The sequence below is a fragment of the Letharia columbiana genome (assembly GCF_014066305.1).
Source record: "Letharia columbiana isolate WasteWater2 chromosome Unknown Sc0000035_s1, whole genome shotgun sequence".
Taxonomy (NCBI): Eukaryota; Fungi; Ascomycota; class Lecanoromycetes; order Lecanorales; family Parmeliaceae; genus Letharia; species Letharia columbiana.
The window spans coordinates 23,589-167,767 of NW_023501079.1; the positions used below are offsets into that span (position 1 = coordinate 23,589).

The following is a 144,179-nucleotide window of genomic DNA, read 5'->3' on the forward strand; positions in this document are numbered from 1 at the left end:
TTATCTTATAGACTTAATTTAAATTTAACGCTATCGATTTCTAAAGCTTAATATTAAGAAGTAATTAATTATTAAAAAATTTAAATTAATTAAAATATAGAATATATAAAAATATCGTTATAAGTATAGCGATAATTATTATCGTAATTCGAGTTATAAGAAGATAAGTATTATTAAAATATTTAATATATAATATCTTAATAACTATAGCTCGATAGTTATATTTCTTTAAGATTATAATAATTTTATTATCTTAACGTCTTATATCGATTTTTATATAAATAAAAAAAAGACTCGCTAGACTTCTATTTTTTTAATAAATATTAAGAAATAGATTTAAAGAAATATTAGAAATACGATATTATATAATATTAGAAAATTTATTTAAAAGAAATATAAGAAATAGTATTTAAATTAAGTTTATAATTTAGTTATTAAGTCTTATAATATAGATTATTAATTAATTAAAGTAATAATAAAAGATATATAATTAATAATTAGCTTTAATAATTATCTTATTATACTTTAATTATAATAAGAATATTATATAATTAATTTAAAATATATAAAAGATTTACGAGATAGAGTAATAGAGAAAATTTCTCTAAAAGTTATAAAGAAGGTTACTTAATTTATTATCTATATTATATTATTATAATAATATTAAAATATAAAGTAAAGACTATAAAAAATAAAAGAGCTTTCTACTTTAGATAAGACTTATTTTAATAATAAGATAAGTAATTAAAGAAGTAATAATTAATAGTATATTAAGTTTAAGAAATAATATATAAAGAGTTAATAAGATTAAAAGAAGAGTTTATTCTTATTAACGCTATAAGATTAAAAGTTTAAGTAAATTAAATTTAAAGATAGCGACTCTTATATTAAGTCTAAGATGTCTTTTATTAAAATATAATATTATAATTATAAATAGCTAGAATATTATAAGAATTCTTTTAAATATTTAAATTACGTTATAGATAATAAAGTATATAATTATAGATTAAATAAGAGAAAAGATAAAGTTTAATACTTATTATTATAGTATTAAATACGCTATTAATTAAGCGATAATCTCGCTCTTTATTATTAAAAAGTAAAATTATTATATTAAATAAAAAGTATAAGATAATTACTTTAATAGATATTAATAGCGAGAAAATCTTTATATTATAATCTTTTATTAAAGAGATATAGATTTTTAAATCTAAATACGCGTTAATAATAGTATATATTATTAATAATTATTAAATATTCTTATATAAGAAGTATAATCTAGTCTTTAATTTTATAAATAGTTAAGAAAAAAAGTAAGAGTAAATCTTAAAGATTTATATTATAAATATATAAGAATATAATTTTATTCTTAATTTTCTTTAAATTTATAATATTAATTTAAATATTTATTAGCGTAAGTAGTTTTAAACTTATCACGATTTTTTTATAAGTAATAAGAAGTAAAGTAAATATCGTAATAATAGATATAAAGTAATTTATATTATTAATTAATATAGTAATTATATATAATCTAAAATAAGCGTTTATTATATTTCTATATTTTATTTAAAAGTAATAAAGATAATTATAATAAAGCTATATAATATAATATTATATAGTTAAATAACTTTAATATATCTAAATAACTTAAGAATCTATTAAAAGTTTTTTTAGAAGAGTTATTTAATAGTCTTAATATATATAATTAAATTAAATATTTAATTAATTTATTATCTAAAAAGCTGTTTAGAAGTAATTCGATTTATAATATATTATATAATAAACTTATAGCGATTAAAAATTATTTAAATATTACGCTTAAGAGAAAGTAGATTTAATTCTTAATTAGTTAAATTAGCTCGTTAATACTATTTATTAAAAAATTAAATAACTCGCTATAATTATATATTAATTATTAAAAGCTTAATAAAATAATTATTAAGAATAATTACTCGTTATCGCTACTCTTAAAGATTTTAAAAAGATTTATATATATAAAGTATTTTATTAAGATTAATATTTATAATATATATTATCGAATATAAATACGAAAGAAAGATAAGTAAAAAATTACTTTTCGAACTCGCTACGGCTAGTTTAAATATTAAATAATATCTTTTAATCTTATAAATATTCTTATAATCTTTTAAGCTTATATAAATAAAGTATTTAAATTATATATTAATATCTTCTATATAATATATTTAAATAATATATTAATCTATTTCGAAATAAAAGAGTTATATTAAGAGTATATACGTAAAGTATTACGCGTATTATTAAAGTATTAACTTTATATAAAGTTATTAAAATATACTTTTAATTATAATAAGATTATCTTTCTAGAGTTTTTAGTAAATTAGCGTAATATTTAAATAAAGTTATCGCGTATTAAGACTATTACTAAGTAATTAAAATTAGAGTCTACTAAGAATATCTTAATCTTTTTAAGATTTATAAACTTCTATTAATAATTTATATAAGACTTTTTATAGATAGCTATATTTTTAATAAATCTAATTTAAGAAGTAAAGAAAGGCGAGATTAAATTACTCTTTATATTTAATAAAAAAGTATATAAGACTTTTAAGATACTTAAGCGAGTATTTATTATTATATTTATATTAAAATACTATAATTAAAAAGTATCGCTTATTATAAAGATTAATACTTTTAATATAGATATAAATAGTATATTTAATTAATTAAGCGAGAATAAGTAATAATATCTTATTTTTTTTTAGCTATAAATTTAAAGACGTTAAGTCTTATTAAGATATATATAATAAAAAGCTTTATATAATTATATTAGATTTTAAGAATTAAAGATATTACTTATAAGATAGTAAATACTCTATTTATATAATCTTAGATTATAATAATTTATATTATTTTATAATAATAAAAGAGTTTAATATAAAGTAGATTCGCTAGATTAAGAAATTAGCTACGTTTAACTTTATAATTAAATATTATAAGAAAAAACTTAATTCTATAAATATATTATTAAGAAGATTTAATATTATTAAATCGAATAGTAGCGAGAATAATAATAATAATTTTCTTTTTATTTTATAAAATAAGCTTTATAATTAGAAATATTAATTTAATTTATAAGAATATAATAGTATATTTATTATAGTTAAATTTATAATATTAATAAAATAATTAAATAATATTATCGTTATAGATATCTAAGTTATTAATTTAAATAAGAGAGTACTTAATAGATAAATACGTATTCTAGATATTATAATATTATCTTAATTTCTAATTTATTAGATTTTAAAGTCGAAGAGATTTTATTTAAAATTATAGAAATTAATAGTAATATAGCTACTTAAATTATAATATAAAAACGCTTTTATTATAAATAAGAAGTAATATTAAAAATACGCTATTAAATAGAATAAGCTTTCGAAATAAAAAGTTAATAAGAATAAATTGCTATATCGAAACCTCGTAGTTTATATTTCTAACGATTCTATTATAAAGAAAGAGATTCTTTATATAAATTATAATAATTCTAATATTAGATATTTCGCTTATAAGCGTATTAAGAAGAATATTAGATTTAAATATTATTAAATAAATATAATAAGCGATATAGTAGAGTATATTCGCATTTACCTCGATTATTAAAGAATATAAATTTATTATTATAAGCTATATAGCGAGCTAGCGTTAATTTCTCTAAATAGCGTAAATTTATTTTATATTATAATATCAAATTTTATTATAAATCTACTATTTATAAGAAATTTATATATTAATAAAATTTATAATATTATTTTAATCTTAATAGATAAGTTAATTAAGTATATAATATATATAGTAATTATTAAGAATTTAAAGACTAATAGTCTTACTAATATCTTATAATAAAAGTTTATATTATTACGCGATATAATATATAATTTAATTTTAAATTAAGACTTTCTATTTATAAGTAAGTTTTAAATAATATTATATTAATATCTAAGTGCGAAATATAAGCTAAGTATTACGTTTTATTCTTAAATTAATAATTAGATTAAGAGATAAAATTAGATATTAAAATACTGTTAGCAACTTAGCTAAAAAAGCTAATTTCGAGGGTATCTGCGCTTAATAGTTAAATATCTCTATTTGAATCTAAATACCTGCCCGTAGAGGCCCCGTAGAGTCTTCGTAAGAACTATTTCTAATAAATACTATCTATAAGTATATTATAATTATAAATAAAATAATTAATTTAAAATCTTATTAATAGTTATATTTATTAGTATATATAAAAGAATAAGATAGGGCTGAACTAGAAAACCTTAAATTTGTATATATAGCCAATCATTAATTTAGGGTTACTACGCTCTTTAGTTAGACCGGCTAAGTCAGCCCGCTAGCCCTTCCGCGTTTCCTTATTAAAAATTTGTATATAGAAGTTTTACACTCTGAAATAACCAGCTCCCTACGAATATTGTTACTTCATAATTTCGTAAATTATAGAGCTTAGTTTACGCTTTCTAACGCTGTAAAAATAATGAAGTTTAGCCTATTATTAGTAGATGAAATAAATATTTAAATATGGTAGTTATGGTAGCTATACCAGACGCGTTCGAAATCGAATAATAATTCATTCACCTGTTTGTTTATTTATGTAACCATTATTCTTTTATCACTCTATCAATTCTATTAATTCCACCAATATGAACACAATCGTCCTCGGTACCCCTCGCGGAAACGTTACTAAACGCTTTAGGCACATATATCTCTTTTACTCGCCTCTTAAAGCCCCTACTAACGCGAATCCGCTATTGCTAGTAATTGAGGCCGTAAGCGAGCTTAACAGCTATCTACTACTACTTATAAACGCGTTAGAAAGCCCTTAAAAAGAGCCCGAACGGATTTACAGCCATCGTCCTCCCCTACATACTACTCGACCAGCCGCTTAGTCAATACTATCTACCTTATTAGCTCAGTAATCTACTCAATTAGCCACTTAGCTAACCACTTAGTCTGATACTCTATAAGAGGAGAAGTAAGAGGAGGAACTACAACAGGCAAATGTGGAGAATACTGCGGAGAATACTACGGAGAATACTGCGGAGAAACCAAGTGGCAATAAGGCCACCATCGTCAAGAACACGGCTCAGCTCTCCGAGATCCCACGTCATATACTCTCCACGGTTCTACATCAAATTATCACTTAGCAAGCGGAGAATACCACTGCAACTTGGTTTGTCATCCCCACTGCATTAAGGAGTAAGAGAAGGAACTACAACAGGCAAATGCGGAGAATACTGCGGAGAAATCAAGCGGCAACAAGACCTTAGCACCAAGAACACGGCTTAGCTCTCCAAGATCCCACGTTATATGCTCTCCACGGTTCCACATCAAATCATCACTCAGCAAGCGGAGAACACCACTGCAATTTAGCCTGTCATCCCCACTGTATTAAGGAGTAAGAGGAGGAACTATAACAGGCAAATGCGGAGAACACTGCGGAGAATACTATGGAGAACACTGCGGAGAAACTAAGCGGCAATAAGGCCACCATCGTCAAGAACACGGCTCAGCTCTCCAAGATCTCACGTCATATTAGTTATCTACTCAGTCAGCCACTCAGCTAGCCATTTAGTCTAATACTCTATAAGAGGAGGAGTAAGAGGAGGATCTATAATAGGCGAATGCGGAGAATATTGCGGAGAACATTGCGGAGACAGTCATCAGTAGCAGTGATATAACAGGCCTACTCTCCACGGTCTCACACCAATCCACTTAGCTAGTGTAAGAGAAGTCACTACAGTAGGCGAATACGGAGAATACTGCGGAGAAATTAAGCGGCAACAAGACCCCAGCACCAAGAACACGGCTCAGCTCTCCAAGATCCCACGTTATATGCTCTCTACGGTTTTATATCAAATTATTACTTAGTAAGCGGAGAACACCACTGCAACTTAGCCTATTATCCCCACTATATTGAGGAGTAAGAGGAGGAACTATAATAGGCAAATGCGGAGAATACTGCGGAGAATACTATGGAGAACACTGCGGAGAAATCAAGCGGCAATAAGGCTACTATCGTTAAGAACACGGCTCAGCTCTCCAAGATCCCACGTTATATGCTCTCCACGATTTCATATTAAATCATCACTCAGTAAGCGGAGAACACCACTGCAACTTGGCCTATCATCCCCACTGTATTAATATGGTATATCACTGCGGCCTCTGTAGGAGAAATATCGGACGATGTATATTTGGATAAATTGAAACCGTCCGATGTCTATAGCTATTTTATTATTCGAAAAATTTCTCTACGGTAGGAGATATTGTGGGATTCACACCACTAATTAGCACGTTGTCTCTATTTCTTTCCGATATTTCGATACTTCTTATCATAAGAATATGGCCTTTCTCTGTTTTTTATAGGCAATTATTACGAATTAATTCTTTATACTCGATATACCTTCCTAATTAGGCCTTAGCGCGCCTCTCTCCGCATATATATATCTATATATTATATAGATTAAATTAATTTTGTAGTGGTGGAAGTAGGTTAAAAACGCACAGCAAGCGATTAGAGTTCGATTTGACTTAGAAAAATCCAACTCCATAAATTTAATTCATAGGCCTTTACTTTTATATATAATAATAGCGTATATATAAGTATTAATAAAATTTTATAAGATTTATTAATAAGATATATAGTAGATTTAGAAAATATTTTTAAAAGTAGAATCTTAAGAGAGAAAGTATTATTTATTATAAAGCGAGTAGAATAATTATAAGAGATAAGATTATATTTAAAAGAATTATAAGAGTAAGCGTTAAAGTAGTAAGTAAAGTATTATAATAGTAATTATAAAATTATAATCTTTAAAAAAAAAGATAAAATAATATTACGAAGTTTAAATATATATATTTTATAATTAAAGAAGAAACTTAATTATAAATAACTTAGATCTTTTAAAGTATTAGAGAAAATAGATATATAGATTTATAAGCTAGATCTCTCTATTAGATATAAAAGAATTTATTTTATATTTTATATATTATTATTAGAGCTATAATACTTATATAATAATAATTTAAAATTATAAGTAATCTTAATTAATAAAGAAGAAGAGTAGAAGATTAATAAGATACTAGATAAAAGAGTTTATAAGAGTAAGATTAAATATCTTATTAATTAAAAAAACTTTTTATCTTACGAAGCTTCGTAAAAATTAATAAAGTATCTCGAAAATATTAAAAATATAATTAAGAATTTTAAGTAAATAAAGAAGTTATATAAATTAATATTTAAGATAAAATTAAAGATATAATCGTTAAGAGAGATTAAAAAGTAAGAAAAATTACGAAAGTAGTAGTAGTAGAGAAGTTTTAAAGGGCGAATAAGTTATAATTAAAAGATTTAGCGAAAATAGCTAAGATACTTATAGATCGATTTTAAAGTATTAAGACGTTATATATAATAAGAAAAATAGTTATTAGAGTTATATATAAAACTACTATTATCTAATATTAATTTATTTATTATCTTATATTAAAAAGTAATTATTTATTTAGAAGATTTATTAAATAATAAAAAGATTTAGTAGAGAGAATAGCGAGAGAAGTAGTCGAAGAAGAGGCGAGAATAGTAATATTATATCGAAGTTTCTCGATATAATAAGCCGCTATATATATTAGCTACGTACTTTAATATATATTAAATAAAATTTATATCGATTTAGCGATAAAGAGTAATATAAATATTTCTATTAATATAGACTATAGCGAGAATATTAATTTAATAAATAAGAATTAAGTCTACGATATATATATAATTCTTATAAAAGTATTATCTATATTTACGCTAGCGCGAGCTAATAGAAAACGCGATATAAATTATATAAGAGTTATATATAAGAGTATATATATAATAATAATAAAAGAAAACTAGTATATATTAGCGTAATCTCTTAGTTATCTAATATCTCTTTTATTTATAAATAACGTTTAAAGTAGCGATAGAAGTAGTAATGAGAGTAGCGACGAAGGAGGTTAATTATTAGGCCTAATACGTTATAGACCTTAACGCTACTTACGTTAAGGCGCTAACATCACATATTCTACGTTAGAGTCCCTTTTAGAGTTTAATTTTAATAATATATCTTATATACTTAGAGGCTTAATAGATATAGATCTACTTTATATATCTCGAAGTTTTAATATTTCTTAGAGATTAATTCTACTATTAAATATACTATTAAATTCTATAATAATACTACGTCTTTTATAATCTATATTCGCTAGCTAATTATTAATAGACTACGCCCTTATAATTCTAATCTCTCTATCTTTTAAAGAAAAAGGCCTATTATTATTATAATATCGGATTTATCTCTAAGTCGTATAGTAAAAAACGAAGATAATATCGAGAGCCGTTATAGCGCCGATAATAAGTTCGAGAATTTCTTATTAATAAAAGATCTTATTATAAAATAATGTTTTATAATTACTAAGATCGAAAATCGTCGTTTAAAATAAGAATATAAATTAACTACGTTAAAGATTTATAATCGCGAGCTTTATAATATTAGCTTATTATCTATAACTAGCGAAGGTCTATTTATATCGATTACTATTATATCTCTAGCGAATATATTAATTAAGACGAAAATACTTCGCTTTAAAAGAATATATTCTTATAAGAGTATTAATAAGAGAGAGTATTTACGCTAATTCCGCGAAGTCGAAATTAAGTTTCTTATAAGTTTTAAGTATTTTATTACTAACTAATTAAGGATTATTTATTATATATAATTCTTAAAAGGTAATCTTAATATTTAATAATATAGATATTATTAAGTCTATAGTCTAGAGAATATAATTTTCAAATTTTTTAAGTAGTTTCTATTTAATTTAGTAGCGGATTTAATAAATCGTTATCTTCTTATATACGAAAAGTAAGAGAAGATTAAATAACGCTTCGATTAGAAGATATTTATTTTTAAGACTTATCTAAAGGAGCTAGAGGCTTATATAACCTTATTTTCTAAAAAGTATTAAATTAATTTCTTCTTAACTAAGCTTAAATTAGAGCTTAAAAATAAGATTCTAAATACTAATAGTATATCGAAATAATAAAAAGAAATTCTTATCTAAGCTATTATATAGAAAAAGATTTTAAAACGTATACGCTTTAGCGACGGTTTTTATTCGAAGTCTTTAAGGGGGTTTACTAAGAATAAGCCTCTAAAGAATTAAATTTCGAAGTCTAAATTAGTTTTAAACGGCGGCGCTTATATAGCGCGTATTTAAGATAATAATATAAAGCGTAAAATCGAATTCTTTAACTCTAATTATAAGAAGAATAGTTATTTTTATTATAAAAAATAGAATTATTAGATATCTAAGTATTTAAATCTTAATAAATCGTCTATAGCTTATATCGATATAGTATTAATAAAAAAAGATTTAATCTCGTAATCGTCTTAGAAGTAAGATAAGAATAACGATTAATAGAGATAATCTCTTCTATTCTTATAAAGGAGTAAATAAAGCTTTAGAGTAAATAGAGATAACTCGTTACTTTACTCGATATTAGAGTATATATTAATTTAATTTTATAAAAGTTCGTAATTTAATAGAATTTAGAATCTTATAACGCTATCTTATCGTAATCGAAAGCGCTAAGCGATTAAAGTATATATTACTATAGCGCGTATTAGCTAAATTACTAGTTAATAGATAGCTAAGATTAGAGTAAAAAGTATAATATACTCTTCTATATTATTAATTAAAAAGACTTTAATATCGTATTAAATATACTTAAGCTAAGTTAATTATAAGTATTATTAAATTTAGCGATAAAGTAATAGTAATTTAAAATTAACGCTAATAAATTATAGATTAAAAAATTAATTAAGTTTATTTAAACTATCGAATAGAAGTTAAATATATTTATAATTATATATACTATAATAGCGCGTAGCGAATCGAAAAATAAATATAGTTTAAAGCTCTCTTAGAAGTTACTAGAGTTTAATAACGTTTTTTTTAATAAAAAAGTAGAAATCTTATCTACGCTTAAGTAGAGGGATTATATTATTAAGATTAAAAGCGATAAAAAATCGCTATATAGCTTTTTATATAATCTATCTTAAACGAAGTTAGCGAAGCTACGGCGCTATCTAAAGAATTCTCTTTAGAAAAATTAAATTTATTACTCGACTTTCTTAATCGAAGTATCGATTCTTTTCATTTCTAAAAAGAATAAGGGGCTTCGTTTTTATATTAATTATCGAAGTTTAAATACGATAACTATTAAAAATCGATATTTATTATCTCTAATTATTAAGACTCTAAATCGCTTATATAGCGCTAAAATCTTTATAAAGCTAGATCTTAAGAATATCTATTATTAAATTTAAATTAAAGAAGATAATAAGTGAAAAATAGCGTTTCGCAATCGCTATAACCACTTCAAATATTTAGTTATATCTTTTAAGCTCGTTAATATATTAATAACTTTTTAAGCGTATATTAATAGAGCTCTTATAAGTCTAATAAATATAATATATATAGTATATTTAAATAATATTCTAATTTATAATACTAATTTAGCGAAGTATTAGCGATATATTAAATAAGTATTTAAGTATTTACGCTAGTTTTAACTATACGCTAATCTAAAAAATATTAATTCTATATTAAGCGAGTTAAGTTTCTAGAGTTTATTATATTTATCGAAGATATTGCGATAAACTAAAAACATATCGCTATTATTAAGAAGTGGCTAAAACTAAAAAGTTATCGGGATATATAAGTCTTTTTAGACTTTATCAATTTCTATCGATGATTTATCTATGACTATTTTAATATAATAGCGTTATTTACTAACTTACTTAAAGAAAATAAGAATAATAAGAAATCTAAATTATTAGAGTAAATAGATAACGCGGAGCTAGCGTTTTAATAGCTTCGAAATACTTTCGTAACCGCGCCGTTTCTACGCTATTATAATTTAAATTTAAAATTACATCTTAAGACTAACGCTTTTAACTTCGATATAAAGATTATACTTTTATAATTAAATAAGAATAACTATTAGCGATTAATAATATTCTAATTTAAAAAAATAATTTCTATAAAGTAAAATTATAAGACTTATAATTAAGAGTTATTTATTATTATAGCGTCTATAAAGTAATAGCGTTACTATCTAAAAGATAATATATTTTATATTAAGATTCTAACGAATTATAATAATTTTAAAAATTTTATAAAATAGAAGAAATTAAACTTTAGATAAGCCTATTAAGCGTTAAAGTTAGCTATTTATAACTTTAAGATTTTTTATCGAGTAGATAAATTAAATTCTATCGACTCGCTATCGCAACGCTTTAATTATAAAAAAATTTTATCGTTAAATATTAAACTTTTATCGATACTATAGAATAAGCTCGTATTTTAAATTAATAGCGAGTAGTTATAAAGAAATAAAGAGATTATAGCGATAATAGCGTTTATATTTTATATTATCGACGTCTAGATAATTATTTCTAGAAGAAAGTCTAAGACTATATAAGAGATTACTTATAATATATTTTAAAGGTTAATAAAAATATTAATTCGAGATTTATAAGTCTATAATAATTAGATAAACTCTTTTTAAATTAATATTAATAAGTTAACGATTAAATATCGCCTATATAATTAAATATAGATTTTAGACTTCGAGAAATTATTAAGATATAATAATCGCCTTTATATCTCTAGAGATAAGGTCTTAAGAAAAGAGCTTATTAGCAAATATTATAATAATTCGTTATTAAAATACTTTAACGCTATAAAAACGTATAAACTACTTATTCGTAAATATTATTAGAATAAAAGCTTAAAGTAAGTTATTAATTATATTAAGATATATAACGTTTACTAGCGAATTAAAGCTTCGCGATATCGTCTATATAGCGAATTAAGCTCGCTTTCTATCGCTATTAAGCTATAAAAAGAAATTTCTATAGACTTTATTATTAACTTATTAGCGAGTAAATATAAAGATATTATCTACGATACTATTCTAATTATAGTAAATCGATTTATAAAAATAATAAAATATATTTCTATATCTACTATAATCGATATCGCTTAATTAACAAAAGTATTTTATTTCGAAATAGTATATCGCTATAATATACTAAACGGTATTATTAGTAACAGAGGCTCTATATTTATTAATAGCTTCTAATCTATCGTTTACTTTTATTTTAAAATTAAGCGACGTCTAAATATCGCCTTTTACTCGTAAATCGATAAGTAAACTAAGCGATAAAATTAGATACTAGAATACTTCTTATATATATTCGCTAATGATAAGTAAAACGTTTAGATAAAATAACTACTAATAATAGAGTTCGCTTATATAAATAATTAATATTTCTTTATTAAAACGATATCGTTCTTTCTAATATATAAATATTATTCTAAAATTCGTTAAAAGATTAAAAACGACTTTATTAAGAAGAAGATATCCGCTATAAATAATAGAATAAAGAAGTTATAAGTATTAAGAGATAAGATAATAAAGCGTCTTTATAGCGCGATTACGACTTAGTTTAAATATTATAATAAAATATATTAATCTTAAAGCTATAAGATAGATAATTTAATAATATTAGCAATTAAGAATTTAAAGTAAAAACGTCTAAATAAAAAGTTATTTTATAAATTTATAAAATTATTTTAAATTATAGATAAGATAAGGGCGTAGATATATCGCCTACTTTTATTCTCGATATATAAAATTTATAATATCTTTTATATATCGTTACTTAAGTCTTATTATCTTCGCGATTATAATAATATAATAAAAGCCTTTATATAAGTTATTAATCTTATTAATAATAATAAGCTTTAGAAAATTAAAGAAATTATTAATAAGATTAAGTATAAGAAAGACGTTTAATATAAAATTAAATAAATTAATTAGAGTAAAGAGTATAATTAATAACTATTAGATAATAAACTTATTAATACTAGCGAGCTAATTTAAGTCTATAAATAAATAAATAATAAGCGAAAGTATTAAGTAATAAATAATAAGTCTCTTATTATTAAAGAGCTTAATTAATTATATAAATTAACGACGAGTAAATAAAGATAATAAAATAAGATATAATTATCGACTAGATTAAATATATTTCTAGATAATACTTATACTATATATATACTTCTCTATACTTACTATTATTAAGATATAAATTAATAAAATAATTATATTATTTAGCTATCTATTAAACTCTACTATAAAGAGAATATATCGTATTAGAGTATATACTATTAATATAAATATATTTTTATCTAAAATAGCTATTAAAAAACTATTTAAAAACTTTATATTAGCGCTACTATTAAAAAAAGATTATTATTTAAATATTCTTCGCTATCTTAGCGTTAGATATCGAATTAAGTTTATTAATCTAATTCTCTAACGAGAAGATAATTAAAGTATAATCTTCGAGTTAATACTTATCGATATTCGTTATATATTAATAAAGGCTCTTAAGCTTCTTCTTTAATAATTCGTTTATTTCCTCTAATTTCTCTATACGCTTATATATTATTATAAATTAATTTTAAAGATCTATAATTATAGTAGAGATGATCGAAGTTATTATTATTATATATCTTTATAATTTATATTATTAAGTAATCTTCTTATTAAGCTTAACTCGTTAATAAGATAACTTTTAAGATTATCTAGCGCGGCGATAACGTTATATTAATTTCCTTATCTACGTTTAAAGATATAAAGGAATTTTAATATAGCGACTAATACCGCGCCTTTCGGCCTTATAATTATTATAGAGAAAAGACTTATTTTAAATATATAAATCGTTATCTCGATAAAAGTAAGTTTTATATAATAAATTAGATATTAGAACTTATTAGTAGATACGTATATAAAGTAATAATAATAAAAATAGTTATAGATTAGTAGTCGCGCCTATAAGACGACTATATACTTACTATTAAAGTTATTATTATTATTAAAAAAGAGTACTATAAAATTATTAATTTACGTATCGACGTAATTAATAATAATAAGATACTTATAATAAAGAGAAGTAGATTACTAATATAATAAGATATATTATATTTATATTAATATTAATATTAACGTTATAGCGCTAGAGTAAATACTTATAAAAAAGACGTTAGAAGTTACGAAGAATAAAAATAAATAATTTAAAAGAAATTTTTATATTCTTTATTATAGCGCTAATACTAGCGGGTAATATCTAGTAATATAGATAATAGCGACGCGGTAATATTTTACTACTATCTATAAAACCGCGTTATCTAACTATTATTATTATTTCTACTATTATTAATTAATAATCGAGAATATTATCGTAAACGCGTCGCTCTATTAATTATTTTCTTTAAATCTCTATAATAAAGATTATTACTACGTTACTTCGCTATAAATATAATATATTATAAAAATAACGTTATCTATAGAGAAACTCTTCTCTCTTCTTTTATCTATTAAATTTTTAAGATTTTATTATAAATTCTTAAATCTAATATTATTCGCTATAGAAGCTATTAACTAGCGCTATAAAAACGTTAATATTAAACGCGTTAATTTATTATAAATTATTATTAATTAATATTATAAAAGCGATATTATTCTCGAAGATAGTATTAATATTATTATATAATATATTAATAACGCGCCTATAGCGTATAAGAGTTAATTCTATTATATTATTAAAACGATATTATAATCTTAACGAATCGACTCTTTTCTCTTATTTTCTTATTAGAATTTAAAGGTTTTTTAATAAGTATTCTATTTTTACTTAAGCGTCTAAAAATTAAGATCTAGAAGAGAAAATAATTATTAAGCTTAATACGTTATAGACCTTAGCGCTACTTACGTTAAGACGTCGATATTATATATACTATATTAAGATTTCTTTTAGAATCTAATTTTAATAATATATCTCGTATATCTAGAGATTTAGCGGATATAGATCTACTTTATATACCTCGAAGTTTTAATATTTCTTAGAGATTAGTTCTACTATCAAATATACTATTAAACTCTATAACGATACTACGTCTTTTATAGTCTATACCCGCTAGCTAATCGTTAGTAAACTACGCTCTTATATTAATAGTCTTCTTAGTTAAGTATATCTTTAAAATAGATATAAATACTTATTAGTAATAGCGCGAGACGTAGAAATTATAACGATTATAAGTACTTAATAACTTATAGAGCTATAAGAGCGAAGATTTAATATTATTATTAATATATTAATATACTTTTTATACTATTTATAAAGTATTATAAAGTATTCTTCGAGGTATTTATTATATATAAAGTTAATCTAAATAATTATAATCTTATTTAACTATTATCTTAATCGATATATATATTATATTATTACGATAATATATAACTCGCTATTATAATATTATAATAAGAATAAATAAAGATAAGATAGTAGATATAAAGAAGAATTAGATATTTATTTATAATAATATTAATATTAATATTATTATTAAGAAGAATAAAAGTTAAATTAAAAGTAAGTCTTTTATATTTACTAACGCGACTTTTAACGATTATTATAATAGAATTATTATAATTATAAAGTAATAATATAATAATAGCGTATAATAATAATAATAATAGTATATCGTAATAGAATAATATTACGCTTATATTCTATTAATTAAAATAATAATATATATAGCGATATTATCGCGATTTAGTATATAAATATAATAATATATTTAAGAAGACTTTAGAGTATATAATATAAATACGCTATTATAATATATATTAGTTTAGATTATATTTAAGCTAATAATAAATAGCGTAGTTAATATTAATAAGTTTATACGTATTTAATTATAAGGCGTAATAATAATAAGATTTAGAGACTAAATCTTTTAAGAGAGAATATAGTTATAAAAGTAAAAGTATTTAAAGCGAATTAATAAACTCGCTTATATCGCTTATTAGACTATAAGCTACGTAATTAAAGCGAGTATTTAATATATTTAATAAAGTCTTAAATACTTATAAATTTTCTTTTCTCTTTTTTTTTTAGTTATTAGTTTATCTAGTAACTAATTTATCTATTCTATTAACTATATATCTAGATCTCGTAATTATATAGCTATTACGTAGTTCTATTAAAAGAGATCTTACTATCTTATAATATCTAATATTATTCTATAATCTATATAAACTATAATATATAAGATAAATTCTATTATATATCGAGTTTTACTAAATATCTAAATAATTTTTATAAGTTTTAACTTAATAGACTAATAGCGAGTCTTAATATCTTTAAGAAGTCTATTAAGAAAGAGTATAGAGCGAATCTAAAATCGTTATAAATAGACTTTTCTTACTTTTATATTATTAGCTATATAATTTATTATAATCTTAAATTTAAAGTCTTTACTAATATTTAAATCGATATAAAGTATTTACTTATTATCGAAATAAATAAGAAATAAAGACTTTAAAAGAGTTTTCTATAATACGTAAAAGAATATAAATTTTAGCTTCAAAGATATATAACTTCGCTCTTATAGTAAAATTCTTTCTCTTATAATCGATCTTAGATAAATTAATAAGTATAAAAGTTTTATAATTTTATAATAGTTTAGTAATAGCGATATAATAAGCGATATAATTATATAACTACTTAATTATTTATAAATAAATTCTAAATTTAATTAAGATATCGAGAAATAAGAGTTAGAAAATAATCTTTAGCTTATTCTCGATTATTTATAATTCTAAGAAATCGACTTTTTACTTAAGTAGTTATATAAAGAAATAATTAAAGAAAGTCTTACTCGAGTTAATAGATATTTCTAACTAAGAGAAAAGATTAAAGATTTTTTAAAGATAATAAAAATATTCTTTTAAAGTCTTAAAGTAGATTATAATATCATCGATATAAGCTCTAGCGAAGCTATAAAATTTTCGTAGAAGTCGATCTATCTACTATTATATATAAGCTAATAAATTTTTATAGTCTATTACTACTATATTAAATATTTTCTAATCTTAATAACTAATAATTATAAGTCGATAATAATATTATAAATATACTCGCTATTAATAAAAGAAGTTAATATAATCTATTATACTAATATAAAAATAGTCCTTAACTAATAAGATAAGATTCGACTATAAAGAAAGCGAGTAAATATCTAATTAAGTAATAAAGTTTAAATCTTATATATTTACGATAGTATAATCTTTTCTAATATTATCGATTATTATTTTTTAAATAATAAAAATTAAATAGTTAAAAGATATAGATTCTATAATTTAGCTAAGACGATCTTATTCGTAAAGCTTATTAAATATCTTATTAATAACTTTCTTAATATTCTTATCGAGTAGATATACTCTTACTATTTTAGATATATACTATTTCTAATTAAACTTAAGAGAAATATATATTTATTTCTCTTATAAAACGTCGACGAATTCTTTTTTCTATTAGAGTTTAAGAAACTTCTTAATAACGAATTAAATTATCGAGTTTTCTTTATAGACTATAGCGCTATTAAGAAGTACGATATCTACTTTTATTAAAAATATAATAATTTTCGAGATAAATAATCTAGCTTCTAGAAATGAAATTATATTAATCTCGAAAATAAATATTAAAATAATATTCGATATTAATACTACGATAACTTCTAAAGTTATAAATAAAGTAGATATTATAGTTATAGCGAGTAGAGTAATTGTTAAAACTATTAAAAGTAAAATATTAGATATGTTAGAAATTAAATAATTATAACTAAAAGACTAATTATTAATTCATGAGATATACGAATATTTATATATATAAAATAGATAACTGATAATAACTAGTAATTACTAGCTTTAATAATACGCGATATATATATAATAATCGAAGGGGCTAATATTATAACACTCTTCGATAGCTCTAGAAGCTAATTTTCTAAATCCTAATATATTATATCTTAAATGTATTAGTTTCTAAATTCACGCTTTAAATTCGAGATTAATTATTTACTCGATCTCGTTAAATCTATAAAAAACCTCGATAAAGAAAAATAGGAAGAGTGCCGGGGCTTTAGATACCCGTTTCGGGACCTCGAAATGATATAAGAGTTTTTAATGTTTTGCCCGTATTGTTTCGAGACCTCGAAATAATCTGAGAGTTTTGTTGGTTTGCTCGTATTGTTTCGGGACCTCGAAATAATATGAAGGATTTTAATTAATTCGGGTTCTCGTATGGTATAAGAGTTTTTTACCCGTATTATTTCGGGACCTCGAATGAAATAAGGATTTTAGTTCGATATTTTTTATATAGAGATTAAATAGCGATAGCCCTCTCGTCGATAAGTACGAGTTAAAAAAATGAGCTATCGCTATAAGGTGTATCTATTTATAAAAGATTATCGAAGTTTAGTTTAATATTCATATTAGAAAGTATAAGAATATTCGATATTATTCTACTCGCTTTCGAGCTTATAACCTATTAAAAGTAGAATATTAGATATATTAGAAAAGAATAATTATTATTAAAAGACTAATTATTAATTTATAGAATGTATAAATATTTATATATATAAAATAGATGACTAATAATAGCTAATAATTACTAGCTCTAATAATATACGATATATTATACGATAGCCGAAGGGGCTAATATTATAATAAAAACTATTATAATTTTTATAAATACTTACTTAATTTAATTTATATAATTTTTTTTTTTAAAATATTAAATAGCTAAATTAGTTACGTTAGATTTATCTTTAATAATATAAAAATAATTATTAAAATTCGTTTTTTAAAAAGTTTTAAGGCGAAGATTTCGAGGAATTTTAACGGCTTAATCGAAATTATTCTAAGCGATTATAGAATTTATAGAAGTATTAATAAGAAAAGTATATAACGAAAGCGAATCTTAATTTAATTTAAAGAAGAAATCGCGATCTAATAACGAAGTATAATATCTTAATATTATTACTTAAGAGTAAGATAAAATAATAATAGATTATTTTATATATATTAAATATAATATTAGTTAGCCCTTAATACGTATTTCTAAAAATATATTTATTTAATAACTTTCGATTTATATTATAAATTTAAACGCTAGAATATCGATTTCTTTAAATAATATAATATTTATACTAATAAGTATCTTCGTCTTAAGATTATCGACGATATAAATCTCTCTTAACGCTATTATTACTATTATAGACTTTCTATTCTTAAACTCTAATAAAAGTAAAGAGAAAATAGCGTACTTCGAGATTTAATATTTATTAGATTCTAAATCGCGTACTATAACTAAACTCGTTATCTAGCGAACTTTCTTTTTAAATAAAATTTATTAAAATTAGATATAATCTATAAGCGTTATAAAATAGCTTATATCGAAATATAATTTCTTAGATTCGATATTTTTAATTACTTTAATAGCTTCTATAGCGTAATAATAATCTCGAAAAGCGTAGTTAAAACTAATTTTCTAGAAAGAATCAACGAAGAATTTAATAATTTTCTAAGAATTCTTTATTATAGCGAGAAATACTACTATAAAAGTAGATTTCTTAGAAATAAAATCTCTTACTATAGATTCTAATAAAGATCGCTCTTAATAATTTAATCTAATTATATAGCGATCTTTATTAAAATTACTAAAATAATTATAAAGCTTATTTTTCGATAGAAAATATTACGAGCGTATTTTTTATCTTTTTTTATTAAAAATCTAACCCTTTAATTTTTTAAAATTAAAGTAAATTTAAAAAAAAAAAAAAAAAAAAAAAAAAAAATTAAAATTTTAAAAAAAAAAAAAAAAAAAAAAAATAAATTAAAAAAAAAAAAAAAAAAAAAAAAAAAAAAAAAAATAAAAAAAAAAAAAAAAAAAAAATAAAAAAAAAAAAAAAAAAAAAAAAAAAAAAAAAAAAAAAAAAAAAAAAAAAAAAAAAAAAAAAAAAAAAAAAAAAAAAATAATTTTAAAAAAAAAAAAAAAAAAAAAAAAAAAAAAAAAAAAAAAAAAAAAAAAAAAAAAAAGGGAGTTTCTAAGTCAAATCGAATTTTAGCCCTAGCCCTAAGTCAAATCGAACTCTAATCGCTTGCTGTGCGTTTTTGACCTACATATAGGCATATATATGCGGAGAGAGGCGCGCTAAGGCCTAATTAGGAAGGTGTATTAAGTGTAAAGAATTAATCCGTAATAATTGCCCACAAAAAACAGAGAAAGAGTATCGAAATACCGGAAAGAAATGGAGACAACATGCCAATTAGTGGTGTGAATCCCACATTATCTCCTACCGTAGTGAAATCATTCGAATAATGAAATAGCTGTCAGAGTAAGACATCGGACGGTTTTAATTCGTCCAAATATGTATCGTCCGATGTTCCTCCTGCAGAGGCCCAATTGGCTGTGATCGTCGCAGTAGATCCTCCTCTTGTGACGTTATTGCAGTGATGTACTATATTAATGCAGTGGGGATGACAGGGCAAGTTGCAGTGGTGTTCTCCGCTTGCTGAGTGATGATTTGATATGAAACCGTGGAGAGTATATGACGTGGGATCTTGGAGAGCTGAGCCGTGTTCCTGACGATGGTGGCCTTGTTGCCGCTTGGTTTCTCCGCAGTGTTCTCCGCATTTGCCTGTTGTAGTTCCTCCTCTTACTTCTTAATGTAGTGGAGATGACAGGCTAAGTTGTAGTGGTGTTCTCCGCTTGCTGAGTGATGATTTGATGTGGAACCGTGGAGAGCATATGACGTGGGATCTTGGAGAGCTGAGCCGTGTTCCTGACGATGGTGGCCTTGTTGCCGCTTGGTTTCTCCGTAGTGTTCTCCGCATTTGCCTGTTGTAGTTCCTCCTCTTGCTCCTCCTCTTGTAGAGTATTAGACTGAGTGGCTAGCTGAGTAGCTGACTGAGTGGATGACTGATATGACGTGGGATCTTGGAGAGCTGAGCCGTGTTCTTGACGATGGTGGCCTTGTTGCCGCTTGGTTTCTCCGCAGTGTTCTCCGCATTTGCCTGTTGTAGTTCCTCCTCTTGCTCCTCAATGTAGTGGGGATGACAGGCCAAGTTGCAGTGGTATTCTTCGCTTGCTGAGTGATGATTTGATGTGGAACGGCCAAGTTGCAGTGGTGTTCTCCGCTTGCTAAGTGATGATTTGATGTGGAACCGTGGAGAGCATATGACGTGGGATCTTGGAGAGCTGAGCCGTGTTCTTGACGATGGTGGCCTTGTTACCGCTTGGTTTCTCCGCAGTGTTCTCCGCATTTGCCTGTTGTAGTTCCTCCTCTTACTCCTCAATGTAGTGGGGATGACAGGCCAAGTTGCAGTGGTGTTCTCCGCTTGCTGAGTGATGATTTGATGTGGAATCGTGGAGAGCATATGACGTGGGATCTTGGAGAGCTGAGCCGTGTTCTTGACGATGGTGGCCTTGTTGCCGCTTGGTTTCTCCGCAGTGTTCTCCGCATTTGCCTGTTGTAGTTCCTCCTCTTACTCCTCAATGCAGTGGGGATGACAGGCCAAGTTACAGTGGTGTTCTCCGCTTGCTGAGTGATGATTTGATGTGGAATCGTGGAGAGCATATGACGTGGGATCTTGGAGAGCTGAGCCTGTTCTTGGTGCTGGGGGCCTTGTTGTCGCTTGGTTTCTCCGCAGTGTTCTCCGTATTCGCCTGCTGTAGTGACTTCTCTTGCACTGGCTGAGTGGATTAGTGTGAGATCGTGGAGAGTAGGCCTGTTGTGTCACTGCTGCTGATGGACGTATCCGTTCGGGCTCTTTTTGAGGGCCTTTCAACGCGTTTATGAGCAGTAGTAGGTAGCTGTTGGGCTCGCTTGCGGCCTCGATTGCCAGCAGTAGCGGATTCGCCGAGGGGTGGCCTGGGGGCGTCAGTAAGGGGCTCTAATTGGGCGAGGGGTACCGAAGACGATTGTGTTCATATTGGTGGAATTGGTAGAATTGGTAGAATTGGTAGAATGGTGGAAGAATAACAAACAGGTGGAAGGATTATTATCCGATCCCGGACGCGTCTGGTGTGACTACCATGACTACCATATTTGAATATCCATTTAATCCACCAATAGTAGGCCAAACTTCATAATTTTTACAGCGTTAGAAAGCGCAAAGCGAGCTCTACAATTTAAGAAATTATGAAGTAACTATATGTATCGCAAGCTGAGTACTTCAAAGTGTAAAACTTCTACATACAAATTTTTAATAAGAGAGGCGCGGGAGGGCTATCGGGCTGACTCAGCCGGTCTAACCAAAGAGCGTAGCGAACCCGAATTTATGATTGGCTGCACATACAAATTCAAGGTTTTCAAGCTCAGCCCTACCTTATTCTTTTATATATACTAATACGTTATAAAGAATACCTATCGAGATAGCGTAACGGCCTCGTAATCAGTTAGAGGAATAAAGTAATTACTAAATTAGTTTATTTATACGACTAGCAAATTTAAAGAAATCGCCACTCAACTTAATAATTATATAATTAACTCTCTAAGCGAAGTAAAAGCATTTAAAAGAACGATATTTAGACTATCTATAGTTTTTATAATAGTCTAAACGATCTATAAATTAAGAAAAAAAGTCCTCGTAAAATACTGAAAAAAAAATTCATATAACACCATTTTTCGAATTTGCAGTAAAGCCTCACAAAAGGTGTTAAGAGAAATTTTTCTATTCTCTTCTTCACTTAATGCCTATAATATTAAAGACTATATCGGTTTTAATAGAAAAATAGCGTAATAATAGCGATAATAAGAGTTAATAGTCGAGATATAGAGAATTCTAATAATAGAACTTATAAAAATATTATTTATATTAGCGAAGTATTCTTTAATTTCATCTTTCTAACGTAGTTAATAATAATTAAATTTCTTATTAATATAATAATTTTCTAATTCTTTCGCTAGAGAAATTAAAGTATTCTTAGATATCGACTTAAGATTAAGATTAAAAGATATATAAATTATAGAGTTTATCTTACTAGCTTAATAGATAATATTCTAATATTATATAGATTTACTCTAATATCGATTAAAGAAATTAATATTTAATCTACTTTTCTACTTTTTATTAATTTCTTTATAATAAAAATTTAATTAGCTTAAAGATTAATTTAGCGAATCTAATTTTATAGTAATTTAAAGCGATTATTAAAAAGCTAATAAGATAGAAATTAAAGTTAATTAATAAGAATCTTAAAATACTTATTAATATAACTAATATTAATAAGATAATTAATTAATAAAGCTATTATTATAATAATAATTATATATCTATAAAAACTCTTAAAATTACTACTAATTATACGATAGAGTAAAAAATAATAACTTAAAAAATTTATTCTAACGATTATTATTATACTAATTAGATTATTTTAATAGCGTTAAAAATTTATAATCGATCTACTACTACTAGCTATAATCTTATTATTATATTATTTTATATTAAATATTCTTTTTAAAATTTAATTATATAAGAAATTAATTTAATATAATAATTATCGTAAACTTCGAAATATCTTAATATACTCTAGATAAAAGATTTTGAAATATATTTTTAACGAGTATTATTTATAATATAATACTCGCTTTATAGATACTAAAGAGCTACGAAAGTTCTTTCTTTAAACTTTTTAATAAGAGTTTTATCTTATTCGTTAATAGAAGTATTTCTTAAACTACGCTTTTTTAGCTTTATAAGCTTTATAAAATATTAGATAAGAGTACTATTATATAAATATATCGATAGAGTTTCTTAGATTTTATCTTTATTTTTTAAAGTAATAAGATTTTTAAAATAATTAACGAAGGCGTAAATATTACGATAGAAAATATATTAACTAATATTAATTATTAGAGATTTAATAAAATCCTTATAAAAAATTAAAGAATTCGATATCGTTAGCCTTCAGAGATTTATTATTATTATCGTCGATTCTATTATTATTAATAAGACCTCGATTTCTAGATAGATTAGAGGATTTTTATTAAGATAAATTATTATATATATATTAGATAATTACTATAATAGTAATAATAGTAATAATTATTTAAATTTAAGAATTATTTAGATCTATAATATTTATAAAAAAAATTAAATAAGAGTATATAGCTTTATTAGCCGAAGTTGCTCTCGTAGTAAAATTAATATTTTTTAAAGAATTTAAAGTTATTAATTTTAAGAGCGTAGTAGTTAGAGAGATATATAAAGTTACTCTTATAGAAGAAGAGTCTTAGCTTTTAATATATTTTATATATTTAGATTAATCTTAAAGATTATAAATTCTATTATTAAAAGTTTTAATAGCTTTATAAAAAGTAGATAGATTTATAAATTAGTTATAAAGAAAGATAGAAGATACTATTAATAACGATCTTATATATTTTAATATTTTAATAATTAACTTTAATTCTAATTTTAAATAGTTATTAATAATAAAGTTAATAGTATAGTTAATTACTTCGAAAATCTTATATTAATAAGTTTATTCTATAGCTAGAAAAAACTTATAAATCTAATAATTAATATTAATAAGATTTTTAATTAATAGAGAAATTAGCTTAAATATTATAACGTTATTAATTATCGAAATTTATTAATAAAAATAATAAAAGAGAAGTAAAAGAAGATTAAGAAATTAAAGAATTCTTAAAAGAAAGTATAGTCTTATTTAAGCTTTCTGAATAAAAGATATAACGAGATTATTAATCTCGAAAGTTTGAAAGAAATTTCTAGAATTAAGATTCTTCGAAATAAGTTTTTTAAGAATAATAGCGAGTTTATTATTATAAAAGTCGGCGGATTTTTAAAAAGAAGAGAGGTTCTTAGATAGAAGAAATAATTATTATAAAGAGAGATACTTCTTTAGTAATATAGAAGGCTTTTAATAGTATAGCGAAAGACTTTATAAAAGAATTTAAATTTTAATTTTAAGGGCAAAACTTTTCCAAAAAAAAAAAAATTAATTTTAAAAATCAATTTTTAAAAAAAAAAAAAAAATAAAAAAAAAAATAATTTTAATATTTTTTTTTTAAATAGTATTAATTATTATAATAATTATAAGTTAAATATATAAGATAATTAATTAATTCTATCGAGAAAGTTTAAGCTATATATCGCTAGTACTAAGACTTAGATTAATAGAACTTAATTCTTAATAGTTAGTTAGCATATATCTATTAGATAATAATATCGCTTATACTCTATACTCTATAATCTTCTAGATTATTTAAGTAACGTATATAAGATACTCTTATTTATTCTTTAGAGAATCTATTAATATACTTACGATAAAATAAGTTAAGAAAGTATTAAGAAATAGTTCTTAATATTATAATATTAATATAGTATAAAGTTATTCTATTAATCTATATAATCTATAAATATATATATATAAGAGCGTAGTTTACTAACGATTAGCTAGCGAATATAGACTATAAAAGACGTAGAGTCGTAATAGAATTTAATAGTATATTTGCTTGTAAATCTTAATCTCTAAGAAATATTAAGACGTCTAAATATATAAAATAGATCTATACATTATTATTAAAATAAACCTTTAAATTCTAATATAGAAAAAATAATGGTTAAGAGTTTTTTTATTTTTTAAAAAAGAAAAGAGTTAATTTATTAAAGTTATAATATTATTTTAATAACATAATAGAATTAATTCTTACGCGCTATAGGCGCGTAACTAATATATTATATAATAATATTAATATTATCTTTAAGAATAATATTACTTTTATAATATTAATTAATAATAATTTATAATAAGTTAACGCGTTTAATATTAGCGTTTTTATAGCGCTAGTTAATAGCCTCTATAGCGAATAATATTAGATTTAAAAATTTATAATAAAATCTTAAAAACTTAATAAATAAGAGAAGAGAGAAGAGTTTCTCTATAGATAACGTTGTTTTTATAATATATTATATTTATAGCGAAGTAACGTAGTAATAATCTTTATTATAAAAATTTAAAGAAAGTAATTAATAAAGCGACGCGTTCGCGATAATACTTTTAATTATTAATTAATAATAATAGTAGAAATAATAACGATAGCTAGACGACGCGACTCTATAGATAATAGCGAAATATTATCGCGTCGCTACTATTTATATTACTAGATACTATTCGCTAATATTAGCGCTATAATAAAGAATATAAAAATCTCTTTTAAATTATTTATTTTTATTCTTTATAACTTCTAATATTCTTCTTATAAGTACTTACTTTAGCGTTATAATATCGATATTAATACTAATATAAATATAATATATCTTATTATATTAATAATCTACTTCTCTTTATTATAAATATCTTATTATTATTAATTACGTCGATACGTAAACTAATAATTTTATAATATTCTTTTTTAATAATAATAATAACTTTAATAGTAAGTATATAGTCGTTTTATAAACGTAATTACTAACTCTTAACTATTTTTATTATTATCGCTTTATATATATAACTATTAATAAATTCTAATATCTAATTTATTATATAAAACTTATTTTTATCGAGGTAACGATTTATATATTTAAAATAAGTCTTTTCTTTATAATAATTATAAAATCGAAAAGATATAATATTAATCGCTATATTAAAATCCCTTTATATCTTTAAATATAAATAAGAAAATTAATATAGCGCTATCGCCGTGTTAAATAATTTTAAAAGTTATCTTATTAATAGACTAAGCTTAATAAGAAGATTATTTAATAATATAAATTATAAAGATATATAATAATAATAACTTCGATTATCTTTATTATAATTATAAATCTTTAAAATTAACTTATAGCGATATATAAGTATATAGAGAAATTAAAGAAAATAAATAAGTTATTAAAGAAGAAGCTTAAGAGCCTTTATTAATATATAATAAATATCGATAAATATTAACTCGAAGACTATACTTTAATTATCTTCTTATTAAAAAATTAGATTAATAAACTTAACTCGAGATCTAACGTTAAGATAGCGAAGAATATTTAAATAATAATCTTTTTTTAATAATAGCGTTAATATAAGATTCTTAAATAATTCTTTAATAACTATTTTAGATAAAAATATATTTATATTAATAATATATATTTTAATATAATAAACCTCTTTTATAATAGAGCTTAATAGATAATTAAATAATATAATTATTTTATTAATTTATATCTTAATAATAATAAATATAGAGGAATACGCGTATAGTATAAATATTATCTAGAAATATATCTAATCTAATCGATAATTATATCTTATTTTATTATCTTTACTTACTCGTTATTAATCTATATAATTAATTAAGCTCTTTAATAATAAGAGACTTATTATTTATTATTTAATACTTTTACTTATTATTCGTTTATTTATAAATTTAAATTAGCTTATTAATATTAATAAGTTTATTATCTAATAATTATTAATTATACTCTTTATCTTAATTAATTTATTTAATTTTATATTAAATATCTTTCTTATACTTAATCTTATTAATAATTTCTTTAATCTTTTAAAGTTTATTATTATTAATAAAATCGAGAGTTTATATAAAGACTTTCGCTATATTATTATAATCGCGAAGATAATAAAACTTAAATAATAATATATAAAAGATATTATAAATTTTATATATCGAGAATAAAAGTAGATAATATATCTATACTTCTATTTTATCTATAATTTAAAATAATTCTATAAATTTATAAGATAACTTCTTACTTAGACGTTTTTACTTTAAATTCTTAATTATTAATATTATTAAATTATTTATCTTATAGCTTTAAGACTAATATATTTTATTATAATATTTAAATTAAGTTATAATCGCGCTATAAAAACGCTTTATTATCTTATTTCTTAATACTTATAACTTCTTTACTCTATTATTTATAGTAAGTACCTCTCTCTTAATAAAGTTATTTTTAATCTTCTAATAAATTTTAGAATAATATTTATATATTAGAAAGAACGATATTATTTTAATAAAGAAATATTAACTATTTATATAAGCGAACTCTATTATTAATAATTATTTTATCTAAACGTTTTACTTATCGTTAACGAATATATATAAAAAGTATTTTAATATCTAATTTTATTACTTAATCTATTTATCGATTTATAAATAAAAGGCGATATTTAAATATCGCTTAATTTTAAAATAAAAGTAAATAACGAATTAGAAGCTATTAATAAATATAGAGTCTCTATTATTAATAATATTATTTAATATATTATAGCGATATACTATTTTAAAATAAAATACTTTTATTAGCTAAGCGATATCGATTATAATAAATATAGAAATATATCTTATTATTTTTATAAATCGATTTACTATAACTAGAATAGTATTATAAATAATATTCTTATACTTACTCGCTAATAAGTTAATAATAAAGTTTATAGAAATTTTCTTTTATAATTTAATAGCGATAAAAAGCGAGCTTAATTCGCTATATAGACGATATTATAAAGCTTTAATTTATTAATAAATATTATATATCTTAATATAATTAATAATTTACTTTAGATTTTTATTTTAATAATATTTATAAATAAGTAACTTATATATTTTTATAGCGTTAAAATATCTTAATAATAAATTATTATAATATTTATTAATAAGCTCTTTTTTTAAAATCTTATCTTTAGAAATATAAAGATAATTATTATATCTTAATAATCTTTTAAAGTTTAAAATTTATATTTAGTTATATATATAACGCTTAATTATTAATTTATTAATATTAATTTAAAAAGAGCTTACTTAATTATTATAGACTTATAAATCTTAAATTAATATTTTTATTAATCTTTAAAATATATTATAAATAATCTCTTATATAATCTTAGACTTTCTTTTAGAAATAATTATTTAAATATTAATAATATAAAATATAAGCGCTATAATCGCTATAAGCTTTTTATTTCTTTATAACTACTTATCGCTAATTTAAAGTATAAGCTTATTTTATAATATTAATAAAAGTTTAATATTTAATAATGAAATTTCTTTATAATTAGAGCGTCGCGATAGCGAGTTAATAGAATTTAATTTATTTATTTAATAAAAAATCTTAAAGTTATAAATAGCTAACTTTAGCGTTTAATAAATTTATCTAAAGTTTAATTTCTTCTACTTTATAAAGTCTTTAAGATTATTATAATTTATTAAAATCTTAATATAAAATATATTATCTTTTAGATAGTAATATTATTATTTTATAAATACTATAATAATAAATAACTCTTAATTATAGATCTTATAATTTTACTTTATAGAAATTATTTTTCTAAATTAGAATATTATTAATTATTAATAATTATTTTTATTTAATTATAAAAGTATAATCTTTATATCGAAGTTAAAAGCGTCGATTTTAAGATATAACTTTAAATTTAAATTATAATAATATAGAAATAGCGCGATTATAAAAGTACTTTAAAGCTATTAAAACGCTAGCTTAGCGTTATCTATTTACTCTAATAATCTAAATTTCTTATTATTTTTACTTTCTTTAAATAAGTTAATAAATAATATTATTATATTAAAATAGTTATAAATAAATTATTAATAGAAATTAATAAAGTCTAAAAAGACTTATATATTTTAATAATTTTTTAATTTTAACTACTTTTTAATAATAGCGATATATTTTTAATTTATTATAATATCTTTAATAAATATAATAAACTCTAGAAACTTAACTCGCTTAATATAGAATTAATATTTTTTTAAATTAATATATAGTTAAAACTAGCGTAAACGCTTAAGTACTTACTTAATATATTATTAATACTTCGCTAAATTAATATTATAAATTAAAATATTATTTAAATATATTATATATATTATATTTATTAGATTTATAAAGACTTTATTAATATATATTTAAAAAGTTATTAATATATTAGCGAGTTTAAAAGATATAATTAAATATTCGAAGTAGTTATAGCGATTACGAAACGCTATTTTTTACTTATTATCTTCTTTAATTTAAATTTAATAATAGATATTCTTAAGATTTAGCTTTATAAAGATTTTAACGTTATATAAGCGATTTAGAGTCTTAATAATTAGAGATAGCGAGTATCGATTTTTAATAGTTATCGCGTTTAAATCTCGATAATTAATATAAAAATAAAGCTCTCTATTCTTTTTAGAAATAAAAAGAATTAATATTTCGACTAAGAAAGTTAAATAATAAATTTAATTTTTCTAAAGGAAATTCTTTAAATAGCGTTATAGTTTTATTAATTTTATTTAAAATAGATTATATAAGAGACTATATAGTGATTTCTTACCGCTTTTAATCTTAATAATATAATCTCTCTACTTAAGCGTAAATAAGATTTTTATCTTTTTATTAAAAAAAATATTATTAAACTCTAATAACTTCTAAGAAAGCTTTAGATTATATCTATTTTTAATTTCGCTATATATTATTATAATATATATAATTATAAATATATTTAACTTTTATTTAATAATTTAAATAAATTTAATTAATTTTTTAATCTATAATTTATTAGCGTTAATCTTAAATTATTATTACTTTATTATTAAATTTAATAATACTTATAATTAATTTAACTTAGATATATTTAATATAATATTAAAGTCTTTTTAATTAATAATATAGAAGAGTATATTATATTTTTTATTTTAATTTTAATTATTTACTAATTAATAATTTAGCTAATATACGCTATAGTAATATATACTTTAATTACTTAGCGCTTTTAATTATAATAAAATAATATTATAAGATTTTAAATTCTATTAAATTATAAACTTTTATAAAATTAAATTAATATACGCTTTAGTATTAAGTAGAGTAACGAGTTATCTCTATTTACTTTAAAGCTTTATTTATCTCTTTATAAAAATAGAAGAAATTATCTCTATTAATTATTATTCTTATCTTACTTCTAAGATAATTATAAGATTAAATCTTTTTTTATTAATACTACGTCGATATAGACTATAGATAATTTATTAAGATTTAAATACTTAGATATTTAATAATCTTATTTTTTATAATAAAAATAACTATTCTTCTTATAATTAGAGTTAAAGAATTCGACTTTATACTTTATATTATTATCTTAAATACGCGCTATATAAGCGCCGCTATTTAAAATTAATTTAGATTTTAAAATTTAATTCTTTAAAGACTTATTCTTAGCGAACTCTCTTAAAGACTTTAAATAGAAATCGTTATTAAAGCGTATATATTTTAAAATCTTTTTCTATATAATAGTCTAGATAAGAATTTTTTTTTATTATTTCGATATATTATTAATATTTAAAATCTTATTTTTAAACTCTAATCTAAGTTTAGTTAAGAAGAAATTAATTTAATATTTCTTAGAAAATAAGATTATATAGATCTCTAGCTTCTTTAAATAAATCTTAAAAATAAATATCTTCTAATCGAAGCGTTATTTAGTTTTTTTTTACTTTTTATATATAAGAAGATAGCGATTTATTAAATCCGCTACTAAATTAAATAGAAACTACTTAAAGAATTTAAAAGTCGTATTCTTTAGATTATAGATTTAATAGTATTTATATTATTAGATATTAAGATTATCTTCTAAAAATTATATATAATAAATAATTCTTAATTAATTAATAATAAAATATTTAGAATTTATAAGAAACTTAATTTCGACTTCGCGGAATTAGCGTAGATACTCTCTCTTACTAATATTCTTATAAAAATATATTCTTTTAAAGCGAAGTATTTTTATTTTAATTAATATATTTATTAAAGATATAATAATAATTAATATAAATAAGTCTTCGCTAGTTATAGATAATAAGCTAGCGTTATAAAGCTCGCGATTATAAATCTTTAATATAATTAATTCTTATTCTTATTTTAAATAATAATTTTCAACTCTAATAATTATAAGACGTTATTTTATAATAAGATTTTTTATTAATAAGAAACTTTCGAATTAATTATCGACGCTATAACGACTATTAATATTATCTTTATTATTTATTATATAATTTAGAGATAAACTTAATATTATAATAATAATAGATCTTTTTCTTTAAAAGATAGAGAGATTAGAATTATAAGAGCGTAGTTTATTAGCGATTAGCTAGCGAATATAAACTATAAAAGATATAGAGTTATTATAAAATTTAATAGTATATTTAATAATAGAATTAATCTCTAAGAAATATTAAAACTTTAAGATATATAAAGTAAATCTATATTCGCTAAGCCTCTAAATATATAAGATATATTATTAAAACTAGATTCTAAAAGAGACTTTAATATAGAATATATAATATCGACGTCTTAAGTAGTAAGTAGCGTTAATAGGTTTATAACGTATTAGATCTATTAAGATATATAAAGAAGAGACGCGTTAAGGCTTAATAAGAAAGAAATATTAAGAAAAAAGAATTAATTTATAAAAAAAAAAAAAATTTTTCAAAAAAAAAAAAAAAAAATTATAAAAAAAAAAAAAAAAAATTTAAAAAAAAAAAAAAAAAAAAATTAAAAAAAAAAAAAAAAAAAAAAAAAAAAAAAAAAAAAAAAAAAAAAATTTTTAAAAAAAAAAAAAAAAATAAAAAAAAAAAAAAAAAAAAAAAAAAAAAAAAAAAAAAAAAAAAAAAAAAAAATAAAATAAATATTAATAATCTACTAAGAAATTTATTAAAAAGAAAATTAAAAGATTCGCGAAGTAATATATAAAAGTAAAAGTCGAGACTAATATAAAGAAGAGTAAATATTTAATTATAACTCGCCTTACTTTTAATATAAAGGATTTAAGTCTTATTAAAATAGAGAATCTTATAGATAAAAACTAGACTTATATATAAAAGTATAGTAAATACTTTAAACTCGATATAAATTTCGATAAAGTATACGAACTTAGTTATTAAGACTATCTATAATTAATATATATAAAAGAATAATATAGAATTAAGCTTAAAAATCTTAAATTTATATATATAGTTAATTATAAATTTAAGTTCGCTATACTTTTTAACTAGATCGACTAAGTTAGCTTAATAGCCCTCTCGCGTTTTCTTATTAAAAATTTATATATAGAATTTTTATTTAAAGTACTTAGCTTACGATATATATAGTTACTTTATAATTTCTTAAATTATAGAGCTCGCTTTACGCTTTTTAACGCTATAAAAATTATAAAGTTTAATCTACTATTAATGAATTAAATAAATATTTAAATATAATAGTTATAGTAGTTATATTAGACGCGTTCGAGATCGAATAATAATTCTTTTATCTATTTATATAATTATTCTTCTTCTACTATTCTATTAATTCTATTAATTTCATTAATATCTTCGATATTCCTCGTCTAAAGATTACTTTAGATATATATACTTCTTTTACTCGTTAAAGCCTCTACTAACGCTCTTAAACTATCTCTCGACGAATTCGCTATTATTAATAATCGAGGCCGTAAGCGAGCTTAATAGCTATTTACTACTATTTATAAACGCGTTAAAAAACTCTTAAAAAGAGTTTAAATAAATATATTCTCTTTTATATACTTCTCTTAAGTTAGCGATAGATAAATTAAATTAATATTTAAATATTATAGTTATATTAAACGCGTTTAATTTAGATATATATATCTCTTTTATTCGTCTTTATAGAGCTTCTATTAACGCTCTTAGATTATCTCTCGACGAATTTATTACTACTAATAATCGAGGTTATAAGCGAGCTTAATAGCTATTTACTACTATCTATAAACGCGTTAAAAAGCTCTTAAAAAGAGCTTAAACGAATTTATAATTATCGTTCTTCTTTATATACTACTCGACTAGTCGCTTAGTTAATACTATCTACTCTATTAACTTAATAATTTACTTAATTAAATTATTAATTAATTACTTAATTATTTACTTAATTAATTATTTAATTTAAGACTCTATAAGAGAAGAAGTAAGAGAAGAAACTATAATAGATAAATACGAAGAATATTACGAAGAAATTAAGCGGTAATAAAATTACTATCGTTAAGAATACGACTTAGCTCTTCGAGATTTCACGTTATATACTCTTTATAATTCTATATTAAATTATTACTTAATAAGTAAAGAATACTACTATAACTTAATTTATTATCTCTATTATATTAATATAATATATTACTATAATAATATTATTATAAGAGAAGAATCTACTATAACGATTATAGCTAATTAAGTCTTTATAAAAGAAATATTATAAGAGAAGAAACTATAATAGATAAATGCGAAGAATATTACGGAGAAATTAAGCGATAATAAGACTATTATCGTTAAGAATACGACTTAACTCTCTAAGATTTCACGTTATATACTCTTTATAGTTTTATATTAAATTATTACTTAATAAGCGAAGAATACTATTATAACTTAATCTATTATCTTTATTATATTAATATAATATATTACTATAATAACGTTATAAGAGAAGAATTTACTATAATAATTATAGTTAATTAAATCTCTATAGAAGAAATATTAAATAATATATATTTAAACGAATTAAAATTATTCGATATCTTACTTTAATAGCTATTTTATTATTCGAATAATTTTACTATAATAGAAGATAATATAAGATTTATACTACTAATTAATATATTATCTTTATTTCTTTTCGATATTTCGATACTTCTTATTATAAGAATATAGTCTTTCTCTATTTTTTATAGATAATTATTACGAATTAATTCTTTATACTTAATATATCTTTCTAATTAAATCTTAGCGCGTCTCTCTTCGTATATATATATCTATTATATTTATATACTATATAGATTAAATTAATTTTATAATAGTAAAAGTAGATTAAAAACGTATAGTAAGCGATTAGAGTTCGATTTAACTTAGAACTAGAGCTAAAATTTCATTTAACTTAGAAAAATTGAATTTCATTTAACTTAGAAAAATGAAAAATTTAACTTTATAAATTTAATTTATAGATCTTTACTTATTAATATATAACTTAATAATATCTTAAATATCGCGTTTTTAAACGAATTAAAATTATTCGATATTTTTAAAATAGTTCTATTTTTTATATTCGTAAATTAATTTCTTAAGCTCTTATTACTTAATAATAATCTTATATTAAGCTTATTAAGCGAGCTTCTCTTATTATTATATATTTAAAGATCTTTTAAAGCTATAATACGTTATTTATAGATCTTATTATTATTATTAATAGTCTCTATCGATATCGGTTATATAATATCTTATAAAGAAACTTACTTAATATTAGATTAGAGTTTTAGCGTTTACGACTTAATTCGACTCGAAAGCTCTTAACTAATTACGTTATATTATTTCATCGATATCTTATTTACTTAGATATAAATTTAAGAATTATTATTATTTACTTCTATACTAATAAATATAATTTTCGCTATATTATACTAATTTTCTCTTAATTAAACTTTCTACGTACGTCTAAACTAGGGCTAGCGATATCGCTATAGTATAAGTAAAGAGAGTTACTATCGTTCTTAATACCGTCTATAGAGAAAGATATTATACTAGAAGTCTTAGACACGATTATTTCTTTACTGCTCTTATCATTTTTTCAGGCGTTCAGCGTGCATATATACCCATCTTCCTACCTTTTCACTCATCAATCATGGGACATGATTTTATGAAGGGGGGGCACTGGGGGTAGTATTACGAGCGTACCCTTGACACACCCCTCAGCCCTATGGCTAGCGGGCCTTGGCGGAGGCATCCCCTACCATATCATGCCTCCTTCCCACCTACATAGTTCGGTAGTCTTATTATCCTCGTTCTACCTCACCCATACTGGTATCGCACCTATGCTGGTCCTGACATTATAATAAGGCTCTGGTGTGTTGTGTGGTGTGTGGTGTGTGGTGTGTGGTGTGAGGGTTTCCGTGGTAGGGAGTGAGTGCTATACGGATATGTTGAGACTCTTATCAAAGGGCAAGTAGCTTTCAGGGTCAATATCTCGATATCCATGCAGGAAATCAAGCGCTAAGTGGTGGCCGGCGAGAGCCCGAATTTGACCATTTGACCATTTGAAGCTGGTGGAGCGTTTACAGCGAGAAGGAGAGAGGAGATTTGGACTTCAGCAAATTCAGAGACCATCGAATTGTTGATACAGCTGCCTGCAGAGCACAGCACTTTTCTCGCCTGTCTCAAGACTGCCTCCCTTTACTCTTCCTCGGAGCTTTCTACTTCCCACTTTGCTCTTCTAGCAATGGACGGCCAATCCGCTGCTACCGCACCTACCTCACGCCCTTTCGGAATACCTTCGATCCCTTAAGGGGGGAATACCGGCCGAAATCCTCAACAGCAAACACGGCCGCGAACTCGTCCCGCGAAGCATCAATCTATATCCAGAAGAGAGTAACGCGGGTCTTGATATTAATCACGCGGTTTTGGTCGTGGTCCCCGCTCAGGTTACACCCCGACATTCAAGAACCGAGCTCCGACGCCAAGGTCCGCTCATTGAAGACCAGATTTAAGATGGAGCATCATATGACCTGTGTAGGCCCGCATCCCGATGTTGATACACTGGAGTACCAGAAGGCCCAAGTAGAAGGATGTTCCTGGGGAGAATATCGACTCATTCCGAGTTTCGGATCTGTCAAATTCACAGTGCGTCTAGCAGTAGCCATGGCAGGACTTGCAATGGCCTTTGCCACTATACCAGCTGTTCAGACTTCTGGTGGTGAAGCCCAACCTCATCACCTACGGCAACCCCGACGCCACTTAGCGCTTGATTTCCTGCACGGGTGTCGAGATATTGACCCTGAAAGCTACTTGCCCCTTGATAAGAGTCTCAACATATCCGTGCAGCACTCACTCCCTACCACGGAAACCCCACACCACACACCACACACCACACACCACACACCACACACCACACACCACACACCACACACCACACACCACACACCACACACCACACACCACACACCACACACCACACACCACACACCACACACCACCACCACACACCACACCACACACCACACACCACACACCACATACCACATACCACATACCACACACCACACACCACACACCACACACCACATACTATATACTACACACCACACCACACACCACACACCACACACCACACACCACACACCACACACACACCACACCACACACCACACACACACCACACACCACACACCACACACCACACACCACACCACACACCACACACCACACACCACACACCACACACCACACACCACACACCACACACCACACACCACACACCACACACCACACACCACACACCACACACCACACACCACACACACACACACCACACACCACACACCACACACCACACACCACACACCACACACCACACACCACACACCACACACCACACACCACACACCACACACCACACACCACACACCACACACCACACACCACACACCACACACCACACACCACACACCACACACCACACACCACACACCACACACCACACACCACACACCACACACCACACACAACACCCCCACACTCACAGTGAGCCTGCTACAATGGCAGCAAACGTACGACCTCTTCACTGAGCATGTCGACAACACACATAGTGAGCCTGCTACAATGGCGACGGGAACAGACCCGGCAAAACGACTACGATTCGACCTCTTCACTGAGCATGTCGACAACACACATAGTGAAGCCTGCTACCAAATGGCATTCAACACATTCGATTCTTCCCTACCTCCCTACCAAACCTACGAATCAGCAATGAGTTGAGACAAAGGATGGAATGGATGGACTTGATGGCAAGAGCATGGGAGACACAGGGCAAATCTACAGTGAAGCTCCCAGGCCAGGCTGCCAACAGGTGTTGAGGGGGTTTCATAACACATGCATGCGTTGGATTTTCTTCAATTCTACCGAAGGACTATGGCAAGAAGACTGGGCAAGAGGCTGAAGAAGAATATAGAGAATCTTGCTGGTACGCAGGCAAGATGTGGCTACATCTCCAGGATCTCTGAAGGACAATGTGGGCATGGCACAGTCAAGACCAGCATGCGATCCGGCAAAACCTCGGACATGGTGTTTTTGAACGAATTGAAACCATCCGATGTTCGACTGCTACCGCCACACCTCGGCAAAATCCTCTCCAGTCAAGGCTTACAGGGACTATGGATGTTTGGAGATACAAGGCAAGCAATGGGCCTGCATCTCCGGTCTACCAGCCATGGGGGCCATGGCTATTTGAGAGGGGGGGGTAGTGTTACGAGCGTACCCTTGACACACCACTCAGCCCTCAGCCCTATGGCTAGCGGGCCTTGGCGGAGGCATCCCCTACCATATCATGCCTCCTTCCCACCTACATAGTTCGGTAGCCTTATTATCCTTGATCTACCTCACCCATACTGATATCGCACCTATGCTGGTCCTGACATTTTAAACCCCTTACTAACGTCCTTAGGCCACCTCTTAACGAATTCGCTACTGCTAGCAATCGAGGCCGTAAGCGAGCCTAACAGCTACCTACTACTGCTTATAAACGCGTTAAAAGACCCTCAAAAAGAGCCTAAACGGATTTACAGCCATCGTCTTCCCCTATATACTCTCCCTAAGCCAGCGATACTCGATCAGCCGCTTAGTCAACACTACCTACCCTATTAGCTCAGCAATTCACTCAGTCAGATCGTCAATCAGTCACTTAGTTATTTACTTAGTCAGCCACTCAGCTAGCCACTCAGTCTAATACTCTATAAGAGAAGGAGTAAGAGGAGAAACTATAACAGGCAAATGCGGAGAATACTGCGGAGAGATCAAGCGGCAATAAGGTTATTATCGTCAAGAATACGACTTAGCTCTTTAAGATTCCACGTTATATACTCTTTACGATTTCATATTAAATTATTACTTAATAAGCGAAGAATACTACTATAACTTAGTATATTATCTCTATTATATTAATATAATATAAGTAAAGACCTATGAATTAAATTTATAGAGTTGAATTTTTCTAAGTTAAATCGAATTTTAGTCTTAGCTCTAAGTTAAATCGAACTCTAATCGCTTACTATACGTTTTTAATCTACTTCTACTACTATAAAATTAATTTAATCTATATAATATATAAATATATATATACGAAGAGAGGCGCGCTAAGGCCTAATTAGAAAGATATAGTATAGAGAATTAATTTATAATAATTATCTATAAAAAATAGAGAAAGACTATATTCTTATAGTAAGAAGTATTAAAATATCGAAAAGAAATAGAGATAATATATTATTTAGTAATATAAATTCTATAATATCTTTTATCGTAGTAAAGTCTTTCGAATAATAAAATAGCTATAAACATTAGACGATTTTAATTTATTTAAATATATATCGTTTAATATTTTTCTTATAGAGACTTAATTAGCTATAATTATCGTAGTAGATTCTTCTCTTATAACGTTATTATAATAATATATTATATTAATATAATAGAGATAATAAACTAAGTTATAATAATATTCTTCGCTTATTAAATAATAATTTAATATAAAATCGTAGAGAGTATATAACGTAGAATCTTAGAGAGCTAAGTCGTATTCTTAATAATAATAATTTTATTATCGCTTAGTTTCTCTATAATATTCTCCGTAATATTCTTCGTAGTATTCTTCGCATTTATTTATTATAGTTTTTTCTCTTATAATATTATTAATATAATAAAGATAATAAACTAAGTTATAATAATATTCTTCGCTTACTAAATAATAATTTAATATAAAATTATAAAGAGTATATAATATGAAATCTTAGAGAGCTAAGTCGTATTCTTAATATTAAAGATCTTATTCTATCATTGCTTAATATTCTTCGTAATATTCTCCGTATTTATCTATTATAATTTCTTCTCTTACTTTTTAATATAGTAAAAATAATAAACTAAGTTATAGTAATATTCTTCGCTTACTAAATAATAATTTAATATAAAATCATAGAGAGTATATAACGTAAGATCTTAAAGAGCTAAGTCGTATTCTTAGTACTAAAAATCTTATTATTACTTAATTTCTTTATAATATTCTTTATATTCGTTTATTATATTAACTTCTCTTATATTAATTAAATAAATTAATATAAGATTATAAAGAGTAGATTTATTATATTATTACTACTAATAATTATCTTTATAATATTCTTTATAATATTCTTTATATTTATTTATTATAGATTCTTCTCTTATTTAATTAAATACGAGAGTATTAAAAATAAATATATTTATATTAATAAAATTAATAGAATTAATAGAATTAATAAAATAGTAAAAGAAGAATAATTATATAAATAGATGAAAGAATTATTATTCGATTTTAAACGCGTTTAATATAATTATAATATTTAAATATTAGTTTAACTTACTTATCGCTAGCTTAAAAGAAATATATAGAAGAGAATATATATATTTAAGCTCTTTTTAAAAATCTTTTAACGCGTTTATAAGTAATAATAGATAATTATTAAGCTTACTTACGGCCTCGATTACTAATAATAACAAATTCGCTAAGAGATAATTTAAAGGCGTTAATAGAGGCTCTAAGAGGCGGGTAAAAGGGGTATATATATCTAAATCGAACGCGTTTAATATAACTATAATATTTAAATATTAGTTTAATTTATCTATCGCTAGCTTAAAAGAAGTATATAAAAAAAAACGTATTCGTTTAAACTCTTTTTAAGAATTTTTTAATATATTTATAAATAGTAGTAGATAGCTATTAGAATCGCTTACGGCCTCGATTACTAGTAATAATAAATTCGTTAAAAAATAATCTAAGAGCGTTAATAGAGGCTTTAAGAGGCGAATAAAAGAGATATATATATCTAAAGTAATCTTTAGATGAGGGATATCGAAGACGTTAATGAAATTAATAAAATTAATAGAATAATAGAAGAAGAATAGTTATATAAATAGATGAAAAGATTATTATTTAATCTTAGACGCGTTTAATATAATTATAATATTTAATATATTTATTAATAATAGATTAAACTTTATTATTTTTATAGCGTTAGAAAGCGTAAAGCGAGCTCTATAATTTAAGAAATTATAAAATAAATATATCTATTATAAACTAAATACCTTAAAGTATAAGACTTCTATATATAAATTTTTAATAAGAAAATATGAAAGAACTATTAAACTAACTTAGTCGATCTAATTAAAGAGCGTAATAACCCTAAATTAATAATTAGCTATATATATAAATTTAATATTCTCTAATTTAATTCTATCTTATTCTTTTATATATATTAATATTACTATAATAACGTTATAAGAGAAGAATCTACTACGACGATTATAGTTAATTAAATCTCTATAGAAGAAATATTAAATGATATATATTTAAACGAATTAAAATTATTCGATATCTTACTCTGATAGCTATTTTATTATTCGAAAGATTTTACTACGATAGAAGATAATATAAAATTCACATCACTAATTAGTATGTTATCTTTATTTCTTTTCGATATTTCGATACTAGAAAGATTTAGTAACTAATTTAAAAGACTAATTTAAAATTAAAAAGGATAATAACGCTATTAACTAATTATATAAGATAATACTTAGTCTAAAACTTAATTATTACGAGCGTATTCTTAATATACTTCTTAGTCCTATAACTAGCGAGCCTTAGCGGAGATATTCTCTACTATATTATATCTTCTTTTCATCTATATAATTCGATATCTTAGTTATCTTATTTAATATATCTATATTAATATTATATCTATATTAGTTTTAACACTATAACTAAGATTAACTTACTTATTTTATTTATATTAATAGACGAATTTAAAGAAACGCGCTAATAGAGGCTTTAATAAGAAATTAAGTTAAGTTATTATATCTCTAGATAAGTCTATTAGATAGATAAATCGATTTTAAAGAGTCTAAAAGAAATAGCGAAACGGCCTCGATAAATAGTAGTCGAGAAATAAAGAAGATATTAAACTATTCGTACGGCTAGCGAATCGAAAGAAATAGTTAATATTATCTCATATTTTTATATTTAAAATATATACTAGTAGTATTACTTATAACTTCATATATTATAACGTCTAAGATTTTAACGAAGCTTTAATTAGATAAGAAACGACCGAGTTATAATTAATTAAAGATATTATTCTTTAATACTTTCTTATATATAACTTCTTTATAAGATAAGGAACCCCCTAGACGGAGTAAGTATACTTGAAAGACTACTATTTAAAGCACTTATAATCTTCTTAACGCCTTAAACGATTAAGAAATAAATATATTAAACCCTCGTAAAGAAATAACCTTATCTTAGACTTTATAGTAAAAATTTTTATTCTTAATATCGAATAATTTTAACGCGCTTTCGAGAAACTTTATTACTCTTTACTCTTTAGTATATCTAATATTCTTAACATTTATTCTTTTAAAGTATTTAAGCTTCTCTCTACTTTATTTTATAATAAAGTCTAATATCGAAAGAATAAATTAAATTAAGACTCTACTTAAGTAAATTAAGTTTTAAAGAGTATTAATTCTATTAGATAATATAGTCGACGAGTTCGACTCGATAGAAATATCTTAGAATATTACTAATATTCTATAATTATAATATTAGATTAAGTATTAATCTAACGAATTTATAATTATACTAAATAAGATTTATTAGAAACGAGATGATTTTCGAAAGATTATTACTCGATATTATATCGCTATAATAAAAAAGAATCTAACTATAAATAATTTATTTTAGATTTATAGAATAACTAAGAAGATAAATTAACTAGTTTAAGACTTTTTAAAAGAATTTAATTTCTCTATAGCGAAAAGTTAATAGCCTTAATATATAATCGATAAAAGACTTACGACTATTTTTAATTAAGAAGAAATATATATCTAGATAATTAAAAGATAAATTAGTTAAAGTTCTAGATTTATCTCTATTTATCGATAATATTAATTCTATCTAAAACGACTAATTCTTTAGAATAGAATAGAAATTTAAGATTAATAGCGATTATTATCTTATCGAGAACTTTAAAATAGTTTATATAATCTTATAACTCGGCGATAAGACTATATAATATACGATATATAGAAAACTTCGAAATTTTATTAATTTATATTAATTTTTTATTAAGATTATAAATAAGTTAGCTAATATCTACGAGAATTTAGATTAACGTAATAATATATTATATAATATATATACTCTATAATAAGAGACTCGAATTTTTATTAATTTCTATTTAGACTTTATTTAATTAGATACTATTTTTAGCTATAATAAAATCCTTATATTAGAGAATTATCTTTTTAAGAAATTAAGAAAAAAACTAAAGAAGGTATAGTAGATTATAGAAGGTTTTACTATTTTAAAGGCTATAAAAGAATATCTTCGAAAGCTAAATAACTTATAACGTATTAATTATAAGAATTTCGAGTTTATAAAGACTATTATTAAGTTAATTATAATATAAATATCGACGATAATATCCGCGATTAATATACGCCTTATATTTATTATTAAATATAGTTTAAATATAATTACTACGCCTCTAAATATTATAATTAATTTAAAACTAAGAAAATTAATATATTATAACTACGGTAAGAAAGGCTATTATCGAAAGAACTATATAATAGCTATTTAAATCGAGGCTGGTAAAAAGGCCTTTAAGGAAGCACGACTTTACGCGATGAAAATAGATGAAGAATTCGAAATCGATAACGTCGATATCACGGGTGACGATGATTCTTTTTCGAATTTAAGAAATAAATAGTCTCTTTTAAAGTTATAGTAAGAGATACTTATAAAGTATATCTAATAAATACTCTTAATAACGCTTTAATACGTCGTTCTTTTTATATATAAGTTATACTATCTTTATAAGAGAGAATCTACTTACTTAAGAACTTTCTTATAGATAATAAATATATCGAGACTTATATAGTCATAAACGAGTTCTTAGTTCTAGCGATATATAAAGTCTTATATCTAGAACTACTCTTACTATTATAATTTAAACCGTTAAGAGGTTATAATAAATAGATTATAAAACGATTAATTATATATTACTTACTCTTTACGATAATAGTAAAAGACTATTAAGAAGAAATATATTTAATATTAATTATATTATTAAAATATAATATAATAGTTAAAAAATCTTAGATAAATAAATACGAGGTAATTCTTAATATATTACGAGATAAGATACTCTTTCTACTCGATCGATATAATTATAATAATAATTAGATATTAATAATAAATAATCTTCTCTTTCTATTAACTTCGGAGCTCCGACTATCTATATTACTTATTTCTTTATCTATTATACTAAAACGATAAAGATCTTTCTTATTTATCTACGATAACGAGATTAATTTAAATATCTTTTTATTAAATAAGAATAAGAATAATAAGAAGTCTAAGTCTATTAATATCGCTAAGATTAATATAGCGATTTACTATTAATTAGCCCGTGAAAAAGATAATAAACTATTTATATTAATAATAAATAAGATCTATAATACGTCGTCTATATTATATACGCCTTCCTCTATCTAAATATCTCGCGAAACTTATATATCGGTTAATAAACCGTATCTCTACGACTTAGAAAAGAAATATAAGAGATATTATAATTCTAATTATCTTATTTAGATTAATAGTATCGACGAGGTTAATTCTAAAAAGATAAAACGTAAGCTATCTACGGAGTATTACGACTATCTCGATATTTTCGATAGAACTAAGACGAATATACTTTCCCTATACTATTCTTATAATTATAAGCTCGAATTTAACGATAGCTCTAATAAAACGAAGCTTTCGAAAAGTAGAATCTATTTAATATTAGAATATAAATTAAAATAGATAAAGAAGTATCTAGACGAATATCTAAAGAAGGAATTCATAATATTAAGCTATACACCTTTCGTCTCACCCGTCCTATTCGCGGAAAAGTCGAATAGAGAATTATATTTTTATATAAACTATCGAAAGCTAAACGCTATTACTAAAAGAAATCGATATTTAATTCTACTAATAAATAAGATTTTAGTAAGAATTCAGAGATGTAAATATCTTACTCGATTAGATATTATAATTATATTTAATAAACTACGTATATATTCTAATAGCGAGAATTTTACTACTTTTATTACCTCTCTTAAAGTATATAAATATCGAGTTCTCTCCTTCGATCTAATTAATGGCCTGGCTATATATTAATAATATATAAATAATATTCTATTCGAATATCTAAATAACTTCTACTAGGTCTATCTCGATAATATACTTATTTATAATAAGATAAAAAAGAAATATATTCAATATGTTAGATAAATCCTCTAGATATTAAGAGACGCTAGCCTTTAGATAAATATTCTTAAATACGAATTTTACGTTTAGAAAACTAAGTTTCTAAGTCTATTAATATCTATAGACGAGTTATAAATAAATTCTATTAAATTTAAACTATTATCGAGTAAATTATATCTATTAACTTTAAAGAGATATAGACCTTTATCGGATTTTATAATTTTTATTAGCGATTTATTAGAGATTTCTCTAAAATAGTTAAATCTATAATAAAATTTTTAAAAAAAAAAAATATTTTTTAATAATTTTTAATATTTTTAAAAAAATTTTTTTTTTTTAAAAAAAATATTTTAAAAAATTTTTTTTTTTTTTTTTAAAAAAAAAAAAAAAAAAAAATTTAAAAAAAAAAAATTTTAAAAAAAAAATAAAAAAAGATCTTACTTACTTATATTATAACCCAATTAAGCTTAGCGTATTAAGGCCTTTCGATCTTTCTATCTTACTATAAAGTCTATACTTATAATAATCCTATATAGATAGTATTCTCTTTATACTATAATATAGAGTTATTATATATACTATTAAGTCTCTAATATAATACTATCTATCTTTCTTCTAAAGTAGTAGCGATTTATTTACTAGTTATATTAAACGTATAGCTAAGAAGAAAGTATATTATTAAGAAGTTAATAGCTATAGCTAAAGAAGCTTACTATTCGAAAGATTATTTAAAAGAAAGTCTTTTACTTATATAAAGGCTAATCTAGCTAGATTAAATAAGAATCTAAAGAAAATAAATATCTTTAGTATATTAAAAGAAATAGACTCTAGACTAAATCTTCTTTATACGCCCACTAGCTTAATATTAGCTATATACTCCTTAACCCTAAATCCAGATAATACTTAAAGTTAAATCGTTATAAGTAAGTTATAGATATATTATTATTTAGAAGAACTCGAGAACTTCGATAAGAAGGTTTTAAATATTAATAAAGCTAGATTATTCGTATAACGTAAGAGAAAGCGTTCTATCTTTAGAAGATATACTATTAAATCTAATTTAAGTTATATCGAAGTATAACTTATAAATATTATCGAAGAAGAGTTAATTATAATCTTTATCTTTATCTTTAACTTATAGAACTTTATAAAAAGCGCTATTAAAACTTCTAATATTTAGTATAATAAATTAAAGATATTAATAGAAAGCTTTCGAACTACTAGTCGTAATATTAAGATTCTTTAATAATAAAATAAAGAACTTAACTATAATATCGCTTAAGCTAAGATAAAGATATTAATAATTAATACTTAGCTAAGTAATAGTAATAGCTAATTATTTTATAAGCGAGAAATTAATAATAGACTTCGAGGCTTACGTAATAGATATCGTATTAATATTATAAAACTTATTAAAGAAAATAAGAAACTTAAGTAAGACTTAAGATGTAAAGAGTAATAGCTAAAGAAGTAATAATCTTATATATTAGCTAATTTAAAAAACTTCGATAAAAAGAATATAAAGGTTATATCTCGTTAGCCGAGTGTTCTCGTTAGTAGTATTTATCGAAATTTACGCTATATCTTTATTACGAATCGCGTAGAGAATATAGAATTAAATAAACGATACCTCGACGTCTCGGATTTTTATAATATTAATAATCGAAATAAGTGGGATAGCTAGCGTTAATATCTTAAAGCGAAGTTTAGATAAAGCGCTATAATCTTTCTTATTAAACTTAAGAAAATCGATTATATATAAGATTATTATAAGTTTACTACGTACAACGTTATTAAAATAAGAGTAAACGAAGATATCTTAGATCTATATTAAATTGTCTAAGAAATAATTAACGAACTAGATAATATATTCGAAATATATAATAAGATTACTAAATCGAATATTAAGATATTTAATTTTAAATTTAATATAAAAGTAATAGATAAGAAGAAATCGTTTAAGGATTTCTACGTACGATTCTCTATAGCTATCGCTCCCTTAGAATTTACTAATATTTATAAGATATTTAATCTAAAACGATTAATCTCTATACGCCTAAGATATCGAATTTTAGAATAGCCTTTTAGTACTTTTCGAGAATTAATTATTTTTCTATAAGTACTAAATATAAATCTATAGGCTATTAATAATATATTAGATCTAAAGAGTAAGAAAGAAATTAATAAAACTAATAATAATTATAAAAACTTTACCCCCTCGAATAATTAGCGTAATACTTTATTTACTAGAAGAAATAATAATATTATTATCGAAAATTCCTATATACGAGAATATAAGTATCTTAAATTATTAATAAATAGAATTCGAAAAGAAGATAGATATTTTAAGTATCTAAAGACTAGATATCGTTTTAGCGATAATAATATTTCATATAAGAATATAAACCTATTAATAAAAGAATAAGTTAATATAATTCTAAAAGCCGTCGACGTTAAGAAGAACGTTCTCGCTGAATTATTATAAGAATTAAAAAACTAAACGTTCTTAGCTAAGTCGCCGCTAGAGATCTAAAAGCCTTATATATAAGAATTAAAGAGTTAGAAATAGAAAGAATACTCGCTTTCGTCTCTCTATTCGCGTATATTATTATTATTAAAATCTCTTTATAGAATAAACGTTAATTAAACTTTTATAGAAAAATTATTATATTAATAGAATAGATTAAGATTAATTATCTCTCGAATATCGAAGCTTTAATATTAAGCTTTATAAATATATCTTTTATTAAAGTAAATAAGCTATCTAAGATAGTATTAATATAATTCTATAGATTATAATTAATTAATAATAAATCTATCTTTATATTCGATATTATATATATAATCTTAATAAAACTTACCTTAGAAGATTATATAGAAGAACTTTAATACTTAATTATCTTATTAAGACGATTTAATATTATTCTAGATATATTATAACTAGAATAGTATAACTCTTATATATTCTTTAGATTTAGAATTATTATATTTAATTTAGATTATTATATATTTAACTATTTATTATATAATAAATCTATTACTATTTAGAGTAATAATAAGTCTTTAAAAAAGGATTTGAATTATATAGTAAAGATTATATTTAAAGAAAAGAATATAGTAGAGATCTTCGCCTATATCTTTATTAAGATAATTAAAAAATTAGAGAATTAAGTTATTATTATATGATTTTAAGACTTTAAATAACTTTTTAATTTTATCGATAAGAAAGTAAAGTTTATTACTAACGTCGCCGCTATTATAGCGAAAGATTATAAGAAATTCTTTTATAAGCTAAGAAAGAAACTATTAACTACGAAATAGCTATAGAAATAAGTTTCTATAGTATATTACGAATAGCTAGACATTTAAAATCCTATTAAAACTAATAAACTTCCCTCTTATCGCTTTATTAACTATAAGATAAATCTTAAAAAAGAAATTATCTTATTATCGAAAAGGGCTTATAAACTCTTTAGAGACCAGGTATTAGTTATAAAGAAATATATCGATAAGATGTTAGAAAAAGGCTATATTAGATCGAGTACTTCTCTCTATATAGTACTTATTCTAATTATAAAGAAACTCGATAGAGAACTTAGACTATACGTAAACTATAGAGCTCTTAACGTACTTACTATTTCTAATTAAAACGCTTCTCTTATTAATTAAAGAGACTCTCGCTAAATTATACGCGGCGAGAATATATAGTAAATTCGATATTATAGCCGCTTTTAACGAAATTAGAGTAAAAAAGAATTATAAGAAAAAAATCGTATTTCTTACTCGATATAGCCTATTCGAATATATAATAATATCTTTCGAGTTATATAATACCCCTATCACTTTTTAGATATTTATTAATAATATCTTACGCGAATATCTAAATATATTCTATATTATCTATTTAGACGATATTCTTATCTATAGTAATATCGAAGATAAGTATATTTAATATATAGAAAAGATATTAAAGAAATTTCAATAAGCTAGCCTCTATCTTAATATTAATAAATATAACTTTTATATTATTAGAGTTAAATATCTAGAATTAATTATTATTACGAAAGAAGTAGAAATAAATATAAAGAAAATTAAGATTATTACTTAATAAAAGAAATTTAGATATATTAAAGATATATAAGTATTTCTAAAATTCGCTAATTTCTATCAAAAGTTTATTACGAAGTACTCTAAAATCGTTATATCTCTAATAAATCTTACTTATACTTAATAGAAGAAAGACTTTATCTATTTATAGACTTAAGAATATTCTAAATAACTCGCTTTCGAAATACTTAAGAAAGCTTTTACTACTATCTCTATACTTATATATTTCGATTTAAATAAAAAGACTTAGCTAGAAATAAACGCGTTTAATTTTATAGTTATTATTATTTTATTATAAGAAGATAAAGATAAAGTACTTAGATCTATAATATTTCTCTTTAAGAAGATATCTTCTATAGAGTATAACTACGATATCTATAATAAGAAACTTATAGCTATAATATAGGTCTTTAAGAAATAATATTCTAAGCTAGCTAATATCTCTATCGAGAAACTTTATTAAAGTTATTTTAGATTATAAGAATTTATAATACTTTATATTATTTAAATAATTCAACTCCCGCTAAGTAAGATAAGCGAAGTTTCTATTCGAATTTAACTTTCGTATTATCTATCGTTTAAGAAAATAAAGTATTAAACTTAATAGTCTTATTCGACGAGTAAGAGATTTATTTAAAAACGAGGATAACGATTATACTCGTTATTAATATCGTATAATTCTTAAAAATAATAATCTTAACGAAGATATTAAGAATACTATATATCTAGTTATTATACTTCTAAACGATATAAGAGAAAATATTATCTCTTTAGTTATAATATTATATAAACTTAGCGAATAAAATAATATTAATAATAAGAAGTCTAATAAAGAATTATTATTAAGGGCCTCGATAGAGACTTCTTAAGAGAAGTTCTTAGAAGAATCGAGAGAAGTCTCTACTATTAATACTTCTAAGTTATTATATTAAATAAAAAACGCTTATAATTATAATAATATCGCTTAAGAAATTATTTAATTAAAGATATCTAAATAGAGAAAGCTATTACTTAAAATAATTAAGAATAATCTTAAGCTAAAATTAGATAATTATTATCTTTATAATAAGTTATTATATATTAATAATAGATTATATATATCGAATATTCTCGAATTACGAATTAAAATCATTAGAGATATTTATAACTCTTTACTCGAAGACTATATTAGTAGATTATTAATCTATAATAGAGTAAGTAGACTTTACTATTGGCTAAGAATAACGAATTTTATTACCCGCTATATTAAGAGCTATTATATCTATAAAAGATCTAAGACTTATAGAGAGAATAAGTAAGATCTACTTAAATTTCTTTTTATTCTCGAATAGTATTAATAAGATATTTTTATTAACTTTATTATATTATTATCTATTTATCTTAGATATAGGCGTCTTTATTAATATATTATAATAGTTATAAATAGACTTAATAAGAAGAAGAAATTCGTTCTCTTAAACTCTCTAAAAGTAAAAATAGTAGTTTAGGCCTTTATCGAATTCATATAGCGAGAGAAAGAATATCTATTTACTATTATCTCCGATTAAGGTATTTAATTTACGATATATTTCTAAAGAAGACTATATAAAAGGATTGAGATTAAACTTAAACTCTTTACTACGTTTTATCTCGAAATTAATAAATAGATAGAGAACGCTAACGCTGTTTTAAAGTAATATCTTAGAGCTTATATTAATTATAATTAAGATAATTAGGTGAATTTATTATTAATAGTAGAGTTCGAAGCTAACTTCGATAAGAACGCCTTATTAGGCGTATTATTATTTCTTCTTATTAAAGAATATATTCCTCGCTTAAGAATAGAATCTCTTATCTCTTAGAATCAATTCGCTAGTTAAAAGATGAAAAGAGATATTAAGTTAGCTAATAGATTTATCGAGAAGATAAATATTATAAGAAATTATCTAAGAAGTTAGCTTAAATAATTATAAGCTTTATAAAAAGAATAAGCTAATTATCACCGGCTCTTAGTATTAGAATTTAGAGTCGAAGATATAATTATACTTAATAGAAGAAATATTAAAATTATACGCTCTAGTAAATTACTAGATTATAAGAATTTCGAATTATTTAAAATTATTAAAGCTTTAAATAATTTCGCTTACGAGTTAGAACTCTCGACTTTTATAAATAATATTTACTCTATCTTTTATTTATAGCTATTATATCTCGATAATAATAATCTACTATTAGAATAGATCGAGTCTTTATCGCTATCTATCGATATTAATAAGAAAGATGAAATCTATAATATTAAAGAAATAGTTTAATTTAAGCTAGATAAATAAAAGAATAATCCCTTAACTAGTAAGAGAGGATATCTTATATATAAAATTAGATATAGAGGTCTTAAGATCGAGGAAAATCTATTCTAATAACTATTTACGAATATAGTAGAATATTCGAATCTAATAGTAGACTTTTATTATTATTACCTCGAGGCCGTTAACTCTTATTTATTATTTAAAAGACCTTTAGAATAGTTTTCTCTATTAGCGCTACTAATTTATAGTAGCTATATCGACTTATAAGAAGATCTTAATATCGTAATAAAATACTAAGTTAATATATCTAAGAATATTACTTTATATACGTCTAGATATACTTTTTATAAGATCGATATCTACTATATAGTAGTCGTCGCCGAAGCTTTAAATTAAAGAGAGGGGTAATATTACGATTTTAATAATCTTACGATCTTACTTACTTATATTATAGCCTAATTAAGCTTAGCGTATTAAGGCCTTTCGGCCTTTCTATCTTACTATAAAGTCTATACTTATAATAATTCTATATAGATAGTATTCTCTTTATACTATAATATAGAGTTATTATATATATAATACGTATTTATAAATTACTTAAAAGGGAATATTATTAGCGAGGTATAAGAGCTATCGTAGTTATCTATATTAAGAATTACTATATTTATTAGAGAACTAAAACGCCTCGCGATTAAGAGTATAGCTTATTATAGTCTTTATTAATTTCATAAAAACGATAATAAGATATATCGATCAACTTCGTTATAGACTTACTTATATTTAATAGCTATAACGCTATTTAAATAATAATTAATTAACTTATTAAGAAATGTTATTATATAGTCTATTCTAATATTAATAAAGATACTATCGCTAAGAAGATAGTTAACTTATTACTTAAGAAAGTATTTCGTCTATATAATCTATTAATCTTAATAATATTAAATTAAAATCTCTAATTTATAACTACTATATAAAAATCTTTTTATAAGAGACTAGATATTATAATTAAGCTATTAATAGCCTTTTACTTTAAAATCGATAAATAGATTAAATAAGCGAATTAGAATATAAAGCGTTATCTTTAAATATATTATAATTATATATAGAATAACTAGATAAGATAACTATCTATTATCGAGTTCGTCGATAATAATACTATCTTATCGACTATTAATATTTTATCTTTCCTTATAAATAAGAAGTTTTATTCTCGAATAACTTTTAGCTCGAATATTATCGACTACGAGATTATATATAAGCGTCTTAATACTATTTAAATAAAGGATATTATAAACTATATAAAATAAGTTCTTAAGTATATTCGAAGTAATATAAATCGCGTTTAGAAGGCTATAATTATATAAGCTAATAAGTATTAATAAAAGATTACTTTTTAAATAGACGATAAGATCTTTCTAAATAATAAGAATATTACCTTTAATTATCTTTCCCGTAAATTAAATTATAAGAGACTCAATCTATTCGAGATTATAGATTTTATAAGAATCTTATATCGTCTAGAACTTTCGCTAATTATAAGAATCTACAACGTCTTTTATCTTAATCTCTTAAGTCTTATAATAAATAATCTCTTATTAGAATAGATAAACTCTCTATCGAAGTATATTACTATTAATAATTAAATCGAATAAGTTATTAAAGAAATACTTAGCTTTAAATTAATCTATAGTTATCTTAAATATAAAGTTAAGTAAGAAGATCTCGATAATAACTTCACCTAGTATAATACGAATAGCGATAAATTCGAAAATTACTAGAATCTAATAAACGATTTTTATAAGCGATATCTCGAAGAGTCTCACCTATAAAGAAATTAGAACGAGGGGCCTTTAATAGCGATAGCGTTTCCGGGTCGAAACTATCTCGAATATCTTATTTTTAATCAAATTAAAATCGTTCGATATCTTTATAATAGCCTCATTTTTTCTAAAATCGAGAATCGATCTCTTAGACTTATATTAATTAGAAATTATCTTATATATAATCTTTCGCGTAGATCTTCGTTATTAATATAACTTTAAAGATCTTTTAAAGCCATATTAATATATATATAGACTACGTTATCGCTATTACGAAATATAATTAATATTAACTAAATAATATACTATAGAGAAGACTATATCAAAGTTATTTAATATTAGATTAAAGTTTTTAGCGTCTATAGCTCGGTTCGATTCGAGAGCCCTTAACTAATCACATCGCATTATTCCACCGATATCTCATCCGCTCAAATACGAATTCGGAAATCACTATTATTTACCCCTACGCCTATGAATATAATTTTCGCCACACCACACCGATTTCCTCCCGGCTAGGCCCCCTATATGCGTATACACCCCGGCTAACAACGTCGCTACAGCGTAAATATAAAAAGCTACTACCATCTCCAATACCTCTCACGGAGAAAGGTACGATACTGGGATTCCCGGATACGATTATTTCTTTACTGCTTTTATTATTTTTCAGGCGTTAAGCGTGTATACATACCCATTTTTCTATCTTTCCACTCATTAATTATAGGATATAATTTAACGAAGGGGGGGAGTAGTATTACGAGCGTATTCTTAATACACCCCTCAGCCTTATAGCTAGCGGGCCTTAGCGGAGACATCCCCTACCATATCATGCCTCCTTCCCACCTACATAGTTCGGTACCTTAGTTATCTTATTAAACATACCTATATTAATATTGCATCTATACCGATCCTGACATTAATCGAGCTTTTAAATTAGTAATTTATAATTTAAATTATTAATTTAAAAGCTCGATTATCTAATTAGATCTTAGTATAACTATTTATTTAAATATAGTAAAAATGAAGCAATAATCTACCCACCTATCTAGATGTCATTATACATACCTCTCGTTCTTACAGTACACAATGGCTACGAGCCATTCAGCCAGTCACTCAGTTAGCACTACCTACCCCGCCAGCTCACCACTCCACTCAGCTAGTCACTCAGCTAGCCACTCACTTAGCCACTCAGTCTAATATTCTATAAGAGAAGGAGCAATACAGTATAAAGAATATTGCGGAGACAGTCAGCAGCAGCAGTAATATAACAGACCTGCTCTCCACGATTTTATACCAGCCCGATACTCAGTAAGAGAAGAAACCACTGCAGCAGGTAAATGCGGAGAATATTGCGGAGACAGTTAGCAGCAGCAGTAATATAATAGACCTGCTTTCTACGATCTCACACCAGCCCGATACTCAGTAAGAGAAGGAATCACTGTAGTAGGCAAATACGGAGAACATTGCGGAGATAGTCAGCAGCAGCAGTGACACAATAGATCTGCTCTCCACGATCTCACACCAGCCCGATACTTAGTAAGAGGAGGAACCATTGCAGCAGGCAAATGCGGAGAATATTGCGGAGATAGTTAGTAGCAGCAGTAACACAACAGACCTGCTCTCCACGATCTTATATCAGCCCGATACTTAGTAAGAGGAGGAATCACTACAATAGGCAAATGCGGAGAACACTGCGGAGAACATTGCGGAGAAACTAAGCGATAATAAGGCCACCATTATCAAGAACACGGCTCTGCTCTTCAAGATCTCACGTCATATGCTCTCCACGGTTCCACATAAAATTTTTATTAAAAAAAAGGGAAAAATAACAAAAAAATCCCCCCCTTTTTTTTCAAACCAAAAAAAAATTTTATAATATAATTAAAAAAAATTGCAATGAGCATATAAGAGAAGGATCTACCATATAAGAGAAGGATCTACTGCGTCGATCATAGTTAATTGGACCTCTGTAGGCAAGGGTCACCTATCGGACGATGCATATTTGGACGAATTGAAACCGTCCGATGTGTCGAAATGTGGCCCCCGCGCATCCCAGCCACCATATTTTCCAGCCACCTGATTTTGTACTGTATTTAGGACCTGGCCCCGGAGAGGTTTTGAAGAATCAATCCGTCCGTTCTTACACATCACATACCTGATATTCTAACACGATGTCTTGTTTCGACAGCCATTTTATTATTCGAAAGCTTTCACTGCGGTAGGAGATACTCGTAAGATATTGATACCCACCACATTAATTAGCCTGATATCTTTAATCCTTTTCGATATTTTGATACTTCTTACTATAAGAATATAATATTTCTCTGTTTTTTTGTAGATAATTATTATATACTTAACTGAGGGAACGTATTTATAACGTAATATAGTAGCGATTATAGTTTAATAGTCTAGTAATATAACTATAAAGATCGTTATAACGAGAGCTCTATTATTAAAGAAGTTTATAATATATATATATAGTAAAAGAAGAAGAATAAGTATATTTAAAGAGATTTATAACTCTTCGATAAAGATTTTATCGAAGTCCGTGATATTATCTATCGGGTTAGCTATAGAAGAATAGAGCTATTCTTATTTTAAATTATTTCTTTTAAAAAAACTACTAAATCTCTATACTTCTTATTATAAGAATATAGTCTTTCTCTATTTTTTATAGATAATTATTACGAATTAATTCTTTATACTTAATATATCTTTCTAATTAGATCTTAGCGCGCCTCTCTTCGTATATATATATCTATATATTATATAGATTAAATTAATTTTATAATAGTAAAAGTAGATTAAAAACGTATAGTAAGCGATTAGAGTTCGATTTAACTTAGAACTAGAGCTAAAATTCGATTTAACTTAGAAAAATTCAACTTTATAAATTTAATTCATAGGTCTTTACGAAGTACTTATTTCTTATATAATTATTAAAATTTAGATTTTTTTTAGAACGTTATAAGTTATCGTTGTGAGGCTATTTAAGAAAAGCACTTTTTCTGTTTTTTGAAGGGGGGTGTTAAAATCGCGATTCTAGTTTCTTAATGATTAAGAAAATAGGGGTAAAGTACTAGATTTACGGTTCCTGTGCGGATGCTTTTATACATTTCCACGAGTTTACGGTCAAAATTCTTTATATGTTTCTAGAATCTAATTAAATCTGGATTTATCACCTGTAGTTTTTCAATTGGCGTGAAACCCCAGATCCATAGCGTCCAGTTACACATCCAATATACTACTATTAGCCCCTCACGCTCCACGGGCTAGGTACCGTGTGGTGTTTCTGCAAAGCTCTTCCGCCAGTCAAGCTGTTGGAAGAATTGGCAGTAGTAAGTGCTCTACATCTTGCATACCCAAATATGGGTAGGAGTCGCTCAGTAGGATATTCCATGAGCACAGAAGCTTGTCAAGCTTAAGCGGTTTGGTACCATCATAAAGCCACCCCTCTTGGTAGCGCGCATGCCACAATTCGCAGCAAGACACGACGACTGTAGATTCAATGCGTCTCCCAGTCTCCCAACGTCTGATCTATTTCTGAATATATATGCCCCTTTTCCAAGCGGGCCGTCCGAACAGCTTTTCCTTCAAAGCGCACCCGCTGAGCAACAGACGCCTGTCAGATGCAGATGTAGGCTCAGATATGAAGCCAGATATGAGGGCAAACGACACGCCAGAATCAAATTATATGACTAAAAGTGAACATGTGTGAAGTATCGTATGTAACTCCATTCCAGAGAAATCATGCCAGATTGGCAACTCAAACGTCGACCAAAATTCCACGGTGGCTCCAGCCTACTCATCTTTGCCTTCCGGGTTGTCTTGCGGATGATGTGAATCGTCCTGCCCAGGATTTGCCTCCTCATAATTGTTGAACTTGACAAATCTGTAGTATCCGCCAGAGATCAGAGCACCCAAAAACGGCCCAACCCAGTATATCCAATGGTAACCTGGGAATTCCGCAGTGGCAACACACGGACCGAATGACCGGGTAGGATTGAGAGAGCCTCCGGTAAAGTATACACCTGCCATGTGCGTCAATCGTTGTTCACGACTTCGGTCCTGTTCTATTGATGAGCATACCTGCAAGTTCCGCCACAAACAAGGCAAGCCCGATGCCCACTAATAGAATACTCAGGATCAGCGGTGCCTTTCTGGGCAGATTGGAGGTACAGGGCACCAGAAGGGTGTAGAATGGAATGAGCTCCTTGGAAAGCACCTACCTGGAGCGATGAAAGTTGCTTTGCTCTTCTCGGCAGCCAACATCAACACCGTGAAGACAAGTTCTGCTGTCAAAAACATCTCGATGAAGACTCCCTGGGCGATGGATGTTCCATTGGTCAAAGTTGTAGTGAATGCAGGTGGACCGGGAAACATGCACCGGACAAGGGCCGCTGCCTGCACGTTTCTAAATCAGCATGACGTCTTAGGGATATGAATACGGTTTGCAGTATAAGTCCAGCCGCGTCGTTGGTTGTTTCGATCGGAAAACGGGCCTCGCTACTCACCACTATCCCTCCAAGCATCTGAGCGGGGAAAAGGAGCGCACCGCGAAGCGCTGGGAGAGTCCCTGTAATGCTAGTTGTTCTACAGCTTAGCATTCTCTTCTCGAGATGGGAGGCTGTAGGGAAATAAAGGGCTGGAGAAGTATCTTACACCATACCGAGCGTCACTGCGGGATTGAATAGTCCACCGCTGATTCTGTAGAAAACCCAGGCAGTGACAGCGAGGGAGAAGCCAAAGCCAAGGCTGATGAAAAGAAGCTGGTCGACTGTGCGAGATCCGTTGGGGTCTATCGTGTCTAGTCGAGGATCTCTTGTCAGTCTTTCCCGTTCAATGGCCTCGTTCAAGATTCCCGCAGATTAACAGACGGATCTCAGGGCCCAAGAATTTTTGGACAGGGAGGAAGTATGGGCTTGATATTTGACGGACTGGCAATTTGAGTGGCAGCGAAGGCAAAGTAGAGGAACATGAAGGTGCCGACGAATTCCCCCGACATGGCGACCAAATGTCCTCTCACATCCTTGCCTAGGTATGCACCGTTATCCTGCTTATTACGCTCCACGTCCCGGTCTCTTGGGGGCGGAGGATCGCCCTTTGGGCGACGAAGAGGGTTCTGCATCAAGACGTATGATCAATGAAGAAAGGATGGAAGTCAGCAGAAGGAAGGGAGGCAAATGCTCGAATGGAGTGAGAGGGGGTAGGTGTGAAGAAGGGGTGAGGTATTTTGGAGCAAAAAAAAAGATGTTGAGGGCTAGATGAAAGGGTCATTCTTGGGTGGTGCGTCACCTCAGCGAAGGCTTGAGGCGTAAAGTAGGTGTGGGCGGGTCATGGCAACAGATAATTTACAGGGCCATTTCACCAAAAAACGCCATAAAAGCTTGCTTCAGCCTTCAGGCATGGATCCCTCGGATCTGAATCCGCTCCAAGCCTCCACCATCCTCTCTTCCAGCACATTTATCCCCCGAAACATGGTCAAATCTAGCCCAAATCTGAGATGACAGGGCTGGAGCATTTCCTGATTCGTTCGACACGGCACGGCAAGCAGTCCTCGCTCATCAAACTACCGGTTTTTAGTTCATCCAGCGGTCCAGCCCCTTCATATTTAAAGTAAAGAAATAACTAATAATACATAAGGTAAGGTACTTATTATTTTGTGCTGAAGACTACCGAAGAGTCTAAACGTACATGTAATGAAAGACATATAAGAAACGTGTTTGAAAGGGCAAGGTAATAACCGTAAAGGTAATTGACCGCAGCCACACCGTTCCACACCGTTGGTTGACACGTCGCGGAATGCGCTGACTGTCACCGAGAATGTAGCATACTGGACTACGGTACGTCATCATACCGGTACTCTACTTTAAAGTACTTGCTTGCTTGCATGCACGCACTTCCAAGGCTCGGGACATTTTTGGTGACAGGGGCTGTCTGAGCTCGAGGTCTAGGCCTGACCAGAACGGGGATAAGGTAAAGCAGGGCTTAACACCGCTACCAAGCGAGCAAGCTTCTCCACTACCTCGCTTAGGAATAACCCTAGTCCCTGGGTCTCATGGTGATGCGGACATAAACCGGTTCGATAAAACCTAAGTATGCTATTGGTACGTACCTTAGTTAACGAAACTACTCGTAGCTGCCAAAGAAATAGCACAAAAAAGGCAGTCGAAAGGGTACATATCTTCAAAATTCCCTTCCAACATGCACGAAGAGTTCCTTGCGCTCGTGGTGTCTCACCTCCTTTCTGAAACCATCTGATCACGGACGACACTCTATTCCGCGTTGATAACTACCCAGATCTGACGTGGAAATAGAAGAGGGTTTCGATTGCTCAGGCCGTCACTTTGGTGGACTGCTTGCCTGTACCCTGCAACTCTACCTTAGCAATAGATAATAGCTACTCAATATATCTCCTTTCGTGGCAAGTCACACGCGCTGTTTCCCTGACCAACCGAATCTTACCCGTAAATGCCCGACAACCCATCACCATGCTCTTCGCAGCCCCGGCTTCTCAAGACGCTTTGTGGTTCAACTATAAGGAGGTCTTGCTCGTATTGCTCGTGCCCATTACCTGATCTATGTAGAAAAGCGAACTTTCGCTGTTGTTCGGAAGCGTCATGGCAGCCATGCTTCAAGAAGCCATCTCTGTTTGCCTTATATCGCTCCGCGCTTCCATCTAGTATAAACAGAGTCTAGCCACCAGGCGGTCGTATACACCCGGCCCAAGTGTATACTTCAGAAGACACATGAAGAAGATTGAGGATTTCCGCCGAATACGTTGCGCCAGCCCCTACTCTGATATACATCCGATGGTTGATTCATGTATAAGTACAGCCATAACAAACGACATCTTAATACCGTAATTTCCCAACAATAGAGAACGTGTACGCCGTCTCGGCTTCACTTTTCATCTTGTGAGAAAGTCAGCACGAAGTCTTCGACAGATCTTTTTGACTGGAGAAGTTTCACATACCTGTATCATATAGACCGTGGCCCTGCCACCTCCCACCCCACCAACAGCGCCTACCACGCCGACCTCTCCATTCGGCCCGATCACATCCTCCCATACGCTCAACGCAATACCGGTCCTTGCCACCCTCTCAAAACAGCTCTCTCCTAACTGTACATCCAGCAACACCTCTCCTTTCGTCTTCCCGTGCACTAAGATCCTCTTCTCGTTGAGACCTTGGTGCGCACTACTCAGTGGTCTGCCCTCAGGTCCCACGTTGCTTCTGTCGGGCCTCATGATCGTCAAGCGTGCAGAGCCCATGTCACGCCACTTGGATGCAGTCTCGCGAATATAAAGGCGAATTTTAGCGTTGCTGAGGCCAATGGGCGCATCCTTACCAGCAGTGATCATCCCTGGAGGGATAGGCGAGCTGGTACCACTACCACTGGAATTGTCAGAGCTCGTATAGATACTGCCTTCGCGAGAAGTAATGGTACTGCGTGAAATGTTGAACATGCCACTGCCCCTGCCGAAGCGCTTGAGGGCGGAAAAAGCGCTCGACATGCTACCTACGCTGCTGTCGCTGGGTGCAATGCTAGGTGTTGGGGCGCTGCTAGCACGGTAGCTGGAAGAGCGACCCCATCCACCAAACCAGCTGGACCTCGAACCGCCGACAATGGTGCTAGCTCGTCGATTCGAAAGCGGGTTGCCGGAACCGTAGGGACCCCTTGCATTTTGAAGGGCAATGAATGTGGGATTGTTGATGCGTGAGTGATTGATCAATGCATAAAGTGCTTCACACTCTTCTGGATTGCGAGAGCGAAACATGATGTTGTTGCCTGAAGTGATCTGGGCATTGGGCGTTGGAGGCGAGCGGATAGAAATATCAAGGGCAGTACCACGGCGAAGTGGAACCAGAGGAGTCAGCTCCAGGCCGACCAGAGGACGGTCTCCCTGGACTTCGTCATTCTGACTCGTCAAATTAGATGCGAGGTCCGAAAAAGCATCCATGTCGACAACAGGGGTGGAAGAAGAAAGTGGCACATCTTTTGAGTGAGCAGCAGACATTTCGTAGGCCTCGATCAGGCCAGGCGTGATCACAATGCTGCATTCATCGGGGTGTAGACTTTGCCAGGAGCCTGTGTCCGACCACGAAAAGATTGAGGCGATGGTCTTTGAAGCCTTTGACGGTTGAGCCGGTACCGTCTTGTAGGGAGCTTGAGAGGCTGATTCCGAGGGTTTGATAGTACCATCTGGGGTTGAATGCACGGATGTCCTGGGAGCGACCTTTGGACGTGAGAGACTCTTCAAAGCCCCAAGAGGCATCAAAGGGGTCGGAGCATCGCCTTCCTCCAACTCTTCGTCTTCAGACGAGTCGGACACCGACGTTGCTTCATTGTGCTCGACGGTAGAAGTCTGCGACTCAGAAGAACTTTCGGATGCCGTTGATGGCTCGTATTCATGCTTCAAGGGTGACGAGGACCGTCTCGGCTTGAAATGACTCTTTCCAAGGACCGGAGTCTTTGCTTCGTTCAGCTTTGGCGAATGGTGACCGGACACTGGTGATGGAGAGAAAGCTTGCGGGACGTCGACCTTTGAAGATACAGGACGCTTCTTGCCCAATCCGGAAGGAGACACTGGCTCCACTGAGGCAGAAGGTGTAGGCCATTGCGGCTCCTCTTCCGGTTCGGCTATGGGTGTTGTGGGCGGGCTGTTGTTCCGTGCTTTCGGAATGAACGGAAGTTCCATCGAGGGTACTGATGATCGTGATCGATGATAAGACGGCCGAGTATTTTCCTTCTGTTGATTATTACCTGACTCGGGGCTGAGGCCTGCATGTTCTTCACCCAGCTCTGGCGACAAAGAACGTATGTTGGAGTATTTGTTCTGTGAATCCACTATTGGGTTTTGAGCAGTAAAGACATCTGAAGATGGTGTTTGAGACTCGCTACGACTGCGGGGCGCATCCATCGACTTCGGACTGGATGGTGAGCTCTTACCATGCCTCGATAGCCTCTTAGCTCTGGCGCGTTTGAGTCCAACAGAGGTGCTAGTACCGCTTAAGCCCAGCGCTTCCTTGAAGCTTCGCGGTGTACGAGTCGGCTCAGAGGCTGTGGTGTCACGGTTTCGGCTTTGACTAGGAAGTGAACGAAGATCGTTGACCTGGTCCACATAGTTGTTGGATGATCTTGATGGAGTGTTTGGAGGAATGCTGTGGGACTGGTTATGTAACATGGCTATTTCTCTTGAAGACGGGGTGACATGTGAGCCGGGCATTCCAGAAGGCAGTGGCTCTGTCCAAGTCTTGGAACCGTTATTTCCTTGTTCACCGATGGGGATCTCCACTTCTCTTGGACTCGGCGTCCTGCTCTTACTCGGCGCGCTGGAGGTGATAGGAGGCTCAGGGCCTGATTCGGACTTCATCCGCTGATGTCGGCCAAGAAAACTCTGAGATCTCATGATCCTTGGAGGTATGGGTGTTAAACCGAGCATTTGGACCCACTCAAAGCCTGCTTGTTCGTCTTCAGATCTCAGCGAGAACAGCTCCTGCCACTCTAACCTATTACCACCGGCTCCTCTAATCATGATAACTATTTCGCCCTTAAGGTCTCCATTCCGAGCCGATACAGTACCGAGTTGGACGGGCGGGAACAGTAGCCAGCGGCCTGTTGCGTCGACCTCACAGATGAGTAAATCCCTACTACCGTCACCATCAGAAGCCTCGTCACGAATGATGAGCTCGACGCGACAGTCCACACGTTGCCCACTTGAATGCTGAAGAGCGAGGTTGAAATGGTCTCTAGCTCGAACACGACATGTTCTATCAATGGCAACACCAGTCAATGGGGCAAGAGTCCTTGGGTCTCGAGCCCGGGTGGGATCAATGTTAGAAGCCGCCTCATCTTCCAGCCGCGCACGTTCTTCGTTTGAGCGCTGCCTAGCGTCGTCTACAAGCTTCTGATATTTCGTAGCGAGCAATTCAGCTTCTGCCGAAGACTTGATAAAGTTTATACCCTTCAATGTCTTTGCCAGGTACTTGAGCCTGACCAGTGGTCGCTTCAGAAGGAAAGCAACATCAACTCTTTCGCCATCTCCGTTGACCACATCTCCTTCTTCATTTCTTGGCAAGCCTTCATCGAGTCCCATGGACTTCACTTTTGGTGAGCCGGACACTACGGAGGTGCCCTCCAAAGCAGGGGCAAGGTTGACCACCACATCCTGGAAGCCCATGCGCCAAGCCTTCAAGTACTCTGCGTAGACTCTCTGAGCTCCATGTGCCCAAGTGAGTAAAGCTACAGGGTCTTCCTGTGGTATGCGTTTGTGTAACGTTTTCAAGCGCTCGAGCGCGATACCCATGTCTATAATAGGCCTCGTAAAGTTTGGGTCCTCGTGAGTATGGGCCGAGGCACTAAAGAGGCCAGCTGCAACAGCAGAATCTGATTTTGACAAAACACAGGTTAACAAGACGGGAATCACGCCATCGACCAAAGTGCGCAGCTCACGCATATACTTGCTCTCATCGGTAGCCAACTCTTGCATTAAGTCCCCAATAGTTGCGGTGGCAAGTCGACTTCGATTCGTGCGGATGCTTCGAGCTGATTGGATGCTTCTGTTTCCTGCCTTTGGTAATGACAAGACAGATATGAGATCAGCATGTTTGGTGAGGCGACTGTTCTTTCGCTTCATTGAGTTCAGATCAAAGTGGTCCCTTGCCTCGTCGACAGCTGCGTCTTCCTCGATAGGAGGCGGACGAGCTGTATATCTAGAAATCTCAGACACGGAAGGCGGTGCAGCACCCTGGCTTGTATCGAAAGTCTCAACAGAGGCAATGGTAGAAAGACGATGCTTTCCCGTAGAAGGAAAAGGGCGCTTGGAGTTGAGTCCGGGAGGTTTGAGAGGATTGTTGGGGTCCGGTCCTTCCACAGAGGATACAGTATGACTCGATGACAGCACCGACTCGGCATCGTCTTCTTTGCTAGGCTCTTTTGGATTAAACGATTTTCGTCGGTCACGAACTGGTGAAGATACACTGTTTCTCGCGGAGCGCCTTTTGAGTGACGACGGCGACGTCTCTGCTGCCTCTTGGACAAGGTCCACAAATTTTGACGCAGATGTCGTTCCTTTGCCCGAGCCCGATAGCGCAGAATCAGAGTCAAAGCCGGCTGGAAAAGGATTATCTTCGTAGATAGCTGAACTTGGAATCCTGTTCCTTCTCCTGCTTCCGTGGACGGCTCGTCTCGTGCCTTCCTTTGTGTCCAAGGCTTCCGATATCCTGGTGCAATCTTCTCTCACTTTCTCTTGTAATGCCACTTTTCTCTTCTTGGTTGATGAATTTAGAGGTGGGATAGCCTCAAGAGGAGGCTCGTCTGCGTCAAGGAAAGGATCTGGAGTTTCGTTCAACCAGGCTTCAATGCTTGGAACCCTCGGGGTAGCTGTTGGCTCCGGTACCTGCTTTACGAAGAGTTTACGAGAGTCACCAAAAACTTGGCTCAAGAGATTGCTTTTCTGCGTTCGGACGCTGCGTCTGCTGTCAGACATTGCACCTCCTGTAGACCGAGGAGACTCGTCTAGATCTTCTGCTTTCTGACTTTCCGACCTGTGTCTCCCAGAGTCCTCTTTCGCCCCGGAAGAGCTGATTCGTAGTGACGCTTCCGGCGTGGGACGTTTTCTTCGTCCCGTTGATCCAGGAGTAGGACTAGCTTTCGGGGCTTCAATGTCATGCCCAATCCCCTTTTCGCTCCCCGAGCGCTCAATTTGCCGTCGATGATGCTGTCCCGACTGCCTCTGCGATCTAGGTGGTGTGACGTAAACCCTGATGCCATCGTCGCCGCCAGAACCTTCACCCTTGGGTGTTATACTGTTATCTTCTCCTCTCCGTTTTTCCGGTGTCATTAGCTCTGATGCTGGCTTCACTCTAATATTGTCGTCTGGCTGTGCCAATATCGGAGATGTGTCTTTCATGGCCTTAGATAATGCTATAGTCTTTGATGGACTTTTCTTCTTCCGCCAATGCCCATCACTTACCACGCGCTTTGCTGGGGCGCTTCCACTTCGATCACGGTCTCTCTTTTCCCCATCTGCTTTTACAGACCTTCTGCTGCTTCTGGTTGGCGTATTGTAGTCATGGTCGTCTTTCCCTCTCCGCGACGACGTTCTGGGCTTGGACTCCTTTGTGGGCGTCCCGCTCTTCGTAGCGTGTTTCTCCAGTTGCTGGTTCTCTTCCACTCCGATGTCATCTGCCACAACGACGCCTCCTCCTTGAGCCTGCCATTGCCGAACTCGGTCTCGCACCGAGTTGTTATCGTAGACTCCCAGCGGTTTGCCGACGTCAGTCGTCTTTGTTTTGGAGGGCGTAATGCTATGGTCGCGGCGTGTAGAAAAGCGGCTTGGGGAAGAAGGCATGGACATTTGGCGCTATATGGAAATCAATTGAAATTCTCAGGGAATCACGGTCTGCGCGCACATAAATCTCAGGTAGTTCTGAAGCGAGAAAACAGCATTGATAGTGTTGTACGCGTTGTGTTTACGGACCTTTTGCAAGCTTCATCTGTGATGGTTTATTAGAGTTGGTGGCTGACAGCTGGACTGCGCGCTTGATCTTTACCGAAGTCTTGGGCTACGCATGGGACCTAGGTACTTTATCTTCCCATGAAAGGTCGATGTCTCGAATTTCTCAGATTCTAGTGTCAGGTCCAGGTCGAGTTCCATAGCAACAGCCGGGGAAACAATGCGCCACTACGCCACACCATCCCCCTTTGCAAAAATTAATTGCCGATTTTCAGCCCTACCGCCACCCACAAATCCGCAACTGATTTTTGCAGGGGCGAGTGGCCTAAAGACGCTCTTTATTAGGATAATTGCGATTGCAGCAATAATCTTAAGAGTCCCGCAACCCGTAGACTTGCCCCTTGCAGCACGACCACAATGTATGGAAGGACCAGTCTCCCTCATTCAATTCTGTTGGGCAGGGTATACTACTAGGACAATCGAGGCTCTTTGACGCCAGCAAACAGCATATATATCATTAAGACCCCTATGTTCTACGGCGGAGAGAACACCGATGCGCCAAGCTATGTAGTGAACGTAGTGAACACAACGGTAATGAAGGACCGAGTTCTTCGAAACACGGACCTGGTCAAGACACAGCTCTGCAGGCGGACACTATTGATATCCCAGACCTCAGTTCGATTTCTTAAGGTGGCCGTTGCCCTGTGCCTTTCTGGTCTGCTGGTCCAACACTTTGAACGCCTCTGCGCTTTCAGAGATACTGCTGTAGAGCAAGACTACAGAAGCGGTGTTTAGTATCGTTTCTCTCAACTCACATGTTTGGACATTTGCACTTACTGCCTGGTATCACAATCCAGATGAAGTTCATGAAGAAATAATAACCCCAGAAGTAATACGCTTCTGGCCGACAATATGTCAGGCCCTTACCGTAGTGATCAAACATGCTCGTAGCGTAATAAAGAATATCTCCATAGATCTGGCCCATCGAGACTAATGCTTGTAGAGGGTGACGGAGAGGATGTTCATAGGTGATGAGCAATGCGACAGCGAAGGACATGGGACCCCAACAGACCTAAATCCGACATTGTCAGCGTTTCTTGTTTAATTTTTAAGTTGGAAACATGATGGATGATGGAGGAGCGTACCGCCGTAACCGTCTCCATGCATAAGACAAAGGACTCAGAAGTCAAGTACCTCGAGTCCGAGAACGAGTACTCCTTCCACAATTGTCCGAATAGATCCTGCTTGCCAGGCATGTTCGCGTGGTTGAAGGCAAAGTATCCTATTGTTTTGCTCAGCGTTGGCGCGCGTACGATGTATTGTTGCTCTTACCCTCGAAGAAGAGATGAATGGTCCCAGCTAGCGCACCAGAGTATCAGCAAGCTGCTCCCCAAAAGCGCGCGGAGTTTGTAGAAAGCTTGTGTACGTACTTAGAACAAACCACAGTATGGTCGCTTTGTCCCGCGAAGGCAGATTAGGGTTGTGGCTCCGGACCAAAGCGAGGGTGATGCCCAGTATCACAACCCACCCCCCTGCGAATATGCCCAATAGAGTCGGTACGGACCATCTGTTAGCTAGATAGCCCACGATGTTTGCTTCGAGTGGGTAAAAGGGATGGATAGCCTGGGGTAGGCTTGTGGAATTGAGGATGTAATCTGCCATTATGGTCGGATTGAAAGTGGTATGTATCTGTAGAGAGAAGATGGTGTACGGTATACGAGTAGAGTACAGGGTGTGGGGACAGGCAAGATGGAAGTGAGGACGATGCCTACGGTTTGTAGGCTACAGCTGCGTTATTGAAAGGCAGACATGAAGCGTGTGAGTTGAGCAATAATAATGCTAACCCAACGTTCTAAAGCTGAAGCAGCTTCAAGCTCTAGAACCGGTTTTGGTTTTGAACGAGTATGAGACTAAGGTACGAGTAAGGTAAGGTACTCGTAGGCAATGATTCAAGGTAAGAGGTATTACTTAGGTAATGAATGCCGGCTGCGGCGCACCAAGGGGTATTATAAACTAGCGACTAGCGCCTAAGGTACTTCAGTGGCTTGCCGTGGCTGCCATATCCCATTGGTTACATGTACACTGTCGTAGGTACTCTCAAATCGATCCCAATCGTTGAATGACGTGACTCGGTTTTTTCTTTTGCTTTGGACGGCTCAGGGCATCCTTTTATACCCATGGCATCCCTGTTATTGGACACTTCCACATCCCACGGGAAAGCTTCTTGTAATGACGCCGGCTAGGGTATTAATAGGAAAGGATCAACCAACCGACACTCTTTACAATCCCTAACGTCTATAAGAACATTGCCTCTCAACCAATTGTGCAGACTGCCATATCATTGAGCAACAGTACGGCGTAAACATTGCCTTCGACTGCTAATTCCAGCACCGGTGATCTCTATCTTCGTCTACTTCGAACATGTCGAATAGACCCATCTTCGTGGCTACTCATCCCCGTTCATGCTCGACTGCTTTCGAAAGAGTAACTGAACTTCCCCTCCAACACTGGTCTTGGAGCAACAACTCATCTTACTGCAGGTGTTCATGACTCAACGCGACGCCCTCCATTGCATCCACGAACCATTTGGTGATGCCTTCTATTATGGCCCGGAGAGACTAAGTTCGAGATACGAGAGTGATGAGAAGGCCAGGCTCGACAGTGGCTTTGCCCAGTCGACCTTTCGCACAGTCCTGGACAGAATTGAGAAAGAGGGTGCCGAGGTCCGAAACACCCCTTCTAGTGTAGCTTCGTTCTCTGCAGCACCCTTCGTCGTTGCACAGTACTGCAAGTAGATGTGGTGTTTTCATACAGCAATCCTTGAAGTCTTTGGCAATCCCTCTATTCTTAACATCCATGCCTCAGCAGCTGTCTTCGCTGCCCTATCTTGGGATCTGTCCCTCGTCAGGCACAATTCTGGATCGGCTTCCTTTTATTATCTGACACGATTGCATTTCCTCTTTTTGAACTATGCCTTTTTCTCGTCTCGAGATACCCAACCTAGTTGCGACGGCAAAATTACACACTTGCTTCTAGGTCCAAGTTCAACGCATTTCGACTATGATATACTTACCCTAAAATAGGGCAAGCGTATCTTCATCAAGGACATCATACATTATCTCGTCCCTCCGAATGGTGCACCACCGTCGATCGCTCCTTCTTTGGCCAGAAAGGAACGAGGCATTGGTACGTTCGAGCCTCACTCCAATGATGTGGCCAGCGTTGCGCCGCTTGCTCCTAATTCGTACGCTACTGAACCCGAGCTTCGAAACCCAACGGTAGTTCCAAGCGAAATGTTAGGCCAATTCCATTTTACCTTCCTCATCCGCCATCCACGCTACAGCATTCCTTCTTACTATCGTTGCACTGTTCCACCACTTGATGAAGTCACTGGATTCCACAATTTCATGCCTTCCGAGGCCGGTTATGACGAGCTTCGGCGCGTCTTTGACTTTCTGCGTAGTGTTGGTCAGGTGGGCCCTGAGATTGCATCTCAGAACATCCATGTGAATGGAAGCACGAACGGTAATGCCAACAGAGTGGACATCTGCGTTGTCGATGCAGATGATCTACTCGATAATCCAGCCGGGATCATTGCAGCTTATTGTAAGAGTGTGGGAATCGGGTACCACGAGCAGATGCTCAGTTGGGACTCCGAGGAGGACCAAAAGCAAGCCAAGGATGCCTTTGAGAAATGGAAGGGCTTTCACGAGGATGCCATGAACAGCTGCGATCTTAAACCGCGGAAATACGTAAGTAATTCAGCTTTTCATCTAGTAAAGAGAGGTTCCCATGGCCTGGAAGTCTCTGTTCCTCTACCCTTCTTGTTCTTTTCCTCTTAAGTTTTTGACCATAGCTGAATCTTGTGGCCGAAAGAAGAAGAAAGCAAAGAGCGATGAAGAGGAAGACCGCGAGTGGGTCCAGAAGTTTGGAACGGAAGGAGCGAAGGTCATCCGGCAGACGGTCAATGCAAACTTCAAGGACTACGAATACCTCAAGCAGTTCGCCTTGACAGCCTGAACCATCGTGTTGGTTTGAGTCAGAGGTCTCCGCTCTTCCACAACAGACAATCGACACGCAAAGCTGAAGCGCAATATGCTGGAGATTGGGTAGCTCGAGCATAGTCCAGCACAATAGGAAATTCCCTCATTGTCTTCTCACTATCAAAGGAATGACTGACATCATGAGGACATTATCTGTAGATGCTCTTGGGGCCTCGAAAAGCTAAAAACCGATATGCAATAATGTACGACACGTCTCGATTCGTTCGTCTGGTTTTAGGCGAGCAAAACCTAGGCAATTCTCATCCCGTCTTCTCAGAATCGCTTTTGGACCGTGCGGTATCGCCTTGTTGTTAGTAATGCTTTAGGGATGAGCCGTGATATATTTCAAAGATTACTCCGCTCCTCTACCCGACAGGCCATACATAGAATGTTCTTCAGTAGGGAAAGCCATCCGAAGTCTAGTCAAGCCTAACATACCAATAGCTCTACCGTGCAATGTTGAACCATGATGTCTTTATATCGATACAAGTCTAAGATGTTGGCGGACACGCCCATGCTATCCCAATGACCACCTCAAAATGCCTACAACACCTTGCTGTACAATGCCACAAATCTTTTATCGTGATATCCGCACGACGCCAATGCAAGCCCAAAATGGCAGCAACGCGTCCCTCTATAGCCCGCATTTGATGGGTATCATGCTCCCCCCCAACGCCGAATGTATCAAAGACAATTCAGCCTAATCGCTTTCATCGGTGAAATCGTCAGCCGTCTCTTCCTTCTTCTTCTCCCCAGTCACCCATTCTGATTTCCATTTCGTGGGTCCCTTATCAGCTAACCCTAGATGTGCATTGACCCTGGCGGATATTTGAATCGCATTGCCGGCGACAATCTTCTCCTCTGTGACCTCGTGTCCAAAGGAGAGGCCACCTCCCGAGTGCTTGATGTTGGTTTTGGACTCTGTCATGCTGATGACCTGCGGCCATGTGCCCACGCACCGAGTCGTTGGGTCGTGTTCACAGTGATCCCACAGTTTCAAATCGATAGGCGAGTTGGCTTCCTTGAATAACTTCTCAAACTTGCGTGCTCCCGCAAGACTCATGGCGTAGGAGGTGGTGCAGACGGTTTTGCGGGGTTGAAAGACGATCCGTGTACCTGGAGGCCGATGCCCCTCTGCAGGCCTTTCGCCAAAATTCCAGGCATGATCTTCATCGGCTGCGGAGGAGTCGTTGAACGCATAGATACGACCGTCGCCGTCGGCATTGATACCGCAATGCCCAATCCACATGAGATCCCATTTATCTCCGTACGGGCTTAGTTCTTTGGAAAAGTCTCGAGGGTGTTGAGGGTCAGGGAATGGCCAATCAGCGATCGCTTTCACTCCATCGCCTACTCCAACCATGGTGTCTTTGATCCGCATATCCCAATCAACGTCGCTTTCCATTATCAGGGCGGTCGAGATATTTTCATGTATCATCCTGCATTGACCGTCAGAACTTCCCAACGGAGGTGCAGATTCGGTGCGACGGCTTACTTTCTCCACGTCCTCACATGGGACATGAGGCAGCCTAGTTCCCCGTCCTTCGGCACCCAATTGTTCGTTCCCCACCACTGACAACTCCATCAACAATGAGGAAACCGCAACAGCATGGTGGTGACATACCTGAGGCCAATCCGATTGGGGTATTTGCCTGTCTCGTATGGCATCGAGCACGGTGAGTGTGAGGTTTGTCGCATTTGCCGCGGCGAGGAGGGGTGTTCTTCGGTCACCTCGTTCTGGTAGAGAAAGGACGAATATGTTCTGGAACTGGTCTTGCTATTAGCCATCCCCGGTAGTAATATATTCTTCCAGTAGACTCACCCCAAGTGTGTTGTTCCTTATTGAGCTGACCTCGACGACTGGGACTGGCAGGCGGCGGGTCGCAACATGCGAGCAAACATCCCGTATAATATCTTTCCAGAATAGAAGGAAAAGTAGAAAGGCGAAGATGATGAACGCCCTGGGGTTCCTTGTGGGTAGACTGCTCTTGCCTTGGAAGTTAATTGTCGGAAACTGGATGTTGAGCAGGCTGAGCCGGTAAGAGGAGAGGGACTGTAACGAGTGTACTTTCTGAGGCAGGTTTGCTAAAGTGGATTTGATGTATTCTGACATTGCGTGGAGATGAGGAGGGAGAGGGGCCACCTCGAAAAGGAATCCAGAAGGGTCCAGTACCCGGGGAGGAGGTGGAAGATAACAACTTTCTACGAGTAAAGTGGCCTATTGTTTGAGTGGATGTTTTAGCGTTGTCGCCATTGACGGAAAGTGTAAGGTAGGTAAGTGGCAGCGAGGGGGCAAAGTTTTAGAGCTTACGTTTCCAACATCTAAGCCTGCCTGCCTGCCCAGAGGATTATATTTGCATAAGGAGTGAGATTCGGCCAGCGAAGTAGTGTGTGGAGTGATGAGGAGGAGTGTGGAGTGTAGTCAAACCATGACCCTCATGCCCAATAGGCACGTGGGCAGAGAATGAAAGAAGTTTGTCAAGTGAGTGAGTGAGTGAGTGAGTACTGGTAGTTATTTTAGTATTATGCAAGGTCAGCAAGGATGCGAAACATGTGAAACTCAGGGGTCAGACCTGCGCCTCTTGCCCAGTGCCAAGACTCTTGCTAGCTACCGGAATAGGGCTGATGAGCCTACTCAAAGAAAAAGAGTGCCGCCACCAAACGTACGCTTACCTGAGCTACACCTCGCTTAGTAGTGGCGGGAGAACCCCCTAAGAGATTTCGGGCTGAGTGCCAAGACCCTAAATATTAGCGTCGTAGCTCACTTACTCGGGAGATTGACCAATCAAACTACTGAGTTCACCGCGGAAATCGTAGTTTGATTGGTCATACTTCCCGGCGCATTCAGCCACTTTTGGTCATATGCACGCCCCCATTCTTCGCTTCTCCCCTTCCTCCTACAAATCGATTTGATCAACCCTTCTGTCCACATCGTATGTATGCCACAATCCACCGAGAATTTGAATACGTCGTGTCCTGCGTGATAATTTGCCAAATGCTTTTGAGAAGCTTCCGTCTGGAAAGCTTTTCAACCCGTCTCTGTTGCCACTTTCATCAGGGGATCGTCAGCCTCGTTGTCTGGGTCAAGTAATGAAGATTAAGAAAACCCATTGCCATGTCTCACAACATTTGGGTGTTCTGAACCCGATCTTGTGCGTATATGACAATCAGAGCGAGACTACGCGTCCAAAGGTGTTGAAAGGTGGGAGCTGCCCGGGGATCATTCAAATGCGGAATGTTGTATGCAAAGCAGAAGGGAGCCGCAAAACCTAGGAGATATTACGAGCCCTTTCGATTTGGATCCATCGAGGAGGCCGGCAACCGATGTTCAGCCCAAGGAGCCTCTGCAATTGGAATGGACATTAGCTGACACTTCGTCGAGGATCTAGAAGCAGCCCGCAAAGCCTACCCCTAACGCCATGGTTGCTATTCTACAAAAGCGGCTTGCAAAGTACCAAAGGACATCGAAAGAGGCCCTCGCCAAGATCAAGGACGATGCATAGGATCGGGAACAACAGGTGAACATTGGCAGAGATGGAGCGGGCTCGAAAAGCGCAGAAGCGTGTGGATGAATTTATCGCGGCTTTGAGGGAGATGAATGATGGGACAAGTAGACCAAGAAGAGAGTGGGGGGGAGGGTGGGAAAGCACCTTCGCAACTGCATGTTCATAGTCGTCAAGCAGTGAGCTATACATATTGCGCCGAGTTGGGGAGGGGATCGCAGCCGCAACAGTAAATGTGTATGCAATTTCATGGTCGTGATTTTCTTTTTCCACGTTTGGATGTGAACTTCGTAGTGTAGAGAAATTCATCGCTTGTCAAAGCAACATGACCCTGTTTCGTAGTCCAGCTGCAGTCCTACCACTGCCTGATTCTCTTAGGTCTTTCTAGCAGACCGCGTGGGTCTTTCCAGTTTTGCCCTGGAGCGAATGCTTCTCACCCTTGTAGTGCTCGTTGTTCACCTTCGATTTTCCACTCGAGGTATGGTGCTTATTAACATGCTTGGTATGGTGTTCCACAGTGCTCTTATCCATCTGCTTCAACGACTCCATTGCTAACTTGATGTCTGCAATAAGCGTGTCACATCTTGCCCTAGAGAAGTCTTCACGCACAACGACCCTCATGAGCTTAAGTTTGTCGCTGTGCGGAGCCATGGTGTATGCAGGCACCACCCAGCCCCTCTCTCGCAGATGGTGAGCAACCGCGAATTCATCGAAGTGGTGTTGGTCCTTTGGGTTGAGCCTAAACGCCACAAGCGGCAAACCTTCACCCCCCTTCTTGCTCATGATCAAGAAACCGAGGTTCTCGAGGGCGGAAGCAAGGTAATCGGATGTACGGGTAAGATTGAGCATGATGGAGCGATAACCGTGCTTGCCAAGACGGATCATCTGGTAGTACTGGCCAATGACTTGGGAGGCGCCTTTGGAGAAGTTGAGGGTGAAAGAGGCTTGGTCGGCGCCAAGGTAGTTGATGTTGAAGACCAATTCTTTAGGAAGGTATTCGGGCGAGCGCCAGACGACCCAGCCGACACCGGGATAAACCTGGAAGACCATTAGCCAACAATCTCACTTAATCGGAGGATTGGGTATGCATACCAAACCATACTTGTGACCAGAGACATTGATTGAAATCACCTTCTCCAGACGGAAGTCCCAAGGTAGGTTTGGCACGACGAAAGGCGCTACGAACCCTCCGCTAGCAGCATCAACATGGATTGGGCAGTCGATGTTCTTCTCGACGAGGAGGTCGTTGATGGCTTTGACGTCCTCGTATTCTCCGGTATATGTAGTTCCGATAATAGCACAAATACCAATAGTATTTTCATCCACCAGATTGACGGCCTCCGCAGGATCAATTACGTAGCGATCCTCAGTGCAGAAGACGTAGCGCTCATCGACTTCGAAGTAGCGAGCTGCCTTCTCCCAGCACACCTGCACAGCGGAGTTCATGACAATGTTGGGCTTGGAGTAGTCCTTGCCGGCGGCTTTGCGCTTGTTTTGCCAGCGCTTCTTCATGGCAAGCGTTCCCAGCATCTGAGTCAGATTTAGCCATTGCAATTGGCCGAGTTGATTTGGGAATACGTACGATGGCCTCAGAAGATCCAACCGTGCTTGTTCCCATAGCGTTTTCGTCTTCGTCGTGCGTGGGTGCGTTGAACATCCTCGCAATCATTGAAACACAGCGGTTCTGAATGTCGGCGGTCTGCGGGTATTCCTCGTAGTCGATAAAGTTCTTGGGCAGGGCCTCAGCCATGAGCTTCTCGACTTCCTCCTCCTAAGCACAGCATTTCATGATTAGCACTGAATGCACCCGCAACCGGTTATACAAGCAGCATACCATGTATGTGGTAACGAAACTGGCCAAATTCAGCATGGGATTGCCGTCCAGGCTCAAGTCGTCTCTGATCATACGGTATGCAATCTCTTTAGGCATCTCATTTTCCGGCATTTCGTGCATAGGAAGACACTCGGCGGCGAAGCGGGAACCATAAACGGATGCAGTGACTTCATCTTCCCCGTTGTTGGGCTCAAGTTTGAGGTTCTCCATACCCTTGACCAAGGGAGCATTGGCCGCCTTGTCATTAGGAACGGAAGCGAGATGAACCATATTTGCTGTGTCTGGGCCTATGGGATTTTGAGGTGAAGGGTATTGAGGAGGAAAAGTATTCAATCAATGGGACTGGAACAATGGAAGTTTGGATGTAGGAGGAAGAAGGCAGGGAGGGAGGAAGGGAGTGATGAGGCAAGGAATGCGGAGGAGTGCCGCTGACGTGTTGAGCTTGATTCGCTTGAGCCTTGAGAGCTTCAAATTGCCAAGTAATGATCCTTGCGACGATCAGAAAGTCAGTTACTAGTACAGGTGCGGATGTGGGGAGGGTGGGGTGGGGGAATAAATTTCTTCTACATGTATTCTATCGTCCCACGTACTACGAGTATGTAATCTTAGATATCGATTGTGCATCCATATCTAATTCACAAATCAGAGAGCGTCCTCATTGCACGCTGTTGCGAGCCAATCTTTAGATTCTTTGGTCAAGCACACTTAGATTAGAGCCATCTCGCCATCAAGCAAACTCATTATTCACATGCTCAAGTAAAACCACGACTATGTCTGCATAGGACCATGAAACCGAGCATAACATCTTTCCCCTTTGTACACGCTGTTCAGGCTAAGAAGCCAAGCTTTGCATCATTTCGCCCGGTGACAAGACTTTCACAGGCCCCTTGATGCTTATTAGCGGCAACAGATAGTATGACAAAAAAATGAGTCTGAACGGTATGAGTTACTCAACTCAGTGGAACTCAAAGCCTCGAGACTCGGCTATCTTTGCAGGCGGGTCTTTGTGCAACTTGTTGTGCCCCGAGTCATGAGCGCCGTAGGCGTCGTGAGTCGTGGGACCAGATCCGATTCCAATAGGGGTATCGTGGACTCCCGATTGACTGCCATGCTCTCCCTGAAGCGGGTCGTAGCCGCTACGAGATCCAAGTCCAGTCGCACCCGCCCCAGCGGCCATCTCCTCTTCACCACGGCCAGGGTGTATGGCTCCTTGACGACGGGCTTCTTCCTCTTTGAGCTCCTTTTCGGGCTTGTCACGATGAAGGAACCCGAGAAGGCCACCGTGCTTCTTCTCCCCATGCTCCTGCTTCTTCTCGTCTTTTTCAATGGCTTTATCATGCTTCTTCTCATCCTTCCCCATGGCTTTCTCGTGTTTCTTCTCCGACTTCTCAATTGCCTTTTCATGGGCCTTCTCCTCCTTCGCGAGCTCTTTGTTGTGGTGCTTGACCTCTTTCGAGTGCTCCTTCTCGAGAGCCTTCTCTTCTTTAGCGTGCTCTTTCTGCAACTTCTCCGCATCTTTTTTAGAGTATTCGTGCTCAGCCAGACCACCCGCACCAGCAGCCCCGCCAAGAATTGCCGCATCTCTGCCGGTATGATGCTCTCGCGAAGTGTCTTGATAAGGCTCGGTACCGTAGCCAGCGGCGTCTCTCGGAGAGTGTTCGTGACCGGCTAAAGCACCAGTGCCGGTTCCTGCGCCCCCAACAGCTGCAGTATCTCTACCGATATGATGCCCGCGCGAGGCTTCTTGGTAGGGCTCGCTACCGTAACCAGCAACATCTCTATGGGAATATTCGTGATCGGCCAAAGCCCCGGCCCCGGCCCCGGCACCTCCTACAAGAGCAGCATCTCTGCCTGTATGACGTCCTATGTGATGTCTCTTTTCCGTATCGTTGCCATAATCAGGAGACGAGTAGGTTGCAATCGAAGCTCCGGGATGCTGATGCTCTTGCACCCGAGTTCCAAGATCAGTGGGCGCATAGTCTCTCATCTTTTGTGCCTCGTCTACTCCACCAGTAGCTCCAGCCCCAACACCGCCTGCAGCCAACGTATTACGTTCAGTGTGGTTTCCTGTCTGGGGCTGGCTCCCCTCACCGTAGCCAGAAGTTGGATAAGGAGAGGACCTAGTGGCTATAGCTGGTTGGTGGCCTGATCCGGCCAATTGGTCTTGCGGAGTCGCTGCAAGACCAGAACGGTTGCTAGAGCCAGAATGCTTTTCTGCTTCGTATGCACCAATACCACCGGCACCTGCTAGGCCAGCATCTCTCTTGTAGTGATGGTCGGAGGTAGTAGCAGACTGATGGCCGCTTCCAGCTGAGGAGACTGCAGATTCATCTCTCCCGTTCCCAGAACGTGTAGGATCCACGCGAGGGTCAACCCCTGACCCATAAAGACTCTGACCGCCCATGCCGGACGTATTGCTCGACGTTGCCAGGTTGGGTTCATCGCGACGATAGTGCTTCTCTGCCTCATACAGTCCGGCACCGCCAGCTCCTGTCAAAGCGGCATCGCGCCCGGCATGGTGGTGGCGACCTTGGGATCCGCCCATGCTTGCGGTAGTGCTTGACGTTGCCAGGCTAGGATCATTGCCACGGTGATGCTTTTCTGCCTCATACACTCCTGCACCGCCAGCTCCTGTCAACGCCGCATCACGCTCGTAGTGGTGGCCATCGCCGTGGGAACGTTGCTGCTTTGACAAATCGGAGTCGACGCGGGGGTCCAATTTGTTCAGCATGTCGGACTTATGAGGGCCAGCGGTCTTTCCCGTAGATGGCACACCTGTAGCAGTATGACGTTCATTATCGTACGCGCCACCTATACAGATTTTGTAGTCAGCATTCTTTCTTTAGAGTTGTAGCCCGAGCAATGGGACAAACAAAAAGGGAACCAAGATCGAAGAGTGGTCCAAAATAGGAAATGTTTGCCCCGATAATGCACATACCTCCAGTGGTATCAAGGCCGTGACGATCAGTGTTCGATGAGTCAAGTCCTGAAGATGTAGTGTTACCCGTGGTGCGCTGTTTACTACGGTCTGCCTCTAATGCCCCCATTCCTGCAGCACCAGCTCCACCTACTAACGCAGCTTCTTCACCACGGTGACCATGGTGGCCGTGATGATGATATCCACTGGAGTCACCAGTGGTAGCTGCACCCTCAATACCACTACCTACATGCGGGTCAAGTCGATTTGCCGTGTCTGTAATGTGAGGTCCGGAAACGAAGTGAGGCCCTTCCTGGCCGCCGACCTCTCCAATTTCGCATGGATCGCCTTCATACTGGTGGCCATGACGCTGGTGTTCGTGTTGCCAAGATTCAGGTCCATAGCCGATACCTGTGGTCGTTCCAGATCCCACAGCTCCTGCTCCTGCTCCTGCTTCTGCTCCGAGGGTATTACGGCCTAGGGAGCCTTGATTGCCTGAGCTTGGTGTTGCACCAGTACCAGAGCCATAACCACCGGAAGTTGACCCATAGCCAGTATCACCCATGGCACGAGAACCATCACTATCGACACGAGGATCGACTTTGTTGGCAAGGTTCGACGAGTGTGGGCCGGCAGTTGTAGAGCCATGACCATTGGAAGCGGAGTTGCCTCCGAGGGGAAACGAGCGGCCAGTCTCCGGGGCGTAATTGTCTCGCTGGGGATCTTCGTGACGGTGAGTACTGGTTCCAACGGCTCCGGCCCCAAGAGCAGCATCGCGGCCAAGGTGAGATGATCGTGATTGGTCTCCATATCTGGGGTTGTTTCCAATGCTACGGTCTGGGTAGCTATTACCGGTGAGACTGCTCTGTCCGAGTCCTGTCTCTATTAATGTGGTTTTGGAGTCAGCAATATACAAAAGCGAGGTCACAAGACACAAATGAGGCGACAATGAGAGGGGTTGTTAACCCCAAAATGTACATACCTGAAGCAGGCTCAGGGGGAAGGGGCTTGTCGGTAAAAGTTGGGTCGTTGGCGCCAGTCATGGCTGATCGTGACTGAGATTGACCTGGAACACCGGAGCTCACGCTGGCCGTTGTTGCAGCGTCATCGTTGTCAAACCCTCCAGGCATACGGGAGGCGTAGGGCTCGCTGAGACCATGGGAGGCACCCCCAGTGGTACCACTATCGAATTGGCTTGTCCCAGTGGGATTGCTTGAGGTGGACAAGGGATCATGTCCGGCGGTGCGGCTGCTGCTGAAATGGCTGCCTGTGTTGATTTTTAGTAAATTGGCCGAGTCTTCCGGCGAATTCGAAGCTTACCTTGCCCGGAGCCAGTATTGGTATTTTCCATACTGGTGTCGCCAGTGTGAACGGGGTCATCCGATCGTCCGGAACCATACATGACTTCATCGTCTTTCTTGCTTCCAGGGTTGCTACAACGGAGAAGTGCATTAGCAGGCTGGACTTCGTCACTGCGCAAAGGTGGCAAGCGGTCTTACACAAGGTTCTTCAGCTTCTCCATGACTGTGAAGCTCAGTGTTGTGACAGTGTCTCGTGAAAATGAGTGACAGGATCTGCGAGGTGAGTTCTTTTCGCTTGTGAATAGAGATGGAGATTGTCTTGGCGGAATGTGGTTTTGTCCGAAGGAGTCTGTGCACAAAAGGGAGTATGTGTATACAATAATGAGGGCTGGAAGTAGTTCAAATAGTTAACAGGAAGAGGAGTGTGAAGGAAAGGTTGCGGGGTGAAGGGTAGTGTATTACTTCAGTCACATGTAAATTTATTGAAAGAGCTTGGAAGCTTTATTTACAACTTGGAAATCTAGGAATCTGAACCAAAAATGTCATCGCGCATCAAGTCCCATTCCCGCTATTCCCCTTCCAACGCTCTTTGATAAAGTAGTTCAAGGTACACCACTGCTAGAAGCGGCAGAAGGCCAAACCATCGACGAGTCAGCAGGACGGCAGGACCTGGCCCATATACCATCTTATTTCGCCGCGGTAAGCGCTCAGTATTAGGCTTAATAGTTCCAAGAAAATTGTTTCCCATTCTGCGCACTACTGTATGCACTAACATGTAGGTGCGTTTGTGGATCGGAGATCGGACAGTGGTGGGGGGAGTGTGGCTGTGAATTGTGGCTGTGCCGCTGTGCCACAATCGAGTCCAAAAGAGTTGACTTCGGAGTTCTGGACCTTGGGTAAGTTGGTAAACAGTTAACAGAAACAAGACATGCCCATCCGTATACTGTCAACCCAAATTGCAGGAACGAGATCAATCTTTGACACCATACAGTGCTTTGTGCAAGACTCGCAGATCCCGAATCACCGAGGTGCTAAATCAAAGGGAAGTCGTTGGTCTTCCTTCAATTTTTCACTGCCAACTTGTCTTGAACTTGACGGCCAGCGCCTGTCGAGTGCACCCAAAAAAAAACCATCGGCCTTCCGTCCATACAACAAAACCTCCCCCAATCATCCCATGCATGCAAAGTCTATCCCTCCTATCTGGTACCCGGCCTTACATCTGGGTGGCAGGAGATCAGCAGAACCCAAGCAAAGTATCGCCATATGCTCGCATCTGTAAGGTACACGGCCAGTCTGAAAACCATCCAGCCCGGTAACCAAATTGGCCACCTCTTCTGTACATGACATAGTCTTCGTAAACGCTTGCACGTATTCGTACATTTTCCGATCACCCGAGTCGAAACAAGAATCCACACTAAATATACTCCTTTTTCTTCACTCTCCTTGTTGTCTTAAAGGCTTCAAAGTGCTCTGCGTCATCGCTTTTGCCAGTTCATCTTCAGTGAACAGTCGTCCATTCGTAATCGTCTTCTGCGTGTCAAGGCCGTGAGCATCGCCGTTCGTAATAGTCTTCGAGAACTCCAAGCCAGCCATATCTGTAGTAATATCGTTTGTCCTCGGTCTCCGATTCTCCGCTGTATGCTGCCTCGATAGTCCCACTAGCACCAGGTAGAATGTCAGCCCGTTCAGTTGATCTATCCTCCCAAGATAAACAGGCCCATACCGTTGGCAACATCGTCATCCCCTTCTCCACTCTCCTCTACCCCAGCAAAAGCAGAATTTCGCCTACTCCCCAGTTTACTCTTCTTACTCCACGCGCTATTCCTCCTGCTCATGATTCGACTGCCCATAGGACTTAAATCACTTCCCACCGTCCCACTACTTTTCCTCCTCTTCCACGCGTCTCCAAAACTAAAAGCTGATAATTTGTCCTGATGTGCTTGATTGTAAGGACCACGGTATTTCGGACGGGGCATGGCCTCGCCCGGCTTGTAAACATTATCGGGCAGCTTCTCTTTTTTGACCTTTTTCGATTTGGTAGATTTAGTTGTGTCGGTTGTGGTAAGGTCGGAGCCATCATCGTCCTTCATCTTCAGTGCACGCTTCATCTTTTCACGGAAAGGCATGGCACGTCTGGTCTGGGGAGACGAAAGCAATTCTGTTTAATTTGAGGGTGTCAAACGGATATGGGGACCCGATATGGATTTCCTCAGCCGGAGCGGAATGCGAACGCAGCACAGACTGTGCTCCGGAGTAGGACGTCTGCTGGAAAGATTTGTCTCCTGGCAACTCGGACACTCATAAAAGTAGGTGTTCCAGTGGGGCGCCGGCGGCAAGGAAATGGCGTGACAGCAGAAGACTCGAAGTTTGGCTGAGTACGGGACGGGGATCCCGCCGAGAATAATCGTAGTAAATTTACGGAAGAGTAAGCAACGGCATTATCGGATCGCGTAAGAATACCGGGCACATCTTTCGTAGTGTCGGAAAGGTTGCGATCGTCGAAGAAATGTCGAATACATGGCTGGGGCTGGAGATAGCCATGGGAAAGCTCGGCACGTAGCTTTCTGGCCTCTGATAGTGATGAGGAAGACTTTGAAGTGGTGTGAACCTCTCCCCATCATTATGGAGTAGTGACTGTGTTGAGTATCTCCACGATAATCCACCTGGATCGTGGCATCAGAAGAATTGACTTCCGTCATGAGATTTCGGTACGCCACGTATCGATAAGCATATATCTGCGAGAGCTGGCCTATCTTTCTATCTAGATAAATGCAATTGTTACAGCGCAACTCCAACGTTCAAATGGAATAAATCTATGGAAGTTGGGCTATCAGATTTGAGATGTGGCTCTCAAGGTACCTAGGAGAAGCAGACAATGCCCCGGAAATCTCCACCCATTATATACAGGAATCGAATTATATACAGGCGATAGAGGCCAGTCTAATAATGACCATAATGACGCCGATGAGATGCTTTACTGCCACTTATACGTAAGCCAGATGAGACGCTCTCGTATGTCTTGGATGAGTCAGTGACTCTCATTCCCGTTTCACTTCTATGACAGTGAAATAAGTCCATAGATTCCCCGAGCTCAAGCTTGTTCCAGACGAAGGTGGGTTATATACAATGGCCCCGAATGCATCAGGAGTCTTTTCTGTTCTTATTCTCTTCTTCATCGGCAAGAACCCTAAAATACCAATCGCCTTGCAGATACCAGGAACGGTCCTCTAAATCAGGTCTTTGATGCTCATTCGGTTTGACGGACTCATGGAATTTGGCGATGGCGCCAGAGGAGGTAACATCATGGATGGCCGTAGTGACGATTCCTGAATAGCAAGATGCTGTTGCTCTTGTTCCTTCTTGCGCGACAACCTTTCAATGGTCCTCAAGACGTCGTCCCACCCATTCCAGTCGGACTGCTTTGTTTGAGGCCTGGCTGGTGAAAGAATTCGTTTCAAATCTTGTTTATCTTTTTCACTTGATATTTGTACACCACCTTTACCTTCTTGCCATATCCACGAATTCTCGAAGCTACCCTGGAGATCCCCAGACACGTATGCGATCATCTCCTCGTCCGTGTCGATCTGGACTCTATGATCCAGCTTAGATGTCATCTCGTGGAGAAAGAACTCGAGATATCGGCCACAGTCTACATTGACTGGACGCGTGTTTCCCAAAGTGGCGCTCGCTCGAGCACATGAAAGCGCGCTCTCAAAATCGAGGCGAAAGCACAGAAAGAGTGTGCAGCGCCAGACGTGTGTACAAAAGAAAGCACTGCTTGCTGAAATCATGCGGCTTTCCCAAGTGTCGTTTTGCTCTGCTTCGTGTGATCGAGGCTCCCCAGGTGGCTGCATGCAACGGCGAAGGAATCCGGCAGTATCTTTTGCAACAAGTACACATTGATCAATTGCGGTAGACCTTTCAACGGAGTCGCAGGTAGGCGTTAAGTTGTGTCGATGAAGCATGAGCCGAGCATTTTGTAGGTATATAAGGGGTGGGAGCTCAGTTGGATGGATGTAGCCATTGGCTCGGCGTTGTTTTTGTGCAGGGAATGCATTAACGCATTGGTTGAAGTGCAAATCATAAGCTTGCAATGCAGATTTAGCTAAACGATCACTTTTAAGAACCCGTAAAAGTCTAGCGATGCCACCGATGACCTGTATCATAGGGAGAAGGGGCGACGTTGATTGCTCTGGATCTGGGGAGGAGGCCCAAGGAATTCCCGGTATCATATACTGGTCATCGATAGGACTTGGCATGCCAACATTGCAGTCTTCCTCTTTGGTCAAGGAAGGTCGCCCCAATTCCAGCGACAGCAAGCTATTCGAGTCAGACGTGAGATCTATATAATTTGATGATACCACTCACCAGTCGCAGGCATACACACACCACCAAACACGTCGGCGCATCTCCCTTTCAATGGCAGGCCAGGTTCCAGCTTCGCAATGCAGGCCAATATCAAAAGAAATCCGCACGGCAAAACCAATCCAGGTCCAGCCAGCAGATTTGAGGTTCATTTCAATGAGAAATATGCTGCTGAGAAGCGCAGCACGTGCATGATCAAGGGTAAGGTCTTCAGTCCACATATCTATAAGAGACTTGGATATTTCCAAATACTTCTGGCCATCATACCAAGAGCGATGCAGCGTTCCACAAGCGAAGACGGCAAACAAAAGAGCACTCCATATTCGCGGAACACCATGCAGCGACCCATTCTTATAAGCACTGTCATATTGCTCTTGGAACGATGGCCAGTGAACCAAAGGTAACGTTGGATGAAGCGTGGTTCGGTATTGGTGCATAAGAGTGTCTGCCACATGCTTCGGAGGAAGTCCAGGAAGCGAAGACGAGAACAGGTCCGATGAGTTAATTTGTTGATGCGGATACGGCGGCTTGAAGATGCCCCTACCGCGTTGCTGCATAGTGGAACCTATCCTGGACAAATCCTGTGGAGCCATTGTCCTCCGCCTTTTTGGCTGTCTTTCTTCGTACCCTGAAAATCGCTCACTTACATACCGTGGAAAGTATGTGGTCTCCGGTCCTGGAAGATGAGACATATTGTGAAGGTTTGAGGGCTCTGGACCTGGGAGATGCGCAAGAGGGTGGGTTTGGGGAAGAGGGTCCGAAGCAGAGATACCATGGACCGGACTCGCACCTTCCCCGGATCCCAAGATCGAGCGAAGGTGATTCACTTGTGATTTTGCCTGGGCTAATTCTTTCTGAAGGTCCTGATTGTGTCTGATCCGGGCGAGTCAAAAAAGCACGATGGCAATGGATATGCACGGCACTGACCTGATATTGGACATGCGCCTGTTTGTCTCTTTTGTGAACTGGCATTTCACATTCCTACTGGTACATTCTGTACAGCTCGTGCTTTCGGTGGCGTCGCACTGTAGATATTAGTGCTAAACTACAAAGCAGAGAAGCATGAGCTGACCTTCACTTTACGCTCTCGACACGCATCACAGCTTGGATCCTTTCTCCGTTGTCGATAAGCACGTTTCTGTCCCTGCAGGCTAGTAGCCGTCCCGTTGGAGTCCGGATACATGTTTGGTACAAGAGATCCACGCGGATGACCGATCTCTGCATAGCCAGGTAACGACACCCCAGGCGGTGTCATTGTGGAATGGTAAGACTGAACGAAGTCAGTAGACCTTGCCGCGGATCCTCCTGGTGGGGACCTATGCTGAGACTGTAGTGGCCCCAGTCCACTCGAGGGCCTGCTGGTAGCACCAGAAGTGGACATGCCGATACCTGGTGTAAGAGGACTCTGTAGAGGAGTTGCGCCAGACGGAGCCGATGATATGGTGTATGGAGTGGCCTGTGGATACAATGGCGGTGGCCTTTGAGCCGAACTTAAGACCTGGCCAGCCATTATTGAACCTCCAGGGTGATGAACAGACTTAGGTACAGGCTCTTAGGGACACAGGGAGTCGCTCAAAGCAGCCATGGACGATTTCGACGGGCGAAAATAGCCATTGACAGGTGTGGGATTAACTTTGCGAAGGATCATAAAGAGTAAGGATGCGGGCCTTATTGTCCTGGTCAATGGTTTCAACAAGGTACCTTTAGGTCCGTGGCAGCGCTATTGACTGTGATAAATTTAAATTACCCTACCGCACCGCGAATGAGGAATCCCACAGGAATCGTTGGATAGCTTTCCACGGTGGTTCCGGTGATAATTTATGAGCTCTTTGCTTTAAATTTGGCAGAATGAAAGAAATGCTGTGTAGATTTGACGTTTGGCTCCCAAATCTATTTGCCACCTTCAGTCATTGGCTCCCGCAGAGATAAAAGACGGGTATGCAGGGCCAGCCTAGGATTGGCGGAGCTTTCATGCATGCAATGGAGGGTCCAAGTTCCTATTTGTCGGCACCCATGGAAAGATGTCGGTTATCGGAAAGTAATTTTGCTTAAGAAAAGTGACGACAGCCGCAGGAGGAAAAGTCCGAGCGTTGGCGTATAGGTCCTTGGTGGATGTTTGGGATAGGGAAATGTTGAGTGCCTTTTACTATTGGACGCAATCACAATTAGTTGCAGGCAACGTCGCAGACAACGAACACAGCATTTCCTATGTCATGCAAGATCAGAAAAGTAGCAGCAGGAGGAGAAAAATGGTATCTTTAAATCAGATTCGGAAGGCATTGCTTTTGAATGGGGATATCGACAAGTGGGATGGGGAGTGATGGATGTGTCTGCCCAAGATCTACATGAATAGCAGTGTGAGGAAGTTAAAGATGGTGCCAGAGGTGTGAAAGGCATGCCGAGACGAAGCCGAGAATGGCGTTCTCGCTTTTGGCTGGAAGAAGAAGAAAGCGACGATCGATATGAAGTGATGTTCGCAGGTCCAGTCCCCCGCGGCCGCTGAATCAGTAGTGCCTTCCAGAGGCAATCAAGAACAAGCTTTAACTTGGGTTTAGCTGGAAAGGAATGTTAGCAAGATCATTCCAGGCCAGGGATATTGAAGCAAAAACGAAGGTCAGGGTCATTCATCTACTTAGGTGCATCAACATGATAAGCATCAAGTAAAGTACTTAACTTGGGTTACCTATGGTGATGGGATCATGGGGGCACTTTGCTTATTGCCGAAGCGAGATCTCGCTCGCGCGATCTGCACTCGATCGACCTGTGCCTTAATGGATCGTCAACCGCTAACGCTTGAAGCCGAACAGGCCCAAAGACCGTAAAAGACGTCAACAAGCATTATTATTATTATTGATACGATTATCACCGATCTCACTTGCCTTAGTCCGGGCCAGCGCTAGTCGTAATTGCCGGCCACAGTCCATCTTCCGAGGCCTCGGATGTATAAGTAGACCAACAGGTAGTTGGGGATCTTCGTTGACGAGGGCAGATACCTTCACGACCGAGGACAAGCCACAACCCGAGTCAGGCAGCAAGCTTGACTTTTGAGCCTCTTGCCCGCCATCCGCAGCACACATCTATCTATGGTCTGGACCACTCTTGCTTTTCAGATCTGCAGACCGCAGCTGTCATGAAAAGGGTCCTCTGTTTCTTAAACCGGAAGTATCACTTAAATATCCGGGGTATCGCACCTCCTTCGTATGCGAATGCAACAAGTCGTTTGTTCTTGGAAACATTGGCGTCTTTGTGTCATAGCCATGCAATGTCAATATGTGAGGCTGACTTCGAAGAGCCTAATAGGTCAGCGTAGTTTGTCGTAATATGCCTGGCTCCCCTGGTCAAGCTCCTTTGCTGGGGTCTAATACCTTATGTCCAAGTCGAGCCTCGCGAGTTTTAAAGCCTGAATGCCTGGCAGCTCTAATGCCTTCGTACGGCACTATGTAGCTGATCAACAGCGAAGCAACTAACGACTCGGCAACAAGAAACGGGGCTGCCCTATGGTGGGGATGGCCGGATGACGCCTCTGCGCAAGCGCTGCTGTCCTTCCCGGAACCAACAATTCAACGAAGTCGACCCTAAAAACGCTTCCCGGCACTTCTGTAAGTGGCCTCGGCTGCCGGAAAGCACTGTCAAAAGGCAGAGCCGCGCTTTGGTGGCCGATCCCGAGGTTGCATTGTGCAAGCATGAAACCAACCTCTGTAAAGTAGTTATGGCTCGGTAAGTCTTGCAGTACACAGCGTAAACCTGTCGAGGCATTCCAGAAGCTGTTCATTTCCGGAGACAGAAGGAAAAACCAGCTCGCTAATCGTGGTAAGCTCCCTTCCGTTGTTCTTACACTCGTTGGTGTACGCCTCTCTCTATACTCTTACGGACGGGTTTCAAAGCTATCATATATATAGAGTAGGGAAGTTGCTGCGGAGGTCGCACTTTTCTGAAATTTCTCTCGGAAAAGCTGACACAGCCGAGTTGAACGGCGCAATCGGATAATTGTAGATGTTATTGAAGTACCTTACAGTCGATACGGAGGTTGACACCAAAAGTCCTGGACGCCAAGATTTCTGTGCCAAGATCTCAGATAACGCCCGGCCTGAGGGGTTGCCCGGACACTACGCTTAGAGATGCTTCGGAAATGTACCTGACCTGGGCCTAGCCGGGACCCCAGACCTCCCTACCGGACCTCGAAGAATTCAGAGGTCCCTATTATAGGTAACCCTTTAGTGCGCTACCCGAGAGTTTTTTCTGGGGTCTTGGCGTGCGGCTTCGGTGCAGCCTGTCCTTGCAGTCGTACGGAGGTTAGGGCTTGACCATAGTCCTGCAGGACTTCAGTGCTGGCTGCCAAGATCTAAGTGGCAGTCTTGGCGCCGGCTTGAGTTATCGCGAGAACTCAACAAGTAGAGGTTTCGGAAGATGTACTTCAATTGGTATAGTTGGGACTTAGCCTTACCTGGACCTACAAGCAAAAGTAGGTCCTGTACAAATCCTTTCATTGTTCGAATTAGCCTTTTATGGGGTCTCTTGCTTCTTGGGCGGAACTGCGCACTTAGGGTTAGGGCTGTGACTAGTGCTGTCCAGGACTTTTGGTGTCAACCTCCGTAGCAGAGAACTTATCACCGTCCCACCCACAGAGTGGAGAATGATCAAAACATTGCGCTGTGAAGTTTTAGAGGCCAAAGACCCAAGATTACGCGTAGCACGTGCCAAGCAGTGGTCGAAATACTCGCACTTTACTTAGGTACTAGTACCCATTATTTACGCAGCTTTTTTTTCCCTTTCTTCGCAAGCGCTGAGGAGATAGGGCTCGCATTACCTAGGGTACTGTACGTACCGTATGTACAAGTAAGCTATGTTTAGCGCAAATACATACACAGCCCTGCATTTGAGGGGTCGAAATTGAAACCCTCTCAATATCACATCGGAGTTTGGAAAAGGATTTGAACAGCGCAAGGAATTCATCTTTGAAGTTGATTCACTTGATCTTGAGAATTTGTACCGTCTCGATTGTCACTTTGTTTGGCGCCCAGTCTGCCCCTGCCAACGTTCATATTACGATCTCTATTAACCTTGCTTCTTTCCTCTCTCATTCGTCTACCATGTGCAGAACTCATCTTCACCCCTATCTCGCCGCCCTTCCCAAGGTGGAGCATCACATGCACCTCGAGGGTGCCCTTTCTCCAAGCCTCCTCTTCGCGCTCGCAGCTCGCAATTCCATTACGATCCCTACGAGCGACGCAGCCTTTGGGTCTCCTGCCGCCCTTCTTGATCGATATACTCGCTTTTCATCCCTGGATGACTTCCTCCATTACTATTTCATTGGTATGAAATGTCTCGTAAAGGAACAAGACTTTGAGCAGTTAGCTTGGGAATATTTCTTGAAAGCTAAAAGTGATGGCGTGGTACACGCCGAGGTATTCTTTGATCCGCAGGCGCACACTGGCAGGGGTATCACGTACGAAACTGTCGTCAATGGATTCACGACGGCATGCCAGCGTGCAGAAAAGGAGCTCGAGCTGAGCACGAAGCTAATACTCTGTCTTTTGCGACATCTACCCGTCGAAGATTCGACAACGACATATGCCCAGGCCAGAATGGACTGGGAGACTGGGCGTCTGGCCGGCTTAGGTTTAGATTCGAGCGAGAAAGGATTCCCACCAGGAGCTTGGAAGGAAATTTATGGGACAGCGAAGACGAACGGAATAAGAAGAACAGCTCACGCTGGGGAGGAGGGACCAGTCGAGTATATCAGAGAGGCGTTGAGTGAGCTTGATGTTGAAAGGATTGACCATGGGATACGATTGGCCGAGGACACCGAATTGATGCGAGAAGTTGCGGAGAAGAAGATTCTCGTCACACTGTGTCCATTATCGAATGTCAGGTTACAATGCGTGAAAGATGTAAAGGAGCTGCCGATCAGGACATTCTTGGATAATGGGGTCATGTTTTCGATCAACAGCGATGATCCGGCGTACTTTGGTGGCTACATACTGGACAATTATTGCGCGGTACAGGAGGCATTCAACCTCACAGCCAGAGAGTGGGCGGCTATTACGAAAGCAGCTGTGGAAGGCAGTTGGTGTAATTATAGCAGGAAACAATACCTTCTGGAGCAGCTGAATGAGACAATGGTGCAATTTGGCCATGGGTGACTTTTGGATAAAACGAGACAAGGATTTGTCAACATAAATGCCACTTTGACAGCAATGCTTGACAAGCAGTCGGTTTGAGCAAGATTGATTCCGAGCTTGGCTGGGCTCTTCGCCACTCGTCTTACCAAGCCGTTGTTGATGCCATGGCAGGTCTCTTACAGAAAACGTATCAACTCATGCTCATCGTTGCCATTTCAAGGGATAGGCCTGGTTGCCCGCAGTTTGTGAGCATGACCTGATAAAGAAAGAAAGCAGAAGCGACGAATTTGAGGTAGAATTGACATTTTCGATGGCTTGCCATCCCTATCCACCTGCTAGAGCGAATACTCATCGACGCGCAGATCTGGTTGTAGGGGCAGTCCCGAACTGGAAGTCTTAGGCGAGCATTCGAAACGCGTTTCCCCAAATATCATGACCTCGTTGCACTTATGTCTTGATCTAATGCTTTCGCTCCCTGGGAAAAGAGTTGATCTCCAGCAAATTAAATCTTTTATTTCTGCAGAGGTACCGTACTGTCTTGATACCGACAATGCTACTTCCCCACTCGTGCAGACAGAACCCAAATTGGACGTATGCATGGATCCATGCATCACATACGAGTCTCAAATGCTGTAGTGAGAAATATCTCCCACATTAGTGTCACATCTCAAGAATGTATTAACCTTCAAACCTTTGATATTTCATGATGCTTGAGCCTCCAAGTGCGGAAAATGGCGTCACTTGATTGATGCAGTGAAAATCACTTGAGCAGACTGTAATGACACCGCTACAGCTTGAACACACCACATCTTCTTCTCTGTGCCTTCACTTACAGATTCAGTCTCAATCCTGGCTGAGCTTCAAGGCGTCATGGCTTCCAAAGACAAAGACTTGTCTCTGGTAGACTATCGTCAGCGCCTGATCTATTTCAAAGACGCCGATGCAGAGAGAAATAGTATGATCCATGTGAAAGAAACCGTTCTAACTGCGCTGTCTGCAACAGCTTGCCAATTCTTACGGCAGGGACTCACCGAGAAGCTGGAGCAAGCACAGATAGGGTTTCGACAAATATCGCTGGATTTAGAAAGCGAACGAGGCCAACGGCGCATACTTCAGAGCCGTGTCGAAGATCTAGAAGCCTTGACTGTGAGTCGATCCGGACGATTCAAAGGGGGTCCAGCTAATCGCGAACCATTTTAGAATCGTCCAGGATTCATCTTGGTGTTGATAGATGCCGACGCAGATGACTACGCTGTACGTTTCTATTTCTAATCCGTACGTTGTTGCGAAAAGATGAATCTGAATCTTTTCACCTGCCTAGTTCCACGAGAAATTCTTAAGCAGAAACGAGGCAGGCGGCAGAGATGCTGCGGATGAACTGCAAGCTAGAACCAAAGACTATGTGAAGAATGTTAAGCTTGATGCCGAAAACACCGACATCACAGTCCGAGCATACGCGGGTTTGAAGAGCCTCAGATCAGCTTGTGTGAGGAACGGAAGGATGAAAGAGAGCTCCAGCATGAGTTTATTTGCTCATGGGTTCAACCAGCGGCAAGCATTGTTCGACTTCGTCGATGTTGGTCCAGGGAAGGAGGGGGCTGATAACAAAGTTCGAGGTACGTTCATTCTACAAGAATCTTTTCAACTCAGCCGTCATCTAAACGAGAATGGACAGAGTGTCTCAACTTGTTCGTCGAATTTTGGGGATGCAAGCACATTGTCCTCGGTGCTTGCCACGACTCAGGCTACGCATCCTTTTTGGGAAAGTTTGCGGGCGATGTTTCAATCAGAGATCGCATCACACTCCTCCACGGCGATACGATTCATCTCAGGATCGCGGAATTAGGTTTTACGGAGACTCTGCGACTCAAGTCGGTCTTCGCGACGCACAAGACATCCGCTGTCCCCAGGGTTTTCGCCAATGCTAGAGTTTCCGCGACACCGATTTCGCCCTCGGCATCGGTTGCAGCTTCTTCAGTCAAGCACCCCTTCAATCCCGCGGCCTTGACTGATAGATTTGGTATTGTCTTTCGCGACGACACTGGCAAGCGGGTGGATAAGCTGCTAGGCGTTGATGCCAACACCCCGTACGTGAACTATTTACGCCAAGCAAACATGTGCGGGTGGTATTACTTGCGTGGCAAATGTGATGGCTGCGATAGGAATCATGTTCCTCTCCCTCTCAAAGCCAGGGAGTTTGACTGTTTATGGTTTCTTGTACGCCATGGATTGTGCTTCAAGGTTCGCAAGGGCAAGGATTGTGACGACCCGAAGTGTATCTACGGACACGAAGAAGGTCTTCCGATAGGTTCGGTGACGGGCTGAGATTGGGTTTCCGATCCCAATGCTCTATTAACGAGATTCGATCCTCAGATGCTCGACAGTGGCCTTTTCATAAGGTCCTCTCGGTCTGGTTGGCATTTGGTCGTCTGTGGCTGTGCATCTAGAAATTTAGTGATGCGACCCCAATAAAGCTTCAAACTGATACTCACATTCTCCATCTCCTTGCTTTAGATGTCACTGTCCATGGAATGATTTTAATACTAATCTATGTAGCTGACCTATCAGCCATGGAAGAAAAGCCTGAAAGAAAACCTTCAAATGGCGAGACCAGATGCCAAACAATATCCGGCACCACCGGCTACGATTTGAGGCATCGGCCCGTGCCCTTCCTCTTCCGTTCATTGCCGGCTTTAAAGAGGGGTACATATCCGAAAACCCATCTTATGTTTCCTCATCCTTTACTGTGTATTGCTTCGTAGCCCTATAATTCCTTCGAGGTCTCAATCAGAGCAAAATGATGGCACCCCGCGTTCTACTTCTCGGTGGTCATGGCAAAGTATCCCAGCTATTTACACCCCTTATTTTATCCCGTTCCTGGCAATTCACCAGTGTCATTCGAGATCATGTCCAAGAATCCACTGTCACGTCTCTGGGAAAGAATCAGCCCGGAGAGCTCGATGTCCTAGTGTCACGTATTGAGGATATCAAAACATAAGCCCAAGCCCAAGCCCAGTCCACCATCGATTCCACATTCCCTACATATGTTGTCAGCAGGCGCAGGTGGAAAAGGCGGGCCAGAGCGAACGCTCACTGTAGATCGTGGCGCCTGCATCGCCTTCATCAGCGCAGCAGTTGCAACCCTCAGCGTGTCCAGATTTCTACTCGTTTCTTACGTCGGCTCGGGTCGTTCCAAAGCTCCCTGGTAGAGTGACGCCGACTGGACCGCCACCCAAGAAGCCAATAACGGCGTGCTGAAGAACTATTTTCCGGCTAAGATCGCTGCAGATGAGTGCTTGACTTCTTTGGCATCTCCGCGTCAATCAGGCCTTACGGGCATATCATTAAGGCCCGGCAGTTTGACAGAGGAGAAGGTAAGGGAACAGTCGCGCTTGGAAAGACGGGTGTGAAAGGGACTGTGAGGAGATGCGATGTCGCAAGAGTTGCAATGGCGTTGCTAGAGAATGAAAGGATTGGAAGCTGTTGGTTGGACCTGTTGGAAGGAAAGGAAGAGGTCGAAGATGCCGTGGAGAGGTGTGTTGGGGAGCAGGTAGATTGTGCGGATGGCGAAAATGTGAAGGGCGTGGCGAGGGAGCAGCAGTAGCAGCTGGAGCCCAGATATCAAGTTTTGATTTTCATGTATGAATTTAGTTATTTATCAGGGAATATCGCATGGAATGACTCTTGGGGCTTGGCCTTCGCTTGATCCGTGTAGGTTAATGGCAGGAAAACAGGAGCACTTATAAATTACACTGCACTATATCCTCCTCTTGAACCACCGCCTTGTATAGTGTTGACGACCCTTCGCATCCAATCCCTAAAGAGATAGGGCACATCTCTGATCGTTTCCGAGTGCGGCAAAAGGTCCCAACCTCTGGCCGAGTACTTGTTATAATTGAGCCAACTGCCGAAAATGAGGTACGCGGCGACGCCCATGAATGCACTGTGGAAGGACGCCTTGTTAATAAATCGATCATGAAACATACAAAATTAGCACTTACATGATAATGAACCACGTGAAAAAACCTAATTCCGGAGTCAGTACCCCCTATCCAAGAGAGGGCGTGGAGGCCAAGAACTCACCCCAATGCCCACTACTCGAGCCTTTCCTGTCATCTCTCACATCCTCGCACCCATACTTCGTGGTCCAATCCAACCTAAAAACCTTCGTGCCTTCTTCAACATCCCAACTGACAAGCTTCAATTTTCCTCCATGCTCATCATCCACCTCTTCCCCTTTCTTATCTCCACCTTCTCCAGCCCCATCATCCTCTTCATCCTCCGCCACCCGCAGATCTCTTCTCATACCGTCCCTTGTACTATTATTGCATAAGAATTCCACGATAGCTTTCTGTTTCTGACCGTCGGTATCCTTTCCCCCATTCATTTCGAGCCGAACACCCTCTTTTACCTTATCAGCGTTGGACGCCGATGATTTCAAACGTGTCCATTTGGGATCCAGTGCTCCGCCGAAGGAATGCGAGAATTCGCCAGCTATAGGAATAGTTTCGATGATTGTGGTCACATTTTCAACCGTATTGTCCAGGCGCTTGATGGCACAGGCTGTAGAGGAAACGTGAAAGTCAGTTTATGTAAAGTGCAGCATAAGGGCCATTTTCGCCAAGATATCAGCCTACCTCTAGAATAGTTAGGACAATCTTCCTCTTTTGGTACGCCTTTTTGTTTCTCTAAAGGCCGACAGATGTCAATTGTAAATGTTGTTGTTTTGATTCCGTTAGGTTGTTTCTCGATCCTGTAGAGAGAATGGGGCCCTTCCAGGGTCCTGAAGTTGAATGATACACCATCGTCCCGAACGTCCGAGCAGTCGAGCGATATAGCTGTTGCGAGAGATGGAACAAGGAGGATGACCGATGAGAGTCTGATGTAAGGATGGGGAGATAGTCGCATGATATGGACTGGTGGCTCGAAGGCCCAATTGATTACTCCGATGAGGTGTCCAACGCAAAACCTAACACTAAACGCTTGAATAAAAGAAGAAAAAGGCTCGCTAATCGTGTGATGCGAAGCTGTAGGTCTCCGGGAAGAAACAATGCCTGGAAGCTTTAAAGAAACTTTGGTCTTCTCACCGCGCCAAGTGTATGTCTTGGCAGGGCTGAATAGCCACGCTAGCAAGCGAGCCCGCTAATCTTCACACACTAATTTCCTCCTCAGCGAAGACTCAACTCATCGACATCATTCACAGAGTGCATCACCCATCATGTGTAAGTCTTACGGCTAAAGGCTTGATCTTGACGCAATGGATCCTTTAGAATTCTGGCATACTGCAGCAAGTCGCTGACATTCAATACAGCACTCGTCTCGGGAGAGAAGTCGAACTTCCAGTTCATTCTTCGTCTCCTCAACACCAACGTCGATGGCAAGCAAAAGATCATGTATGCCCTCACCAAGATCAAGGGTGTCGGACGCCGTTACTCCAACCTGGTTTGCAAAAAAGCCGACGTGGACTTGAATAAGCGGTATGCTTCCACCAACACCCTCCCCTCCCTTCCCTGCGCCAATCTAGGCCACGCACGTCTCTCACAAGCGATGCTAACAGTGGGTTGCTATTCCAGAGCGGGTGAAATCACTTCTGAAGAACTCGAACGCATTGTCACCATCATCCAGAACCCCACTCAATACAAAATTCCTACCTGGTTCCTTAATCGCCAGCGTGACATTGTGGATGGCAAGGACTCGCAAGTATTGGCAAACGGCATGGACAGCAAGCTGCGTGAGGACTTGGAGCGCTTGAAGAAGATCCGTGCGCATAGAGGTTTGAGGCACTATTGGGGTTTGAGGGTTAGAGGACAGCACTCGAAGACCACTGGTCGGAGGGGAAGGACTGTTGGTGTGTCGAAGAAGAAGGGTTGAGCGGACGGCAGGACTCCTTGCGGAGAGTAGGCGGTGCCTTCCTGTGGTGGTCTTGATGTGCAAAGCTTAAACTTGGCACCGAAATTGCGTACACAAGTCTTCTTGTCTCGTGAATCAGGTCAAATTAACAAATGCAGCCACCATTTCTTGCGGGCTCGTTTCGGAATCTGCTCGCAGATAGCTGGTGATCGGCTGACGGAAATGCTGGTTTGCCGTGAAGCTCTGTGGAATCTAGAGATGCGCGAGACGGTACGATTCTAGTCTCCTTCGTGGAGCACAGCCATGTCAAGCACCTCGACTCTGCCTTTGCCTTTCGTCTCACCACCGACGAACTCCCCCAAGCCTTTGAAGGCTCCCGGCTCCACGAAGCCAACTACTTCCCATTCCTGCCCCAACGTATCCTGGGTCTCTATCTGCTCCACATAACTCAATATCCTGTCTTTGACGGTCCCGGTGGCTCTCTCCGCGTCAACGTCTTCTCCGTCCTCTTTTGCTGTTTTTTTTGGCCCTGCTTTCGTTGCCTGCTTGAGAATACTCGAAGGACACGTAACCCTCAACCTCATCCTCGCCCTCGACACGGGTATGGGCTGCCATGCGATCAACGCCTTCATAGCCTCCAGAGCCTGGCTTTTCGCACTCTTCGTAGTCACCACGCCCGTCCACGTCGGCAGGTCCTTCCTCTTCCCCTTGGCCTCCTCTCCGTCCGCTGTTGGCGTAGCAGTAACACTCCCTTTGCCATGTTCTTCTTGCTTATGTTGTGCACCCTGACTGCTCAACTGCTCCAAGGCTTTCTCAATCATCCCCGCTGTGTATACTCTTTGACTCTTCGGATCGACTAATTTTCCAGCAACGATGTCCACAATCTCGTTGTGGATCCTTTCCGCCTGCGCATGCCGTTCCTTTTCACCAACCTGCATCTCACCTTTCTTCAGGATCTCTTGAATAATGTCGTCAACGCTGGTCTTTGGTCCGAAAGCCTTTGCCAGGTCCTGTGTGGGCGCCGTCTGCCCTTTGCTGACGGAAAGAAAGACGTTGGGTATCTGGAGAACATTATCCAGGTCGGTCTCGATACCACTACGGTATTCGAGGACTTTGTTTTTGTAGCAGGCGATTTCGAAGCGCTTTTTACCTTTTTTCAGACGGACGAGAGAGACATTTGTTAGACGGATTTGATTTGAGGGCTGGTGTTTGGAGGTCAGTCCGTATATATACGTGTGAAACTGGGCACCGAATCGAAGGCACACACCTGATTTATCTGCATAGTGACGGCAAGGGTGCCTTGAGGGTTTTTGGGGTTGTTTACTGCTTCTGCTCACTAGTCAAGTCCTGCACTTCCACACGAGATATCGTATGGAACACGTTACACTTACTCGTAGTATGGGCCACCCCAACGCTAAGGCCGCCCCAATATGGATTTTTTCAATTATTTTATCTACCCATCCACATATATATATACTATAGACTATTATTATCTATTTTAATCTCTCTAGTCTTTCTAATCTTAATTAACTATCTAGCTCTCGTTATAATAACCTTAAATTACTTAATCTTCTTATTTCTAAATATATTATATATCTAAAACTCTTAGATATTTATCTATTTTAAAGCCTTTAAAGCCTTTATAACCTTCGTTTTCTTATATATAATAATTTTATTTTAGGCCTAATAAGAGTAGATAATATCTCTCTTCTAAACTATTATATTAAACTCTACTTTATAAGCTATTTAAGCTATTATAGCCTATTAAATAATATTTAATTCTTACTTAATAAGAAGATCTAAAAGTATCTTCGTTTCTACTCTACGAATATATCTATTAAATATTTAATCGATTAAATATATATTTTATAGTTTCTTTTTATATTATATAATTTAACGATAAGTATATAATATTAGCCAGTTTTTAAGATTAAGTATTTTTTATTTTAGAGTCTTATCTCTTATTAAAGAGTTTCTTCGCTAAAATCTAATTAAACGATTTAAAATAATAGTAGAATTATAGAGAAAAAGATTTATTTCTCGCTATATAAATATAATAATAAACTTAATAAAAGTTAAATTATAAATTACTTGAAAATTAGCTAAAAAATTAAGTTTTAAATAATTATCGCTAGCTTAATATATTATAATATTAATTATCTCGATATACTAGTATTTAAATAGTTGAAAGAATTTTTTTTTTTAAAATTAAAAAAAAAAAAAAAAAAAAAAAAAAAAAAAAAAAAAAAAAATATTTTTTTTTTTTTTTTTTTTTTATTTTTTTTTAAAAAAAAAAAAATTTTTATTTTTAAAAAATAGTAATAATATTAGAAATACTATATAAGAAGCATATATATACTTCTAAAAAGGAGTTTCACGAAGAAGAAAAAGGTGATTCTTAATTTTAATTATGATTGATTGATTAATTAATTAAGCTAAAGCTATAAATATTCTTAAAAAAAGAAAAGAAAGCGATATACTAAGTGACGCTAGTAAGGTTTCTCGAAGAAAGAAAAGAAAGCGATAGTTCTTACGCTATGTCGGGAATGTAATAATTACCCTCCCTCGTAAAAAGCTATATTATTCTTAGACTTTTTCTTATCTAATGAAGATTCAGGCGTAAAAGTGTAGAAAAAAGATATGCGGGTTTTAAAGGAAGATATATACTTTTCTTAAGAGACGTGTTAAAGAAATCTCGATAAGATCTCGTAAAGATATAGAAAAGAGATATATGTATTCTAAAGGAAGATATATACTTTTTTTAAAAGACGTAAGAGTATCGCGGTAAAGAAAGGTATATACTTTTCTTAATAGATGTGAAAGTATCTTAATAGAGTCTAGTAAAGATATAGAAAAGAAGATATACGAGTTATACTTTATATTAGAGACTTAATAATATGTATAATAACTCTATATTATAGTATAAAGAGAATACTATCTATATAGAATTATTATAAGTATAGACTTTATAGTAAGTATCAGGTCTAATACGTTATAGGCCTTGGCGCTACTTACGTCAAGGCGCCGATATCGCATATTCTACGTCAGAGTCCCTTTTAGAGTTTAGTTTTAATAACGTACCCTATATGCTACGTTAGAATCCCTTTCAGAGTCTAGTTTTAATAATATATCTCGTATGTCTAGCGGCTTAGCGGATATAGGTCTACTTCGTATATCTTAGAGTTTTAATATTTCTTAGAGATTAATTCTACTATTAAATATACTATTAAACCCTATAATAATACTATATTTTTTATAGTTTATGCTCGCTAGCTAATCGCTAGTAGACTACGCCTTTATAGTTCTAATCTCTCTATCTTTTAAAGAAAAAGGCTTATTATTATTATAATATCGAGTTTATCTTTAAATTATATAATAAAAAACGAAGATAATATCGAAAGCCGCTATAGCGTTAATAATAAGTTTAAGAATTTTTTATTAGTAAAAGATCTTACTGTGAAAGAATGTCTTATAATCGCTAAAGCCGAAAATCGTTATTTAGAATAAGAATAAGAATTAGCTGCGTTAAAGATCTATAATTATAAGCTTTATAATATTAGCTTATTATTTATAGCTAATAAGAGCTTATTTATATCGATTATTATTACGCCTTTAATAGATATATTAATTAAGACGAAAATACTTCGTTCTAAAAGAATATATTCTTATAAGAGTATTAGTAAGAAAGAGTATCTATATTAATTCTACGAAGTCGAAATTAAGTTTTTTATAAATTCTAAATATTTCACTATTAATTAATTAAGAATTATTTATTATATATAATTTTTAAAAGATAACTCTAATATCTAATAATATAAATACTATTAAACCTATAATCTAGAAAGTATAACTTTTAAATTCTTTAAGTAGTTTTTATTTAATTTAATAGCGAATTTAATAAATTATTATCTTCTCATTTATGAAAAGTAAGAGAAGATTAAATAACGCTTTAATTAGAAGATATTTATTTTTAAGATCTATCTAAAGAAGCTAAAGACTTATATAATTTTATTTTTTAAAAAATATTAAATTAATTTCTTCTTAGCTAAACTTAAATTAAAGCTTAAGAATAAAATTCTAAGTACTAGTAGTATATCGAAATAATAAGAAGAAATTCTTATCTAGACTATTATATAGAAAAAGATTTTAAAACGCGTACGCTTTAATAATAATTCTTATTTAAAATCTTTAAAGGAATTTACTAAGAATAAGCTTTTAAAGAATTAAATTTCGAAGTCTAAATTAACTTTAAACGACGGCGCTTATATAGCGCGTATTTAAGATAATAATATAAAGTATAAAGCTAAATCCTTTAATTCTAATTATAAGAAAAATAGTTATTTTTATTATAATAAATAGAGTTATTAAATATCTAAATATCTAGATCTCGATAAATTACTTATAGTTTATATTAGCGTAGTATCGATAAAAAAAGATTTAGTCTTATAATCGTTTTAGAAGTAAGATAAGAATAATAATTAATAGAGGTAATTTCTTTTATTCTTATAAAGAAATAGATAAAGCTTTAGAGTAAATAGAGGTAACTCGTTATTCTACTCGATATTAAAGCGTATATTAATTTAATTTCATAAAAGTTCGTAATCTAATAGAATTTAAAATCTTATAATATTATTTTATTATAATCGAAAGCGCTAAGTAATTAAAGTATATATTACTATAGCGCGTATTAGCTAGATTATTAATTAGTAGATAGTTAGAATTAAAATAAAAAATATAGTATACTCTTTTATATTATTAATTAAAAAGGTCTTAATATTATATTAGATATACTTAAACTAAGTTAATTATAAATATTATTAGACTTAGCGGTAGAGTAGTAGTAATTTAAAGTTAACGCTAATAAATTATAGATTAAAGAATTAACTAAGTTTACTTAAACTATCGAATAAAAGCTAAATATATTTATAATTATATATATTGCGGTAATATAAAGCGAATTAAAAAATAAGCGTAATCTAGAATTCTCTTAGAAGTTACTAGAGTTTAACGATGTTTTTTTTAATAAAAAAGTAGAAATCTTATTTACGCTTAAGTAGGGGGATTATACTATTAAGATTAAGAGCGGTAAAAAATTATTATATAGCCTCTTATATAATTTATTTTAAATAGAGTTAACGAAGCTATAGCGCTATCTAAAGAATTTTCTTTAGAAAAACTAAATTCGTTACTTAACTTCCTTAATCGAAATATCAATTCTTTTTATTTCTAAAAAGAATAAAAAACTTCGTTTTTATATTAATTATCGGGGTCTAAACGCGATAACTATTAAAAATCGATACTTATTATCTCTAATTATTAAGACTCTAAATCGCTTATATAATATTAAAGTCTTTATAAAGCTAGATCTTAAGAATATCTATTATTAAATTTAGATTAAAGAAGATAATAAGTGAAAAATAGCGTTCCGCAGTTGCTACGATTACTTCGAATATTTAATTATATCTTTTAAGCTCGTTAATATATTAATAACTTTTTAAGCGTATATTAATAGAGCCTTTATAAGTTTAATAAATATAATATATATAATATATTTAAATAATATTCTAATTTATAGTATTAATCTAGCGAAGTATTAATAATACGTTAAATAAGTACTTAAGCGTTTACGTTAGTTTTAACTATACGCTAATCTAAAGAAATATTAATTCTATATTAAATAAGTTAAGTTTCTAAAATTTATTATATTTATTAAAGATATCGCGATAAATTAGAAACGTATCGCTATTATTAAGAAGTAGCTAAAATTAAAAAATTATTAAAATATATAAGTCTTTTTAGACTTTATTAATTTCTATTAGCGATTTATCTATAGCTATTTTAGTATAATAATATTACTTATTAATTTATTTAAAGAAAATAAGAATAGTAAGAAATCTAGATCGTTAGAGTAAATAGATAACGCTAAGCAGACGTTCTAATAGCTTCGAAACACTTTTATAACCGCGTCGTTTCTACGCTATTATAATTTAAATTTAAAGCTATATCTTAAGATCGACGCTTTTAACTTCGATATAGAAGCTATATTTTTATAATCGAATAAGAATAGCTATTAGCGACTAATAATATTCTAATCTAAAAAAATAATTTTTATAAAATAAAACTATAAGATTTATAATTAAGAGTTATTCGCTATTATAATATTTATAAAGTAATAATATTATTATCTAAAAGATAATATATTTTATATTAAGATTTTAATAAATTATAATAATCTTAAAGACTTTATAAAGTAGAAGAAATTAAACTTTAAATAAACTCGTTAAACGCTAAAGTTAGCTATTTATAACTTTAAGATTTTTTATCGAATAGATAAATTAAATTCTATCGACCCGCTATCGCGACGTCTTAATTATAAAAGAATTTCGTTATTAAATATTAAACTTTTATTAATACTATAAAATAAATTTATATTTTAAACTAGCGGTAAGTAATTATAAAGAAATAAAAAGCTTATAGCGGCTATAGCGCTTATATTTCGTATTATCGATATCTAAATAATTATTTCTAGAAAGAAGCTTAAAATTATATAAGAGATTACTTATAACGTATTTTAAAGGCTAATAAAAATATTAATTTAAGATTTATAAGTTTATAATAATTAGATAAGCTTTTTTCGAATTAATATTAATATATTAATAATTAAACGTCGCGTATATAGCTAAGTATAAATCTTAGATTTTAAAAGATTATTAAGATATAATAGTCGCCTTTATATCTCTAGAAATAAAACCTTAAGAAAAGAGCTTATTAATAAATATTATAATAATTTATTATTAAAATACTTTAGCGCTATAAAGACGTATAAGCTATTTATTCGTAAATATTATTAAGACGAAAGTCTAAAGTAAGTTATCGACTATATTAAAATATATAATATTTATTAGCGAATTAAAGCTTCGCGATATCGCTTATATAGCGAATTAAGCTCGCTTTCTATTACTATTAAATTATAAAAGAAAATTTCTATAAACTTTATTATCGACTTACTAGCGAGTAAGTATAAGAGTATTATCTATAATACTATTCTAATTATAATAAATTAATTTATAAAAATAATAAGATATATTTCTATATTTATTATAATCGATATCGCTTAGCTAATAAAAGTATTTTATTTTAAAATAGTATATCGCTATAGTATATTAAATAATATTATTAATAATAAAGGCTCTATATTTATTAATAGCTTCTAATCCGCTATTTACTTTTATTTTAAAATTAAGTAATATCTAAATATCGTCTTTTACTCGTAAATTAATAAATAGATTAAGCGATAAAATTAGATACTAAAATACTTCTTATATATATTCGCTAATAATAAGTAAAACGTTTAAATAAAATAACTATTAATAATAGAGTTCGCTTATATAAATAGTTAATATTCCTTTATTAAAACGATATTATTCTTTCTAATATATAAATATTATTCTAAAATTTGTTAGAAGATCGAGAACGACTTCGTCGAGGGGGAGATATTCGCTATAAATAATAGAGTAAAGAAGTTATAAATATTAAGGAATAAGATAGTAGAGCGCTTTTATAGCGCTATTACGGCTTAATTTAAATATTATAATAAAATATATTAGTCTTAAAGCTATAAGATAAATAATTTAATAATATTAGCGATTAAGAATTTAAAGTAAAAACGTCTAAGTAAGAAGTTATTTTATAAATTTATAAAATTATTTTAGATTATAGATAAGATAGAGGTATAAATATATTATCTACTTCTATTCTCGATATATAAAATCTATAATATCTTTTATATATTATTATTTAAGTCTTATTATCTTCGCGATTATAATAACGTAGCGAAAGTCTTTATATAAACTCTTAATCTTATTAATAATAATAAGCTTTAAAAGATTAAAGAAATTATTAATAAGATTAAGTATAAGAAAGGCGTTTAATATAAAGTTAAATAAACTAATTAGAACGAAGAGTATAATTAATAATTATTAGATAATAAATTTACTAATACTAGCGAGCTAATTTAAACTTATAAATAGATGAGTAGTAAATAAAAGTACTAAGTAATAAATAATAAGTCTCTTATTACTAAAGAGTTTAATTAATTATATAAATTAATAACGAATAAGTAAAGGCGATAAAATTAAATATAATTATCGACTAGATTAGATATATTTCTAGATAATACTTATACTACGTATATATTCCTCTATATTTATTATTATTAAGATATAGATTAATAAAATAATTATATTATTTAACTATCTATTAAACTCTACTATAGAGAGAGTTTATTATATTAGAGTATATATTATTAATATAAACGTATTTTTATCTAAAATAATTATTAAAGAACTATTTAAAGACTTTACGCTAGCGCTACTATTAAAAAAAGATTATTATTTAAATATCCTCCGCTATTTTAGCGTTAGATTCTAGATTAAATTAATTAATTTAGTTTTTTAATAAGAAGATAATTAAAGTATAATCTTTAAATTAAGATTTATCGATATTCGTTATATATCGATAAAGGCTCTTAAGCTTCTTCTCTAGTAACTCATTTATTTTCTTTAATTTCTTTATACGCTTATATATTATTATAAGCTAGTTTTAAAGATTTATAATTATAATAAAAACGGTCGAAGCTATTATTATTATATATCTTTATAACTTATACTATTAAGTAATCTTCTTATTAAGCTTAACTTATTAATAAGATAACTTTTAAGATTATTTAACGCGACGATAGCGTTATATTAATTTTCTTATCTACGCTTAAAGATATAGAGGGATTTTAATATAATAGCTAATATCGCGTTTTTCGATCTTATAATTATTATAAAAAAGAGACTTATTTTAAATATATAAATTATCGCCTTAATAAAAGTAAGTTCTATATAATAAATTAAATATTAGAATTTATTAATAGTTATATATATAGAGCGATAATAATAAAAATAATTAAGGGTTAGTAGTCGCGCTTATAAGGCGATTATATACTTACTATTAAAGTTATTATTATTATTAAAAAAGAATACTATAAAATTATTAATTTATATATTAATGCGATTAATAATAATAAGATATTTATAATAAAGAGAAGTAGATTATTAGTATAATAAGATATACTATACTTATATTAGTATTAATATTAATATTATAGCGCTAGAATAAGCACTTATAAGAGAGGCGTTAGAAGTTATAAAGAATAAAAATAAATAATTTAAAGAGGGTTTTTATATTCTCTATTATAGCGCTATTACTAGCGAATAATACTTAGTAATATAGATAGTAGCGACGCGATAATATTTCGCTATTATCTATAAAGTTATATCGCCTAGCTATTATTATTATTTCTACTATTATTAATTAATAATCGAGAATATTATCGCGAACGTATCGCTTTATTAATTACTTTCTTTAAATCTCTATAATAAAGATTATTACTACGTTACTTCGCTATAAACGTAATACGTTATAGAAATAACGTTATTTATAGAGAAACTCTTCTCTCTCCTTTATCTACTAAATTTTTAAGATTTTATTATAAATTTTTAAATCTAATATTATTCGCTATAGGGGTTATTAACTAGCGCTATAAAAATATTAATACTAAGCGCGTTAGCTTACTATAAATTATTATTAATTAATATTATAAAAGCGATATTATTCTCGAAGATAGTATTAATATTATTATATAATATATTAATTACGCGTTTATAACGCGTAAGAGTTAATTCTATCGCGTTATTAAAATAATATTATAACTTTAATAGATTAACTCTTTTTCCTTATTTCTCTATTAGGGTTTAAAGGTTTTTTAATAAGTATTCTATTTTTACTTAGGCGCCTAAGGATTAGAGTCTAGAAGGAGAGATAATTATTAGACTTAATACGTTATAGGCCTTAACGCTGCTTACGTCAAGGCGCCGACATCGCATGTACTATATTAGGGTCCCTTTCAGGGTTCAGTTTCAATGACGTGCCCTATGTGCTACGTTAGGATCTCTTTCAGAGTTTAGTTTCAATAACGTGCCTCGTATGTCTAGGGGCTTGGCGGACATAGGTCTACTTCGTATGCCCCGGAGTTTTAGTGTTCCTTAGAGATTAGTTCTACTACCAAATATACTATTAAATCTCATAACGACACTACGTCTTTTGTAGCCTATATCCGCTAGCTGATCATCAGTAAACTACGCCCTCACAGTAAGATAGAAAGACCGAAAGGCCTTGATATGCTAAGTTTAATTAAGTTATAATATAAGTAAGTAAGATTATAAGATTATTAAAATCGTAATATTACCCCCTTCTTTAATTTAAAGCTTCGGCGACGACTATTATATAGTAGATATCGATCTTATAGAAAGTATATCTAGACGTATATAAAGTAATATTCTTAGATATATTAACTTAGTATTTTATTACGATATTAAGATTTTTCTATAAGTCGATATAATTACTATAAATTAATAGCGCTAATAGAGAAGACTATTTCGAAGATCTCTTAAATAATAAATAAGGGTTAACGGCCTCGAGGTGGTAATAGTAAAAGTCTATTATTAGATTCGAATATTCTACTATATTCGTAAATGGTTATTAAGATAAATTTTCCTCGGTCTTAGAGCCTCTATATCTAATTTTATATATTAGATATCCCCTCTTATTAGTTAAGAGATCGTTCTTTTATTTATCTAATTTAAATTTAACTATTTCTTTAATATTATAGATTTTATCTTCTTTATTAACGTTAATAAATAATAGCGGAGACTCGATCTATCTTAATAGTAGATTACTATTATCGAGATATAATAGCTATAAATAAAAGATAGAATGAATATTATTTATGAAAGTCGGGAGTTCTAACTTATAAGCGAAATTATTTAAAGCTTTAATGATTTTAAATAATTCGAAATTTTTATAATTTAGTAATTTGCTAGGGCGTATAGTTTTAATATTTCTTCTATTAAATATAATTATATCTCTAACTCTAAATTCTAATATCGAAAGCTAATAACGATTAGTTTACTTCTTCTATAAAGTTTATAATTATTTAAGTTAACTTCTTAGATAATTTCTTATAGTATCGATCTTCTCGATAAACTTATTAATTAACTTAATATCTCTCTTCGCTTTTTAACTAGCGAATTAATTCTAAGAAGTTAAGAATTCTATTTTTAAGTAGAAAATATATTCTTTAATAAAAAGAAATAATAATACGTTTAATAAGGCGTTCTTATTAAAATTAGCTTCGAACTCTACTATTAGTAATAAATCTACTTAATTATCTTAATTATAATTAATATAAGTTTTAAGATATTATTTTAGAGCTACGTTAGCGTTCTTTATCTATTTATTAATTTTGAAATAAAACGCAGTAAAGAGTTTAGATTTGATTCTAATTCTTTTATATAGTTTTCTCCAGAAATGTGCTATAAACTAAGTGCCTTAAAAAAAAAATTTTTGTTAGCAACTCAGCTAAAAAAGCTGGTTCCGGGGGTGTCTGCGCTTTACAGCCAGACACTCCTATTTGGACCTAAATAGGGCCCCCGCAGGGCCTTCGCAGGGCCCTCGTAGGGGCTGCTGCTAACAATCTAACAATGCCTCCCCCTCTAGGGGGCTCGTCCTCGAGCTCCGAAGACAGACAGTGCAAAAATCGCAATGTTCCGGGGACCCTTTCTCCGAAAGATCCACGATTTAAAGGACAACATGCCCTGTGCTCCGGGGTTTACTCCCCCGAAGACTTCTAAATGCCCGCCATTGCGGGGCTTCAAATTGCCTCTGGGGTTTTTGCCCACGGGGCTACCAAGTGAAAGGCCTTTGGCCCGCCTTCGCACCGGTATAATGTGGGAATGGGGCTGTATTCCGGGCCTGTGACCCCGCCTTAGCGCACACAAATCAAATTCAGGCCTGTTTTGGCCGGCCTCGGGGTTTCTTTCCCGGGCATCTGCTTTTTGGGCTTTTTGCCCTGGGACGTTTTGCCCGAAATGTCCTCATTGGAATAGGGCTGTTCTGCCCGAAATGTCCTCATTGGAATAGGGCGTCCTGCCCGAAAATATTCGGCTTCGGGGCCCGCCTTCGGCGTGACTATTACCCGAGCGACCCTCTGAAAAAATCAAGTTTCTGATTTTTGATGGGGGATCCAAGCGTCCTCGAACCCCCGACCCTCAAATTTAATGACTAAGCGTGTCACCCTCGGCTATGGCTAGTGTCGCTCCGGGGTGGCTAGCCAGATTCTTTAGGCTACCGACCCGGAAACAAAGCGCAGACACTATTGTTAGCAACTCAGCTAAAAAAGCTGGTTCCGGGGGTGTCTGCGCTTGACAGCCAGACACTCCTATTTGGACCTAAATAGGGCCCCCGCAGGGCCTTCGCAGGGCCCTCGTAGGGGCTGCTGCTAACAATCTAACAGTGCCTCGATCGGAGATAATGATAAATGAATATTCTTTTCTCGCTATATGAATTCGATAAAGGCCTAAATTATTACCTCCACTTTTAGAGAGTTTAAGAAAACGAATTTCTTCTTCTTATTAAGTCTATTTATAATTATTATAATATATTAATAGAAACGTCTATATCTAAGATAAATAGATAGTAATATAATAAAGTTAATAGAAATATCTTATTAATACCGTTCGAGAATAGAAAGGGGTTTAAGTAAACCTTACTTACCCTCTCTATAAATCTTAGATCTCTTATAGATATAATAGCTCTTAATATAATAAGTAATAGAATTCGTTATTCTTAATTAATAATAAAGCTTACTTACTCTATTATAGATTAATAATCTATTAACGTAACCTTCGAATAAAGAGTTATAAATATCTATAATAATTTTAATTCGTAATTCAGAAACGTTTAATATATATAATCTATTATTAACGTATAATAATTTATTATAAAAATAATAATTACTTAATTTCAGCTTAAGATTATTCTTAATTATTTTAAATAATAGCTTTCTCTATTTAGATATCTTTAATTAAATAATTTCTTAAATAATATTATCGTAATTATAAGCGTTTTTTATTTAATATAATAATTTAGAAGTATTAGTAGTAGAGACTTCTCTTAATTTTTCTAAGGATTTCTCTTAAGAAGTCTCTATCGAAGCCTCTAATAATGATTCTTCATTAGATTTCTCATTATTAATATTGTCTTATTCGCTAAATTCATATAGCATTATAATTAGAGAGATAATACTTTTTTTTATATCGTTTAGAAGTATAATAGCGAGGTGTACGGTGTTCTTAATATCTTCGTTAAGATTATTATCTTTAAGAATTATATAATATTAATAACGAATATAATTATTATCCTCGTTTTTAGATAAATCTTTTACTCGTCGAGTAATACTATTAGATTTAATACTTTATTTTCTTCGAAGATAGATAATATAAAAGTTAAATTCGAAAAGAAATTTCGTCTATCTTATTTAACGAGAGTTAAGTTATTTAAAGAATATAAAGTACTATAAGTTCTTATAATCTAAAATAACTTTAATAAGATTCTCGATGGGGGTATTAGCTAGCTTAGAATATTATTTCTCGAAGGCTCGTATTATAGCTATAAGTTCCTTATTATAGATATCGTAGTTATACTCTATAGGAGATATCTTCTTAAAGAGAAATATTATAGATCTAAGTACTTCGTTTTTATCTTCTTATAATAGAATAGTAGTAATTATAAAATTAGACGCGTTCGTTTTTAGTTAAGTCTTTTTATTTAAATTAAAATAAGTAAATATAAAGATAGTAGTAAAAGCTTTCTTAAGTATTTCGAAAGTAAGTTATTTAGAGTATTCTTAAGTTTATAAATAGATAAAGTCTTTCTTCTATTAAGTATAAATAAGATTCGTTAGAGATATAGCGATTTTAGAGTATCTCGTAATAAACTTTCGATAGAAATTAGCGAATTCTAGAAATACTTATATATCTTTAATATATCTGGGTTTCTTTTATTAAGTAATAGCCTTAATTTTCTTTATATCTATTTCTACTTCTTTCGTTATAATGATTAATTTTAGATATTTAACTCTAATAATATAAAAATCGTATTTATTAATATTAAGATAGAGGTTAGCTTATCGAAGTTTCTCTAACACCTTTTTTATATACTAAATATATTTATCTTTAATATTATTATAGATAAGAATATCGTCTAGATAGATAGTATAGAATATATCTAGATATTCGCGTAAGATATTATTAATAAATATCTAAAAAGTAGTAGAGGTATTATATAATTTGAAAGATATTACTATATATTCGAATAGGCTATATCGAGTAAGAAATATAATTTTTTTCTCGTAATCCTTTTTTACTCTAATCTCGTTAAAAGCGGCTATAATATCGAATTTGTTATATATCTTCGCCGCGTATAGTTTAGTAAGAGTTTTCTTAATTAATAGAAGAGTATTTTAATTAGAAATAGTAAGTGCGTTTAGAACTCTATAGTTTATATATAGTCTAAGTCCCCTATCGAATTTCTTTATAATTAGAACGAGTACTACGTAAAGAGAAGTACTTAATCTAATATAGCCTTTTTCTAATATCTTATCGATATATTTCTTTATAATTAATATCTAATCTCTAAAGAGTCTATAAGTCTTCTTCGATAATAGAATAACTTCTTTTTTAAGATATATTTTATAGTCGATAGAGCGATAAGTAGATAGTTTATTAGCTTTAATAAGATTTTAAATATCTAGCTATTCGTGATATATTATAGAAACTTATTTTTATAGCTATTTCATAGTTGAAGGTTTTTTTCTTAGCTTATAAAAGAACTTTTTATAATCTTCTATCGTAATAGCGGTAACGTTAGTAATAAACTTCGCTTTCTTATCGATAAAGTTAGAAAGTTATTTGAAGTCTTAAGGCTATATAATAATAATTTAATTCTCTAATTTCTTAGCTATCTTAGTAAAGATATAGATAAAGATCTTTATTATATTCTTTTTCTTAAATATAATCTTTACTATATAATTTAAATTCTTTTTTAAAGACTTATTATTACTCTAAATAGTAATAAGTTTATTATATAATAAATAGTTAAATATATAGTAATCTAAATTAAGTATAATAATTTTAGATCTAAAGAATATATAAGAGTTATATTATTCTAGCTATAATATTTCTAGAATAATATTAAATCGTCTTAATAAGGTAATTAAGTATTAAAGTTCTTCTATATAATCTTCTAAGGCGAGTTTCATTAAAATCATATATATAATATTAAAAATAAAGGTCGGTTTATTATCGGCTAGTTATAATTTATAGAATTATATTAATATTACTTTAGATAGCTTATTTATTTTAATAAAAGATATATTTATAAAGCTTAATATTAAAGCTTCGATATTTAAGAGATAATTAGTCTTAATCTATTCTATTAATATAATAGTTTTTTTATAAAAGTTTAATTAGCGTTTATTCTATAAAGAGGCTTTAATAGCGATAGTATACGCGAATAGAGAGATGAAAGCGAGTATTTTTTTTGTTTTTAACTCTTTAATTCTTATATATAAGACTTTTAAGTCCCTAACAGCGACTTAGTTAAAGATATTTAATTTTCTAATTCTTATAATAGTTTAGCGAGGATATTCTTCTTAATATTAACGACTTTTAGAATTATATTAACTTATTCTTTTATTAATAGGTTTATATTCTTATATAAAGTACTATTATCGCTGAAACGATATCTAATCTTTAGGTACTTAAAATATCTATCTTCTTTTCGAATTTTATTTATTAATAATTTAAGATATTTATATTCTTATATATTAAAATTTTCGATAGTAATATTATTATTTCTTTTAGTGGAGAAAGTATTACGTTGATTATTCGAGGGGGTAGAGTTTTTACTAGTTTTATTAGTCTCTTTCTTACTCTTTAGACCTAATATATTATTAATAACTTGAAGGTTTATATTTAATGCTCGTAGGAAAATAATTAATTCTCGAAAAGTATTAAAAGGTTATTCTGAAATTTGATATCTTAGGCGTATAGAGATTAGTCGTTTTAGATTAGATATTTTATAAATATTAGTGAATTCTAAGGGAGCGATAGCTATAGAGAATTATACGTAGAAGTCCTCAAACGATTTCTTCTTATCTGTTACTTCTATATCAAATTTAGAATTAAATATCTCAATATTCGATTTAATAATCTTATTATATATTCTAAATATATTATCTAATTTATTAATTATTTCTTAGATAATTTAATATAAGTCTAAGATATCTTTATTTACTCTTATTTTAATAACGTCGTAAGTAGTAGACTTATAATAGTCTCGTATATAATTAATTTTCTTAAGTTTAGTAGAAAAGATTATAGCGCTTTATCTAAACTTCGCTTTAAGATATTAATATTAGCTATTCTACTTATTTCGATTATTAATATTATAGAAATCCGAGACGTCGAGGTATTATTTATTTAATTCTATATTCTCTACGCGATTTATAATAAGAATATAGCGTAAGTTTTAATAAAGGCTATTAATAGGGATACTCGACTAATAAGATATAGATATAATCTCTACGTCTTCTTTATCGAAGTTTTTTAAATTAACTAATATATAAGATTATATCTTTTTTAGCTATTACTCTTTACACTTTAAATCTTACTTAAATTTTTTATTTTCTTTAATAAATTCTATAATATTAATATAATATCTATTACGTAAACCTCGAAGTCTATTATTAATTTCTCGCTTATAAGATAATTAGCTATTATTATTACTTAGCTAAGTAATAATTATTAATATCTTCATCTTAATATAAGCGATATTCTAGTCGAGTTCTTTATTTTATTATTAAAGTATCTTAATATTACGACTAGCAGTTCGAAAGCTCTCTATTAAAATCTTTAATTTATTATATTAAGTATTAAGAGTATTAATAGCGCTTTTTATAAAATTCTACGAATTAGTAATAAATATAAAGATTATAATAAACTCTTCTTCGATAATATCTATAAGTTATACTTCGATATAATTTAAACTAAGTTTAATAGTATATCTTCTAGAGATAAAACGCTTTTCTTTACGTCGTATAAATAATATAGTAGTATTTAAGACCTTCTTATCGAAGTTCTCGAGTTTTTCTAGACGGTAATATATTTATAACTTATCTATAATAATTTAACTTTATATATTATCTAGATTTAGAATTAATAGATTTATTAGTATTAAGCTAGTGAAAGTATAAAGAGATTTAATCTAAGATCTATTTCTTTTAGTATACTAAAGATATTTATTTTCTTTAAATTCTTATTTAATCTACCTAGATTAGTCTTTATATAAGTAAAAGACTTTCTTTTAAATAATCTTTCGAGTAGTAAGCTTCTTTAATTATAGCTATTAATTTTTTAGTAATATACTTTCTTCTTAGCTATATATTTAGTATAATTAATAAGTAAATCGCTATCGCTTTAGAAGAAAGATAGATAGTATTATATTAAGAACTTAATAATATATATAATAACTCTATATTATAGTATAAAGAGAATACTATCTATATAAAATTATTATAAGTATAGACTTTATAGTAAGATAGAAAGGTCGAAAGGCCTTAATACGCTAAGCTTAATTGGGCTATAATATAAATAAGTAAGGTCGTAAGATTATTAGAACCGTGATACTCCGCTATATTAAATCTAAGATAGATATTAAAAAATAATAAAAAGAAAAATGTGAAAGTATTCGATATAAAGGTATCTTAATAAGTTCTATAATCTTTATCTTATAAAAGTATATAATCTAAGCTAGGTCGAAAAAGCTCTATCGAATTTAAGATAAATATTAAAAAGTAATAAGAGAGAAAGTGTAAAGATAAGGTTCGCGTTTTTTATTATAAAGATTTAGATATAAAGATATATAATCTTTTTCTTTAATTAAGCGCTTTCTTTAGTTATAGAATTAAAAATAGAAAATTCTTTCTTTTACTCTTCGAACTTAATAAAAGACTTTTCGTCGTTAATATAAATAAATAATAAGATTATTAGATCTAGATATTTCTTAATAAAGATTTCTTATATCTTATTTAAGATATCGAGAATCTTATTAAATAATAATTTATTAATATTCTAATATTTCTTAATACTTTTAATATTAATCTTCTTATCTTTAACTTACTTATAATCTTAATTTAGAAAAAATAAAAGTTTTATAATATCTTTAATAAGTTTTATTATATTTTTATACTATATTAAGAGTAAAGTAATTATTCTATAAATTCTTTTTATCGCCGTTAAAAGTGTTATTAGTTTTTCTTATATTCTTAAAAGAGTATTCTTTAATAAATTAATCTTCTTTTTTATATATATAATAATTATTATAAATATCTACTTTCTTAACTTTTAATTTAGAATCGAAATTCTTAAAGACGAATAATTAATAAATCGATTCTTTCTTAATTATCACTTTATTATTTAAATTCTTAAATTTTAACTTCTTAGAGTTTAGCTTCTCGATAATCTTTTTTAAAAATTTAGCTTTAATTATAGTATTTCTCGTTATAGATCTAATTTTATAGATAATCTTATTCTTTTTAAGTTGTTTTATATTAGCGATTAATAGAGATATTATTTATTTCTTAATCTCTAGCGTAGTATTTTTAAGTTTTTTAAGAAATCTCCCTTCTTTATAGCGACTTTCTTTATCTTTTTAAAGTTATATTTAAAGTTCTAAATAAAATAAAGATATTCTTTATAGAGATTATAGTTATTATATTTTATAATATTAATATAATCGCTAATATCTCGAGAGTAATCATGTTTTTTCTCTTTATCTTTATATAATTATTAGATCTTAAATATAACCTTATAATATTACTTAATTTTATTATTATTTTTTATATTTATTTTTACTAGCTAGTCTTTTATAATATAATTTTAATATAAATATTTACTCGCGAAGATTTAAGATTAATATTAATATCGTTAAGATTTAATAAAGCTTCGCGTTTCTACTATCTTAATAATTTAAATATTTAAAAGATTTATATAATGAAGAGAAGTATTAATATCTTTAATTACTTTTTTAATAAAAATAGTTTTATTCTAATAATAATCTTTATTTTTAAATAAATTCTCGATTTAATATAAGATTAATTTAGATTTTAAAATAAAAGATATTCTTAAATAACGAGTTATGAAATTAAAAAAATTATTTAAATTTTTATAGTAAAGATTCGATAGATATAAGAAAAAGTCTTGCTATAAATAGAGATAATAAGAATTCTAATCGTAAAATATATTTATTTATTTTAATTTATTTTTAGATTTATAAAAGTAATTTAGATAAATTTAAAAAGGATAATTAAGAATATATTATAATAAGCTTTTATAATATTATTATTTCGAAAGTAAATCTTCTTTTACTTCTAATTAAATATAATTAATTATTTTACTAAGATCTATAAGACTTAATTAAAAGAATTTAAATTATTTAAATATATATTTAATTTAATCTTAGAGAATTAGTTTTAAAATCTTAAGATTCGCTATTTTTACTTCTTTAAATCTCGAATAAAATTTCTAACGTTTCGCTTTCTTAGCGATAATATCTAAATTATTAAAATTATAAAAAATCTTTTCTTAAAAAATAGAGTTATATTTAATTATAAAGTATTAAAAAAAAATATAATAAGATAAAGAAAAGAAATAAGGGATTAATTAAGTTATTTTACTTCGCGATTATAAGTTATAAAATCTTCTAAAATTTCTAAAATTTTCGAGATTCTCGAAATTTTCGAATTTAAGCTTCTAGATAATAATATATTAGAAAATATAATTTAATAAAGTAAATTATATTTATAATTTAGCGGCTTAATAAAATCTAAAAATTATACTTCGTTTAATATTTAACTTAATAATATATTAATAGTATAAGAAATAATTTTTATATTATCGACTTATATAGAGTTCTAAGATTTCCTCTTTCGATACTCTCTTTCTAAATATTTTTTATATTTTAAATTATAGTTATAAATTAAATTCTTTATATTCTCTAAATTCTTAACTTTATATTATATATTATAGATCTTTTTTTAAATTTTTTATTTTATTAAATACTCTATAATATCTTTCTTATCTTTATTTTCTTAATCTAAAAATTAACTAATATATTAATTAATTAATCTTTAAATCTTATAATAATTCTTAATTATAGACTTCTTCTAATTAAATATAAAAGCTTATTCTTTCTTATAAAATTAATAATAAAAATCTTTTCTTTTAGATATAGACTCGAGTATTATAATAAAAATAATAAAATAAATCTTTTAAATAGCTAAAAGATTAAATCTATAGATTAAATTTTTAACTCGCTTAAAAATAATAAAAGATTTAACTCTTTAATTTAAAAAATTTATATTTTTTAATTTAAGAAAAAAAATTTTTTTTTAAAAATAAAAAAAACTTTTTTTCCTTTTTTTTTAAAAAAAACTTTTTTTTTTTTTTTTTTATTTTTTTTTTTTTTTTTTAAAAAAAAAAAAAAAATTATAAAAAATATTTTTTTTTATAAAATTATATATTTCCTTTTTTTTTTTTTTTAAAATAAAAAAAAAAAATAAAACATTATTATTTTCTTTTTTTTTTTTTTTAAAAATATATTTTATATTTTTTTTTTTTTTTAATAAAAATTTATTATTATAACTAAGAATTATCTTTTCCTTCTTCGAGAAACTCCTTTTTAGAAGTATATATATGCTTTTTATATAGTATCCCTAATAATTAATAGTAATACTCGACTTTTCTATATTCTTTAATTATTATTCTTATTATTTTTCTTATTAAAGATACTATTCTTATATTAAAAAGTTTTACTTCTATTACTTTTTAAAGATAAAGAAAAATTTTTTTTTAAAAGAAAGGATCGCTATAGAAGCTATTTAATTTCTCTTATTCTTTTTAAATAACTTTTCTTCTCTTAAAGAAAACTTATCTCTTATTCTTAATACTTTTCTTTCTTCTTAATAAATTTTTCTTTTTATATTCTCTTTATATCTTTTTATAATAGAGTATAATTATTTATAATTAATAAAGTTAGAAAATCTATTCTATTAGATTTAACGATTTTACTTATCTTTTAATTTTAAGCTTTTCTTAATAAAAAATTCTAAACTTTATAAATAGATTCTTAATAAAAACTATTATTAGATTATTAAATCGATTATATAGACTTATAATCTATTTACTAACGTTCTTTATAATTAAGATTTATATATTTAATAAAGTTAATCTTAGAGTATTAACTTAATCTCTCTTTCGAAAAATACTTAATTAGGAAAACCTCTTATCTATTCTCTTTTCTAGAATTATAATTTTAGATTTATAAATACTCTAATAAAAGTAGTTATTATCTTTATTTATAAAATTTATTATTATATAAATAATAATTACTTTCTTATCTAATAAATTAAAATAACTTAATTTAAATTTAAAAATATCTTTATTTTTAAAAATTTAAATCTTAATTTAAGAGATTATATAGATATCTTTTTAGAGTTATTATCTTCTCCTTTTCTTAAAATAACTTAATCTTCTTATTTTAATAATAGAATTTTTTTTAAGCTCCATAAAGATAAAGAAAGAATATTTATTAATCTTTTTTTATTATTATTTATAACTCTTATATAAAGATTTTAATCTCTTTATTAATCTTAATTCTTATCTTTCTTTTTATCGCTCTTAGATTTTATATTAAAAATAAATTAGACTTTAAAAAAATTAAGTATATTAAATTTCTAAGATTTTTATATAGCTATAAACTTAATAAATAAAATTCTCTTTTTATTAGATTAAGCTATATTTAATAAGATATTAAAAAATAATAATAAAGAATATCGAAATTTCTTAAGTATAGGATTTTCTAATAATAAATTTAATAGATTAGCTTTTAATTAGTTAGAAGCTTTTAACTTAGAAAATATTACTTTAAAATTTAATTTTAATTAAAATTAGCTTTTATAAAATTAAGAGAGCTCTTAATAAATATTATCTTCGTTTATAAAAGTAAATTTAATAATATAATAGATTATACTATAAGCTATATAAGTAACTTTAAATAATTTATAATTTATATTTAATATTATAGATTTAATAAATTTATAAAGTCTTTTAAAATCTTTTAAGTAAGTTACTTCGAGAGGATCTAATAATAATTTCTATATCTTTAATCTAGAATTCTTTTATTTAGATTTTAAAGAATTATATAATATTAATAATATTATTTTTAATAATAAAGAAATTATATATTAAATATATTCTTTTATTAATATATAAAGACTATCTATAATTAAAGAAGAGAATATTATATATATAAATCTCTTAACTTATTTTTAAGAAGCTATCTTATTTTAATAATTAAATACTCTATTTTAAAATAAAAAAATACGATAATATAACTTTAAATAGAATTAAAAAGAATACTTACTTAATTATAAAATTATTTTAAAATATTTATATTCTCTAACTTTAAATTAATTTATAAGATAAATTTATACTTTTAATAACATTAGTAATAGATATAATCTTATAAACTATATATAAGAATATCTTTAAATATATTATATAAATAGAAATCTTTAAAAAATAGCTTAAGCTATTTAAATATAAAATTATTTAAAAATTAAGTTATAAACTATTATATCTTCTTTAATTTTCTTAAATTATACTTTATAAATTTATAAAGAAGCTTAATAATAGAAAGAAGCTATAGTATTATTTTAATTAATAAAAAAAATTATAATATAAAAATATATAAAAGAAAGTTTAAGATCGAGAATAAGAGAGAGATAGAAATTAAGATTATAAATAACGATTTAATAAAGATAAATCTTTCTCTAGAGAATAATAAGATAAATTTTAAAAAGCTTAAAAGCGATTATTTCTTTCTTCTCGCTCTTTTATAATAAATTTATAAATATATAATACTTGTTCTTATTAGCTAAAACTATTATATCTAAACTATAAATATTAATAATAATTAAATTTCTTTATATATTTCTCTTATACTTTTTAAACTTATATATCTTATTAATAAAATTAAGATAATTAAATATCTTTTTATATATAGCTATTTAAATAGTAATTTTTATAGACTTTATTCTTAGACTTAGACTTAGACTTAAGCTTTAATTATAACTTTAAAAAATTAAGCTTTAAAAAATATTCTATTAACTTTTAAATAATTATTTATAATTATAATTAAAAACGTCTAGCTAAATTAATTATAATATTTAAATTAAATAAATTATTAGAATTATAATAAATATTTATTTTATCTAGCTAGATAATATAGCGATAATTAAAAATATAATAATTAAGAATTTATAAAAATATTTATATCTTAATCTTTATAGAAAGTATACTTTTATAATCTTAAAAATAAGAGCTTTATTTCTAAGAGCTATTATAGAAATTATAATTTTATATATTTATAGAATTCTTTAATATATTATATAAATAATAATAATTATTTTTATAATATATATAAGAATAAGACTTTAGAAGATAAGAAATTTAATTATAAGAATAAGAAAGTCGATATTAAATTTATTTTAATTATTTATTATATTACTATAAGTAAAATAAAAGATTTATTAATTTATTAAAAATATTAAAAGAAGTTTTTATCTAATAATTAGTTATATATTTATTTTAAAAAGAAATCTTATTATTAAATAGCGTCTTTAAAGAATATTAGAAAGATCTTTAAAGATAAGAATTCTATACTTAGCTTACTATTAGAGAAATTAATATAAATCTTTAAAAAAATACTATTAATAAAAATATTTATTTCTAAAAAACTCGAGTTAATTAAATTTATAATATCTACGAATTTAAATAATAAAATAATCTTTTAATTATAATATTATCTTATTAAACTATTTAATCTTTCTTTAAAAGCTTTATTAAAATTAAAATATCTAAATATTAAATATTTAATAAGTATAAAAAATCGAGTTTTCTTAAAGAGATTAATATTTTTATTCGCTATTAAGAAGTATATAGCTTCGATTATCTTATATAAAATTAATTTAAATCGATATTTTATTAATAAATAAATTATTCTTTCTTTCTTTATAAAAGATAAAACTTTAAAAAAAAAGTTTATTATAATTAAGTTTATTTAAGATATATATATTATAAATAATCTTAAGATAAATCTTTTAATAAAAATAAATATACTTAATTTAGAAGAAGTAGTAATTAATCTTTTATAGAAGAAAGTAATTTTTATTAAATATAAAAATATCGCGATATTAATATAAGCTATCGCTAAGAATAATATAAGAATTTAATAAATTATAAAATTAGAATAATATTAAGTTATTTCTTTAAAATTTATTAGATTTATTATTATATCTTTATAAGATAAAAGCTTATTTTTTAATTAAGACTTTCTTTTTAAATTAGAGATAAATAAAATTTATATATATCTTATAAATATAAATTTTAACTTTATTTCTATTCGAAATAATAGCGTTACTTTATTTATAATATCTCGCTATTATAGAATTAGCTTTATAATTAAATATAAAGTTAAAGAAAATTACTTAATTTAAATAAAGAATTATTTTTTAATAATTAAGATATTTAAAGATAAAGGGTTTATACTTAAGAAATTTATTAATCTTATTATATTAAAGTTAGTTATTAAGAAAGTAATTATAAATCTTACTTTAAAAACTTAACTATCTAATAAAATTACTATTTATAAAAAATAGAAATATATTAATATAATACGAAGTATTTTAAAAGAAAAATCTTTATATTTAAAAAGACTTTAATAATATTATTAATCTTTTTAAATTAGAATAACTATAAATATTAATTATTATAAATTAATAATCTTCTATAATAAAATTAAAAAATAAGATTTATTCTCTAATTTTAAAAGGTTATAAGCTTATTAATAAAAAGTTTAATAAGATATATATTTAAGATAAGATAAGCTAGTCTAAAGAACTAACTTTTTTTACTTTTTCTATTTTTATAATTTATAAAATAATCTATATTAAGTTTAAGAAAATATTAAAGCGAAAGAAAAGAGTTATTATTAATATTAGAGATTTTAATAAAATTATAATTTTTAATAATTATTCTCTTTCTCTATAGAATAATATAATTATAATAATTTAAGAATATACTTTTATTAATATAATTAATTATAATAAATAATTTTATCTTTTTTTAATAAAGAAAGATTATTAATAACGATTTATTATAATATCTTATTAAGAATTAGAGTACTTTAATATAATAGTAATAAGTTTTAAAAACTTAATATTTTATATTTAGAGAAAAATAAATAACTTTTTTTATTTATATTATTATTTTATTAGATACTATATAAATAATATTATTATCTTTTCTCGAAGTATAAAAAATTATTTTAAATACTTAAGAACGATTTTTTATCTCTTCGCGAAATTTAAAATTATTCTTAAATTTAAAAAATTCTATTTTAGATATTTATTAATTATATTTCTAGAATAGAAGATAAATAGATTTAATTTTATTATTATTAAGAAAAGAATTATAATAATTAAAAAAATATAATTTTCTATTATTTTAAAAATATTTAAAATCTATATAGAAATAGTAAATTAATTATAAAGAAACGTTAGATACTTTATATAGATTTCTAAATTACTATAACGCTTAAAAAATTTTTTTTTTAAAGCGATCTCTAGTCTTAAATAATTATTTTTATAGAAATTTCTTAAAGATTATAAAGATTACTTCTATTAAAGAGAAAGTAAAGATTTTCTATATTTTATAATAAATATTAATTATAAAAATTTATCTATATTATTATAATATTAATTATTAACTTTATATTAATCTTAATAAATTTAAAAAGTATAATTTTAAAGTTATAATATATTACGTAATAAATAATCTTTAAAAAAATTCTTTTTTTAAAATAAATATTTAATTTATTATATTTTTATCTAAGCTCTTAAATATTATAAAGTTATATTATTAATTAATAAAATTAAAAATAATTATCTTAATTTAAATTTTAAAGAAGATTTTTTATATACTAAATTAAAGAATAAAAAAGAAGATTATTATTTTTATAAATTACTCTATTATTATCGATATTATTTATTAAATTATACTTTCTTCTTTATTCTCTAATTAAATAAATTTATAACTTATATATATTTTATAATATATCTTTTAATTTAATCTAAATATATAATAAAGACTTAATAAGTAAAATATAATTCTTAACGCTTTATCTAAATTACTTTATAAATAAAAAAAGAAATTTTCTATATTTAAGATCTAGAAATTCTTAATAAAATTCTTATATATAACTTAATACTTATAAAAATATTTAAGAAATTTTATATTAAACTTATACTTAACTATTAAGAGAATAAAAAATAATTAAAGATTCTTAATACTCTTATTACTCGAAAGATATAGCTTCTTAAAAAATAAGAATCTATAAAATATATTAAACTCTTAAATATATAATTTCTACTTTAAGATAAAATTATTTATTATTAAGATAAGTTTAATAAGTAAAAATAATTTTATATTTTAAAGAAGATAAAGTAGAAGATTTTTAAGCTTACTTATAATAATTATAATTATATTAATTTCCATAAATTATATAAGAGAATTATAAAGACCTACTATATAAGATATTTAACTTAATACTTAAAGCGTTATATTATTTATTATTCGAAGTATTAGCTAAATTAAATTATAAGATATATCTTATATAAGAGTTTTAAGTCTATTATAACTTCTACTTTAATTTTTTATATAATTACTATTAATTTTATTCTAGTACTATTATTTCTAAAAAATAAATTTAACGTAATAATAATTATTATTAATAGATTTTTAAAAGAAATATATCTATATTAAGAAAAGATATATAAAATATTATCGAATAGATAGAAGTCTTACTTCTTATTCTCGTTAATTAAAAAATCTCTAAAGCTATTATTTTAGATAGAGATTTAAAATTTCTTTCGAATCTTTAAAAAGCTATCTTTAGAACTTTAGAAATAAAGCTTTTTATCTTTACTACTTATTATTTATAAATTAATAATTAATCTAAACGAATAAATTAGATAATAAAGATTTACTTTAAAATTTTATATTTTTTATATTCTTAATAATTTTTAAAATAAATTCTTTATATATTTTAGAGATAGTTTTAATAATTTTATAAATATATTAATAGAAAAGACTTTTAATAAGATTATCTATAATATAAAATTTAACGATAAATTTAATATAATATATATCTTAATAAAAAATTAAATAGATACTATAAATAATTATATTTAATATTAATAAAAAGCTTTAGATATCTTAGCTTTCGCGGCGATTAATATAAAATTTAAATATAATTTAAAATATAAAGCTTTAATTATAAAGAAAGAAAATAAAGCTTTTATTAAGCTTTATAAGAGATATTATCTTCTTAAATTTAAAAATATAAAACTTTTAAATTAGAGAGCTAGATTTTTTATTATTTTTAAATAAGTTAAAAATTTAATTTATAAACTTAATCTTTTAATTATTTAAAAGATTTATTCCATTATCTCTATTATAATACTCGAGTCTATATCTAAAAGAAAAGATTTTTATTATTAATCTTATAAAAAAGAATAAGCTTTTATATTTAATTAGAAAAAGCCTATAATTAAGAATTATTATAAGATTTAAAGATTAATTAATTAATATATTAGTTAATCTTTAAATTAAGAAAGTAAAGATAAAAAAGATATTATAGAGTATCTAATAAAATAGAAGAATTAGAAAAAGGCCTATAATATATAATATAAAATTAAGAATTTAAAGAATATAAAGGATTTAATTTATAACTATAATTCGAAATACAAAAAACGCTCGTAAAGAAAGTATTAAAAAAGGAAATCTTAGAACTCTATATAAGTTTATAGCGTAAAGATTATTTCTTACGCTACTAATATATTATTAAATTAGATATTAAATAAAGTATAATTTTTAGACTTTATTAAGTCGCTAAACTATAAATATATTTTATTTTATAATTTATATTTTTTAATATATTATTATCTAGAAGCTCGAGTTTAGAAATTTCGAAAATTTCGAAAATTTCGAAAATTTCGAAAATTTTAAAAATTTTAAAAGACTTTATAATTTATAATCGCGAAGTAAAGTAACTTAATTAGCCTCTTATTTCTTTTCTTTATCTTATTATAATTTCTTTTAATACTTTATAATTAAATATAACTCTACTTCTTAAAAAAAGACTTTTTATAATTTTAATAATTTAGAAGTTATCGCTAAAAAAGTAAAGCTTTAATAATTTTATTCGAGATTTAAAAACGTAGAAATAGCGAATCTTAATTATTTAAAGTTAATTCTCTAAAGATTAAATCGAATATATATTTAAATAATTTAAATTCTTTTAATCGAGTATTATAGATCTTTATAAAATAATTAATTATATTTAATTTAAAGTAAAAGAAGATTTACTTTTAAAGTAGTAGAATTACGATATTCTACTATAATATATTCTTAATTATTCTTTTTAAATTTATCTAAATTACTTTTATAAACTTAAGAATAAACTTAAATAAATAAATATATTTATTTATAATTCTTATTATCTTTATTTATAGCGAGACTATTTTATATATATATTAAATCTTTATTATTAAATTTTAAATAACTTTCTTAATTTCGTAATATATTATTTAAGAATATCTTTTATCTTAAGATTTAAGTTAATCTTATATTAGATAAAAGAGTCTATTTAAGAATAAAGACTATTATTAAAATAAGATTATTTTTATTAAAAAAGTATCTAAAGATATTAATACTTTTTTTTATAATATAAATCTTTTAAATACTTAAATCGCTAAGATAGTAGAAATATAAAGCTTTACTAAATTCTAGCGATATTAATATTAATCTTAAATCTTCGCGAGTAAAGATTTATATTAGAATTATATTATAAAAGACTAAGTAGCGAAGATAAATATAAAAAATAATAAAATAATTAAGTAATATTATAAGATTATATTTAAAATTTATTAAATATATAAAGATAAAGATAAAGAATATAATTACTCTCGAGATATTAGCGTTTATATTAATATTATAAAGTATAATAATTATAATCTTTATTAAAAATATCTTTATTTTATTTAGAACTTTAAATATAACTTTAAGAAAGCTAAGAAAGTCGCTATAAAGAAGATAAATTAAGAATACTTTATTAGAGATTAAGAAATAAATAATATCGCTATTAAATATTAATATAAAACGATTTAAAAAAGATAAAGCTTTAATATATAAGATAAGATCTAAAATAGAAAATATTATAATTAAAGCTAAATTCTTAAAAAAGATTATTAAGAAGTCGAAGATTAAGAAGTTAAAAGTCGAGAATTTAAGTAATAAGATAATAATTAAGAAGAAATCGACTTATTAGTTATTTATTTTTAAGAATTTAAATTTAGAGTTAAAAGTTAAGAAAGTAGATATTTATAATAATAATTAGTATATATAAAGAAGAAGATTAACTTATTAAAGAATACTCTTTTTAAGAATATAAGAAAAGCTAATAGCACTTTTAACGGCGATAAAAAGAATTTATAAAATAATTACTTTACTCTTAGCTTAGTATAAAAATATAATAAAACTTATTAAAGACGTTATAAAACTTTTATATTTTCTAAATTAAGATAATAAGTAAATTAAAGATAAAAAGATCGATATTAAGAGTATTAAGAATTATTAGAGTATTAATAAATTATTACTAAATAAGATTCTCGAAATTTTAAATAATATATAAGAAACCTTCGCTAAGAAATATCTAGATCTAATAATCTTAATATTTATTTATATAAACGATAAAAAGTCTTTTATCGAGTTCGAAGAGTAAAAGAAAGAATTTTTCGTTTTTAATTCTATAACTAAAGAAAGCGCTTAATTAAAGAAAATAATTATATATCTTTATATTAAACTTTTATCTTTTACACTTTTCTTTCTTATAACTTTCTAATATCTATCTTTTTTGAAAGATTATATATTTCTTAGATCCATATCCTATTTTATTATAAGAAATTAAAACTCATATATCTTTCTTTTTTTATCTTTATCTTCTAAAGCCTTATTAAAATTAAGATACTTTTTTATTATATCTATTAAAAAAATATATATCTTTCTTTTCTGCCTTTTCACGTATTATAAAAGATATTTTTTTTTCTCCTTTTTTTCTAGACTTTAAATTTTTTATTTCTAATTTTATAATTAAGATATTTAAAAAAAAGTTTATACTTCTTTTCTATATCTTTATAATTTTATATCTAAATCTTTATAAGATATCTTAAATATTAAATTAAATATTTATATCTTTCGATTTAATTTTATCTTTATTTCGATTTTTATTCTTAAAAAAAATATCTATATCTTTCTTTTCTATCTTAGATTAAAGCTTTATCTATTATAGATTCGATATCTTTTTTTTATTTTATATTTTTTTAAAAATCTTTTAAGAAAAATTTTTATATTTTTTTAGATATCTTATTTAAGATTAGTATATATCTTTTTCTTTAAAACTTTCTTATAAAATTCTTTATATCTCTTCTATATCTTTATATCTAAGATCTTTATAAGATATCTTTTAATCTTTTTTATATCTTTATATCTAAATCTTTATAAGATAAGAAAAAGCTCGAGAATAATATAGCTTTTTATAAGAGAGAGTAATTATTATATTTTTCGATATAATATATTTTTTTCTTTTCTTTCTTTGAGAAACCTTACTAGCGTAACTTAATATATCGCTTTCTTTTCTTTCTTCGAGAACGTTTATAGCTTTATTAATTAATTAATTAATCATAATTAGAATTAAGAATTACCTTTTCCTTCTTCGAGAAACTTCTTTTATAGAAGTATTTTAGATATTTTTATAAGTATTAATTATTAAGTTATATATAAAAATTTTATTAAAAATTTCTAAATCTTAGATATTAAATTTCTCTTTTTATTTATAAAGTAATCTAAATAAAATATCGAGAACTATATTTTATTTATCGAGTCTTTATTAAATATCTAGATTAAATTAAAAGATATATTATAAAATATATATAAGTTATAAAATTATTTAATTAGAGAATAAAGAAGAAAGTATAGTTTAATAAGTAATATCGATAATAATAGAGTAGTTAATAAAAATAATAATTTTTTTTTTATTTTTTAATTAAGTATATAGAGAATTTTTTTAAAATTTAAATTAAGATAGTTATTTCTAATTTCGTTAATTAGTAATATAACTTTATAATATTTAAAAGCTTAAATAAAAATATAATAAATTAAATATTTATTTTAGAGAAAGAATTTTTTTAAGAATCGTTTATTATATAATATACTATAATTTTAAAATTATACTTTTTAAATTTATTAAGATTAATATAAAGTTAATAATTAGTATTATAATAATATAAATAAATTTTTATAATTAATATTTATTATAAAATATAAAAAATCTCTACTTTTTTTAATAGAGATTATCTTTATAATTTTTAAAAAAATTCTATAAAGATAATTATTCGAGATTAGAGCTCGCTTTAAAATTTTTATCTTTAAGCGTTATAATAATTTAGAGATCTATAAAAAATATCTAACGTTTCTTTATAATTAATTTATTATTTTTATATAGATTTTAAATATTTTTAAAATAGCGAAAAATTATATTTTCTTAATTATTATAATTCTTTTCTTAATAATAATAAGATTAAATCTATTTATCTTCTATTCTAGAAGCGTAATTAATAAATATTTAAAATAAAAGTTTTTAAACTTAAAAGTAATTTTAATTTTATAAAGAGATAAAAGATTATTCTTAAGTACTCGAAATAATCTTTTATATTTCGAGAAAAAATAATAATATTATTTATATAGTATCTAATAAAATAATAATATAAATAAAGAAAGTTATTTATTTTTCTATAAATATAAGATATTAAATTTTTAGAGTTTATTACTATTATATTAAAGTACTCTAATTCTTAATAAAATATTATAATAAATCGTTATTAATAATCTTTTTTTATTAAAAAAGAACTACTTATTATAATTAATTATATTAATAAATATATTCTTAAATTATTATAACGATATTATTTTATAAAGAAAGAGAGTAATTATTAAAAATTATAATTTTATTAAAATCTCTAATATTAATAATAACTCTTTTCTTTCGCTTTAATATTTTCTTAAATTTAATATAGATTATTTTATAAATTATAAAAATAGAAAAAATAAAAGAAATTAATTTCTTAGACTAGTTTATCTTATCTTAAATATATATCTTATTAAACTTTTTATTAATAAACTTATAACCTTTTAAAATTAGAGAATAAATCTTATTTTTTAATTTCGTTATAGAAGATTATTAATTTATAATAATTAATATTTATAATTATTTTAATTTAGAAAGATTAATAATATTATTAAAATCTTTTTAAATATAAGAATTTTCTTCTAAGATACTCTATATTATATCGATATTTTTTTATTTTTTTATAGATAATAATTTTATTAAATAATCGAGTTTTTAAAATAAGATTTATAATTATTTTCTCGATAGCTAACTTTAATATAATAAGATTAATAAATTTCTTAAATATAAATCCTTTATCTTCGAATATCTTAATTATTAAAAAATAATTCTTTATTTAAATTAAATAATCTTCTTTAACTTTATATTTAATTATAAAGTTAATTCTATAATAATAAGATATTATAAATAAAATAATACTATTATTTTAAATAGAAATAAAGTTAAAATTTATATTTATATTTATAAGATATATATAAACTTTATTTATTTTTAATTTAAAAAAAAATTTCGATTAGAAAATAAATTTTTATCTTATAAAGATATAATAATAAATTTAATAGATTTTAAAGAAATAACTTAATATAGTTTCGATTTTATAATTTATTAAATTTTTATATTATTTCTAGCGATAGCTTATATTAATATCGCGATATTTCTATATTTAATAAAAATTACTTTTTTTTATAAAAGATAAACTACTACTTCTTTTAAATTAAATATATTTATTTCTATTAGAAGATTTATTTTAAAATTATTTATAATATATATATCTTAAATAAACTTAATTATAATAAACTTTTTTTTTAAAATTTTATCTTTTATAAAAAAAGAAAAAATAATTTATTTATTAATAAAATATTAATTTAAAATAATTTTATATAAGATAACTAATATTATATACTTCTTAATAGAGAATAAAGATATTAATCTCTTTAAGAAAACTCGATTTTCTATATTTATTAAATATTTGATATCTAGATATTTTAATTTTAATAAAGCTTTTAAAGAAAGATTAAATAGTTTAATAAAATAATACTAAAATTAAAAGATTATTTTATTATTTAAATTTATAGATATTACGAACTCGATTAACTCGAATTTCTTAGAAATAAATATCTTTATTAATAATATTTATTTAAAGATTTATATTAATTTCTCTAATAGTAAGTCGAGTATAGAATTCTTCTCTCTAAGAATCTTTTTAATATTTTTTAAAGAGATTATTTAATAATAAGATTTCTTTTTAAAATAAATATATAACTAATTATTAGATAAAAACTTTTTTTAATATTTTTAATAAATTAGTAAATCTTTTATTTTATTTATAATAATATAATAAATAATTAAAATAAACTCGACGTTAACTTTCTTATTCTTATAATTAAATTTCTTATCTTCTAAAGTTTTATTCTTATATATATTATAAAAATAATTATTATTATTTATATAATATATCGAAGAATTCTATAAATATATAAAATTATAGTTTTTATAATAATCTTTAAAAATAAAGCTCTTATTTCTAAAATCGTAAAAATATACTTTCTATAGAGATTAAGATATAAATATTCTTATAATTTCTTAATTATTATATTTTTAATTATCGCTATATTATCTAATTAAATAAAATAAATATTTATTATAATTTTAATAATTTATTTAATTTAAATATTATAATTAATTTAATTAAATATTTTTAATTATAATTATAAATAACTACTTAAAAGTTAATAAAGCGTTTTTTAAAGCTTAATTTCTTAAAATTATAATTAAAATTTAAATCTAAATCTAAGTCTAAAGCGAAGTCTATAGAAATTATTATTTAAATAATTATATATAAGAAAATACTTAATTATCTTAATTCTATTAATAAAATATATAAGTTTAAAAAGTATAAGAGAAATATATAAGAAAATTCGATTATTATTAATATTTATAATTTAAATATAACGATTTTAATTAATAAAAATAAGTATTATATATTTATAGATCTATTATAAAAGAATAAGAAGAAAGAAATAATTGCTTTTAAGCTTTAAAAAACTATTTTATTATTCTCTAGATAAAGATTTATTTTTATTAAATTATTCTTTATAATCTTAATTTCTATCTCTCTCTTATTCTAAATTTTAAACTTTTTTTATATATTTTTATACTATAATTTTTTTTACTAATTAAAATAATATTATAACTTTTTTTTATTATTAAATTTTTTTTATAAATTTATAAAGTATAATTTAGAAAGTTAAAGAAGATATAGTAATTTATAATTTAATTTTTAAATAATTTTACACTTAAATAATTTAAACGTATTTTTTAAAAATTTCTATTTATATAATATATTTAAAAATACTCTATATATAGTTTATAGAATTATATCTACTATTAATATTATTAAGAGTATAAACTTATCTTATAAATTAATCTAGAGCTAAAAATATAAATATTTTAAAATAATTTTATAATTAGATAAGCGTTCTTCTTAATTCTATTTAAAATTATATTTTTATATTTTTCTCGTCTTAAAATAAAGTATTTAATTATTAAAATAAAATAGCTTTTCGAAAATAAGTTAAAAGATTTATATATATAATATTCTCTTCTTTAATTATAATATAATCTTTTATATATTAATAAAAAAAAATACTTCTTAATATATAATTTCTTTATTATTAAAAATAATATTATTAATATTATATAATTCTTTAAAATCTAAATAAAAGAATCTTAGATTAAAGATATAAAAATTATTATTAAATCTCTTCGAAGTAGCTTACTTAAAAGATTTTAAAAAACTTTATAAATCTATTAAATCTATAATATTAAAAGAAGATTATAAATTACTTAAAGTTATTTATATAATCTATAATATAATCTATTATATTATTAAATTTACTTTTATAAATAAAGATAATATTTATTAAAAACTCTCTTAATTTTATAAAAATTAATTTTTATTAAAATTAAATTTTAAAATAATATTTTCTAAATTAAAAGCTTCTAATTAATTAAAAATCGATTTATTAAATCTATTATTAAAAAAATCCTATATTTAGAAAATTTTAATATTCTTTATTATTATTTTTCGATATTTTATTAAATATAATTTAATTTAATAGAAAGAGAATTTTATTTACTAAATTTATAGTTATATAGAAATTCTAGAAATTTAATATATTTAATCTTTTTAAAGCTTAATTTATTTTTAATATAAAATTTAAAAAAAATAAAAATAAAAATAAAGATTAAGATTAATAAAAAGATTAAATTTTTTATATAAATATTATAAATAATAATAAAAAAAATTAATAAGTCTTTTTTCTTTATCTTTATTAAGCTTAAAAAAAAAGTTCTATTATTAAGATAAGAAGATTAAATTATTTTAAAAAAAGAAGAAGATAATAACTCTAAAAAGATATTTATATAATCTCTTAAATTAAACCTTAAATATTTAAAAATAAAGCTATTTTTAAACTTAAGTCGAGCTATTTTAACTTACTAGATAAGAAAGTAATTACTATTTATATAATAATAAATTTTATATATAAAGATAATAATTACTCTTATTAGAATACTTATAAATTTAAAATTATAATTTTAAAAAGAGAATAAATAAGAAGTTTTTCTAATCGAGTAATTTTCGAAGAAGAAATCGAGTTAATACTCTAAAATCGATTTTATTAAATATATAAACTTTAATTACGTAGAATATTAATAGATAAATTATAAATCTATATAATCGATTTAATAATCCAATAATAATTCTTATTAAAAATTTACTTATAGAGTTTAGATTTTTTTATTAAAAAAATTTAAAATTAAAAGATAAGTAAAATCGTTAAATTTAATAGAATAGATTTTCTAACTTTATTAATTATAAATAATTATACTCTATTATAAAAAGATATAGAAAGAATATAAAAAGAAAGATTTATTAAGAAGAAAGAAAAGTATTAAAAATAAGAGATAAATTTTCTTTAAGAGAAGAAAAGTTATTTAAAAAGATAGGGAAATTAAGTAGCTCTTATAGCGATTCTTTCTTTTAAGAAAGATTCTTTTTTTTAAAAAAGTAATAGAAGTAAAACTTTTTAATATAAAAATAGTATCTTTAATACGAAAAATAATAAGAATAGTAATTAAAGAATATAGAAAAGTTATATATTATTATTAATTATTAAAGATACTATATAAAAAGTATATATATATTTCTAAAAAGAAGTTTTATAAAGAAGGAAAAGATAATTCTTAATTTTAATTATAATTAATTAATTAATTGATTAAGCTAAAGCTATAAACGTTCTTAAAGAAAGAAAAGAAAGTGATATATCAAGTGACGCTAGTAAGGTTTCTCGAAGAAAGGAAAGGAAGTAATAGTTCTTACGCTATGTCGGGAACGTAATAAATAACCTATATATTCTTATATATCTTCTCTTTATAAAATAATTAAAATGCTTAATTCAGGCCTTATATAGATTATCGTTTACGTATTCGATATTATTAATATTCTATAAAGTATCGAGATTAAGACTCTCTTAAAATTAATTATCTAGATATTATTTCTTAGTTAAAATTAATATCGAGAAAAGCGTATAATCTAAGCTACTAATATACTTAATTAATATAATATACTCTCTATTATTTATATTCGTTTAATAAAATAGAAATTCTCTTTCTTTTATAATAATCTATTAACTCTTATCTATTTTAATTTAAAATTTAATCTTATTAAAATTATAGATATTCTCTATTTATACTTTAAACTCTTAATAAATACTTTAAAAACGTTAAAATTAGTTCTAAATAGCTTCTAATTTATATATATTCTTTCATTAAGCTATAAGAGACTTTTATTTATATATCTTATATTAAGAATTATACTTTAAAAATTATATAGATTAATAATTATCTACGTATTTAGATAGATTAAAGTACTCGCGAAGAATAAAATTTATAACTCTTTTAAATATCGAACGACTATAAGATATTTTTAATTTATCGAGTTATTATATATATTAATAAAGAGTCTATTTTTTTTTTTTAGTTTTTTGGATATATAATCTATAGGCGAAGTAACGTTATATTTTATTTCGAGAATAATAGTAATTAAAGTCTTCTAAATATTTTTCTAATTATAACGATATTATAAGTTAGATATAATTGTAGTTATAATAGATAGATAGGGAATAAAAAATTTAAATTTTTAAAAAAATGGTATTGAGGGAGCCTTAGGGTGGGGGGGGCCCCAAAAAAAATAAAAATTTTCCCCAAAAAAAAAAATTTTTTAATAAATTTTAGTGTTCATTCACACACAAATTGATGCTTAACCTTAAAAATTTCACCTTATCGATAAGCTTTGGAGGCTTTGCCTCGGCAAGAATACTCATAGCATCATCCCACTTCTATGATACATCCCCTACTCTGTACCCAACCCTTTCATGTTCTCTTCGAACTGATCAAATTCAGCCAAAATCCTCGTATATATCTCATCGCCTCCAGCTACGGGTCAGCATTCTGGACCATGCCTCACCAAAATCCCCCAAAGGTCGTCCTTTTCGATATTGGCGGTGTTTGTGTACGCTCATAATCATCACTTCCGCTAGAGGACAGCTTCTCTGATTCTAATCCATTTTCCAGGTACTCTCTCCTTTCCAAGGCATAGTCGACTTCGAACGTAAGAACGGTTTGCCAGCGGATTGGGTCAACTACGCAATTCGAGTACGTACATTCCTGAGATCATCTTTCCTGTTTGGTATTGGAATTGAGTCATAATAAATTATGTTTCGGGAGCGAGAGGACCTCTCTACTTCCGGGACCGGTCTTGCAAATCCATCTTCCACCCCGAACGAGCAATGTTGACTCGGAAATCTGCGTAGTACAGTTCCCCCAATGGCTACTGGCAGCGTCTCGAACGCGGAGAACTCAAGATGGATGCAGAATTCTTTAAAGGCTTCACGGCAGATCTCCATAATAAGAACGCCTGGAAGGAGTTTCACACAAGTTTTAGGAACGAGAAGAAGAAGCTGAAGGACATGGCTAATCCTACGCAGCTGGGGGATCACGTTAGCTTGAAGGCCGAAACCGCAGATTCCAAGCCTACAGATAATGATCGAGGAGCACAGTCCTCGGCCTCCAAGCAGAAATCATCAGGGAATGATCCAAACAACGGAAAGCCTTCACTTTCGAAGCTGGCGAAAGATACCACAATTGGAGACCCTGTCAGCATGGAATCCGAGGACGTGGTTGAATCGTCCGCCAAAGGCAAGATCAACGAAGACTCGACACCCAGAGAAAAAGTTGTTTCTCCTTCGTCACTCAGCAATTCCGAAGCTTCGCCCGCTCCCATTCCCTCAATCGATGGCGAGTTCCTCTTCTGGTCTATGATGAGTGCTTCACGTCATCCCGATCCCTACGTCTTTCCGGCGCTTGAACGACTATCGAGCCAGGAAAATCGTCCTATCATTGGGGCTCTCTCCAACACGGTCATCTATCCGCCGGGTCATCCTTGGAGCAGAAAGGAGCTTTCTGATTCCTCCAATCCGAAAGTTGCAGACGCCTTCTTATTCAATCCCAAGAGCTACTTCGACGTCTATATCGCCAGTGCGGAAGTTGGCATGCGAAAACCTTCACGCGATATATATGACCTTGCCATTCAGCGCTTAGATGAGTTTGACAAGCAGAAAGGTGGGAAAGGGATCAACCCGGAAGATGTCGTCTTTCTGGACGACATTGGGGAGAATTTGAAGATGGCAAGGGAGGTGGGAATGAAAACGATCAAGGTGCAATTAGGCAAAACCTGGAGAGCTGTGAAGGAGTTGGAGGGAATTTTGGGACACGGTGTGGATTTGATGGACGAAAAGACTCGGAGGGCGAGACTGTAAGGTAGGAGACCGTTGGAGAATGACAATCGTGGCAACTCGCAAGCTTTGGACTTCAAAAGCCGGACGCACTGGCAGATGAACGAGCAGTTGTAAGGGTATTCTACAGCTCCGGCAAAGCTTCCCAGCTTCTTGGCTTGATACCCATAATCGTGCCGAGATGGAAAAGCCCAACGCTCAAGACCGGCGATTTCTTCAACAAAGTGCCTGAAGCTCACATTGTCATTTCTGTCTTAAAGGAAAATGTTGTTGTGTTCGAAGAAGACTGGAAGCGTTTCCGTTGCATCCGGACATAGATAGACCAAAATTTAGATTTGAATGTCGCAATAAGTTGCGTGTGATCTTTGACCTGTAAGTTGATTATATGCAGCAACTCCAAGAGATGACCCAGTAGATCCTCTTTTGGTCCTAGTCATCGATCCCGATATGCCATTTCGCCGCTCGTGGACTCGTCATTTGCCATAAAAGTCTCACACAAAACCATGCACCAACATTTCCTTCTCATACCGGAAAATGTTCCTGGAAGTTGCAGAGTAGAAGCTTTCAAGATTCGATTTGGTCCACTAGAGTTTGAGTTACTCTCGAACGTAGACAGGTGCTTTCACGAGCACACTTCGGCCCCTGACCTCAACGGCCATGAATGTGGAGAATCTGACTCTATCCTCTTTTGGTGGACTCGGTTGTTGTTGCACTTGTCCCTGCCCCTGTTGCGGTTGTGGGCCTGTAGATGCTCCCGAGACACTACCTTTTTTCCCAGCTGCGCCGCCCATGAAACCAGTGAACATTCCTTTCTTCTTTCCTTGTACCGCCTGTTGCTGTTGCTGCTGCTGCTGCTGGGCTTGCTGCTGCATCGCTATCTCTTTAGCAGTCTCATCGTTGCCATTCCCGTTGCTAGTGGCGGTATCACGACTTTCGATAGATCCGGTCTCCTCAGTCTGCTTCGAAATGATGCTCCCGCCGTCGCCGTCCGTAGGTCCTTCGCCTGGATTCGTCAAGGCGGGTAATCCGACCTCAACTTTCATCCAGGCTTCTTGCACAAAGACGCCAGGGGTGACATACTCGACAAACACGTCTCGGCTTTCTAGCGGCAAGTTGGCAGCTATGCCGACAGCAAGCTCTACAATCATTGATACGCCACCTTCAAGACCTGGTGGCGAAGGTTCTTTCAACATCATCGAGAGGCTAGCTGTCAATTTCTCAACGAGTGATTCTGTTAACGAAGCCCGATTTTCGCCTGCTTGAGAAGATGACAGGACTTCTTGTAGGCCATCTAGAGTAGCTAGACGCCAATTCGAGATCCTGGCTAGAAGAGAGTCCTTTTCTTCCTCTGAAGGGGTTGGAGCAGCAAAACGGCGAAGGTTTTTTTCTATTATTTTGAGCTGGGCTGAGAAACCGGGTTCCAGCGAGGGATGAAAGTAGCGTTCTAGTAGCTCGTCTACGAGCCATCGAGATATGCAAGCACGGCCGACAGCTGTCATCTCTTTTGTTGGCTGAGTTGCAGCGTCCCGATTGACATACGGTGCAAGCCAGGGCGGGATAGACCGCCAGTCGCGGCGGATGTTGAAAGCGAGGTTGTTGATAGCGCCGTCAAGGCGTTGAAACCTGTTCGAGTACTCGTTATCGTCTAATGAAGTGCGGGATTGTGATAGGCGCTGATGAGCAAGCGTGTTCTGAAGCTGTTGGACTTGGGCGTCTTTGTCAAAGTAGTATTTCTTTACTTTGCGATATTTGTCCTCTGTCAAGTTTTGTTTAGTCTGGAATCATGAACCACAACCGTATGATAAGAATTGGAATGTAATGATAAACTTACGTAATTCATCATGACGATTAAGCAATTGTGCAACGTCTAGGCCTGATAGATCATCTCGAGACCTATTTGGAGGCGGTGTAGTTCGACCTTCCTGTTGCGTCATTGGCGAGGGTTGAGCGTTTCCCCTATAGCTTTGACCTTGCGGGGCTAGCTGAGCGCTGTACTGTGGGGGTGCGTTGGAGGGCAGATTTGGGCCTTGCTGGACACCTTGATTGTAGTGTTGATAGTTGCCCCCTTCCCGACCCTGACCTCCTGACGACGAACTTTGCTGAGTCGCCTCGCTTGAGCGTCTGGTTGGAGGGGCTTGCTGAGTTGGCGGCGGTCCCATTGAGCCCTGCATATATGTACCCGGGGAAACCTGACTCTGCTCTTGTTTCTTTTGATGAGAATCCGAGGCTCGCGGATACTGGACAACAGGGGGAGGCTCTAGCGACTGTGCCGATGATGGTCTGCTAGTCTGATCTTGGTATAATTGCTGAAGCGCCTCGTGCGCCCTATGAGCAAAGGGATGACTGGATGTCGAGGTCGCGGAAGAAGGAGAAGGGTGATATGACGAAGGCTGGTGGCGAGCAGTTTTGGGTGACTGAGAAGAAGACTGACGCTCCAAAGGCTGCCGAGTTGCTGAATCCGAGACTAAAGCTTGCTGCGTTAACCTGCCGTAGAGATATTCCTCGTGAGTAAGAGGCGGTGGGAAACCTGGAGATCGCAGTGGGTCTTTCTCTGACGCCGTGTACTGGGCATACGAGGTGCGGAAAGCGGCCCCACTGTCAAAGCTTTCGAAATCAGCATATCTTCTTCGAGATGGTTTCTAACTTGTGGGACAAGTCTTGAGTGTTAGGCGAAGATACCAATCCCCCGGCCTCCCTTGTGACTCAAATCTTTGTATCCAATCCATCAGGAAGGAATCACTCTGTGAAGACGTACCTTTCTGGCTCTTCCTCGTCGTCCAAAGGATTCGAGGCAGACCAGCGCTCTTGCTCGGTACGGTTGCGAGCGTCGGTGATGTGGGACTCTGGCTGTTGGTGCTGGCCCTTCCTCACAGATGTGCTCCTCCCAACCTTTTCAAGCTTGTCTTTGTTGATCTCTTTGGATGAACCTCCGAGTCCAAAGAACCTCCTCTTTTTCTGCTCCGCTTTGTGCACTGGAGCTCTTGGAGATTGTTGGTAATAACGGTCTGGGTTGTCGTCCTCGACCGCGGAATTTGGCGTGCTGTGAAGGCTGATCGGTGGCTGGGTAGTAGTATTGAGCAGGGTTGGGAGCCGATGACTCTGGGACCTTGTGGGACCAGATACCAATTGACTCTGGGGTCTCGTTGGACCAGATGCCAATTGATAGAATCCTGCTTCTTCTGAACGAGGTGGTAGCCCCTCGTCGTGGACGTGATCCGACGTCGTGAAGTGGGGGGTATCGGCGTCTCTCTCGTCTTGCGAGCCCACTGAGATCTCTGAACGGCTGGTGTTCCTATGCGAATGGAAAAAGGTTGACTTAGATGGCATTGTTCGCGCAAGGGCAAGGGGGAGAGGTTAAAGGTCGAGCATCGATTAATTCAGCCGGGCCTTGTCTATTTTGGAGGCTGACAAGATTAACATTTTGTGAGGGCATGACAGCAGATTGAATACGCACTATTACTCTATTTTCCAGTGGACCTGAGAATAGTAATAAGTAGGTAGAATACGATATGGCAAAGCCACGGGTCAACACTTGCAAAGATGAAACAAGCAATTACTTGCGGTATGCAAGCCATAATGGGGCTGTGTATTTACATACTGCACATAGGTAGTGAGCCTTTCATTTCCCAGCTTACAACCGAATGAGCATATATAAAGGCCCTTGACTAACCATGAGCATCTGTCTACTGAATCGTACGCTTGAACTTCCCTAGTAAGGACTGCATTCGTGGTGTTTGAAAGAGAGCAGACTCCGGAAAATGCTTCACCATACGCCTCACTGGAGTCGCCGTGAACATCTCTCCACATACAGAAACGGCTTTGGCATGCTATGAATATCTATTACTTGGTGCAAAGTACCTAAACAGAATCGTATTTATACGAGTATGGCCTACCGACTACTGTGCTATGCGCCCGTACCCCCTCGTATCCTTTCCAGTCAACCCTAACGTTAACGTATCCAATGCTTACAGCCCCAAGAATAGGATTTTACATCCACTCACCGCTCAGCCAACGGTTGAAGAAGTCTAAGCTGGCCTCTGGCTGATCCAGAGGAACCATGTGGCCTCCAGCGTGAAGTCTCATGAATGTGAGATTACCGTTGTTCTTGACTTCGCCAATCTTTCGGCCGTCACCGCCGAGCTTCAAATCCTCGAGTGCCACTTTGTTGTAAGCCTCCTGCCCAGGCCATTCGAGAGCCTCAGTCCAAGCTTGGTTTCCAAGCCAGTTGCAAATAAAGTCCGCATCACCCTGGGCCAAGGGTTAGTATCCGCTGAACGCAATGTTATTTGCTATGTCAGGAACTTACGGCGTAAATCAGTATGGGCATCTTTTCAAGGATCCCTGGCACCAAGCGGTGAAAAGGCATCATCCAATCACCAGCAAACAAAAAGTTACGGTTGACATCGAAATTGCAGCCGTCGTAGCTGTCAACCTCTGCGCCGAGTGCTTCCATAACCTCTGGCTTGTTGAGCCATTTGCTGATCCATCCAAGTTGACTGTAACAGAGCGATCCATCTTCGCATGGCACGCGGACATCGTATGGGTTCTGTCCTGTTCGCTGGTAGGGTCCGATGATGGCGTTGTTGCAGTAGACAGCCGCGGGAACACATGACCAGACGCTCTCGCTGTTGTAGCAGCCTTCGATGAGTGACTGGCATCGAGGGAGCGAGTTGTCCATTCCCTGGCACTGGCTCTCTTCCACAACGGCTGGCCAGCCACCATCGCCGCAAGCCATAGGCCTGTAGTATTCGTATTGCGTGAGACCGTCGGTAAGACCATTACCGATCAGGATAGATTTGAGGTTAATGTTTCTCTTCTTGTGACTCATGATCTCGGATGTAAACACAGGAATGTAATGTCCAGCATACGACTCTCCGGCAATATGAAAGTCTTGATGGGCGTATTGGGGAAATTGCTTGAAGAAGAGGGTGAGCAAAGCGTATACATCCTTGCCAGCAGCGATGGTATCGCTGACTGAGCCTCCGCTGTACGAATAGCCTGTATTTACAGGCTGGTCGAGGAAGATTACGGAAGCGTTCGAGTTCCACGAATATGGGTTGTGGACAATGTTCAGCTTATCGTCAATGGAGGCCGGACCGAGCTCGAGGAAGAGACCCGTCAATGAACTGCATCCTGGTCCTCCGTTGAGCCATAGAACCACGGGATCGTTCTCAGGATCGTTTCGAGATTCAAAGAACCCTAGGTCGAGCCATCAGAAAGACCAACGACATGGGGGAAACAAGCTTCTGGGAACATACAATAGAACAGATGCTTGTCGTTGTCGTTGTCATCAAGATAACCGCTGTACTGCTTCACTTTCGGATCCACTCCAAGTAAGCCCGGGTCAACACCTTTGGCTCTCAAGTCATAAGCACTGAGCTTTCCATCGATTTCCCTCTCTTGCTCGCCGTTCTCGTTCTCAATCCATACGCTCTGGACATCGGCGCCGCGAATAATGTGATCCCAGTGGCTGTCTGGTCGGCGATCGTGCTTCTTGGGAGTGGAAATGAAGCTGGCTTCGTCCATAGCTCCCGGAAACATCATGGCAACCTCATCCCAAACGGCTCGGGTTTCTTTGTTGAGGTACTTCAAGGAGTTTTTGAGATCCTTGAGGGGTTTTGTCCAGGCATCTTGTAGCTGTTGTGGCGCTTGGTCTTGAAGAGGAACTTGCTGCCGTATTGACGCAGCACATGCTCCCACGAGGAAAGACGAGACAAAGAATTTCATATTGAGGAAGAGACGTTAGCTGTTAGACAGCAGTAGAATTTGTATGAAGTGAATTCAGATCGATAAATAATGGTCATAAGTGTCTGGTAAAGAGAGATTACGCTTTTGGAGCTGCCTGGCAACGATCAAGGCTTGGCAGGGTCTCACTTGCATGACGACATAAGTATGCTCGATATGTGACTTGAGCACGAGACGTTTTCTCACCATCCGAATTTTGCCAAGCTAGAAATTTACTCGCTATGTACCATATGTAAGCCTCGAAATGGTGATATCCAATCCTTTTCAGCTAATCCGAGACAATGATCCAATACCGATATTCCATTCCTGGTCAGGAGTCAGGACATCCTTGGAGCCACAGTCACAAGTTTTCTCCAAATATTACGCTACGTGTTTCGAATGCCAACAGGTTTCACTACAACTAGATCTTCAAACAAACGGTCTAGTTATTGAATGAATAGCTTCCGTCAGTTGAGCGATGTACCATTATTGACAACCCCGTGACGTGATCAATGGCAGCATTGATGTGCTCGAGTTGTGCCCTCGAGATATTCCAGGTACATAGCTCACAGCAGACGAATTCCAAATGATTGTCATCCTCATGATCTGATCAAGTCACTGAGCTCATTGCCCAGCATATCAGCCCTTAAGGTCGCCCTTTGACAATACACCGAGCAGCATTCATGCTCACTGATCCATCTGCTTGAGACGGTCTGTGGCATATTCCTGAGATACATCGGGATTCTTGGTGGTACTGAAGTAATATCAGCTGTGTCAACCTTTTAGGGGTATGCAGCTCACGCTTTGAACCACCGAGCATTGTTCTGAGGGTTTCACCTGTTATTGATGTTGCTTTCAATTTCGCCTTCTCTGTATTTCTGGGGGACAACCTCCTTGGGCTGCTTTCTGAACTTTACAGCGACGTCTTAACAGCACGTCAGTATGGATGAATGATCCAGTGAGCCGTGTTTTATACAGGGATTGTTGAAGTTAGCCTTGTGGCCGCCGATGACATTGCCTGGGCTCGACCTCGTGGCTGGGGTCTGTATCTTCGGCTTGGGGGGTCGAAATGGGTTGTATAGTAAGTTTGGTTGGTCGTCAATTGGAACCTAGATGGAAGGAGACGGTGTAGATGGGTTCCAAAGTTCCCAAGGTCAAGTTTGACCCCTGACCGTTATAACGATATCACATTTTCTGTTTTGCTGCTTAAGAGGCAGGTGGCTGAGCAACACGGACCCGTCTGGTTGGCATTGGACACGTCTGAGTAACTGAGGCAAGGGACTTCTGCGAACGACTCTCGACCATCATGAGATCACTAAGTTAACCTTGGCCAAACAACAAGAGTGTGGGAGCAAATTTCCAAGACCTCATACTCCGGACAAAAGCTCAGTCCAATCTCATGACTAGGCCTTGTCCGCTTCGTAGAGTCCACTTTGGGCACTCAAAGAGGGTTCTGCGGTCTTGTACTCGGATGCGATGGAGCTTTGCCAAAACTCGAGCGACCCCCCCCCCCCCCCCCCCTTCCCCCCAAACTTTTCCTATCGCCAGCAAACACTCTGAAGAACAAAGATCCCCTTCTGCAATGCGTGTCGCCTACAGACACCTACTCTACACCTAGCAAAGATGGACGTTAATAACCCCCGGGATTCAAATATTTGCAATGAAGGAATTGGACGACCTTGTGCACGATAGGGATCTGTCAGTTGAGGATCGCGCTCTAAAGAGGGCTCTGAACTTCTGTGCTGCACACAGCCGGACGGGAAATATGAACTACAGGCCCGACGGTCTGACAGGTTTGGAGAGGATCTGATCGGCGGTGGAGACGGTGAAGAGCCAAGATTTCAAGATCGGTATTGAAATGAGCTACAAGATTGAGAGAGGGAGGCGAAAGAGGCAGCGAAAGGACGAGGGAAGAGGAAGGAGAAGGATTTGCTGGTTCTCGTAACGGACCTATCTGAGAATGAGGACTCCGAGGCCATGTCTACAACAAGCGAGAATGAGGACGAAGAGGACGAGTCTCCAAGCCAAGGAGATGACGAACCTGGACCAGCGTCATGTAATGGCAGGAAGTCCAATATTTCATTGCTGCTTCTAGATCCGGCCGGGGGGGGGGGTAAAATCCCATCTCCTTCGTGGCCAGATAGCGTCTGAGAGATTGATCGGACATCGTCATCAGGTTGCAGCTGTCAACGTTCAATTTCGGCGGCAATTATTGGAAATTTAGCGCTGTAAATGAGGAGAGCTCCACACCATCCTCTAAACAGCCTACATGTGAGATGAAGGTTGTCAATACAGTCGAGAGCCGAAAATTGATCTAAAATCCAAGATTCAGCTTTTGTTCTCGGCAGTAAATGCGGAAAACTTAGCGCCAAAATGTAAAGAGCTTCACACGCCGCGCCGCTCGCGTGTGCGGGATGCACTGTATGAAGAGGAATTTTGCAGACCGAGTTGAGGAAGGGAGAGACCGTTGCGATTGTAGGGGCCTTGGGCATTTAGGCTGCCAATTTGCAAAAGCGTTCGGACTAATGGTTGTAGGCAAATTGACGCGAGAGATGAAGGATTGGCATCGGCAAGAGATAGTGGAGCGGATGTTATAATAAATGCCAGACAAGAGAAAAGGAAGGTGATTGATGAAGTACTGAAGGTTACTCACGGAATGGGCGCAGATGCTACCGTGAATGTTTCTGACAATGGTCAAGCAGCGGCGCTGGCCTGCGCTGTGACGAAGATGCAGTACGTACTTTCGGAGCTCATTCCTTTCTTGGGCCAAACATTGAGTCCTGAGACGTGTTTTGCTAGTCCGTACTCTTGAAATACGTTCCTTCAAATAAGTAATACTGACTGCGAATCTGAAATCTAGTGGAACGATGGTTCAAATTGCTCAAGTAAATCCCCATCCGAAAATCGATTCTGGTATCCGTGGCCCTTGACATCTCTAAAGCCAACAGAAGCTTCCGTTTCCTTTAACGAGCTCGTTTTCCGTGACGTGAGAATTAAGGGTTCTCTTATCTGTAGCCGACTTGAAGCAGAGCGTATGCTCAAGATCTTTGCCGAGCACAATATCCCCGTCAAAACGAATCCGTACTTCGGTCTCAGGGAAATCCCAAAATTGGTTGAGCTCGCTCATAGCGGGAAGATGCAAGGGAAAGCCGTACTCATTGTTGATGAGGAGGAGATGAAAAGAATGAAGGAAGAGAAGACGGCTCTATCCTAAT

General features: G+C 31.7%; 18 protein-coding genes across 18 annotated transcripts; 6 read left to right on the forward strand and 12 right to left on the reverse strand.

The window, feature by feature from the left end:
* Positions 1-57,422: 57,422 nt before the first annotated feature.
* Positions 57,423-58,749, reverse strand: HO173_008820 (uncharacterized protein; the record flags this gene model as incomplete). Its single annotated transcript, XM_037310716.1, has 6 exons — positions 57,423-57,652; positions 57,711-57,749; positions 57,851-58,025; positions 58,136-58,205; positions 58,284-58,428; positions 58,560-58,749. 6 exons carry the CDS (start codon positions 58,747-58,749, stop codon positions 57,423-57,425), a joined length of 849 nt encoding a protein of 282 aa, XP_037162280.1.
* Positions 58,750-60,475: 1,726 nt separating this feature from the next.
* Positions 60,476-65,982, reverse strand: HO173_008821 (uncharacterized protein; the record flags this gene model as incomplete). The annotated part of the gene is made up of 2 exons (XM_037310717.1): positions 60,476-60,535; positions 60,598-65,982. 2 exons carry the CDS (start codon positions 65,980-65,982, stop codon positions 60,476-60,478), a joined length of 5,445 nt encoding a protein of 1,814 aa, XP_037162281.1.
* A 771-nt stretch (positions 65,983-66,753) lies between these two features.
* Positions 66,754-67,743, reverse strand: HO173_008822 (uncharacterized protein; the record flags this gene model as incomplete). Its single annotated transcript, XM_037310718.1, has 5 exons — positions 66,754-66,857; positions 66,919-67,153; positions 67,227-67,363; positions 67,414-67,440; positions 67,512-67,743. The coding sequence occupies 5 exons, from the start codon at positions 67,741-67,743 to the stop codon at positions 66,754-66,756; spliced, it is 735 nt and encodes a 244-aa protein (XP_037162282.1).
* Positions 67,744-68,502: 759 nt separating this feature from the next.
* On the forward strand, positions 68,503-70,101 carry HO173_008823 (uncharacterized protein; the record flags this gene model as incomplete). The annotated part of the gene is made up of 4 exons (XM_037310719.1): positions 68,503-68,565; positions 68,622-68,804; positions 69,165-69,833; positions 69,958-70,101. The coding sequence occupies 4 exons, from the start codon at positions 68,503-68,505 to the stop codon at positions 70,099-70,101; spliced, it is 1,059 nt and encodes a 352-aa protein (XP_037162283.1).
* A 723-nt stretch (positions 70,102-70,824) lies between these two features.
* Positions 70,825-72,237, reverse strand: HO173_008824 (uncharacterized protein; the record flags this gene model as incomplete). Its single annotated transcript, XM_037310720.1, has 4 exons — positions 70,825-71,563; positions 71,620-71,696; positions 71,749-71,892; positions 71,947-72,237. 4 exons carry the CDS (start codon positions 72,235-72,237, stop codon positions 70,825-70,827), a joined length of 1,251 nt encoding a protein of 416 aa, XP_037162284.1.
* Positions 72,238-74,011: 1,774 nt separating this feature from the next.
* HO173_008825 (uncharacterized protein) lies at positions 74,012-75,731 on the reverse strand (the record flags this gene model as incomplete). The annotated part of the gene is made up of 4 exons (XM_037310721.1): positions 74,012-74,665; positions 74,720-75,157; positions 75,210-75,398; positions 75,462-75,731. The coding sequence occupies 4 exons, from the start codon at positions 75,729-75,731 to the stop codon at positions 74,012-74,014; spliced, it is 1,551 nt and encodes a 516-aa protein (XP_037162285.1).
* A 685-nt stretch (positions 75,732-76,416) lies between these two features.
* HO173_008826 (uncharacterized protein) lies at positions 76,417-79,900 on the reverse strand (the record flags this gene model as incomplete). Its single annotated transcript, XM_037310722.1, has 5 exons — positions 76,417-78,272; positions 78,400-79,260; positions 79,361-79,645; positions 79,699-79,811; positions 79,878-79,900. 5 exons carry the CDS (start codon positions 79,898-79,900, stop codon positions 76,417-76,419), a joined length of 3,138 nt encoding a protein of 1,045 aa, XP_037162286.1.
* A 1,213-nt stretch (positions 79,901-81,113) lies between these two features.
* HO173_008827 (uncharacterized protein) lies at positions 81,114-81,805 on the reverse strand (the record flags this gene model as incomplete). Its single annotated transcript, XM_037310723.1, has 2 exons — positions 81,114-81,337; positions 81,403-81,805. 2 exons carry the CDS (start codon positions 81,803-81,805, stop codon positions 81,114-81,116), a joined length of 627 nt encoding a protein of 208 aa, XP_037162287.1.
* Positions 81,806-82,906: 1,101 nt separating this feature from the next.
* HO173_008828 (uncharacterized protein) lies at positions 82,907-85,554 on the reverse strand (the record flags this gene model as incomplete). The annotated part of the gene is made up of 4 exons (XM_037310724.1): positions 82,907-83,999; positions 84,048-84,917; positions 84,972-85,069; positions 85,117-85,554. 4 exons carry the CDS (start codon positions 85,552-85,554, stop codon positions 82,907-82,909), a joined length of 2,499 nt encoding a protein of 832 aa, XP_037162288.1.
* A 3,580-nt stretch (positions 85,555-89,134) lies between these two features.
* On the forward strand, positions 89,135-90,187 carry HO173_008829 (uncharacterized protein; the record flags this gene model as incomplete). Its single annotated transcript, XM_037310725.1, has 1 exon — positions 89,135-90,187. One exon carries the CDS (start codon positions 89,135-89,137, stop codon positions 90,185-90,187), a length of 1,053 nt encoding a protein of 350 aa, XP_037162289.1.
* An 849-nt stretch (positions 90,188-91,036) lies between these two features.
* Positions 91,037-92,491, forward strand: HO173_008830 (uncharacterized protein; the record flags this gene model as incomplete). Its single annotated transcript, XM_037310726.1, has 4 exons — positions 91,037-91,312; positions 91,367-91,420; positions 91,488-91,782; positions 91,842-92,491. The coding sequence occupies 4 exons, from the start codon at positions 91,037-91,039 to the stop codon at positions 92,489-92,491; spliced, it is 1,275 nt and encodes a 424-aa protein (XP_037162290.1).
* A 1,422-nt stretch (positions 92,492-93,913) lies between these two features.
* HO173_008831 (uncharacterized protein) lies at positions 93,914-95,074 on the reverse strand (the record flags this gene model as incomplete). The annotated part of the gene is made up of 4 exons (XM_037310727.1): positions 93,914-94,109; positions 94,168-94,192; positions 94,250-94,729; positions 94,804-95,074. The coding sequence occupies 4 exons, from the start codon at positions 95,072-95,074 to the stop codon at positions 93,914-93,916; spliced, it is 972 nt and encodes a 323-aa protein (XP_037162291.1).
* A 310-nt stretch (positions 95,075-95,384) lies between these two features.
* Positions 95,385-96,037, forward strand: HO173_008832 (uncharacterized protein; the record flags this gene model as incomplete). Its single annotated transcript, XM_037310728.1, has 3 exons — positions 95,385-95,388; positions 95,478-95,643; positions 95,740-96,037. 3 exons carry the CDS (start codon positions 95,385-95,387, stop codon positions 96,035-96,037), a joined length of 468 nt encoding a protein of 155 aa, XP_037162292.1.
* A 257-nt stretch (positions 96,038-96,294) lies between these two features.
* On the reverse strand, positions 96,295-97,298 carry HO173_008833 (uncharacterized protein; the record flags this gene model as incomplete). The annotated part of the gene is made up of 2 exons (XM_037310729.1): positions 96,295-97,218; positions 97,284-97,298. 2 exons carry the CDS (start codon positions 97,296-97,298, stop codon positions 96,295-96,297), a joined length of 939 nt encoding a protein of 312 aa, XP_037162293.1.
* A 36,606-nt stretch (positions 97,299-133,904) lies between these two features.
* Positions 133,905-135,264, forward strand: HO173_008834 (uncharacterized protein; the record flags this gene model as incomplete). Its single annotated transcript, XM_037310730.1, has 3 exons — positions 133,905-133,958; positions 134,021-134,101; positions 134,260-135,264. 3 exons carry the CDS (start codon positions 133,905-133,907, stop codon positions 135,262-135,264), a joined length of 1,140 nt encoding a protein of 379 aa, XP_037162294.1.
* A 572-nt stretch (positions 135,265-135,836) lies between these two features.
* HO173_008835 (uncharacterized protein) lies at positions 135,837-138,567 on the reverse strand (the record flags this gene model as incomplete). Its single annotated transcript, XM_037310731.1, has 3 exons — positions 135,837-136,996; positions 137,072-137,835; positions 137,996-138,567. 3 exons carry the CDS (start codon positions 138,565-138,567, stop codon positions 135,837-135,839), a joined length of 2,496 nt encoding a protein of 831 aa, XP_037162295.1.
* A 660-nt stretch (positions 138,568-139,227) lies between these two features.
* Positions 139,228-140,967, reverse strand: HO173_008836 (uncharacterized protein; the record flags this gene model as incomplete). The annotated part of the gene is made up of 3 exons (XM_037310732.1): positions 139,228-139,488; positions 139,547-140,439; positions 140,499-140,967. 3 exons carry the CDS (start codon positions 140,965-140,967, stop codon positions 139,228-139,230), a joined length of 1,623 nt encoding a protein of 540 aa, XP_037162296.1.
* A 2,725-nt stretch (positions 140,968-143,692) lies between these two features.
* On the forward strand, positions 143,693-144,178 carry HO173_008837 (uncharacterized protein; the record flags this gene model as incomplete). Its single annotated transcript, XM_037310733.1, has 2 exons — positions 143,693-143,697; positions 143,980-144,178. 2 exons carry the CDS (start codon positions 143,693-143,695, stop codon positions 144,176-144,178), a joined length of 204 nt encoding a protein of 67 aa, XP_037162297.1.
* Position 144,179: the final 1 nt, after the last annotated feature.